Source organism: Syzygium oleosum, unplaced genomic scaffold (genome assembly GCF_021117445.2).
Source record: "Syzygium oleosum isolate NSW1041296 unplaced genomic scaffold, Sole_v2.1 Sole_v2.15, whole genome shotgun sequence".
Classification (NCBI taxonomy): domain Eukaryota; kingdom Viridiplantae; phylum Streptophyta; class Magnoliopsida; order Myrtales; family Myrtaceae; genus Syzygium; species Syzygium oleosum.
In genome coordinates, this window is record NW_026607499.1 from 7256868 (window position 1) to 7397690 (window position 140823).

The 140823-nt window shown below is 40.7% G+C and overlaps 12 protein-coding genes across 19 annotated transcripts; 5 read left to right on the forward strand and 7 right to left on the reverse strand.

Annotated features, from left to right (window-relative positions):
* Positions 1–5706: 5706 nt before the first annotated feature.
* Positions 5707–10426, reverse strand: LOC115675569 (probable GABA transporter 2). Its single transcript, XM_030598292.2, has 7 exons — positions 10211–10426; positions 9858–10088; positions 8460–8557; positions 7738–7924; positions 6937–7067; positions 6506–6742; positions 5707–6425 (listed from the first exon to the last, which is right to left on the reverse strand). Exons 1-7 carry the CDS (start codon positions 10287–10289, stop codon positions 6036–6038), a joined length of 1353 nt encoding a protein of 450 aa, XP_030454152.1. The 5' UTR covers positions 10290–10426; the 3' UTR covers positions 5707–6035.
* A 3267-nt stretch (positions 10427–13693) lies between these two features.
* On the reverse strand, positions 13694–16883 carry LOC115675570 (protein trichome birefringence-like 23). Its single transcript, XM_030598293.2, has 3 exons — positions 16526–16883; positions 15897–16174; positions 13694–14595 (listed from the first exon to the last, which is right to left on the reverse strand). Exons 1-3 carry the CDS (start codon positions 16764–16766, stop codon positions 13819–13821), a joined length of 1296 nt encoding a protein of 431 aa, XP_030454153.1. The 5' UTR covers positions 16767–16883; the 3' UTR covers positions 13694–13818.
* Positions 16884–27944: 11061 nt separating this feature from the next.
* On the reverse strand, positions 27945–32675 carry LOC115665519 (uncharacterized). 2 transcript variants are annotated; one of them, XM_056318170.1, is made up of 5 exons: positions 32222–32675; positions 29662–31915; positions 29340–29400; positions 28978–29201; positions 27945–28270 (listed from the first exon to the last, which is right to left on the reverse strand). In XM_056318170.1, exons 1-5 carry the CDS (start codon positions 32343–32345, stop codon positions 28009–28011), a joined length of 2925 nt encoding a protein of 974 aa, XP_056174145.1. In that variant the 5' UTR covers positions 32346–32675; the 3' UTR covers positions 27945–28008. The 2 variants fall into 2 exon arrangements, with proteins under 2 accessions (XP_056174145.1, XP_030443249.2); XM_030587389.2 differs by having other exon boundaries at positions 28047–28277; positions 32222–32674.
* Positions 32676–36102: 3427 nt separating this feature from the next.
* Positions 36103–41571, reverse strand: LOC115669506 (uncharacterized). Its single transcript, XM_056318399.1, has 7 exons — positions 40228–41571; positions 40078–40143; positions 38658–38802; positions 38310–38528; positions 37402–37615; positions 37115–37310; positions 36103–36580 (listed from the first exon to the last, which is right to left on the reverse strand). The coding sequence occupies exons 1-7, from the start codon at positions 41373–41375 to the stop codon at positions 36466–36468; spliced, it is 2103 nt and encodes a 700-aa protein (XP_056174374.1). The 5' UTR covers positions 41376–41571; the 3' UTR covers positions 36103–36465.
* A 1625-nt stretch (positions 41572–43196) lies between these two features.
* Positions 43197–71272, forward strand: LOC130140051 (protein KINESIN LIGHT CHAIN-RELATED 1). Of its 2 annotated transcripts, XM_056318376.1 has the most exons (5): positions 43197–43216; positions 67126–67492; positions 67530–68074; positions 69111–70019; positions 70809–71272. In XM_056318376.1, the coding sequence occupies exons 2-5, from the start codon at positions 67385–67387 to the stop codon at positions 71041–71043; spliced, it is 1797 nt and encodes a 598-aa protein (XP_056174351.1). In that variant the 5' UTR covers positions 43197–43216; positions 67126–67384; the 3' UTR covers positions 71044–71272. The 2 variants fall into 2 exon arrangements, with proteins under 2 accessions (XP_056174351.1, XP_056174350.1); XM_056318375.1 differs by having other exon boundaries at positions 67126–68074.
* On the forward strand, positions 44746–49186 carry LOC115675626 (importin subunit beta-1). 2 transcript variants are annotated; one of them, XM_030598355.2, is made up of 3 exons: positions 44746–44886; positions 45794–48218; positions 48305–49186. In XM_030598355.2, the coding sequence occupies exons 2-3, from the start codon at positions 45799–45801 to the stop codon at positions 48501–48503; spliced, it is 2619 nt and encodes an 872-aa protein (XP_030454215.1). In that variant the 5' UTR covers positions 44746–44886; positions 45794–45798; the 3' UTR covers positions 48504–49186. The 2 variants fall into 2 exon arrangements, with proteins under 2 accessions (XP_030454215.1, XP_030454216.1); XM_030598356.2 differs by having other exon boundaries at positions 45798–48218.
* Positions 71273–83182: 11910 nt separating the features above from the next.
* LOC115675431 (bidirectional sugar transporter SWEET4) lies at positions 83183–86285 on the forward strand. The gene is made up of 5 exons (XM_030598075.2): positions 83183–83451; positions 83585–83621; positions 84364–84742; positions 85064–85183; positions 85897–86285. The coding sequence occupies exons 1-5, from the start codon at positions 83409–83411 to the stop codon at positions 86023–86025; spliced, it is 708 nt and encodes a 235-aa protein (XP_030453935.2). The 5' UTR covers positions 83183–83408; the 3' UTR covers positions 86026–86285.
* Positions 86286–91479: 5194 nt separating this feature from the next.
* LOC115675429 (transcription factor MYB8-like) lies at positions 91480–93368 on the reverse strand. The gene is made up of 2 exons (XM_030598072.2): positions 93173–93368; positions 91480–92350 (listed from the first exon to the last, which is right to left on the reverse strand). The coding sequence occupies exons 1-2, from the start codon at positions 93303–93305 to the stop codon at positions 91557–91559; spliced, it is 927 nt and encodes a 308-aa protein (XP_030453932.1). The 5' UTR covers positions 93306–93368; the 3' UTR covers positions 91480–91556.
* Positions 93369–97241: 3873 nt separating this feature from the next.
* LOC115675432 (protein BUD31 homolog 2-like) lies at positions 97242–100726 on the reverse strand. Of its 3 annotated transcripts, none has more exons than XM_056318515.1 (4): positions 100669–100726; positions 99432–99533; positions 99022–99209; positions 97242–97728 (listed from the first exon to the last, which is right to left on the reverse strand). In XM_056318515.1, exons 2-4 carry the CDS (start codon positions 99523–99525, stop codon positions 97573–97575), a joined length of 438 nt encoding a protein of 145 aa, XP_056174490.1. In that variant the 5' UTR covers positions 99526–99533; positions 100669–100726; the 3' UTR covers positions 97242–97572. The 3 variants fall into 3 exon arrangements, with proteins under 3 accessions (XP_056174490.1, XP_030453938.1, XP_056174491.1); XM_030598078.2 differs by lacking the exon at positions 100669–100726 and having other exon boundaries at positions 97242–97359; positions 97537–97728; positions 99432–99803; XM_056318516.1 differs by lacking the exon at positions 100669–100726 and adding an exon at positions 99604–99800.
* Positions 100727–103180: 2454 nt separating this feature from the next.
* LOC115675427 (BTB/POZ domain-containing protein At3g05675-like) lies at positions 103181–106703 on the forward strand. Of its 2 annotated transcripts, none has more exons than XM_030598067.2 (2): positions 103181–103436; positions 104697–106703. In XM_030598067.2, exon 2 carries the CDS (start codon positions 104798–104800, stop codon positions 106091–106093), a length of 1296 nt encoding a protein of 431 aa, XP_030453927.1. In that variant the 5' UTR covers positions 103181–103436; positions 104697–104797; the 3' UTR covers positions 106094–106703. The 2 variants fall into 2 exon arrangements, with proteins under 2 accessions (XP_030453927.1, XP_056174375.1); XM_056318400.1 differs by lacking the exon at positions 103181–103436 and having other exon boundaries at positions 104792–104934; positions 105108–106703.
* A 3331-nt stretch (positions 106704–110034) lies between these two features.
* On the reverse strand, positions 110035–112274 carry LOC115675428 (dof zinc finger protein DOF1.8-like). 2 transcript variants are annotated; one of them, XM_030598070.2, is made up of 2 exons: positions 112102–112274; positions 110035–111536 (listed from the first exon to the last, which is right to left on the reverse strand). In XM_030598070.2, the coding sequence occupies exons 1-2, from the start codon at positions 112123–112125 to the stop codon at positions 110646–110648; spliced, it is 915 nt and encodes a 304-aa protein (XP_030453930.1). In that variant the 5' UTR covers positions 112126–112274; the 3' UTR covers positions 110035–110645. The 2 variants fall into 2 exon arrangements, with proteins under 2 accessions (XP_030453930.1, XP_056174506.1); XM_056318531.1 differs by lacking the exon at positions 112102–112274 and adding an exon at positions 111892–112073.
* Positions 112275–134842: 22568 nt separating this feature from the next.
* On the forward strand, positions 134843–139223 carry LOC115675515 (uncharacterized). The gene is made up of 8 exons (XM_030598221.2): positions 134843–135200; positions 135557–136771; positions 136872–136962; positions 137065–137222; positions 137304–137355; positions 137969–138048; positions 138134–138227; positions 138338–139223. Exons 2-8 carry the CDS (start codon positions 135587–135589, stop codon positions 138919–138921), a joined length of 2244 nt encoding a protein of 747 aa, XP_030454081.1. The 5' UTR covers positions 134843–135200; positions 135557–135586; the 3' UTR covers positions 138922–139223.
* Positions 139224–140823: the final 1600 nt, after the last annotated feature.

The following is a 140823-nucleotide window of genomic DNA, read 5'->3' on the forward strand; positions in this document are numbered from 1 at the left end:
CTTTTTCATTACTCGTCTGCTCCAGACTCCGAAAAAACAAAAGAGGAAGAGGTGAGGGCGCGAGAGAGAAACAGAGGGTGAGAGGACCTGAACACAATAGAGAAAAACAAAGAAAAAATCAGAGGCAGTTCATAGCCTTCGGTCCAGGTGAACCAACAGTTGATTGGCAAAGGGCCGGCCAGGAATCATGCGACACAGTATCGCCGTTTGTCACTGCCGTCGACGCTAACTGCCATCTTATTGCCGTTCGTTCAGATTAGTTCGTTGCTGACAGTTGGCGCCACTGCCGTGGAAACCAAAACCCCCATGGTTCCAATCGTTGGCCTGGAATTGCGCTGTTGCCAAGTCGAGTTGGATTGAGTCACTCATCGCGTTGTCAAATGTTTCTAATTGTCCTCGATTTTGTCGAGTTAGATGCGATCGATCGACTTTCAATAAATTTCGGATCAGATCGTGTGGCAAGCAAAGTAACTGGCCATTAAAAGCTCCCTCATCTTCCAGTGTTTGAGCCGCAATTTCTTGGTTTCTTCAAATACTGCAAAGAGGTTGCAGCAAATATTTGTTGAAAAACATGGAGACGGATTGGGAGTGGTATACTCTTTATCTGGATGGTTAAATGACAATCCATCAAGTTACCATATCAAACTTGTTTCTGGGCCTAAACTTGTTAGTCAGATTTTATTTTGTGTTGCCTATTGCCTAATACTTCTATCGGTCGATGCCTATCTGACCTCTCGAGATGTGTTATCCATGCGTTGGAGATGGGTCTGATGCATCTTATGAAGTGAGAGAGAGCGAGAGTTGCTGCTTTCCTGAAATAACTAGATGGATTCCTCTATTCATATTTTTCGCTCTGTAGTTCTTGTTGTCATGGGTGTGATGTTTGATGCAGTTGGATAAACAGAGGCCCTGAGTATATTAGTCTGGGTTGGATGCCTTGACTATGTTATTGAGAGAGCAAGGCCCAAACAAGTCGGGGCATTGTCTTAACTGGCCCTGTATTGTACTTTTGGTAGGTATCACATAATCTTACTTAGAGGCCTCGAATATAGGCTTAGTTCCTATAAGGCTACGATATCATCTTCATGATAGGTTGGTAATAATTGAAATTCTAAGATGCAATGCATTAGTATGATTTTGAGTAGAACATTTGGTCACAATTTGTTATCGTTCTTAAGTATATTTTGAGCCATGAATTCAAGCAAAACATTAATTAGAATCGGCCACGATCAGTTGCTGTCTACGTTAATATTTGCATGAGTCCGTACGTCATTATGTTAGCTTAGTCACATATTTAGCATTGGGGCTTAAATACTTTTTGTTAAGATCATGCATCTTTAAACTAAATTGGCTAGATAGACTAACATTGAAAAATCATTAAAAGGTCTAGGATTAACTTGGCCAAATCGAAAGGTTTAGACTAAATTAATAGCCGTACAATATGTTCATGACTAGTTGGGTAATTTTCCTGTGGATTATTGGATGTGCGAAGAAGAACTAACTATAATTTATCTCGAATATTGTCTATAGTATTGTTAGACATAGCAAAGCTAGTTTCAAGAGACTAACTAAACTTTAGATAATTCACATTATAGACTATAAAGAATTCTTTTATTTTAAGACCTTAGCATGTTCTTAAAAAGCTACAACCCAATACTTTGGGGTTGTAAATAGAATAGGGGGTATTCGCTATCTCAAAGGAAGAAAAAAGATTGGGAGGGAATTGGCGGTACAGGATGTTCGGGTATCAGCACGTTAAATAAAGAAACGCATTTGTGGAGTCCGCCTGTACATAACTCTAAGTCAAACTTATTTGACGTGAGCCATACTTATTTAGTTATTTCGACATCTAAATTCACTTGTACATTTAGGACTGGAGCACAAAGTTTTGAGAAAATTTCGACTAAGTACTTGAAGTGGGACTATTTTTTCAAAAGAGTGCCCAGAATGGACCTTATCTGAAATACAGGCTTGAAGTGGCAAGTTTAATCTCAATTAAGGGGAAAATTATCCAAAAAGTCATAAACCTATTGTAAAGCTACATCAATAGGCATGCGGCCCTGCTGGTAAAAGAATTGAAGGGTGAGGACGCTAGTGTCATAACTGCAGGGTTTGAATCCTGTACTCTACACAGAGGCAAAGCAAAAGTCAGAGAGAGAAAAGAGAGTTAGAGATAGGACAGATAAAAAAAAATTATACAGCTATCACTTCAGTCTAAACTCCCAATTTGACCAATGTAGTGCTAAACCATTTGACGATTACTTATGTAATCCATCCGACCAATTTATATCGGAAATCGCCGACATGGTGGTTCAGTTAGCACCGACCATCATATGTGGCATGGCTAGCAATTTGACCTGTTTGATGGGCTCAAAACGATGTTGTTTTGAGAATTCTTTTAATTTTTTTAATTTTTTTTCTTTTCTTATCTTTTCTACCTTCATCTTCCCGAATAAATACGACGTGATGTCCAGCTCGGTTTCCAGCAGCATCATCACCTCAACGTCTCTATAGCTCTATCAGCTTGGTGATAACAGTGGGCTAGAATATAACAAGTATATAGTTGATAACCCAGGGTAGACCAAGTAGACCGTCAAATGGGTAGGTCGGATCGAGTTAGGTCAAAAAATGGTCCGATCCAAATAGACCCATTTAATCTGTTTTGACTCACTTTTCAATCAATGTAAATATAGTGACACATACCCGACTTGACCCATATTGCTAAAATACTTATATATTTAACATAATCTAGGAAAACTTATACCCAAACTGAGTTATGAAGGTAGAGTGAGTGAGAGCAAGATCAAGTGAGGGCGAGAGAGAATGAAGAGAGAATCATAGAGGTGAGTTGGGTCTAAATATGTTTTAAACACATTTAATATCCATTTATAACCTATTTAATACCCATATTATGTTTAAACCAATTTATGTCTCATTTACTGAATATAACTAACTTATAAAATAACTTAGCTCATCATATATGGGTTAAGAAATATGTTTATGACCTATTTTGATAGGTTTACGGCCAAGCACCGAGTCCTACCAGCTAGGCACAATCAGTTTCTAAAAAAAAGTTATTTTAATCAGAAAAATTAAAAAATTAACTATTTTTTCAAACACTAAACGTAATAAAAGATAGCTGATGAAAATTAATGTAAACACTCCTTCAATTAAACCAAATTCAATACGAGTATATGTTCAAATAATTTGAAAAAAGTTACACGTAGCGATGCCCTAATAAAGATTATATACAAATTACACCAAAAGAAAATATCTAATAAATTCGGTGTCTAAAGATTATATACAAATTACACCAAAAGAAAATATCTAATAAATTCGGTGTCTTCGACACCGTGTTCCTCACCATGTTTCGAATGATACAGTGTTGTTGTCGTCTTCTTGCCACGTTCCTCAGGAGTCAATTTTTGTAAAAACCTTTCATGCCTATGAGGATCATTTTTTTGAATTTTTTCCGCAGGCAAGTGGGACAAGGACTGCAACAATACCGTTGACACTGATGGAGTTTGCACGTCACGAGCCATGGTGGAAAGAATTGCCAAACCGTTTGATCAAACTCCGGATTAGCGGGGGGTTAATGCTGGCATTGTCTAGCGTGATAGTGAAGATTCTATCGGAGATGTTAGACTCATTGACAGCTCTCATTATTTTGGCAGCCACATTTCGGGTATCATGCGGGAATATTAACTTCTTAAATGCAAGAGTTCGGTGACACTAATTTTTATTCCCCATTGACGAAATGGCCGGGGACGACACAATGCATGTGATGCATAGGGCTAATCAATACATCAAAAGTCAAAGAGACTCAAAAGTTAGCCGCTGATAGCAGACGCACCAATGCTGACCTTTCCTCTAAGTAGAGCGACTCGCTCTTAATTTTTTATGTTTGTTCAGCTCAAAACGGACTTTAAATGAGATTACAAAGCTGCCTACACTTGGTGGAGGAAGCAGCAATAGCTCGCGAAGCCAAGGGATTGCTCAGCAGCAGGATAATAACATGCAAGTACTCGCTAATTTCGGGAAAATTACAAAAAAAATCCAAAATATACTGCCACTGTGCCAATTTTGTCATAAACATTTTGCATTTTTACCAATTATATCCATTCGGTCAATTTTGATCGGAAATTTTTGACATGGACGCTAGCCGTCGGTGACGTGAAATTTTTTTAGTAATATTTAAAAAAATTATTTCTTTTTCTTTTTACTTTTTTTTTCCTTTTCTTTCTCCTTATTTTTTTTCTTCCCTTGTTCTTCTAGCCGGTCGCCGGACCTTGGGCGATCGGCCAAAGTCGAGGCCCGGCAAGGTCGACCTCGCCGTCATTGGGTGAGGGCAAGCTGGCCCTGTCTATATGTCTTAACAATGTTAATAATCTAACAGGAATTATAGTGTTGTGTGTATATATCATGTTCGTTAGCTACGATCACGTTAAGAGATACCACTAGTAAAGTATTATGTAAACACTTAGTAGTCTACTAGCGAAGAACGCGCCCGTTTGTTTAGGAAATTTTTGGGAAATTTACAGATGCAAGAACAAGTGGTGCTCGCTTCAATTTATTATTTATTTCAGATGTACATAGCTAAAATCCATGTTGTTACTTAAATTTCTTGATTGAATCAGGTGACGATGTTCAACGATGTGATCCCTCGCAACTACCGCAATGATTGTATCTGTCAAATTGATGTATTATTATTACAAAAACAGCTCATTATACTTAAATATATCAGTCGTATAGCCTCTCCTTTTGGTTCTGTCTACTAAGTCCCACTGCACGAAAACGATCATATTTCTAATTGGATACTTGATCAATTGCTAGTTGAATGAGTGATGGAACTATCAAATGCTGAATAAACTGGATTAAAATTTAGAATAATTTTGGAAACTACTTTGGTTCATTGGTGAAGATCGCAACAAAAACAGGATGGTCCAAACGGAACATTCGTTTTACTCGATTAGTTTATTCTTGGAAGCGTCCGATAGCGTCTATCTAAACGTATATTAAAGGACTGTTCAGACATCGAAATGATAGTTATAACTATAATGATGGATGATGGAGCGCAAGATGGATTACGGTGAAATCCTTACGCAAATCCCATGACTTGAGGAGGAATCATACTGCATGCTTTGCGAGCACTCTAAACTATCTGGTCAACTAACTTGTGTATGCACCCTCGGTCTGACCCATTCATTATTGTGATTGAAAAAGAAGGAAAATCAAGAAGAAAAATTGTCATTACCTGTCAAGAACGTGATCTCTGTTTGTTACACTAATGTGGTCTTGAACAAACCTAGATGTTTCCATCTTCTTTGATGAACTTGATAAACCTTTTCTTCAGCTGTATACTGTCATCATGCTGTTCATTCTCTCACATTCTTCCGGTGGTAATTTGGTAACAAGAAACCTTTTAGCTTCTGTTCTTCAATACTTTTTTTTTTTCTATCAATCAAAGCATAAGATACAATATGACTAAAATTTCTTGCTGGTAAAGATGTTGCCAACATCAATCATCATTTTTAGGACGTCATTCGCATAAGATCTGTGATTATAAGTAGTTGCTGTGAGGAAGAACTGGCTGAAAGGGGAATTGCTTACTAATGCGTTTTGCTCATAGAGTTGTGCCAATTTTAATGAAGTAAGAAACATCCAGTCAAAACGAAAGGTGTTATGCACGAGGTCAGACGCAGCTGCGGGTAAGCTTAGCTACGTGTTCACATCGCATAGTCAATCAAGATTTACATGTCTGATGTCTTTCAGAGATCAGAGTATACAATGAAAAGCCCCTTTCTGTTTGCTAAATTGAAGCTTGGGATATCAACTTGTCTACACTTCCAAATGACGATGCCTAAAAATCTCCCACCTTCTTTCATTGGCACAAAGCAGAGGACAACTCTAGTATTCATGAATAACCAATCGGCCCCTTGAATGTTCCTTTTCTTTTTGCCTTCAAAACGTGCAACTTTATCCTGTAACTTTTAGGTGCAAGTACATTAGAACTGCAGAGTTAATGTTTTTGAACCTTAGTCCACCACGTTACTACTGAAGAGCTTGAACTGGTTGGCATCAAGAATTAACTTCCTTATAGAAGAAAATGCACCCATTAGTCCTGCGCCAGTGAAGACGATGATGATCGAGATGTTGATCAAGTAGGTTAAGGATGATTTCGTTGGCTTGAATGTTCTGTTGTATAGAACCATCGGCAGAACAAAATCTAGAGGGATGAAGCCAATAGCTCCCACAACGCCGTTGATGTCCCCGAAGAAGGGAAGCATGGCCGCCATGAACCCACAAAACACCACGTACAAAGTCCGAAGAATTATCCTAGGAATAAGGTTGCGCATGGAAAATATTCCTTCCTTCACATCGGCTGATTGGCTTTCCATGATCTCGTATGCCACTTGAGAGTAGACCTGTTTCCATGCCCTTGGAGATGAGTTTAGAAATTCCAATCAAATGAGTACATTACTACTGCTACTACTAGTGTGATTACCAGGCCAATGGCAAAGAGCTGTAGGAGGACAAAAACCACGCCGAGGCCTAGAACCCAAGTCGGAGCTAAAGCAGGTCCGTCATCTGGCAGTAGGCTTTTGAGTATGTTTGAGTTTGATTTGTTGCCGAAAACCCAGTATCCAGACACAGCAGCAGAATAGAATGTGACAAAGATCACTGCATAACACATGAGAAGGCCTTTAACCATCTTCCCAGTCACAGGTGGAGCCAGAGTTGCCTGCGATGAAGCATAAAGGTATAGAGCAAAGTTCAAGTTTTTAACAGCTAATGGATATGAACCTACATTACTAGATAATACTAATCGTCGACATGTCTTTCTAGTACTCGATGCTTCTTACCCCAGAATTTGAACTTTCTACGCACGCATACTTATGTTGATTTTAAAAAGATGAAACAGAAGTCGAGGTTTACTTGTATTTCAGGCAGTATCCCATTCCCATAAATGGCAGCTATAATGGATATGGAAGTGAAAGCACTAAAAATCCTTGCTGACTCTGAAGATTCCAAGGCATAGTCTCTTGGAGGGGCATTCTTTGATAAACCTGCAAGATGTAAAAGTTGGTTAGATGGCCGCAATAAAAAAAGAATAGTCTGATTTAGGAATATTGCTGCCACTTCTATGATTTCTATGTGGAAGAGGTTACAGAATTCATATATGCCATAGCTAACTCGTGCCTGTACTAAATTTGACCTCCATGAAGAACATACATGATAAATTTCTAGGAGTTCAAAGTGAAATTGGAAATGTGAAGAGCTGGAAGACTAATTTCCAGTTTGAGCTTTGACATAAGACTGAAAATAAGACTGGCCACTGCGCCCAGCCAAACATTCATTGCTCTCTACGGGGAAGACTGGATAGTTAAGTTCTAGTTCCTTCTCTCCGCAAGAGCTCTGATAACGAACTTTCTAATTGGACCTCGAAGGAAGTATGCAAGTGGATGAAAGCTCCACAAGAATCCTCCAACACGCCATACAACTTATTCAGAGATGAACGTAGTGATTTTTATGCAGATTTCACTTCCATTTATGACATTTGTTCGATTACCAATCAAGTATCAATATCACTAGTTTTTGTTTTGAGCTGCTAAGAAACATATCACCTTCCTAAAGTAGCGGCTCTCCATATTCTTTAATCGCATTGTTACTAAGATCGACAAGAAGCTAAAACATATACAGAATTTGTTTAAAGCACGAAAAACATGGATTTAATACCTGCATGAACACAAGCACCAACTACAAGGAAGGTATATCCCAAGCTGAGAAACAGTGAACCCAAATTAATGTGCCTGAGAGAGTGGAAGGTCGGAAGCTGGGAGAGAACTATCATAACCGCCGTCACCATTGCTATGAACTCGTACAGTTTAAGGGACCCATTAGGAGAAAGGTTTGAGTACATGATCTTGTACGGTCCAAACAGAAAAAGAAGTTGTATAAAGATAAATCCATTTGTATCCGAGTTGATACAAGATAGAAAATAATACAGCAGGCAGTGAATACATCTAGATCATAAAAGATTCTTGCTTTAACTCCCTTTCCTGGAGACTCACGAAGAGCCACATTTACGCCGAATTATTGCTTACGGACAACCTATAACGGTATTCTTTTTCGCACATAGTTCAAAAAGGTTTTGAAGTTATAACTTCGATTAGATTATCTTTCCTAAAGAACCATTTCCTTTCCTGTTTGTTATGCGTACTTTCAACCACAACAGGCTTCATGAATGCTTCCGGGAGTTCCAAATCCCATAGTGATTGAAGCAAAGCTAATAGACTTTGCCGACACCAGGGAGTAGAGTTAATGGGATCTTCAGTTAAAATTTCCAAATCCAAGATAGTCAATGAGAAGTGCCAATCTATCTGATTGCCTAAGGAAGGCTCGTGCAAACTGCAAAAGTGTCACGAGACTGCATCACACTGGAGTAGACATAGACATACCTGAAGGCATTCTCCGGCCAGCAGAATCGCTCCGATTCCGATCCCGGTGTTGATGGCAGTTTGTATGAATATCACAAAATAAAACATCCATCCGGATCCTATAAACAACAAAACCCAAGACCATAAGATCTGTATAGATTAGAACGATAGCAACAGCATTACTTTCGCAAGTAAGAAGGAATTCGCCCATGAGAATTTCATCCATATGGTTAAGGATCCATCATCTGAATGACTAGAACATGCACTGAATACACTTATCATGTTAGACCCAACAGGGTCGAGTCTGAGTCGAAGACAGCATTGCATTGCATAAAAGTTTCTCTTGTCGACCCAAGAAGAATCAACGGACTGGCCACTACCCATTACAGCCATGGTCCTTGGGCCACCAACTCCGAGAAAATATGACGCAGACATTACGAAATATAAACCGGAAAAAAAAAAAAAAAAAGATGAAGAGAACAACGAAAGTCCAGCCGTCGGCCAAAGTGTCCGAACCATCCGTGCGGCGTTTTTTACGGCGCTCATAACGCCGATCCGCATTCCAAGGTCAAACTTTTGCCAGCACAGCCACCGAAGGATATATAATCCCAAATGATTCTGTCTACCACCAATCGATATTGATCCTTATATCTCGTCTACAACCATTTTTACTAGAATATTTCCATTACAGCAATGGTGTATTGGGCATGAGATTATGATAAACATAGAAATTTCGAGAACCTTGGAATACCCAACTTTTGATACCCGATAATTTAAATGGGATGAGTTACATAAGGGCTTGCGAAATATTCAAACATACTAGTAGATCCGACATAATCACCAACCATATATCGTTTTATGTAAAGGCTTGCTTTAAAATAACAAGGAAGAGAAATATGCGACTTTCAATATAACATATTAAAGCTTGTCTGTGAGTTTTAACTTTATTTTAAGAAATTTGGACATTAGTTATGTTCGTTTTGTCTACCACGAGTCTTAGCCAAGCGGCAATAGGTCACCCCTTATTTTGCTTTCCTTCTCATAAAGCATACTACTTTGTATTTTTTTTTTTTTTGTTAAAGGATTAACATTCACAAAGGAATAAGACAATTACCTACTTTATCGCCAATTTAAAATACTGCATATATTCTAAAAAATAATGAAGAGGTTATACATGAATTTAAAGTATTAACATCGTATATCGCATGAATATTAAGTATTTTGAAAAGCAAAAAATGTGTGATTTTTTTTGTTTTTTGATGGACTAAAGCAAATGAGGAAAGCAAACCAAACCAAAACCTTAAAACCGATATTGCTACAAACCAGCACGTCGAGATCATCGCCTCGACGGCCTCGAACGAACCGGTCGACCTTATCCGGGGACGGCGGGATGGCGGAGGAATCGATATGGTAACTGACCTAGGACGTCGGCGGCGAGCTCGCGGAAGCGGATGTGGCGGCGGCCTTCCTTCTCGCAGTGCTCCAGCACCTTGGACATGAGGAGGTAGGAGTAGAAGGTGACGACCCCCATCGCCGTGAGGCAGAGGAAGCCCAGCCCCCACCCCAGCCCCCGGAACGCGTACGGCAGCGTCAGTATCGTCGGCCCCACGATCGCCGTCGTCAGGTGGAACCCGGCGTGCCACCACTCCCCTGCCCAAACACACACACCCCGGGGGGAACCGGAGCTCGATTCAGTCTCTCCTCGATCGGAAAACAAACACAGTGAGGCCAGCGCTCGCGCCGGCGACCGTCGCCGCGAGCGGCGGGGTTACCTTTGGACTCGAGGACGAAGGCGGCGCCAGCGTCGGCGTCGCGGCGGGGGAAGGCGTCCGGCTTGGGAGGGCTCGCCATTGGTGACGGCTTCCGGTGCGAAAGGACTGAGAGTCAGCTGAGGCAGAGGAGGCAGCGGAGGGAGGAGAGTTTATAAGCGAAGCTACGCACGGGCGATGTGGAGGTGCGCAGGTTAAGTGGCGTCCGGCCCCACCGGCGCAGTGTAGTAGCCAGGGAAGCGGGGAATTGAGGCTACGTCCGAAATGGTGTGCGAGCGAGAGTGAGAGGAATATGTGCTTGGTGATATTTTTATTTTATTTTATTAAAGTCAAATGGCAAAAATAGTTCGTAAACTTTAACCCAACGTGCAGTTTCTGAATTTTAAATTTGTTCAATATGGTCCATAAATTTTTTATTTATTCAATATGATCCGTGAATTTTTGGTACATGTTCAATTTAATCCCCAAACTTTATTGACAGTACTGAATATTTTCATACAGTTCATGAGCTAAATTAAACGTGTACCAAAAGCTCAGGGACCATATTGAACAAATTAAAAGTTGAGGGACCACACTGCATATTGGGTTAAAGTTCAGAGATCACATTAAATCAGTCTAAAATTCATGGATTATATTATATAGGGATAATGACACAAACAGTCCCTGAACTTTGGCTCAATGTGCTATTTGGTCCCTGAACTTTTAATTTGTTCAATATAGTCCCTGAACTTTAAGCTAATGTTCAATGTGGTCCTTGAACTTTTAATTTGTTCAATGTCATCCCTGAACTTTTGGTACATGTTCAATTTAGTCCCTGAACTATATGAAAATGTTCAATGTAGTCCCTGAACTTGAATTAATGGAAAGGACTGCATTGAACATTTTCATATAGTTCAGGGATTGAATTGAACATGTACCAAAAGTTCAGGGATGACAATGAACAAATTAAAAGTTCAGGGACCACATTGCACATTAGATTAAAGTTTAGGGACTACATTGACCAAATTAAAAGTTCAGGGACCAAAATGCACATTGAGCCAAAGTTCAGGGACTATTTATGTCATTTTTCCTATTCTATATTGAACTAAAATTTATGGATCAATTGTGTCATTATCGCTTTTATTAGAATAAGGGGAAAAATCGACCGAGACGGAAGAAGGCGGAGTCGCGATCTGATTAGAATGTGCGCATATAAGAATAATAATGGGATGAAAGCTATTTTATTTTATTTTGTTAAAGTATTTGGGACGTGGTTGGCCGAAAGGGATAGGATATATAGAAAACCTTTAATTAATTATGAGACGGTATATTACCTTTTGATTTAATGCCTTTCATGTGATCGCATCGCTCGTTAGATGTGGGGAAAGGGTTGACTTCTTCAATTCTGAGTGCTTGAGGGCATTTTGTTGACGGGGTCGACAATTGTTGAACCGATATCTCTCATGCTTTTCTTACCTTTCGGAAAATGAGTGAATTCGGTAGACCTGCTACGTTTGAGCGAGCGCGCATATGAATAAGCGGAAAGATTGAAACGCGACGTTAGATTTGATGCCGCTCTTGTTAGGATGGATTCGGCGCACGATCACAAAAAAATCGAGATATAAGGTTTTTATCTCGGTTCACCCTTAAATTAGGGCTACGTTTAGCATAGGATTCCATTATAATTAGTGTATCGCACTTCTATGTTACTTCCTTTGATTATAAGATAAAGAAAATATATATATATATATAGAGAGAGAGAGAGAGAGAGAGAGAGAGAGAGGTAACAGTAGATATTCATGAACTCAAGCCCAAATTACCGATGAAATACAGACTCGAAATATAAAAGCTCTCTAAATTTGCCTCCTACGAACCCCGCCCACTCACCAGGGAGCGGAACCCCCGTAGTATGAACCACACCCCAACAGTTCAAAAGTGTTGTTTGAGTGGAATTGCGATGGTTTATACGGAGTTTTATAAGGCCTTGTCTGCCTAAGAAAAGCCGCAATGGATTCAATTAGCATGTGAGAATAAAATGAACAAAAAAAAAACTATTTCCAATTTTGATAAATGTATTCAGTGAAAATAAGAATAAAAATGTTTTTAAAATTTTCATTTTGGAGCGACAGCATAGTCTGTCGTTAGACTTCTTATTTTCTTATTTTGGAAAAACCACGAAGGTGAACACGTGTTCAAAAATCTTCAATTCATAGCAGGAAGTTTTTATTTTCGCCGATTAAATATTTGTTTCTCAAGAAAATAGAAAACGTTTTTCGTTCTTATTTCAATATTTGTAAATATTAGCATTTCATGAGATAATGCCATTTGCAGTTTTTTTCCGAGCTCCGGCATTCGAAAGAACTCTAATAAAATAATATAATGCAAGCTAAAAGAAGCAATTAAAAAATCCTCGTATTTTTCTCCCCCTTCCAAGATTTATGACGTCATCGATGATTAGGACCAACTTGTTTGCCAGGTCACGAAGAGGGAGTTTGGTCCTCGTTTCGTTGTTGCGGGCACGAAATGATGAGAGTGGAGTGGCGTGAATGGAGTGTTTTGATTCCGTCCTGAGTACGGCACGACATGGTCCAAAGATAAGGATGTCAAATCACATGGACTCGATCCGTCGCATGAGCCACTACGAAACGATACAAACCCATTAACTTCAAATTGTGTAATGTTAGAAACCATTGAAATATTTTAAATATTAAATCATGCATTCATCTTGCAACTTAAATTTTTAAAATAGTTAGCAATGATGCATTTCATCGAAGGGTTTAGTCATTATATTCTAATTAAGACAACTTTGTCGTTTTGATCGCAGTATATATGAGGATGTACGAGGAAACACGTCGCTGTCGCCCTTTTGTTTTTTGCCCCCTTTTCACACGAACAAAGGGGAGAGCACTAAAAAGAAGGACGAAGCATTTTAGGTGCATTCAGAATGGAACGCACTTCCTTGTTTTGTCACACGATATGATGAACTGGTGATGGTGATGGTGGAGGAGGGGTGGCATCTTTAGAGGTTGGAATCTCATTATCTTGTCCCCCCACGAACTGATTCTCTTCGCTTTAGTCATGTTGAACAACTTCCTAAGGTTGTGTGTCTCTGTGTTTTCCTTTGACAGAGAATAAAGGCAAAGCTCCCGTTTCACCTTTCTGAATGGGACCTCCTTAGATAGCTAGGGGAGACCTAATTAGAACACCCTTTTGGACTTCTTGTGCCATCCGTCCGGCGTGCAGAAAGGGAAAAGACGCACGACGACGACGATAGAACACCCTTTTGGATTTCTAAGTCGGGTCATCTCGCTAAACCGACACCACAGGACATTAGAAGTGATCTGTGGTCAGTATCTCACTTGAACCAATTGAGAGTCTAGTGGAACTCAGTATCAAGTACTGCAATCATGCTCACTTGGTGCCATCAAACGAATTGATTCCTTGACTGGCCAAATGGTCTATGTAATACCCAAGCAAAATGGGAGAGCTGAAGAAGGAACTAGGGCATATTCACAACCATTGCAATACATCCAGAGACTGCAAACTCCTGCTGAGGAGTGTGCATCGCACTGTTGCATGCATTTACAATTTCAGCAATCTATCAATTATATCTCGGGTTTTGCTTCTCTGGTTCAACTCGCATTCATTACAATTTCCATTATCACGTCGTTCCAAGCATCAATAGGCCCTGGCAAGCACCAGTGCAAGCAGTCGTTCTGGACTTTGGCGTTCTTATCCTTTGCAAACGGATAAATCTCCCTGTAAGGACCCGGATGCCCATCGGGCCTTGTCAGCAAGAGATTAGTGAAGTCGAGAAGCTTTAGATTCACGCCAGTTTTAGCAGCTATGGCTGATGCCTTCTCGTACTCGCTGAGTTCAATGTCACGGAGAATTCGGTTCAGGTCCTTCAATTCGATCTCACCTTCTTTGACAGGAGCCGTCCTCCGGCAGGTCCCACCGTTATGCCACTCCCCATTCTCAAAATGATCTGGTGTGGATGTGCGCAAAAATAACAGACCTTTGTGCTTAGAATTTGCAATGAAGTTCATCACGTTATGCAGGGTCTTCCTGTAGGCAAAGTCGAATCCCACCTCGGGTATGTCTTCTTTGTCACAGTTATGGCAGCCCACAGCTCGACCATTCTCATAGTATATTGCAGTTTTGAGAAACCATTTCCCGGTCGATATTATCATGTAATCCAAGTTTGGATACAAACTAGTCCAGTTCGTATCAAGCTTGTCCAGATGAAGTTTAACTGCCGATGTGGAGACGCCATTGTTGTCCTCAAAAATCGCCGCTTTTACGAGGAAAGGAGTCCAGATGACTGAAATGTTGAAATTGTAGGAGGGGAAGTGCCATCTTCTTGATTTGTAATCTTCGTCATGATAGACGTGTATTGGTTGTTCTACCTGAAAATGTATTTGCTGAGCTTAATAAACAACAAAACTGGTCCACAAATTTCAAACAGCATGACATAATAGCGAACACAAGTCAGAGTTTCACTGATACACACCCAATATCAAGATGAAGTATCATAAAAGACAATCTCTCTCTCTCTCTCTCTCTCACACACACACACACACACACAAAGACAACGCACTCAATAAGCTTGCCCATCTCTGCTTTTGTGTGTTATCACACCATATCGCATTATGCAGTTATGCATCGAGAACTAAGGACAAGCAAAGAATGATACTGATAATCTGCAACTCCCTGATCTATTCAGAAAACATCTACTTATGGCACATTCTGAGGACAAACAGGCACTACCCTTTGCTCATCCATTCCACCCGCCCGTCCAACCAAAACATTCAATTGTATGTAGTCGCATTTCAAAGAAAATGAGAGGTCGTTCCAAGATGAAAACATCCTACCAGATTAATTTTGAATAAAAACAAAAGGAAGTGATCAAATTTCTAAAGCCTCAATATGCCAATTCAGCTTCCATCCACAGACACATAGATCAACTATAATTTTTCTTTAAGCAAAAGAGTAGAATGTCTGTAGCCGATCAAGGACATTCTGTTTTCTCGTAGTAGAAGACATCCTCATAAAAAGAGACAAAAGTCTACACTAGAACTCTCTTTCCCATCAACCTTTTGTTCATAGGCAAAATCACCCTCACATGCACAGGCAAAATGTAGCAAAGTCCGTCCTAAAGGATCTTGGTTTATCATCATGCCAACAAAGTTCGTCCCGTTTACACTAGTTGGAGTCCCATTTAAAAGAATCGGCAATACCACGATCGACTGATGCAATGGGCACATCAACCCCAATGCCTGTTGCTTATTAACAGGCTACAGTTGTCGGAAGAGGTAAAGTCACAAGCCAGAAAAGCAATATCCTGGAGCTCCCAGACCAGAAAAAGTATAAATGGTTTTGCTTAGAGAGAGGAGGAGGAGGAAAAGAAAAACAGAATGTACACTTTTCATAAAATACTGAAGTTGCACAACTCTTATAACTGGACAGACAATGACCAGAAAACCACACAATCGATGAAAAATCATACTTGATTTCAAGTACAACCACTGCAATTTTAGATCACATTTGCACAACATTAAACCCAGAAACCAGCATAATACAAACAAGATGATGAATAATTTCATTCCATGAAAAGGAATGTCAAAGAATCAAAAACAACTCCCCTTTAAAATCTGTGTAGGCAGCAAACCAGACATCTAACTTTCAAGTAAAGAATACTAAAACTTACAGTTGAAAGCATGCACAGCAAAGACTGCACATGGTTACGAGAAATCGAATCGCCAATCAATGCCCATGCCTTGTTCCTCATTAACTCGAGAAACCTCCGCCCATTGAATAGTGGCAATTCGCAGTTTCTCGGTTTCCACCTCCAGTACAAATACCCTTTATCTGGCCTCCCATTCCCCAAACAGTTTTGGTGAGTCTCGATCAAGGAGCAACTCTGATTGGTATAAACTGGACCGGACCGATATGGAATCCAATCCCCAGAGAAAAGATCACATTCATCTGAAACAAGTGTCGACATCCATTGGCAAACACCAAAACAGTCAAAAATGTGAACTTTTCATGAGACAAAAACAGGATTGCCCTTCAAAAGCAGCCAAATGGAGATCAACCAGCAGAAGAATGGAGTTCACTGCACACAAAAACTGTCGCTAAGCATTTCATCATTACCAATTAAAATTTCCAAGACTGAAGCAGCCACTGTAAGTATCTGACTATAAATTAAGCCACTTTCTAAGTCATATCTTGCTTCCCATTTCCCAATTCAGCAACTACTCGGCAATTACACAACAGGAAAAGAGAACTGATACAGACCAACAAAGAACACAAACCGACAGCAGCAAGAAACACTACCTGCGCCGGCATTTCCATCTTCCGCGCTCGTCGGGTCGAATCGAGGCGAGGCTTCATCAGATTCGGCCGGCTTCGCCGCCACCGACTTTTCGGCAACTGGGTTCGCCACACCCGGCGGCAGCTCCTCGGATCTTGAGAAGAGAAGCCTAAACGCGAGACCCACCAAGAGCATCGAGACCGCCAGCTTCACCGCCACGTTACCGTGCTTGCTGCGCGACGGCAGCCTCCAATTCAGCTTCATTTCCTCCTCTTCCGCCGCTTTTGGCTAGCACCCAGGACGGAGTCCGAGTTCTTGGTGGCCCCCCTTGCGAGCAGACAAACAGAGCGAAACGCATCGTTTGGCTCTTGAGGTGAAAGTTGTTTATATGGGTGGTGTGGGGTGGGGCTCCACAGAGGGAAAGAGGGAGATTAACAGGAAAAAACCAAGATCTCAGATGGCAGTAATTGCTCACCGCGAATCCAGCTGAGATTGCTTACTCACTCGGCGAAAGAAGACGAACAAGAAAGGTTAGTGATAAGCTACCAACCGGCATGACCTCGTTGCAACTGTAACCCTCGGTTATACAATTCATTTCTCTATTAAGATTTGGTGAAAAAAAATGAATGATTCAAACAGAAAAAATTAAAACGATCGGGTAAAAAATATTTTTATTGTCCACAAAAATATTTAGATTTAAATTATTATTGGCAATGGAAACATTTTTTCTGTTGACTAATTAGTTCGTGCGATGCGAGCGATCGTTTTTAGGAATTCTGAATCGTTTGTTTTTCGTGAAATAAATGGTTTCTAATTTCGCCCGCTTCTCAGTATTATCTTTCATACGAGATTGAGTTATTCTATTCTAACTGGTGGTGTCCGAAGGCAATTTATCAAATTCGTTTCATAAAGCAATTTCCTGAAAAGAAAATCGATTTTTGAAGCACAGTATATATATTCGAAACGAATTTTTAATGAAAATTTTCAAATTTCAGAAAATCACGAAAAAAATTACATGTAAACCTACAGCATCAACATCTGCATATTGTGGAAGTTTTCGGGCGTTTCGAATTAAGAAAAAAGTCAAAATGCATCCGTTGCGAGATTTAAACTAAATGTCGCGACCTACCCTCGCGGTGTACCACCTAGGGGTTCGGCTAATGGATTATTAAGTCTAGACTTAACTCGGGCTCTCACAATCCTTACCAATTCGCGACTTATGGTTCAAGTTCTTATCATGCAAGTCATTTTCAATTTAGAGTCACAACTAATCAATTTACGGTAAGTCGATTAGAAATCCAAGTAAAGTATAAGGAGATATATTTTGTTCCCACGAATTAGTACGGAGACTTGATTATGCTAGATTTACCCTAATGCCCTTTCGGTACCTTTTCTTTTCATGAAAATGTTTGAGCAGGTTGTCTAGATTGATTTTATTTCTTCCCAACATGTGAGGTGTTCATACGAGTGGACAAACCACCAAATTAAAACCCAATAATTAAAGCATTAAATAAATATCAAGAAAGGAAGAATTGCTTACCTTGAAGCAACGTAAGCATCTGCATTGTTAACTAGATCTTAATATGATTTCTAATTAACAAGCAATTCCATTTAATGTATTTTTTTTATTTTCGTTTGATTAGATGATAACTAACTTATATGCAATGACATGTAGAGTATGACATGCGATTAAATAATCCTTACATGCAAGCTAGATGACATACGATTAAATGACCTAATTCTAATGACAGGCAACTGATATATTTTTTGTATTTTTTATTAAAATTCGGAATAATAAAATTGCCTAAATTAACATGCAATCTATTTTAGAAAAGACAATTTGATTTACTCTAAAGCGGCTTCTTTTTGGTATTTTTTATGAAAATTCGCAATTAAAATTACCCTAAATAAATTATCAGGATTAGGATAATATATAAACAAAACTAGGAAGTAAATTACTATAAATCCTAATTTAAATTGAAAATTTATCTTATCTTTCTAGCAAATTTAGGTTATTTTATTCTATTCAAGGAAAGTTATCTAGACCTATCCTAAACATTCAACATTATCTTCTAAGGGATCAATTTAAATCCTAATTAATCATTTTTGGGATTTTCTTTTAAAGGAAATAAAATCAAACAGAGGATAACCACCACCATCAAATCAATCTACGCAATTCACAAGGTTTGTTTTATCATCTTTGAATTAGGAAAGCGATATGAACCCAGCAATCATATTCATGTAGTTATGGATATTTATGGAAGGCTATTCATTTAAATTTGGAAACAATTAAAATCTATCATTGTATCCAAAAAGTTATGGATAGCATGAAAGATTTTCTGTGCCGCTGAGTATCATATCTCGTGGTTAGAGATCGTATAATCGTCCAAGCACGTTGTTAAGTTAGGAAAATTTCCTAGCTTGGGGTATTTTAAAATCTTGCGGATATTATATAATGACCCAGATATATCTATAAATCTACAAAAGATAGCATATCATCCAAATTAAAACTTTAAATATTTAAAACGATATCAGATGATATTCTTACCTAATTTGCGGATAACTTTCAAATTTGAACTTGACTCGGATCGGGATTGCGGATCACTGAGATTGGCCGAGGTGGTGGGCTAGCAGCGGCGCTCCAACGGTGGCTTGACACACGAAGGGAACTCGACCGACGATGGGGCATCAGTCACGGCATGGCTAGGCAGCAGCACGCGACGTGGACGATGGAGCGACGGGAGCAGCAATTACGGCTCACGGCCACAAGTCTAACCATGAGGGAGGCAAAGGTGACAAGAGGCGGCAGCAGCAACAGCAGCTTGCTGGGTCAATGCAGGGCGGCAACAGGAAGCAGCGTCGTCGGTGCGAGCTCGATAGCGTTAGGGACTTGCTGCAGCGGCTCATCGGCACAGAGTCGACAAGAGGCGGCAGCAGCAGCAGCTCACTAGGTCAATGCAGGGCGGCAACAGGAAGCAGCGTCGTCAGTGCGGGCTCGACAGTGTTGGGGACTTGCTGCAGCGGTGGCGTCGTGATCGATCTTGCAGCAGCAGCAGTAGGAGCTTGGCGAGGAGGCAGCGGCTTCGTCCCGGCGTGAGACAGCAGGCCAGGAAACAATGAGTCCAGCGGGAGGTGCAACGGCAGTGGCAGCGGCTCATGTCGGGCGGTGCGGCAATGGGGGCAACAGCAGGTGAGGACGGCTTGTCGCAGGCGAAGGCAGCAACAGCATCTTACGGCCACAAGTCTAGCCATGAGGGGAAGGAGTGGTGACGGTGGCCGCCAGGGGGGCAGCGACTACAATCGAGAAAGAGGGGGTCGGCCGTGAGGGGGCTCAGCCGGTCTTTCCCTCTATCACGCTCACTCTCACTTTCACGTGTATCACTCGTGTATTCTGAAAATTGCGATCGCCTCCTCCTAATCGAGAGGCACAACTGTGTATTTATAATGTAAACCTAAGTTAATTGGGCTGGCTTTGTAAGATTATGGGCTTTAACCTAGGCTTTTCTTTAATTGAAGTTTAATGGGCTGATTTAAGCTCAATCTAAGATAACAAAGGCTCGTCGTGCCTTGTAATTTTCGGCCCCTCCCCCTCTTGTTTGGTCAAGTATTGCGAGTTAGGTCCGCACTGTTGATTTGAGTATATTCGCCACCGTCGGTCTAATGCAAGATGCAATTAAACTACATGATTCTAGACTATATGCTATGCAATTTATTTTTGTTTAGGGATCAAAGATTAATCCCTCATTTTCTTTGCAATAAATTCCTAAATGGTTAGCCGAAATTTTGGTGCCAACAGTTACCCCTCTTTGAAGGTGAGTTCGCAGAAGTTACATTCAAAGACTAAATGATATCTAAATTTTGATCGTGCACATGCACTGAATGCTATTTTTTGTGGGATTATCTGTCACGTCCCTACTCGGAATCACGATCGATACGTAGTGACCGAATATGACCCGAACGGACCCGTGACTCGCGAAAATATATTAGTTCGTCCCGTTTATTTTAAACAATCAAATGCGCACGCGGAAGCAAATAAACGATAAACGAGACAAATAGGAGTGAGATAAACAAATCACGCACATTGTATTTACAAAAGACGTGCTTATTTCATCGAGCCCTTCTTTACGGGCCCTTACAAGCCACGTACATATTTTACATGCCCATTCCAAGGGCGTTTCCGACACAAGCCACTATCAAACAAACAAAACTTGGCTTGGGTTCCTAGCTTCGCTATAGCTTCTCGTTCCTCTCGCTCCTCCCGCTCCTCGTCCGGCTGGCCATCTCATGCTCCACCCCCGGTTTGCCCCGGAGCCGACCCGCCCGATCCTCCAAATGGCCCGTTGAAAGCGCGAAGGGGCCCAACCCATTCTCTGTTCGCTAGGCGGTACCACGCCTCGTACGGGTGAGCGACTAACTCATCACGGCCTTCGTCGACCATCACATAGGTTGTGATTCGACGGTAAGCGCGATTCTCCCAGGCGTCGATCACGGTGAGGAGTTCGGCTCGCATTTCCACTGGGTTTCCGAACCGGGTTGGAGGGGATGCCATATCACAGACCTGAAAAGAGGAAAAACAACGGGAGTGAGTCGGGGAGACTCAGTAAGTAAAAACTCTAATATCAAGCAAGGACAAGACAATCGTCGTTCATACAAGTTGACTCTTACCGTACCGGCATCGATGGCAATTCAAATAGCAAAGTCATGCTACGAAACCAACAAAGACAAACATCAAACGTGAGTATCACACGTGAACATCGTTAGTCGAGAAAGAACGAACAACCATGAAACCAAGAAAATGGGCCAAGTAAATCAACCAAGAAACCAAGAAACGGGCCAAGCAACCCATGTTACAACGCATCGCAACTTCTTTTCCCGATAGTAGGGAATTCACTTACACAATAACTAACAAAACTAGAGAACGGGCTAAAGACGGGTGAGCTCGGGAAATTTCGGGCTTTCTCCTTGCTTCCTTCTTGCTTAGCCGAGCAAACCTAGGCCTACAAAGACCAAACCGTGGGCTCTTGGGTGAAACGAGAAGAAACACGGGCCGGTTCGGGATTTATTTGGGCGTGAGCTTCTCGGGCCAAAAGTGAGAAAACAAGAAACAAAGGAAGAAGAGGATGATGAAGTTGGCGTGAGATGTTGGCGTGAGAAGAGGGAGAAGGAGGGAAATGTCTTGCTATTTATAAAAGGTTTGGAAGACACTAGAAAACCCTAGACTAAGTTAATAAGAGAGGTGCTCTAAGTCAAATTTCATGATGGCTTTCATTTAATGCCATTAATGGACTTAAAGCCAAAGAAAATGATGAAGAGGCCCAGCTTATCTCTTCCTCATTGGCCCTCTCTCTCTCTCTCTCTCTCTCTCTCTCTCTCTCTCTCTCTCTCTCTCTCTCTCTCTCCCCCTCTCGGCCACTCACTCACTCACTCACTCACTCACTCTCTCTCTCTCTCTCTCTCTCTCTCTCTCTCTCTCTCTCTCTCTCTCTCTCTCTCTCTCTCTCTCTCTCTCTCTCTCTCTCCTTGGCCGAATGGCCCTCTTTCTCGGCTCCCTTGGCTTGGCCAATTATTGGCCTTGCCTTGGGCTCTATTATTAGTGGCTAATGAGTCACCAAGGAGCCTTAATGAGCTATAATTGGAGGGGGCACAGCTCAGCTTGGACAATAATGGAAGGAGGACACCTCATGAGGGGTCCAATAATGATGGCTAAATGGCAATAATTGCACATTTTGACCAAGTCAACCCTTTTTGTCTCTTTTCTTCAGCCAAAACCTGAACCGTGGGAGGCCTATAAGCTAGTTGGTTCCACTCAAAAACCTCTCGGGCCAATCGGTTTACCCGAAATTGGCTAAACGATGCTATAATCGCAACCCCGCATCATGTTAATCCTCATAATTTTTTAAGGGTTTTTTCGCGATAAATAATTCTAATAATCCCATTTAAAATGAGATTTAATGTGAAAAAACCCCCACAAGTGACTAAATAGAACTACACAAAAATCTAAGCCCAACTAAGCCAATTTAGGCTTCTCGGGTGGCCTGGGCGCGTGGCCGGGTCACCGGGCAAGTGGCCTGGTCACCGGGCAAATGGCCGGGTACATCGCCGGGCCACACTGGCACATGGCCGGGCGCGAGACCGGGCCGCACGGGCGCCGCGCCAGGCCGCACGGGCAACGTGCCAAGCGGATTGCTTGGCCGCACGGGCGACGTGCCCAGTGCCTTGCCGGCCGTATGGGCAACGTGCCGAGCACTACGCCAGGTCATACGAGCGAGGGGTCGGTTCACGGCCACACACGCGCAACGGTCCGTGAATGGCACGTTGCACGACTCATAGCCATATTTCTTGGGCACGGGACAAGATTGGAACCGGATCTTATGGGCACAACGCCTGGCACAAGAGTCGGGCACAATGGCCGGCACACGACAGGGCACGTAGCTAGTCCGTAGCCTGGCTGATGGGCACGATGGCCGGTCATGACCGGGCACATGGCCTTGGCCGGCGCGACTGGCAATTTAGCCCGGGCCGCGACCAAGCCACTAGGTACATGGCCTAGCACATGTCTCATCCATGGCCTACCCGACTTAACGCAACGATCCGTGGCCGATTCGTGACCGAGCCACATTCGAGTATCCACGACCCATGGTCAACCCTCGATTGTCATGTAGTCTCGTGGAATCCAGTACCCTAGAATTAACTCATGGTCATCCGTGACCGATGCATGGCCGTACGGTATCACTCGCGACCGACACATGCCGACACCGAACTGATCCACAGTTATCCCGGACCGTTCCACTAACGGCCCTTATGGTCGAAGGGTCACTCCACAGTCATATTACTCTAATCATTTACGTAGTCAGGGGGTCATTCCACTATCGATCTCTAGGCCAATTCATGGACAATCTTTCGATCGAACCACGACCAACCCTCAGTACACTCGTTCCGATCATGCTGTCCATTCCATTACCGACCCTCGACTCGACTTACCCGTTCATCCATGTTTTACTAGCCCTCGGCTTCCTAGGCCCGAAATCGGGGATGTCACATTATCAGTCCCATTTTGCCATATATCATGATGCATGGTAACGCAAAATAAATAAAAAAACATTTACCTGAAGTTACTTACCTTATTGGAGCGGAAAGTAGTTCAAGGCATGACTCTAATTATGAATCTATTGACAATTATTAGGGCTTCATCCACTAGATATTGCCTAATAAATTGCTGAGAGACTCCGGTGACTTGAAACTCAGTCAAGACACACGAAGGAAGTTCAAATTACCTAGATATCATCTGAGGTAATCGAAAAAAGAATGATCAATGGACACGTGGATATCGTCTGAGGCATCTAAAGATCAAAGAAATGGGAGGTTGTTTCGAATATCTGCATATCGTTTGAGATACTCGAAACGGATTATGCGATGAATGCCTGGATATCGTCTGAGGCATCCAACAATAGGTTAGCAAAATGGAAATCATCCCAAATTTTATCGAAATACCTAGATATCGTCAAAGGTACTTGAGAAAATTATCCACTAAACACCTGGATATCGTCAGAGGTGTTCAACGAAGGAACTTTCCAAAATGTTTGAAAAATGCTTAACGAAATACCTAATTATCATCTGAGGTATTCTAAAATAATTGATCGATAAATACCTGGATATCATCAGAGGTATTTAACGACTGGGTAAACAAAGGGAATTAACCCGAATGCTCGGAGATTCCTTGACAAAGCACCTGGATATCACCAGATGTACCTAAAAAAGCTTAATCGATAAATACCTGGATATCGTTAGAGGCGTCTAACGACTGTGTGGAGATACCTGGACAGTCACAAGCACTCAAAGGAATGATCACATAAAACTCATTGATACAACCTCGCAAAAACTCGTACAGTTTGAAAATATCTAGACAATCGCAGGTACTCAAAACAAGAAAGGAATACTTGGACAGTCACAACTATTCGAGCCACGATTAATACATGGACAATCACGGGCATTCAAAGACAACGGAATACTTAGACAATCACAAGTACCCAAGATAATAGTAGAGATATACTCACCTGGTGATATCTCTGACTCTTGATGACACGTCTCCTGTTAGACATGGTTATAGGCAACATCTAATATGCATTCATAGGCACTCAAGAATACATATACTCATGCACCATAAATTCATTAGCTCAAATGGTTTTCATGCATGACGATCTTGTCACATCCGCATTACCAAATTTCCACCGGGGAGAATCATGACAAAACAACCAAAACTCCTAACGTGGATATTTTGAACATGTCAAATGAAAGACCTTTAGTCTGAAAGGACTTTCTACTTACTCTCATTGAAAAGGTAATTTTATGAGAATCACTCTATCTCACTATCTTCTTATCAATAAGGATCCGAGTACTCTCGCAAGCAGTATAACCTTACCAATCTGAGAGGTCTTTGTTAGGACTATAACATGGGCTTGGTCAACGGCTTAGCAAATAGGACTCTTCGAGTCGAGGCTAATGAAAGAACGATACTCCGCAGTTGTTTCCGGGTTTACAAGTCAAGAATCATGCAAAATGGGATAGAAATAGTCTTGCTCGTACTTCTTCGAGCCATGCTTATAAACATATTAGACTTTACATTAATTCAAGTGCCATAATCTGAAGAGACTTTATAAGGGACGTAACGCAGGCTAGGTTCACAGGTTGAGAAACGAAGGGATCGTTAGGCTCATAGATTGGGGCGAAAGTTGGTGATCATATCGGCATCGCCACCATCATGGATTGTCTTTGTAGATGCACCATCAATCTTGTTTCTTCGAACACTGCTTCACTGAAGGTAACTTGGACACATATATTCTTTTTTTTTTCTATAGGCATCAGCCTTGCTTTTACCATGCACACTACTTTTTCATACCCCCTATTTCATTTTTCCATTTTTTTTATTTTCTTTTCATATCGAATGACTGGACATTTGGACTATGAGGGGTCTTTGTCTCTTGTTGGCGCTTTGGATATGCTGCTTGAGTGGTGACGACTTTTGCCTTGCCCCAGTGTGGGGGATGATCACCAACTGGATTCACATGAAATGAAATTACAAGCTCAAGTGGGCCATGCAAGGGATATAAGTATATAGGATAGAGAAAGGAATGCTCTTCGCCATCCTAAAGCACTTGAATTTCGTATGAGTTTATCTGTAATAGCAATACTTGAAGATTGACACAAGTGAGAACAAGAAAATTCCTATCCATTTGTTTACCTCACGATGCCGACTTACTTCCAGTTTGCCCCGATGTGGGGTGATTCTTGATAAGGGTAACTTGGAAGAACTTCTCCAAGTGTTTAGGCTTAAAGTAGCGAAATAACGGATAATCTGTAGTGTTTAGGATAGAGAAATGAACTGTCTCTTGTTTTTATTCATCACTGGCAACGAGAAGCAACGTTGGGCTCGTCGAGGCGCTAGCAGCGGTGGCAGGATCAGCAGCATCGTCGATGCGAGCTCGGCGGCATTGGGGGCTTGTTGTAGCAACGGCGTCGTGATCGTTCTTTCAGCAGTAGAAACAGGAGCTCGGCGAGGAGGCAACGCTTCATCCCGGCGTGAGACAGCACACCAGGTAGCAGCGAGTCCGGGGAAAATTACCAAAAAAGTCCTAAACCTTTTGCAATTGTGCCAATTCAGTCCTAAACCTTTTTTTTTTGCCAATTCAGTCCTAAACCTTTTGCAATTGTGTCAATTCAGTCCATCCGGCCACTTTTGGCCGGCCGGCGCTGATGTGGCCGCCGGCCGGCGTCCACGTGGCAATATTTTACTATTTTTTTATTATTTTCGAATTTTTTTTCCTTTTTTTTTTCTTTTCCTTCTCCCACCTGGCCGGACAGGCCAGCAGGGAGGCTCGGCGGCGAGGGCCTAGCTCCGGCGAGGCGAGCTGGGCCTCGCCGCCGGGCGAGCTCCGCCTGCGGCTCTAGGCGAGCCTCGCCGATCTAGGCGAGCCTCGCCAGATCCGGGCGAGGCGGAGCTCACCCGGCCATGGCAAGCTCGCCAAGCTCCGGCGAGGCGGAGCTCGCCTTGGCCGGGCGAGATCCGCCTCGCCCGGCCAAGGCGAGCTCCGCCTCGCCGGAGCCGGGCGAGGCTCGCCTAGCGATGGCGAGGCGGAGCTCGCCCAGCCATGGCAAGCTGGGCCCTCGCCCAGCTCTGGCGAGGCGGAGCTCGCCCAGCCATGGCGAGCTCTCCCAGCTCCGGCGAGGCGGAGCTCGCCTTAGCTGGGCGAGCTCCGCCCTCGCCCAGATCTGGCGAGGCGGAGCTCGCCATGGCAAGGTGAGCTCCGCCTCGCCAGATCTAGGCGAGGGCGAAGCTCGCCCAGCCAAGGCGAGCTCGCCCAGCTCCGGCGAGGCGGAGCTCGCCCAGCCATGGCGAGCTGGGCCCTCGTCGGCGAGCCTCCCCCCTGGCCGGACAGGCCAGGGGGGAGAAGGAAACGAAAAAAAAAAAAGAAAAAAGGAAAAAAATTCGAAAAAAATATTAAAATATTGCCACGTGGACGTCGGCCGGTGGCCACGTCAGCGCCGGCCGGCCAAAAGTGGCCGGATGGACTGAATTGGCACAATTGCAAAAGGTTTAGGACTGAATTGGCCAAAAAAAAAAGGTTTAAGACTGAATTGGCACAATTGTAAAAGGTTTATGACTTTTTTGGTAATTTTCCCGTGAGTCCGACGAGAGGTGCGACGGTAGTGGCAATGGCTCACGTCGGGCGGTGCAGTGATGGGTGCAATAGCAGGCGAGGACGGCTTGTCGTAAGCGAAGGTAGCAGTAGCGTCTCACTGCCACCGGTTTGGCCTTGAGGGGAAGGAGCAGCGACGGTGGCTGCGATCGAGAAAGAGTGGGTCGGCCGTGAGGGGGCTCGGCTGGTCTCTCCCTCTATCACTCTCACTCTTAGTCTCACGTGTATCACTCGTGTATTTTGAAAATTGTGATCGCCTCCTCCTAATTGAGAGGCACAACTGTGTATTTATAATGTAAACCTAGGTTAATTGATCGGGCTTTGTAAGAGATGGGCTTTAAATTTAGGCTTTTCTATTTAATTTCGCAATGGATTGAACTATCTTGGGTTTTTCTTTAATTGAAGTTTAATGGACTGATTTAAGCTCAATCTAAGATAACCAAGGCCCGTCATGCCTTACAATTTTCGGCCCCTCTCCCCCTTGTTTGGCTGAGTATTGCGAGTTAGGTCCGCATGGCTGATTTGAGTTTATTCGTCACCGCCAGTCCAATGCAAGATGCAATTAAACTACACGATTCTAGACTATATGCTATGCAATTTATTTTTGTTTAGGGATCAAAGATTAATCCCTAATTTTCTATGCAATTAATTCATAAATGTTTAGCCAAAATTTAAGTGTCAATGCTAAAAAATAACATGAAAGTACAAATCTATCTAGATATTTAGAAAATTGTATATAAAAAGACAGCTTCTCGATTCGGAGATACTCGAAATTTCGAAATCCATCGACAATACCAACATGAAAAGGCAGCTCACTTGGGAATATCATGAGTAGGAGATGGACATAGTAGAGTCGCAAGCATTGAATTTTGATTGGGAAAAACTTGCAAATCTAGTTCAGTTTCATGTAAGATCCAATCATGATAATAATCACAACAATGATTGGCTTCGACCTGAGAATGAGGGGAAGAAAGGCATACTATCTTATATACATTGAAGCACCAAAGTGTATTTACTGTCCATAGGATCTCTTCATTGCCTGGACTCGCGCATGCCAAATCCACGCTTTGCTCTCTGCACTCTGCCAAGAGGTCCAAAGTAGATAAGGCTTTGGTGAGAGAAAACAAAACGATTCGGGAAAAGCCATAGACCAATCAAATAAGAAACTTTCAAGATATGATATCACGCGGGATCGCGATCAAATTCACACCCGACTCGAGGGACCATGGAAGGACCTTACAAAGTGTTAGTCGCTACATCGTAGAAGACGGTCGGCAAGCCTGGTTATTTTACAGTAAACGAATGTTAGGCACCGTGATTCTTGTCGATTCTTGGTAGTTCCCTAGTTAATGGTATCTAGCACACCCTTTTAGTTGAGAATGAAGTTGAACCTATTTCCTTAAATTACTCCGATCACTTCAGCAGATGATAATCTTGAGAGAATCAAAAGGAGCAGGGAAGAAGAAAAACAGCATCAGTTGCCGAAGAAGGACAAGAAATGACATGTATATGTATATCTTGTTTCTTTATGTTTTTTGATAAGTAATGTAGATGTAAATCAGATGTACTGCAGTGTTCTTGGCGACATCAGACTCCAGGCCAAAGGTTTTTTCTCTGGCCCGTTCTAGTTAAGGTTATTGAATTGGTGACCAACACTTGCCAAGAGTCCAAGACAGTTCCAAATCTAACAAGTGCTATAAGTGAATTCTTTCCACTTTCTATAGAATATGATTTGATTATTAGAAGATGCCCATCAACCGATATGCATTTGCAAGACTTACGTTGGCGCGAGCTTTCCAAGCCTACATAGCTTTTTGCCGGACTTCTCATCCCAAACTCTTCCTGAAATCTCGACTTTGTAGAACCTATTTGGTGCCGTCGGCAGTCCTCTGCTGGCAAGTAGTTCCAGATCTTTCTGATGTAGCTCTCTCCCGTTCACAAAGACTCCCGTGTTTCCAGCAGCGCAATTCGCCGGCATGGGATAATTGAACTCCTCGATGAACGGCTGAGGAAATATAGTTTGAGTTAGATGAGAGAACATAGTAGATGGCCAATGACTAAGTATAGTGCGTCTTTATCCTTGTTTCGGCTAGTGCATCAAAGTTCGAAAAGTATTGCTGAGCCGAGGAAGACTAGGTCTTACCGGAATTATCCCAGAGCAAGTTCTGCCCATCACACCCCAAAATCCACCTTGGACATCATACCTGGCAAAAGGGAAAGAAAACTCGACCTCTTACCAAGTGTCACGTAATCACATTCAAGCAAAAGAGCACCAACTGCACCGAATAATGGGTTGTCCTCCATGATATCATAGATTAAATTTTCGTCGTGAAAAATTACAGATTGGAAAACCAATGAACACTAGTTCATCCAATCTGAAGACCTAGAGAGATTCACGTAACATGCACTCACTACTTTACTTGCCAGATAAAATGTGATGTTATGAAGATCGACATGGGACTTACCAGTAATTCCCTGGTCGTATAGGCCCAGCAAGTTTTTCAGCCTTTTTGACAAGATGGTTGGGTATAGGGTGCCCATTAATGACGACATTAGGCTTTTCAATTTCCACAATCTCATTAGATCTTGAGAAATCTCTAATGCTCTTCTTAATGAGGCTCACAAAGAAAAATTTGTCCCTTTTCTTCGTCTTTGATCGATCTGCTTCTTTACTTGCATCTGAAGAATCTTGAGATGTATTAAGGTAGTCATTAAGCGAGTACTCGATCTCATCTTCTGTGGCTGTATCCTGCACAGGTTTTTGTCTCGGGACACCTTTCTGGACTAGAAAATCCCGATGTATTTCTTTAATCTCACTTGCTTCTGCATATTGATCCTCAGATATCTTAGAACTGGAATTATCGAGATTCTTGTTGAATGTTAAGCTTGGAACTGTGGGAGACTCTTCCCGTAGTAATGGGTTCTCAGCAGAAGTGGATAAATCTGTCCCGAGCTTTACCTCATTGGGAACATCTTCTTCCTCAGAAGAATGGGAAGACGGAGCTAGACTGCTACCGTGCTCGTAGTTCTGCATATTCACTTGCCGGTCATCTGACTCTTCATTTGCTTCATATTTCTTGGGGAAACTGGAATTGCCATGACCAGGAGAGCAAATGTCTATGGCACTACCATCACCGGAGGAGTCTATTCCTTTCACGCCCAAGCCGCGTTGCAGACTAGCTATTTTCTCTTTCACTGCCTCGTGAGAACCATTATTGTCAAGGTAAGATGATTGTCTTGTGACGGAAGTGACAAGCCTTCTGCCCAGAACTTCAACCAAGAGTACAGTTGAGCAGGACCAACATTGCAGGTTCGGTTTTTTACGCCTCTCCACGCTTATATTGGAAGGCAGTATCAGCAACTCGGAGCATTTGCAACATGTTATGAATGGAGCACCACCTGATATTGGATGGTAATGCTTCTTACTTCTATCTGAAATCGCAATTATCTTCTGCTGAGAACCGGCGGTATCAGTGTCTGAAACAATACTCTCAGTTGGCCATCTTCTTTGGGCCCGTGGATTGTGAGAACTCAGAGGGGGAATATGAACACCCAAATGACCACGAGGCCAAATTTGGATGGGATCGCGATGGTGATAGGAGGTGAAATTCACAGGGTAGCCGACACTCCCTTTAGGGCCAAAAGGAGTTGGTTGGACCGATTGAGGAGCTTGCTCATGTTCGTGACGGCAATGAAAACAGGTGCACAAGTTGCGGTCAAGGGAGGAATCTTGTGAATCCGATGCAGAGAAATCTCGAGTCAAATCCATGTACTTATTCAAGTGACCTCGATAAGATTGTTTTACATATTGATGGTGAGGCCTGGATGTTGTCACACTCCTAGGAATAGGAGGAAGATAGAAGTCATGTGTATCTCGATCGATGCTAGGATGCTGTTCACGATGATGAATCAAATGAGGGGGCACCAGAACAGGCTTTCCTGGGGTCAAGAGTCCACCAGAGACATACCTGAATCTATCACCAAAAGGCTCGGGTAGACCCTCCCTATTAAGAAAAGCCGTCTCGCCAGTTCTCTCGGGTGCATTACTAATTCTGCTGATGTGATGTTTCAAATCATCCAACTTTCTCAGGAGCTCGGCATCTACGTCCAAGCTATCCCCTCTATCAAGCCCATTTATGTGGACATTACTCTTCACTGACTTGCCATGCTCAAAGTAGGAACGAGGTTGATGATTCGACGATCCATCACTAACATATTCATGTGAGGGAATCCTACTCGTCCCAACTACATCACTGGAGTTCCCAGGAATCCCTTCAAAACATTCTCCAGTCATGTACCACTGGTCAGCATCAACCCTCGAACTTGGCCGACTAGAATATCGGGTCAAATTAGCTGGATTCTCTCTGAGGCCTCCTTCCATGCTTGAGTCTATAGATTTTGGCCTGTTCAAATCGATCGTCAAGGGTTGTCCACTTTCGATACCGTGACCAGCCTCCACAACAGCCTCTGACCAATCCACCTTCAGTTCCATTCCTTCATCCCCATTCCTTTCTCCAACGCTGAAATCATCCTCCTTTTGTGTCCCTGATGAAGAATTACTGTTTACATCGAGATCACTTGCTCCGGAAACTACTGTTTCATTTCCGCCCTCCACAGCCTTCAGCGTATCCCCATCCCTCTTCGTATCAGAAGCGCCAACAGTAATCGTATCCGCAGAAGAGAATATTGAATTAGCAGCCAGCGCATTCTTCCTCTTCGCTGCATCGGAAAGGAAAATCCATTCAAATTAACCTCAACTAGGAAAAGCCCCCTACTGCTATGCTATTGTATATAACTAAAAAGATCTCTCTTACTATTTCAATCAAAAGAGGGGTGTTGCCAATTTAGTCACTGCTACTTTACTCTGTTCTCTCTGTCATTGAAAATCCAAATCATGACACGGCACAAACATACGAATCCCTCTTCTTCCTAAAAGTCTCTGACATTGACTACTTTCATTTCCCTATAATGAACTGACCAAAACAGAGATGGCCCAAAAAGGAGGAGGAAGAAGAGACAAACTACCTCTAAGAAAAGCACCGCAAGCACCGCACCGGTACACAGAATTGTCGGAGGGCTCAGGCGACAGATTTCCACACCTCGGGCAACGAACTAACCGAACTGCCGAACTGGACCCGTCGGACATCATTCCACCATCAGTAAGGTGAAGGGTCACGTAGCAACGCCACGCAAAAGATCGTTGCTTTACTTCTTCTGCTGTGAACAACGCATGAGCCACTGGTCCCCTGCTGAGAGCAGACGAGACCCCATGCAGAGAAAACTAGCTGGAAAATTCTCTACCTGAGGGAAAGCTTATGCGAATTTGAACGTGGGTCTTTTGGGTCAACAAAGTAGAAGGTGAAGAAACGAGTTTTACTTTGGGCAGTGGGCAAAATCTGGTTTACGAGGATATTGGGGTTGTTCAAGGAGGAGGAGAAACAAATCTATCTGCTGAGAAAATGATGGAACGTTTGGGAGGGAAAGCGCGTACTGTGCAAACAGCCTTCTTTCCCGAGAAAATGACAGTCAACGAGGAAATGGGTGGAGTGGCTTTGGCAAGCAATCGTTCTCAAGCTGGATGCTGCAATTGAGAACTTCATCATGAGAGAGGACCATTGCTTTAACATCAACTCTTTTTTCATTAAGGATGCTGCAAAAAAGAGTTATAAAGATTGGATTATCAAATGATTTATAAAAGTAACCGTACTAGATATTCGATCGCTTGAATATGAATCACGTATTCAAATATCAACCGGCGATTAACCAGGTCACTTTTTTCTCTAACGCGACATCACTCTTTTGCTAATTATCCCGTCGCAATAAGTTTTTCAATAGAAAAAATTAAGTTTTTACCATATGTAATTACTTAGCACTAGCAAATTTGCACTGCCAAGTAGTAACTATCCAAACAGATACACCGATAATCACGAGAGCATAAATTGACCGACTTAGTAACACGAAAACATTGTCAATACCTCTGGACCATGAGTTTCTTTCGTTGATTCTCTTGAGCTTAAGCCTAGCTATTACTCGTAAAGAGAAGAGGCCTCTAGTTAGGAACCGAGTCTCGCATTGTTTGGATGTGCCGAACTATAGCTGTGCAGAACCTGGTTAAGCATATGGTTAGCCTGCTTAGCGGACCTCCTCTTTTGGCATGTTAGGTTCAACATGAAATCACATCTATCTCTCAAACCTATCAATTTTGGTTCTATTTGTTTCACGAAAAATAAATAATTTAAAAAATATTTTCCTTGAAAAAAAATAAATTGCTTGTATCTTTTGAAATAATTGGTCTTGAAAAAAAAATTCATTATTGACAACAGTTTATGTCAGAATTTCAATGTGTCTAGATTGACTTTAATTTTATTTTTCATTTTTTTTATTTTTTATTTAGGATGTTTGTTTGAGTGAAAGAATTGTTCGCGAATTCATGGTTTGGACTTGCACGCATTTGATTTGTTGAAATTGATTAATCAATGGAAAACCATTTATGGTCAAAGAAGATACCCATACTTAAGACAAGGAAAATGAATTCCCTAAATTGAAAGGGAAAAATAATTCCCATAAATAATATTCATGAAAAAGTATTTTCTTTTATAATAAAGTTTTCCTCGAAACAAACACGCCCTTAATTCAATTTTCGCAGCAACACGTATATTGAGTTTTCTTTTGAAGACATGACATTTGAAACTTTCACCCTATGTAAATGTTCACATCCAAAATTACCTACAATTTTTTTCAAATTTGGAAAATGCTGTAATTACTGACGGAAAAAGGCAAAAAGATTATCTTTGACTTCTCTCTAAATGGAAGCAATGCAGCCCTTAGCTTGCCATTGTTGTAGCAAGATGAAAATTTCGTAGATATTTTGGGCACAAGCGTGAAGAATGGTAATGTTCGAGATTCCACACCCAAGAAACGATCCTTCGGCATGTACAGGCCAAGATTGAAGGATCGCGAAAGACACTGTCAAGGTAGGTGAAAATAGAAGGGAGTAGGAACTAAAATTAATGAATTTGGTGTTCATGTGTTCATCCCTCGCCAATTCTCAAGAAGACCATTTCTTTTATCTCCTCTCACCGCCATCGTCTTGAAGTTTTCAAATGCATAACTTTTCATCAAAGATGGTGCTTTGACATTAATTCGAGAAGAAGCATCCTTCTAATTCTACGACGATAAATTGGCTTGGATTTTCTTCTCGAGATCGCGACACGACATCAGGAGCAAGGTCACTCGAGTACTATTTTTGGAGTTCAACCGACATAAAACGGATCAAATTGTTACCAATGATATCGGGGATATTATCCAAATAGTCATAAACATATTGCACATTCGCCAACCTTTCAATTTTGCCAATTAAGTCATAAATATTTTCATTTCTTATCAATCGAATCCTAAACCTTTTCATTTCTTTCCAATTGAGTCCGATTAGCAAAAATGATATTTGTTTAAGACTCAATTGGCAAAATTACAAAACTTAAAATTGAATTAGCAAAAGTGCAATAGGTTTAGAAATTTTTAGACAATTTTCCCCAATGATATCAGAACATGACATAGTGTATATATCATAACATGTATATCGATATATATTTTTAAAAATTTTTAATGATGCAGTGCATTATATACTTCTCGAGAATATGTCAATTACTGAACTGCTGAATTAAATTTTACACGATTTTAGCAACTATCGGCCTGAAGTTTGCAGGGTTGCTTTCTTTTACCTATCAAGTCGGTGGGTAAGCGACCAAAAAAACACAAAGGTTGGTGGGTTGACTACGTCAACCGTGACATGTTTCATTTTCTGGAACACTGGGTAAATAGCGCTAATGCATAATTTTCTATATGAGAAATTTCAAACTATGACTCATATAGACTTGAAGAATGTTGACGTTCATAATCATATCTGGTATCTATCTACAGGGGGATTGTAAATCTGAGTGGACCTTTTCACCTTTTGACTCTGACCTGGCCCTCGAGTGATACGACTATTTTCCACTTCGTTTTGTCAAATATCATTTTTTGCTTGGCTTGGCTTCAAGCGATACGAGTGGCTTGTATTAACGTTTTACGTCAAATTACAGAAAGCTCAGATGAATAGCCCCTGGAGGGGCGTTTTTGGGATTAGCTTATTGGGTACTATGACATTAATTAAGGGGTCCATTGTACAGGAATCGGTCAACGTGAGACCTGGCCGACGGGTCACATTTAACGAAGCTATTATCCCAAATAGTTCTGGACGATGACCAGTTCTCTTCATGCTCATTTAGCAGATTCGCTATGAACTAGGTCGACATGGAATTACACGAACATAAGGATTCGGTGGAGTTCTGTTCATCTGTTTCTGATGAAGACGGGAAGAAATTGATGGTTATCATACCATAGCCTTTTTGAAAATATTGTGCATTTGTGGACGGGGGTATTCCTATATTTTGAAAATTTTCGATAAACGTTAAATAAAATTTCAATTATAGGTGCAACACTAGAAAAAAAATAGCTAGTAGTAAAAGTCAACAAATCGACCCCATTGTGGCTCCATTCCATGGTCATATGTTTACCCACGCCACACTGGGTTTAGCTGGGTTTCTCACCTCAGCATGTTAAAGTTGGTTTTCTCATTTGCATCTTGGTTCATTTTCTATGATCTTTATGGTTTTTCATGTTTCTTACGCTTATCTCAGTTGAAAATCTTTTAAGCACCACTTATTTTAATTGGAGTGGAGAGTTTTGGAAAGCATCTCAATCTTAATCTCGAAACCTGCCTTCTGTTTCGAAGAAATTGGTAAAGGAGATTGCCATTCCGCCACCAAAACTTTCCAAACAGATTTCCATATATATTAAAATAAATACAATGAATACATTCCTCAGAGACGGTCACTTTTAGGATCTTGAGAACATGAGGTGGCATATATCACAAATTTTGGCTTACACCGCTATTGATTGCTAGTGGAAACATTTGACGTGAATCCGATAAAATTTGTTGGCTTATACAACAATCTTAAAGATCCATAAGATTAATTGTGGATCCAACACTAAGTAAATCCCTTTTCAGCAGGATGAACGGAAAGCTAACTTTTCATCAAAAAATCTTACAGTTAAACACGGATACAGTTCGACCAAAAACAAAACACGGATACAGTTCCCAGTGGTTCCATTTCAGGGGGGCAAAATGCCAACAATTCACGGTCATCACCTGAAAGAATGACCCGTCTGGGAGAGCAACATATACACATTTTCGTAGACCAATTTCAATTGTACACGGGCTTGATTGGTTAATCGTCATCCGTAGCAAGCTTCTGCTTCTTCCATTTGTAAGCAGCTTCCAAAATTTTGAAATTTGTGGACTGGGTCTCCTCAGGGAACAAGTAGTCTATGTATTCCTCATACCTGAAATTCAAGAATGTCAGACAAGCTCCAAAGGGCTGATCGAAGCAGACAGTTACAAATAGAGACTGACAAAATAGGTATGCCTTGTCTCAGACACATTACACCCCAGCTTGCAGAAGCATTGGCTCAACAAGTTTCTATCAATATAGACACCAAGATTTGGCCCAGGAATAGAAAAAACATAGATATCAGCACAAAGAACTGCATTACAGCAGAAAATTAAAATCCGAAACCAGAAAGAGCAGAACCCAACAGACAACTCACTGGACCTATCATTGATGGGCATAACCAAATTTACCAAATTTAGTACTCACTATAGGGGCATCTCACACAGATAGACCAACAAGCATGAATCGAAATGAATAAAAAGGACAGCACTATATCAGGAAGTCAGTGAGTTGATACCCAACAAACTACGGTCGAAAACCAATTAAAGAGAGAGATGCTGAAAAATCAATATAAGGACATCTTCATTGACAAGCATCAAATGTAGCAAAGAGAAGAAATGAACGACAACAGAAGTCAGTTACATACCCAGCTGGACCGTCCTCTGCCAAAATCGGCCTCCTCTTCTTCAGCTTCTTTGGCAGTTTAGTCTGGACAATGCCAACATCACCAAGTTCACCAAAACTGCTCTCCATGTTTAACCACTCCTCCAATAGCATTGCCCTTTCTTCTTTAAGTTCGGGAGCTGACGTTCTGAAGTAATTAATGGCTCTTTCAAAGACTCCTGAAGCATTTCCAAAGAGGAAATAAGAATATATCAATACTCAAACCACAAAAAGGGAAAAAGCTCAGTTAAATTTCAATTGAGCACTCACTTCTGGCATATTGTACGCATTCCCTTTTTTGTTCCAACAGATGTGATTGCAATTGATCTTCTGACAGATCTGAATTAAGGGCATCCGCAGCTGTTGCCTCAAACTTAGCATAGCTGATCCACACTTTCAGGTGCTTCGTCCGATCTAATAATCTCTCGTATAGCTCTCTTGTTCGTTGAAATTCTCCCTCAGATATCTCAAAATCAATGTATGCCTGTTATCAAAAGACAACTACAATTACTACCGTATATTCTCCCAATTAAACAACACACATCAACGGCAACTTAAAAAATACAACTCTGTGAGTCATTATAATTGCCTCTGCAGTCATCAAGTCAATACCTTAGAACCCTATAAAACTTAATATCATATCAAGGACAGGCCATGTAAAACCTCTATTAATAAGAAATTGTGCCACTCAGCTATTGTGCTGGCAGTCACCAGATACAGAGAACAACAGAATAAAAGTGGCTAAGATAGGACTGAAACACCATAGAGACATATGCTGTTTAAGTAGTTGTAAGCCTTTAACACAATAACAACAATGGTAAACATGCATTAAGATCACATCAGGTAAATTCATTGGCAAGCAACCATTATAAGATAACATAAAGGTCGCAAGTTTGAGAGTATAACCCTAGGCTAACTCAATTTTACATCATAAAATAACATACTAGCATGGGCTTGGAAAGAATATGGTCTTAATTGTTCACGTTTAGTTTTGCATTTGAAATTGGATTTTTGCCCAACATTGAACACCTCAAATTTTAAAAGGAAACGGACATGTACATTAGAAACCATTTCGAGATGTATGTTTTCATGATTCTTGCAAAATATAACAATATTTTTCCCTTTTGACCTTAAGTCGCACATAATTTGGGTAAGTAAAACAAAAGGCAGGCCTTTACCTTCCATAACAGTTCGGGCATGTCAAGTGCAGGCTGTGCAATCGCTAATTCAAAAATGGCTCTAGCTCGGTCGGTTTCTCCCAATGATATCTCCAATTCAGCATACTTGCTCCAAGCATAACAGTTCTCTGGAGACCACTCCAAGTATTTCTCATATAGTTTTCGGCATCGATCTATGTTGCCGAGTTGCAACTCTATCTCGATGTATTTTTTAAATATCTGTTAATAACCAAGCACAACATAGAAACTTGTTTAGAAAAGGATGGGGAGGAAAAACTGAAGGACAAGAATGACAGGAAACTTAGAGACTATTCTCTCTCGGTGAAAACTTTATCCAATCTACATTACCTTATCTTTAGGAGCTTTGCCAATTGCATTACCTAGGATCTGCCTTGCACCCGTAAGATTCATTTGTCTAATCTCAAATTGAGCCGCTAAGAGCCAAATTTTGGCAAATGAAAATTTCTGGTGAGGAATCAGTTTGAGACACTCTCTGCAAGGATTCAGAATTGAATGAGAAAGCAAAATCAGTAAAAAGACTAGTCTTCAATGCTGGAAAGAGAGGGAACAAAAAGATAAAATGAATACTGGGGGTACATGCATTCAAACCCTCATAATCATGGCTTTTATGCTACAGACTTACATATATCTGTATATTTAAGCCAAAAAGTGGGTTTTGTGTCACTTTTAGTTGCTTCCAAGAATACCCTTTGATAAATCATATTCAATCGAGTTTGGGCTGAAACCACAAATCAATTTAAGGAGCATGTACATGAAGAAATGCATCTATCCATCACTCACCATCTCCATTAGGCATTAACTGTCACCCTCACTGTCCACTAACACATGTTCATCCCCATTCCAAGTCCAGCTATAAGTGTCTCTACAATAAAAAGAACCTTCCAACTCCTCTATGTTGGATTAAAAACATGGGTTTCTTTTTATCTGTATGCATGTGAATTGATCTGAGCAAAATTGTAATATCTATCTTACAACAAAGCGACGAAGACTAAAATCACTCTGCACACGCATAGCGTGAGTGGCAGATCCAGTTAAAAATTAAAAGATATATCAGCTAGGACAAGGAGTCTCACTTAGAGTTGACAGCTTAAATTGATAGTAAAAAAGAAAAAGCATGAAAGTGTGACAAACAGAACACATTTGACAAGAAAAATGAAGTGAGTCAACCCAAAGTGAAAAAACACATAAACTCTATCCTCAAGAACGCATCCAAGTATCACCAAAATACTGCAGAGACGATATCTGCTCGAACTTTAATCCCGCCACAAAACTTTCAACCATGCAGCAAAACCACTAAAACCTTTACAAACACAATCTCCAACCATTAGGGACCCATAGAAACCTAAGGTCAACAACCCCCTTTTTTATATAAAATAAATAATTACTCAGATAGACAAGCCACTGATTCCATTTTACACTCTCGTACACCTTCTTGCAAGTCATGAAGCTTCGGACAAGGGAAAATCACATGTCATCAGTTTAGCCAGTACAAGTCCTATGTAGCATCAACCCTCCCAAGACATCAGATATGCATGAGTTTAGAAACAAATTTAGCAATCATCTATAGCGTAGCATGATCAATGACCCATTTTTTATGATTCCTTAGCATAAATAGGAAAGTCGGCATAAACCAACAAATTATCCAACCTGATTCTTTTGAAAACACAAACAGGGAGGATGTGGTATAGATCCCATCCTTGTCAAAAAGGCGAAAAATGCAACTTCCACAACATAAGGACATACATACCTGTATACATCCCGTGTACGCTCCATATCTTCAGCATCAAGCTCTTCATACAATGCATAATTAATCCTGAAACACCAATAGAAACACCGTGAGGCATATTTCATCTCAAGAGCAAATATGAGCATATACATTACACAAATATATACCTACCACAAATAGATATAACGTTGCCAGTACCGCTTCTCCTCAGCAGGTGGCACATTGGCAATTGCACGCTCATAAACCTCCCTGACCCTCTCTTTATTGCCCACACTTTCTTCCAAGCGAATGTAATCGAACCATGAATCATAATTCAACGGATTCTTTCTGACCTCGTCCTCATACTGAAATCTCCTCTTACCCACAATAGCATCCTCAATCCCTTCCCTATCTCCATACTGCTTCTCAAAAGCTACAAACTTTCTATACAGATCCTCTGCCCTTCCTTTCGGAATATGATCTAGCGCAAACTTATATATGCACCTCGCCCTCTCGCTCTCCTTACATCGCTCCTCGAATTCCGCGAATGCCACAAACAACATCTCCGCCTCGTCATCATCAGCGAATTTCTCCACCGCTCTCTCATACACATGCCTAGCTCTAGCAACCTCGCCGTTCTTCATTTCGAATTTCGCATACTTAATCCAAGCACTGACCTTAGGGTGGCACTGCACGAATCTCTCGTAAATCCCCCTCGCGCGCTCAACCTCATTGTACCTAAGCTCGAACTTGATATAAGACAACCAACCTTGCTGGTCGGGCATCCAACTCATCCACCTCTCGAAAATCTGCCTCGCGCCCGCTACATTGCCCAGCTTCTCCTCCATGTGAATATATTTATACCACAGCTGATCGACCCTCGGCAGGAGGGATACGGCGCGGTCCCACACGTTCCGGGCGTGATTTATGAACTTGTTCTTCATCTCCATGTCCACGTACTTCAACCACAGCGTGTGGTTGCGGTAATCGACCTCGAGGGCGCGCTCCCAGACCGAGCGCGCCCGGTTGAAGTCCTTCTGAGACTCCTCCCACTGGGCGTACTTCACCCACACGCTGACGTTCCATCGGACGCGTCGGATGAGGTCCTCGAACTCCTTGCGCTTCCGGAGGCGGTAATCGCCGAGCTCGGTGTGATCAGTGATCTTCTGCTTCGGGGGCCGGATTTCGGCCTCCTGACGCTCGCGGGCCTCCCGGAGGATCTGCTCCGCGGTGATCTGGATCGGCGCCGGGGTCTTGTTCTTGACCCGGGTGGGACGCGGGAGCTTCACCTCCGTGTCCCGTCGGGTCAGATACCCGAGGGTCCGGTCGGAGTCCGCCATTGTCCGAGCCTAGGGGTTTTGGCGGCGACGCGAGGGGGGCGGGGCGGACGAGGGAGCGGACCGTGCTGGCGGTGGGCGGCGAGACCGGAGAAAGCGAACGAGGGAAGAGGGAAGAAGAAGAAGACGAAGAAGAAGAAAAGGAAGAAGAAGAAATACAGGAAACCCTAGACAAGGTCGGTTCCCGCTCCAAATTACCGTTCCCGGCCGAGAGGCGACGGGCAAAGGTCGTGCGCAATTACGAGGCGGCGAACTCGCTCACGGTTAAGGACAAAAGAGGAGCTTGAGGGACGAGCGGAGAGTGAACGAAGAACGGGGTGAGGCGACGTCCAAGTTAGGGTTTTGTTTTTTTGGGGGGGTGGGGAAAGTCCTGATGCAGCTGCAAAAAGTGTAGAGGTGAGACAAGAATGGATTTAAAAAAAAAATTGTCGCTTAAATTTACGCGTCAGCGATATATATTTTGAGTTTGGATTTTAAAAAAGTCAAATTTATTATATAGACATCGAAATTTTAATATAATGTGCAATGTAGTCAACCTAGATTGACTTCATGAATTTAATTTACTTCAATTGAAAAGAATAAAATGAAAGATTTGTAAGGATGTATACTATATTTCTTAAATATAAAGGAATAATGTTATGACAATCCTTTCAAAGAGATTAATTTAAGTTTGAAGTCTACATTGAACATTTTCACGATAGTTTAGATGAAAGCGATGTATTTTATATAACAGACAAAGGACAAACTCTCAAGAAATTAATCTAATTTTAGTCATCTCTCACGTATTGAATCTGAATTTGATTTTTTACATTCAACTACAATTAAAAGTTTAGGAATCAATTTTCCAAAATAAGTTGATTCCCATAGGTATTTTGCTTCTTTGGTACCATTATCCCAAAATATATATAGATGGAAGATGATTCTTTCTTCCATTCCAAAATTTGGGCCCATCTATTTATGCTTCAGCAAAAGTAATTTCCCGTCAAAACCTAATTCATTATTCAAATCCTTAGAATTATGCAAAAAAGAAAAAAAACTTGTATTTGAATTTACGCGTCAGCGTTTGAGTATTGTAAGAGTTTCGGATTTTAAAAAAAGTCAACATATGTGAACATCGAGATTTTGATTAGATAAAAAAGTCAAAAGTAAAAATCAACCTAGATTGACTTCATGAATTGTAAATTTACTCGTGAGAATTGAAAAGAATAAAATGAAAGATTTGTAAGGATGTATACTATATTTCTTAAATATAAAGGAATAATGTTATGACAATGATTGCAAAAGAGAAAAACAGAAGTTTGAAGTCCCCAACTTCTTTTTCCGAAAATTCCAAGAAAGCGATGTGCTTTTATATAATAGACAAAATTGTAACTTAAACTCTCAAGATAATTATCATCTAATTTTAGTCATCTCTCACGTATTGAATCTGAATTTGATTTTTTTACATCGCCTACAATTACTTAAATCAATTTTCCAAAATAAGTTGATTCTATAGGTATTTTGCTTCTTTATAGGACCAAAAGAGCATGAGTATTGCTTCAAAATAAAAAGGGATATGTTCAATAGAAGTCCTAAAACTTATCACCAAAGTGCAATTGAGTCCTAAAACTTGCAATCAAGTCATAAAACTCGTTAAATTGATTCAAATGAGTTCTAATGTTAACACTGTTAAACTTACTAACGGAAAATGCTAACGTGGCTTATTTTCATATATTTCTCTCTCCTATGTGGTGATGGCGTCGCTAAAACGACGTCATTTTGGCAAAATTTTGATTTTTAATACTATTTTTATTTATATTAAATTTTTAAAAAAGATTTAAAAAAAAGGAGGAGGAAGAGGACAGGTGGGGAGGGAGGGCTTGCCTTCCCCACCGCCGCCGCCCCACCATCGTTGAGAGGCGGGAGGGTGGGGTCGCGGTCGCCCCACCATCGTTGAGAGGGCCAGGCGAGGGTGGGTAACGACGAGGGTCGGGGCTCGCTAGGACCTGGCCGAGGGTGCGGGGCGGCGACCTCCACCTGGCCGTCCGGGGGAGGGCTTGCAAGCCCTCACCTATCGTTGGCGAGGGTCATCGGCCCCTAGCTAGGGCCCGGCGACCCCCGCCTATTGTCCCCCCACCCTCGTCGGCTCCTCCCGGCGATGGTGGGGGTGGCGACAGGGAGGGCAAGCCCTCGCTCCACAACTATCCTCCTCCTCTTTTAAAAAAAAATAATTTATTTTAGCTTTATTTTTAAATTTAATTTAAATAAATATAATATTAAAATGATTTAAAAAAAAGGCAAGGCAGCATTTTTCGTTAGTCAAATTGGACGATATTAATTTTATGACTCGATTGAACTAATTTGACAAGCTTTAGGACTCGATTGCACATTTTGTAGGTTTTAGGACCCAATTGCACTTTGGTGACAAGTTTTAGGACTTCCGGTGAATATATCCCAAATAAAAACTAAAGACATTCTATTCCTAAATTTTCATTTTGTTTGATTTTATTCTTGTAGTTGGCACGATGTAGGCATTCCGTCTAATTTCTAAAGCGCAATAGTTGATTGGGTGGCATAATGCAACTTTCAATGAGTGGCCATGGGGCACTTATAATTGTTTTTTTTTCTGTCGATCCTCTCTATATTTCACCGCAAAATGAGATCGTTCTATTTTCTCAACTCTTGCAATCTTTGGATATCCTTAGAAATTCGATAATATTGCGGTTGAATTTGGACTAAGGGTTTAATTTTTTTTTTTATCTTCATATCATCCGAAATTAGATCTATTTTTGCCCAATGCCGGTTTGAGCATGTGCCTACCCCGCTTGCCTGTCAATAAAGTGAAAAAAAATTCAAATATATCTTCAATGCATTGCTTTCCTCCTTTTTATTTTCTAAACTCATATTTCGATACGCTTCGGTTATCCAAAACCTTCTATTTTCGCGGCGAAAAAGAACATTAATTTCGAACGCCATGTATCGGCATCAATAATAAGTTACAAAAAAAAAAGAAGATCACTAATAATAGAGGAAATAAGATTTACAAAATATAGACGATAAAATAAACAAATTAAAGCAACAATAATTTGTGGGCTACATATACTCGCACCCACAGGAACTATACGATTACAGAATAAATGAACTGTCATACAACCCATGATTATATGACGAAAATGATGAGCGCCCCCCCCGACCCCACGCGCGACGGGGGCGCGTGCGCGTCGGACCACCTCGGATCGTCGCTTTCAGGAGGATCGCCACCGTCTCGGCCACGCGCATGCGGCGCGCGTGTCCTTGTACCCGGGGGGGGGGGGGGGGGTGGCCTTGGTCGAAGCAAGCTCTCAGATAGTTTTGCAAAATCCGAACATTTTCAGATTGGCGTCTCTCTGCACTCTCCTCTCTCCTCTCTCTTCTCTCTCTATCTTTGCTAGGGTTTCAGAGTCGCCGCTGCTGTGTCCGTTCCGGAATTCGATTGACTCTCGCTCCTCCTCCCCAACCCCCCCGGGTCTCCGAGTTCACTCGTCGCGGCTCGGGCGTAAGTTTGCTCTCCTTGCTCTCTCTTCCCTTCCTTCGTTTTTCGCAGCAAGAACCGGCGTCGATTTGGGGGGGGTTGTGGTACGGAATCGTTTTCGATCTGGTGGGGGGTTACTGCGATCGCGGGGGCGAGCGTGTGATCTGGTGTTGCGGTGTTCGGTTTCCGGCGTCGATTGAAGTGGGTTTTTCGGCTCGCGATTTCGTTTCGGGGGCGTTCTTTTTTCTTCTCTTCTTTTTTTTGGGTGCTTGCTTTCCGCGTCGTCGGCGGACAGTGACCTCTGAGCAGCGAACTGCACAGTCTGCGATTTCTTCCTCCCTTGTGTTTTGTTTTTATGTTTTTTTTTTCCCCCTGATGAATTGGATTTGTTCTGCGTGTTTTGGGTTTTTGTTGAACCGCGCGAGGGCGATTGAAAGCTCTCGGGTTGATCTGCTTGTGGGATTTTAGCTTGAGATCGATGATCGCCTTGAAGTTTGGGGCTTTTTGCATATTACTCGATTCTCATTTTTGGTAAATCCTGGTATATGCTTGGCTGTATAGCTTATATCCCGGGTCGGCAGCGGCATTCGCAGATCATGCTTTTCCAGTTTCGTTTTGCTGCTTCGAATTTCAGGATGTGTTGTTTGCAGGGTTGACTGTTTGGTACAGTAGTGGGGAAAGTTCACCTGCTCTAGCTCCTGTTTCCCCATTCCTTTTGTTATTAATATTCCGACCTTTGGACGATCTTTGTAGTTGTTTTTTTGGTGCTTCTCTTGTTCTTCTCTGCTTGAAGCGTGTCGGGTCTTGAATTAGTTTGACTGGGTTTTCAGTTGGGGCCATCTTTGAGTAGAAGAGGACAGCACCTGATTATTTGCTCGGGCCTTTTCACCGAGCTCTCTAATCGATTGGCTTTACCTCTTTCTTCTCTCAGATAGTATGGCGATGGAAGTCACGCAAATTCTCTTGAATGCACAATCCGTAGATGGAGCTGTGCGCAAGCATGCTGAGGACAACTTAAAACAATTTCAGGAGCAAAACCTCCCAAGTTTCTTGCTTTCCCTGGCTGGCGAGTTGGCTAATGAAGAAAAGCCTGCCGAAAGTCGTAAACTGGCTGGTTTAATCCTTAAGAACGCCTTGGATGCCAAAGAACAACACAGGAAGTATGAGCTTGTACAGCGCTGGTTGGCTCTGGACGCTTCGGTGAAGGCCCAAATTAAAAACTGCTTGATAAAGACGCTCTCCTCTCCTTCTCACGATGCTCGCTCTACTGCTTCACAAGTTGTTGCGAAAGTGGCAGGTATAGAGTTGCCACAGAAACAGTGGCCAGAACTGATTGGCACTCTGTTGTCAAATATTCAGCAGCTTCCAGCACATACCAAGCAGGCCACACTTGAAACGCTTGGATATATATGTGAAGAAGTTTCCCCTGAAGCTGTGGAACAAGCTCATGTAAATCAGATACTTACAGCCGTTGTTCAGGGTATGAATTCATCCGAGGCGAACAATGATGTCAGACTTGCTGCTACTCGGGCTCTCTATAATGCGCTGGGTTTTGCTCAAGCAAATTTTTCCAATGATATGGAACGTGACTACATTATGAGAGTTGTTTGTGAAGCTACTCTTTCCCCTGAAGTCAAGATTAGACAGGCTGCTTTTGAATGTTTGGTAGCCATTTCTTCAACATACTATGAGAAATTGGCTCCTTACATTCATGACATTTTCAACATCACTGCTAAAGCGGTCAAGGAGGATGAGGAGCCTGTTGCACTTCAAGCCATTGAATTCTGGAGTTCCATATGCGATGAGGAGATTGATATCTTAGAAGAGTATGGCAGTGATTTTACCGGGGATTCTGAAGTTCCTTGCTTCTATTTCATAAAACAGGCTCTCCCTGTACTTGTTCCACTTTTGCTGGAAACACTTCTTAAGCAGGAGGAGGATCAAGATCAGGACGAAGGGGCTTGGAACATTGCAATGGCTGGAGGGACATGCTTGGGTTTGGTTGCACGAACGGTTGGAGATGACATCGTCCCGCTTGTTATGCCTTTTATCGAGTTGAACATTACAAAACCTGACTGGAGACAAAGGGAGGCGGCCACTTATGCTTTTGGCTCTATTCTAGAGGGTCCGTCTCCAGAAAAGCTCGTGCCTCTTGTTAATGTTGCCCTAAACTTCATGCTGAGTGCTTTGATGAAGGATCCGAGTAATCATGTGAAGGACACCACTGCATGGACTCTTGGTAGGATGTTTGAGTTTCTTCACGGCTCAATGCTGGAGACTCCTATAATAACTCCAGCAAACTGTCAACAGATTGCCACGGTTCTTTTGCAAAGCATGAAAGACGTCCCCAATGTTGCCGAAAAAGCTTGTGGGGCTTTATATTTCTTGGCTCAGGGGTATGAGGACATGGGACCCTCACCATCTCCTCTGACTCCCTTTTTCCAGGATATTTTGCAGGCACTTTATGCTGTCACTCGCAGAGAGGACGCTGGAGAATCACGCCTCCGCACTGCAGCCTACGAAACTCTAAATGAAGTTGTGCGTTGTTCCACAGACGAGACATCTCCAATGGTGATGCAACTAGTTCCCCACATCATGATGGAGCTTCACCACACTCTTGAAGCCCAGAAGCTTTCAACTGATGAGAGGGAGAAGCAAAACGAGTTGCAAGGTCTTCTCTGCGGTTGCTTGCAGGTCATTATACAGAAACTGGGGTCATCTGAGGCAACAAAGTATGTCTTTTTGCAGTATGCTGATCAGATGATGGGGCTCTTTTTGAGAGTATTTTCTTGTAGAAGCGCCACTGCTCATGAGGAAGCCATGCTTGCCATTGGGGCGCTTGCGTATGCTACGGGCTCTGGTTTTGAAAAATATATGTCGGAATTTTATCGGTATCTTGAAATGGGTCTTCAGAATTTTGAGGATTACCAGGTTTGTGCTATCACGGTTGGTGTTGTAGGAGATCTATGTAGGGCTCTGGAGGATAAAATCTTGCCATATTGCGACGGGATAATGACGCAACTGCTGAAAGACTTGTCGAGCAATCAGCTGCATCGGTCCGTGAAGCCTCCCATCTTCTCATGCTTTGGTGACATTGCTTTGGCAATTGGGGAGAACTTTGAGAAGTACTTGACATATGCTATGCCCATGCTGCAGAGCGCCGCAGAATTATCAGCTCACACGTCTGGTGCAGATGATGATATGACCGAGTATACTAATTCCCTGAGAAACGGAATATTGGAGGCATACTCAGGGATCTTTCAAGGATTTAAGGGCTCTCTAAAGACCCAACTATTGATGCCTTATGCTCCTCATATTCTTCAGTTTTTGGATAGTCTGTACATGGAAAAGGAAATGTGAGTTCTGTAACTAGTTCTTGTCTCGTCTCTCTGGGTTTTGATATTTTTTTACGTTTTTTTCTGACTTATCTGTTTGTTAACAGGGATGACGTGGTGACCAAGACAGCAATTGGGGTCCTTGGAGATCTAGCAGATACTCTGGGTAGCAATGCCGGTCCCTTGATTCAGCAGTCCATATCAAGCAAAGACTTTTTAAACGAATGCTTATCCTCAGATGATCATATGATCAAGGAATCTGCCGAATGGGCCAAGTTGGCTATCAATCGAGCCATTGCTATTTGAGGCTGCTGATAGTCCATGCATTCCGTAGTCCTTCATGCATTTGGGTGTGTTGAGTTGGGGTCTGGCATTGCATTCCATGAGTCAGGTCATCACCATTTTTGGGTTCAAAGATATGGGTTATTTCGCCATTGTCGTGTCATGTCAGCAGCGATCCGATGCCTTTTTCTTTCAAATTAAGTTGATATTAATTTTATTATTTTCCTTTCTGTGGAAGGAAGATGGCGGTGATGACCCGCGTATCTATCTGCTAACTTGGCAGATAAGAATGGACATTTACCGAGGAGAAAAAAACAGTTTAAATGGTTGGGGAGGAAGACATCCGAGAGACTGCATTTGGTTGTGCGAATTTGTTTATCATGGTGGGCAGATGTGGTTTCTTGTTATGGAGAGGATGGTGCTGAAGGCATGCCCGCAGAGTCGGCGGTTTTGGCCTGAATCAAGTCTGCATTTTTCTGATCGTCTTACATTTGCTCTGTGTTCTTCCCTCCTCACACCAAACTTGGGTATCCAAAGCATTGCATTGTTACAGTTGTCATAGAGTTTGGTCTTTGCCTCTGTACTCATTTTGTATACTTGCTCGTTGTGTGGAATTGCTGAGAGCCACACAATCTAGGGCGCTCATAGCATGCATCATTCACATTTCATCAGTTTAATGTTCAATATAATGGGTTTTTTTGAGTCAATATTCAAAGATCTTGTGCTTAAAGCTCATTTTTGCTGCCGTTTTCTTGGCCATCATGGTTCAGTTTGATTAGATGTGGATAGTTGATCTTTTTGGCTAAATCATGCTGTAATGGCCACATAAAGGATGTTATTGCCTCCCTTTATTGGCTGTTCACAGAGACAACAGATATGTCATTACAGTATGTATACTGGATTCGAGAAATTGTGCTTCTTTGTCCTTAATTACAGTTGCTGGATGGATGTGGGGATATGGTTGCCATCCTTGTTTGTTGGGCTTACTCTTGAAGCTTGTAAATCTTGTTTCTGCTTTTTTAGGAAGATGCTACTCCTGCTCACTGGCTATTGCATGCAGTGAATAAAGATCAGTTGCAATGTTCTCAGGATGCTTTGAAAATATTTGGTCGGGATGGGGGCAATTCGGAAATGGGAAGAAAGTGGCTAGATCGGGCTGCGGGCATAAATTTGATGCCGATGTTGTGTTCTGCTCTGTTCCTGAGTCCATTCTTAAATTTTTTAATTGCTTATCCTGTTTCCCAGTCTCTGCAGTTATTTTGTATAGTGGAACGTTTGTGCTGAGTCATTAGTCAGTAAAAGAGAGTTGTTGTGGCCCCATTTTGCAAGTCGACCATTGTTATAGAAGTGTGGTATATTTTATATTTGATTCAAGGGAATCTAGTTGCGAAATCTTTAAGGCTTATGAGCTTGAGGACGTGAGGTTTTCTACTTTTTAGGAATATATATTCCTTAAGCACGGACAGTGATGGGTTGGTTCTAGTGGTCAGGGGTGAGAAACTCCTCTAATGGGGAAATTTTGGGGTGACGTGAATTAACGCTAGGCAAGACTAGTCAAGGCGAGGTAAGGCATGGAGTTCGTATGATGTGTGGTGTGTCATGATGTGTGGTGTGTCCCGGTACGTGAAAAACCCTATTATTCCCAATGTCCCTTTTGATTTCCAGCATCTCCTTTAGAGATCCACCCTGAGCGGTTGAACAGCACAATCATGAACGTTCTGCTTCAAGCTGTTCTGTTCGTGTGCTTTGTAAGTTGACTGTTGCCGTCAATTTCATCAGGCGACCAATGTGCGTCCGATGTTGCCTTCATTGTCCCTCTCAAGTTCGTGCAAGTTGTGCTCATCGTCTCAGTCTGGTCCTCTGTGTTAGTAACAATCAGAATTGAGTCTAGGGAGTTCCATAGTCAGTGTTGAGAACGTGACCCTTGTGATTCTTTATTTCCTAGGTTTTTCTCGTTCTTTGCCCATCAAGTTGAGGTGCATTTCTGTTCTCACTGTCGTTATTACCACACCGGTGTCATACTCAACCCATATTGATCCTATGCCCGAGAGGTCTTTGTCTCTCGGATGTTGGCAACAGCGAATGGTGGTGCAGAATAGTCCGTTTTACCTTAGTCTCAGGAATAGGAACGGGAGATCGGCCTTGCACCTGGCATGGGACTCCCTGAGGTACAGGCATCCTCCTGGGAATTGGACGGGGACAGTGTGTTCTAGCTCCAGCAATGTAGTACTTCAAGGGCATTTGCATCCTCCACAAAATTTTTATTAAGCTTTGCATCCCGGGGAAACAGATCAATGTCTAGAAAGGGAATACTAGGCCTTGAAAGAAACAGCTCTTGGTAGGTGAGAATAGACCGCATGTACCATTGTTGTTTAATAAGTTCTGTAAGATATATTTGTCTCGATGCATCTATATCATCTGTTTACTCGTCTATGTGTGAATAGCTTTATCTTTGGTGTAGCAGACGCAAACCAATTAAATGTCTTGGCGGATGATTGTACGGGACTTTCAGGTTGTCCCAATATGTGCTTTTGGAATCGCTGATAACTCGAACGGGCGATAATAACACTTCATTCGATCGCAAGTGGTCATTGTAGTGCTTTATGTGTACGTTCTTATATTAGAACAGCAAATGCTTCAAACCTACCGCCACTTAACCAAGACGACCTCAAAGTATCGCTTACACACATGACAATCGACGTACCCGTTCCTGTATCAAGATCTATGGTGAACCAAGATGTAGGTAGTTATGGTCCACTGAAGGCCAAACTGCCAGTCCCAGCCACTTAACGAAACAGCATCTCTTGATATTTTTTCTAGTTTCATCTACAACTAATTGACAATCGGGAGAATTACCAAAAAAGTCTTAAATCTACTGTAATTATGCCAATTCAATTCTAATTTTTTTTTGCCAACTAAATTCTAAACCTTTTGCATTTGTGCCAATTCAGTCCATCCGACCAATTTCCATCATAAATCACTAACATGGACGCCGGACGTCTTACGTGGCGCGGCTGGCTCTGACATGGACATTTTTAAATATTATTATAATAATTTGTCAATTTATTTATTCCTTTTCTTTTCTTTTTTCCCTTTTCTTTCTTGCTCTTTCTTTTTTTTTTTCTTCCCTTCTGGCTGATCGCCGGCGACGGGCCAAAGGCAAGGGCTGGTGAGCTCGATCGTGCCCACCCCCTCGCAAGTTGATGTATCATTCAAACTTCATCCCTCAAATCGGGAACTTCACAAAGCTCATTCCTATTGCCTTAAGGAGCTTGAATCTCCACCATAATATCTCCCATGGCTGGAAAACAACCTCGGTCGACTTCCCCTTGAGCAATGTGTCCTTGAGTAGCTCGTTCTTGAGTGGCCTGCTATCGAGCGGCTTCGCGTCTTGCAACCGCCGCTTGACCATTATTACAATGACGCCTTCAACAAGGAGAACCTCGCCGGCCACTAGCGAGGCGACGCCAACATCGCCAGCCTGGCGATGGTGAGGCTCGCCCTTACCGGCCCTCCCCTTTGGCCATTCGCCTTAGCAAATGGCTGGAGGAAGAAAGGAAGAGAAAAAAAGAAAGGGAAAAAAAAGAATAAATAAATAAAAATAAAATAAATTCAAAAAAATTAATATATTATTTTAAAATGTCTAGCACTGCCCGCGCCACATAGGACGGCCGGTATTCATGTTAGCGATTTTCGGCCAAAATTAGCTGGATGGACTGAATTGGCACAAATACAAAAGATTTAGGACTCAATTGACAAATAAAAAAAAATTTATAGAATTTTTTTTTTTGTCAATTTTACCATCAACAAACCTATTCAGGCAGCATGACGTATCAACCTTTAACAGTGGAGAAAGAGGGTTTTAGTGCTCTGTGAATTGGCACCGAAGGATTGGCTGATCACAGTGTGGACGAGACTGCACGGCTCCTTTATGCTTATCGATAATACTCGACGAGCTGACTTCTACTTTGAGCACGTTTAGTTGGATGACCCTCGCAGACACATTTGGTAGGTTGTCATCTTCAATTGACTGAAAAAGAGCCTATATGGTGTGTCGTGTATAGTGGGCTGGGCACCTTCTGTGGCTGAAGAGAGCTCACTATCCTGGAATTCTTGAAAGTGACCAATGGAATCATGGTCATCCTCTCTGACTGACATTTTCACCTAAATTAGCAAAATTTCTCAACCGGTACTGTTTCCTTGGCAACGATTGGCTATTGGCGAACGACAATACTTAAAACTTCATCTCTAATATTTGTGACCACATCCATGAACTCCAGAGACCACCATCAGAATGAGGTGGCAACTTTCTTTTCATCTTGGAGCAAAAGTTCTATGTATAGCATATACTAGGGAAATTTTCTGGGGTGAAGCTTGTAGATTCATTGGAACGAAATGTTCGAGCAGTGAATTTGTGTGTTGCCAGTTTAGTGATAGAGAGAAGTGGAAAAGAACCGAGTAAATGGAACGTTGAGCGGCCATTGAAGCTTGTCAAGATGAGGTGAATGAAGTTCCATGAGAGACGGGGTAAGGAAGGCTGCAGGGTGATCAACCTTACCGAAAGTGAGTTTTTCTGGAAGCCAGCAGGGCCGTTTCTATTTATGATTTGAGCACAAATACTACAGAGTCAAATCTCTGTTTTCACTCTCTCAGACGACTTTTTGTCCTTGCTCCAGCTAGTTTCAATTGAAAGTGGTTATGGAAGGTTTGACAGAGACTCAACTCACTCGACTTTACAGGAAAAAGAGAATTTCAACAGGTATTTCCACCGTCCCACTTCCTCACAAACACGCATATCAGACTTCATAAGCATGTCCTGTCATCCACTCAATTGGTTAAACTCCACACAAAGCTTCGAAGACATTATCGTTTATAGTGAATGTCGCTGTTTTAACTTTCCAAACCATCGAGAGTTTTTTCTCCAGAAACAGGAGGGAAATACTAGAGAAGAAAAATTGAGGATGTATAGACTTCATAAGCATGTCTTGTCATCCACTTAATAGCTTAAACTCCACGCAAAGCTTTGAAGACGTTATAGTTTATAGTGAATGTCGTTGTCACTTTTAACTTTCCAAACCATCGAGATTTTTTTCTTTAGAAATAGGAGGGAAATATTAGAGAAAAAAATTGAGGATATATAGACTTCATAAGCATGTCTTGTTATCCACCTAATAGCTTAAACTCCACGCAAAGCTTCGAAGACATTATAGTTTATGGTGAATGTCGCTATCACTTTTAACTTTCCAAACCATTGAGAGTTTTTTCTCTAGAAACAGGAGGGAAATACTAGAGAAAAAATTGAGGATGTAGAAGTCAAATGTATGGTGTACGCTATTGAAAAAAAAAAAAAAAACGGTGAGAGCTTACACTTGGGTATGCAAAATCGCGTAGTTAACTTTGTGCACTAAAATCCTGTGTACTATTCATAAATTTACGACGCGAGTGAGTTTCGCACGGCATAACCAAGTCTCACTGGTGCTGTGACATCCTACATGCCGTTATATACCCCTTTAGTCCTCGTAAATCTAAACTCAGGATAACGCTGGTTCTTGGAAATACAGCATGGATCCTTATAACAAGACGGGAATTGTCATTCTGTTCATGCTCTTCATCAATAGTTACTCAGGTGAGAGAGTTTTTCATATTTTTTCGAATCGCAAAGACTATATGCCCCGAACTAAGTTTGAGCAACAATTTCATTATTCTGTAGCAGCTGTTATGGGCTTCAGCGAAGTTGAGAATCCTGCAGAGTCGCTGAGAAAGGTAGCTCTGTATTCATGTTCAATGTACTTAGTTGAATCTTTCATTTTCCCAGTGGACATGCACCTGTAGCTTTATTTAGTAGTTATACAGCCGATTTTCTGTAAGTTCCTCATGATGCTCAAATCCGTCAAAACTATCGACATTCTTTGCAGAGTTCTCTCTCTAGATAGAATTGTCGATAAGGCTATAACTCAACTTATGGATAGAGGATGTTCAATTTTTACATTCACGATAGGCAATTTCGAAGCAAGTAACTAGAATTATATGTGCTAACTAGTCATGTCTTGATAATACTACATCATAAGCAAGAAGGATTTGTCCAAGCTTGCATAAAATGCCTCCCTTTCCCTTCTGATGATCCACAAAATGTCTTCGTGAAGGTCATGAGTCGGAGGAACATGAGAGAGTTGATAATGCTCGAAGCTGTGTTGGACTATGACAATCCAGGGCCCAACACGAAGCACGACCAAGGAAAAGGCAAAACCGGTCCTGGCGGAGGCGGCACCCCCAACCCTTGACCTGCCCGCTTCTTCCTACTTTAAAGTGCTGCTTCTGTTATGAAAAAAAGTTGTTGCTCTCAATAAGGAGACTGGGACATTTTGACTGCATAATGATCAACCATAGTTCATCTGTTATGATGTTCGATGCTAAAGTTAAGAATTTTAAGGTTGATGTTTCTCTCTGCGGGAACTGGTAATGATTATGTTCCCCCTTCCTCTTATGTACTATTTTCCCCTTAGTTTAATGAGTAACGAATAAATTTCTTGCATCTTGCTCTTCTAACCAAACCTGTGGGCCGTTTTACGTCTTAAATTATATGGTCATTATGTTAGCACTTTCCCAGATATACACCACTAGGGACCTTAGAGTTGTAGTGGGGAACATGAAAGAAGGTACCGAGAACCGAATGCGCGGTACTTGCAGCTTTTGTAAGGGGGGGCTTCCCTCTTCTGCGTGTCCTTAAGAGATCGGGTTTCTTTGGTCAAGAAGTGATCTAACAGAGGTTGATTCTAGAAGCTTCATAGGACACTGTTAAAAGTTTACCGTCGAAAAATCTTTGACTGCAGCAGAATTTTTTATCTACAGTTTTGGTGTAGAAATCTGAGTAGAATCAATGGGTTTGCAGGATCAGATAAATGTTTCAGGGTGTTTGCACCGCTCTTGACTTCTCATCAAAATTAGCATACTGATATGCTAGAGTTCATCGGTTTCTTATAATTTGTGAACTCTTTCCATGTCTTCTTGGTGTTTTGTATGAAGATTCGACGACCATTTTTGAAGCTCCAAGGCCTCGCTGGTGCTTTACCTTTCTTTGGATATCAGTATTACACGCGAAGATAGATTGCAGAAATTGATTCATTCCAAGTTGTGCAAATTCTGGATTAGTTCGGGCCTTGAACAGCATCAACACACAGTATATCATCATGTCAAACCTCTAATTTACTAGAAAATAAAACCTTTTGGATGCGCAACTTTGAAACCAGGAGCACACTTAGAAACCTAAATTAAGGGATTATACCGTACTGCCTGCATTTGGTCAAGTTGAACAGTAAAAGTGTCATTATTTCCTAGATCTACGCAAAGCTTAGTGCATGATCCTCCCTGATGTTCCGTAATTACCGATGCTTGGGCTTACGTTCATACTTCGGAGTCAACTTTGTGATTTACAACCTGATTGCTCAGCTAAAATTTCTCATAGTGTAATTTCGGCGATCTTTCTTCGTGTTTTGCGAGTACTTTTTTTAGGTGCTCAAAGTGGGTGCGTTTGGAAACACTTTAGGTTCCGTTTGTTTCCCGAAAAAAGAATGATTTAGAAAATATTTTCCTAAAACCGATTGATTGTATCGCTTACAAAAATGAATGAACAAATATATTTTTATCGTTTACGAAAGTGATTAAACATAAATTGTTGTTGATAATGAAAACATTTTTCGTTGGCCAATTATTTCAAGCGATACAAGCAACAATTTTTAGAAAAATACTTTCTAAATCATTAATTTTCCACAAAAAACAAATAGAGCTCGTGAAAGGGTTTTTCCAAAATGCAAATGTATTTGGTAAAATGTAATTTAAAAACAAATTAGGAATCAACTTTAACTTAAGTGCCGTTTGGAATAAAACTACATTTTCTAAATGACTTTTACTAGTTTAAAAAAAAGTCTCTAACATTTCATTGGTGCCAGTCTGGCCTCGTTGGTAGCTAGATCTGGCCTCGCCGGTGACGTTGCATTAGATGAGGACATTTCCAGAATTATGAATGGCTAGCGAGGGCATAGTTGGAAGAAAAAATTATATTTACATTTCTGAAATGCTCAAAACTCAAAGCATTCGCAGACCTACCTTGGGTGCCTTTAGAGGGCTTTTGAAATTCAATTGCATCTTCCAAAGCTCTCCAAAAAATTTGCCAAACGCTATTTACATATTTACCCAAGAGCCTTTAAGGCTCCAAAAGACTTAGGTAAAGTGTTGTCAAACGCATCGGGTTCTAATTGTTCTTTAACTCCTTTCCACGGTGCTATGCATGTTTTCCAGGGTTGACAAAGTGGGATTACTTTGTATTGGAAACTTTGGACTTTGTTGATAATTTAGGCTTTATCACCACAAATGGTGGTGTCACTATGAAAGATCTCTGTACATGGAGAAAAAGACATAAAAATGGTGGATTAATGCAGACTAAAGGATGACTTCCTTGGTCTTGCTGAGAAGTTGATAAGTCAATTACAGAGAAAGTGCTCCTGTAGCATAGAACTGACTAGTGCCTACCACCTACACCTACCCTTAAAGAATATTCGAAGCATCGTGGCCATGAAGAGAATAAACGATCCAGATTTACCTGAAAAGAACCATACAATCTGGCCAAGAACACAAAATAGACTAAATAAGAATGAACGGAAGGAAAATGAGAAAAGGATACCCAAAATTTTATAACTTTCGAACGGCGATCATTTAATGGTCATAATTTTTTTTTAACAAAACTTAAGTGCCATAACTTCTAAAAGAATACTTGTTTGAGTGGCATAACTTTTCAAAAACATTTCCATAAGTGCCGATAATTCAACGTGACATGATACTTGTGGTGATTTTTTTGAAAAATTGACACAAATGATCCATGAATTTTTGTCCAATGTGTAATATGGTCTCTGAACTTCTAATTTGTTCAATATGGTCCTTGAATTGTAGCCCAATGTGCAATGTGGTCCTCGAACTTTTAATTTGTTCAATATGATCCTGAACTTTTGGTATGTCTCTAAACCATATGAAAATGTAAAACATTACCTTGAAATTGAACTAATGAAAGGATAATATTAAATATTTTCATGTAGTCTAGGGACATTATTGAACATGTACTAAATATTCAGGGATCACATTTAACAAATTAGAAGTTCAAGAATCACATTACTCATTGGGTTAAAGTTGAGAGGCCACATCGAACAAATTAAAAGTTCAGGGATTACATTGCACATTAGACTAAAGTTCAAAAATCATTTGTGTCATTATCCCATTGTTTATCAAAAGTTATGAGACTGAAGTGAACGTAATCGTGGCACTCAAGCGTTCAGAAAAAAAAGTTATAGCAATTCAAATGACACTTGTGGTGCCCTCGTCTCACGAAAAGGAAGGGATGAAGTAAGTATGCATGACGAACAGTGCCCACCATATGAAGATGCAGAATCAATAGTTAATTTTGGGGTGGTGATGAATACATGTACTCTGCAGATGTGAAAGGTTGACTAAGTTATTTGGGGTCATCATTCCATGGCTGAATATTTTATGAGATCTAAATTACAAAGAGAAGTTGCCCACAACTTTCGGAGACAGGACATCCGTGAGTGCCTCGGTTGGTTCCTACCAAAGGCAGCTGTCGAAGTCGGCATTAGCTATAGTGGAAAAGACCGCCATTGGATGCATGATACGATGAACAACGAGGGGATAAAAAATAACAGATGGGTGTCCTTTTTTCGTTGTTTTTTCTTCTTTTATTTATTCTTTTTGTCTGGGAGTCTACTCAGATGCTGCTATGAAGAAGGTGGTGGGAGGGAAAATGAACCAATTTCTTACCAGATGAAACATAAAGGGAGCTCGATGTTTCTTTCGCTTTTGTTTAATTAGTTTCATTCTTGTTCAGGAGGCTCTTAAAGTCCCAGATCTGGAAAATTCCTGTTGGATACGCTTTTTGACGGTTCATGGACTAGACTGAATGACATTTCTCAAAGCAATGGAACCAGGGCAAGCCTTTTGTTTTGGGTCATTTTTTTGGAAACTGACAGGGAAAATCAGATAACTCATCTGTCAAGAAATTATGGGCATGATTTTGATTTCGTCAACAAAGTGGGGTTAGATTGTTCTCCTCACATTTCTCAACTAATTGAAACTCTTAAATTTTACTGGTCCAAAATAGCAAATTTTTGTCGTAATCCACTCTTAATGAACATCACCAGACTGAGCTAAACCTATGGATCTCACTAAGAGATCCCACAGAATTTCTCTGGGAGAGACAAACCCTTTTGAGTGCTTGCCAAAATGATATCTCACTTTGAAACTCTGCAAACTTTGCCTTTTCCCTGAGCAGTAGATGGAATGGTACCTAACAAGTTGAATGGCCCATGTTTTTTTTGGTCAGGAAAAAAAAAAAAAAAACCTAATTCAAGACACCCAAAAAGTATGTCAATTATAGACCAGTGTTCACACAAACCCTTGGTATTGTCCCACGTCCAGACAAATTATCCAGAGAGGGAGGGCAAAAAGGAAAGAAGACTGATTTAACGTGCTTTTGGTGCAGTTGACTTTGAGGTGGGGAATAATGGGTTGCATTTTGTATGCCATTTTTCCACAATGCTCTTGAGTGATGTCTCACCATGGCGAGGCTATTTGGGCTCCATTCTCAACACCACCCACCCCAACCCCCCCACCCCCACTATGCATAAAAAGGCTAAGCTCGCACTCACACACTACCCCTGAATCAAACAGCAAGAAGAGAAAGGAGAGAACAATCTTTTATCAGCAAATGTCTCTTCCTTTCAAGTCCTCTCTTCTCATCCTCCTCATCCTTCTCCATGCATGTCTGGGTGAGAAAGAAAATCCTGCAATTAATTCGGAGCTCATTATTGCACAACTTATATGAATTCTCGATAATGTTGACATAGAACTCGCCTTTTCTATTCTCGTAGGCGATAGCAAAAGCATCAACACTGCGAAGTCTCTGAGGTCTCCGAGCAGTGAGGTAAGAAACAGACGCGCGTGCGAAGATTAGTTAATCTTTGGTCGGTACTAAATGCTTTCTTTGGCAATTCGGTGCACCTTCAAGGTTGCGATATGGCATGCTTTTGCACACGAAAAAGACCCTTCTGTTCCGTTCTTCTTTGGTGGTATATGAAATGGAATTGCCTAGGTTCTTGCCCATGGAAAAACTGAAATACATGTGGCGAGAGAGACATGACTGATTGTGAACATGAATGTCTGTCTTACTTGGAAACATGAATGACTTGAAGGAACATGACCCTGTGAAGAACAAAGTTAGAATTTTTCCTATTTTTATGTGATCCTTCCCTATTCAGATTACACCTGGTAAATTCACATGCAAATGTTGTCGTAGGGTAATGTTGCAGTGAAGGTGAGGAAGCTTATTGGACTGGAAGCACTGCTGGATTATGAACCTCCGGGAGCTAATCCGGCTCATGATCCTCCACGCAAAGGTGGTGGAAAAGGCAACCCTTGAATGAAAACCCACCAAAATGTATCTATCTATCTATATACATGTTGTCTTTTATAAACACCAATGCAATGGCTGTTTAACGTGTCATGGTGATGTGTGTGCGTGAGAGAGAGAGAGTTGCATGCCAGAGAAGAAGACTAGGTTTTGGTGCTGAAATGGTGTTGAGAAAATGGATTGGTAATGTTAAGCTTGTGCATTGTGGTATATATATATGTTGAAGAAATATGTATAGTGTTCTTATATTTACGTTACCTAGTGATGGTTCTACGGTTGTATTGTGTACGCACCATTTATGACCAAAGAAGACGAGAAAAAAGGACCGAGCCAATACAGAATAAATCTTCATATTGATTGTTATCGGAGTGATTTACATGCATATCGGTAAGAGAAATGATTTGCTTTTCCATAAGTAATCCATTCATGACCTCGTGGGCATCATCACCTAAAATGATATTATTTTCCTTAGCGGCTATGGAAAGAATGTTTGATCCACAAGGATGGGGAAAAATCAAGAAGAGAACTGCTGAATGAGATCGCCCACGTTTTTGTCTGTGGAAGATGAATGCAATAATTTAAGCAGTGCTTTTAGGAAAGTGTACGAGTCATGAGAAACCGTGTGTGATGCCTAACATATGAAAGCTGCCGGCTTTTCTGGTTGTTCGCCTGATTTCTGGTGCTTTCCCAAGGGCAGTTGTCCCTTCGAGGGATGTAGAGGGTAACTCACCGTACCCAAATTTGTTTCATGGTAACTTATAAATGCATAGAAATCTTGAAAAAATGATACAAATAGTTAATAAACTTTGGCGTAATATACAATATCATCCATTCATTTCTAATCTGTTTATTGTAGCCTTTAAACTATTCCTAAATATTTGATCTAATTCCTAAATCTTCGATTCCCCAACTTTCCATAATAAAGTCAAATCAGTCATTCGATACTATTTAGAAGTTTTCATAATTACATGGTTTTCCATATTTTATAATATCTTTTCATTTCAATCGATTTCCTAAATCAACATAAAATTATGCTATCTTTTTACTACCGATTTACCTCTTTGGTCTTTATGAATAGCACTATGATTTCATTCATGTGTATCTTAATTTATGAATGTCAAATCAAAAACTATCACGCAGATAAATAAATGTATTGACAAACTCGGACATACCTGCCAAGTTTTAATTCTAGCTCCATTAGTTGACCCATAAAAGTCAACGTTCTTCGCGTTGATGTTGCTCACACTCACTTCAGTTCCATCCCTTCCCAAGCTTCCTATGCTGTCCCCGACAAAATTGCAACAAAAGCATGTACATTAATACACCTTCACAGCTTAAACTTGCTGCAAACCCATGATCATAGGGTCGCAGTTTTTGGACCGTGTTTGGCACCATCTATCACGCATGAGTCTACCTGATATTTTCTTTGATGTTCAGGTTTCGTATAGTAATGGTGCATTTCCCTTATGCCGTGACTAGGTCCACACTTGATGTCGGTAATACAGATATTTGAGGACTGGTTGCCGACCAAGATGCAATCGTCGCCTGTTGATGAAACACCATAAGGCGATGAAATGTTACATTCATTTTCACAAACCCAACATGTCCTTTTAATCCAACTGAAATTATGAGAGAAGGAATTGCAATGTCTAAAAGTCTTGAGATAATTGATTTTTTTGTTGATTTAGGAACTGGATCGAAAAGAAAAGATATTTTAAAATTCGGGCAATAGTGTGATTGTGAAAACTTTTGACTTTGTTATGAAAAGTTGAGAGATGAGATTGAACATTTTGGAATAGTTCAAGTATCACATTGAATAAATGAAAAGTTCAAGGATAACATTGCACATTAAGTTAAAGTTTATTGACTATTTGTGTCATTCTCCTAGAAATCTTTAATAAACTGTTATTAATTTGTGCGACAAAACATGCGCTATAGAAGTTATGATAAAAATTAATATGAATGTGACGAGTTACGAAAAGAGACGGTCCCCGGGAGGCAAACATGTGAATCTAGGTCATTAGCGTGAGGATTTCATGAGTGCGATCTAATTCTTTTCCACATTTTAAATACATCCTTAGCATGTGTCAATTATACATTTTGTCTGATCATTTGGCCATTTTCCTTGTTTTATCTTTCTCGAACTTCTTATGTCTCTTTTGAGAAGCCACAACCGTCCATTCTCATTTAAATGAATCCCTTTGAACTTTCTTGCACCAAACTTATCGGGATATATCCTGAGAAGACACTTGTTCATCGAATTGATGTGAAAACCCTTCTTGGTTATCTCCTAAGCAGCACGTATCCCATCCTCTAGTTTTCGACCAAACTGCAAAACCCTAGAACCAATCAAGAAGTACTGCCAAAACATATTCAAAAGGAAAGCACGAACGAGTTAGACAAGTCTTAGGAAAAGTTGATGACAGCTCTTAAGAGAATGATGACCTCGAAGAAAAACTCTAAATCTGCATTAGGACAGAAGATAATGCATGTGAGTGCATGTGGTGGGGAAGCGAAGATATAATTGTTTCCTGGGATAAGTGCACTAGAAGTTCTAAAACTTATCGTGAAAGTGCAATTGAGTCTTAAAATTTTTAAAAAATGCGATCGAGTCCTAAAACTTGTTAGGAAAGTGCAATTAAGTCCTAAAACTTTCAAAAGGTGCAATCAAGTCCTAAAACTTATCACGAAGGTGCAATCAAGTCCTAAAACTTATCACGAAGGTGTAATCAAGTCCTAAAACTTTCAAAAAGTGCAATCAATGGAAAGACTTGATTGAACCAATTTGATAAGTTTTAGGACTTGTATGTACTTTCATGACAATTTTTAGAACTTGTTTGCACTTTTTGAAAGTTTTAGGATTCAATTGCACTTTCCTAATAAGTTTTAAGATTTAATTACATATTACGAAAATTTTAGGACTTAATTATATGTTTGTAATAAGTTTTAGGACTTTGAACGTGCTTGTTCCTTGTTTCCTGAAGGGGGGAATGAATCTCAAGCTATATCTTGCATCATTGATTGCACTGATAGCAAGCCAGCGAGCTGGGAGACACGCATTGAACTCGGGTCAGAAATGACCCACAACCACCATCTCGGTTCTTGAAAAAAATCACATGGAAAGGTATCTGTATAATTTTTTTATTTGTCCTGCAAGAAGAAGTATATTTATTAATTGACGAAGCGTCCTCACCAGGGGGTATCAAAGCTTGTCGTCATTATTACACGCCTGTACCCGACTTCAAATTTAATTATACATGGACCTGCTTAACTTTATGAAATAATGAGAATTATCTTTAAGATCGAATCATGCATAGTGGAGAAATTTTAGGTGGGCCATTTAGTTTCTTAAAGAAAGTCGTGGCAAAAGTTACGGCGGAGCCGTTTTTTGGCCCTTTCCACGTAATAGTGATCATATGAGTATTTAGTTCAGGAATATTGTACATGATTGACATGCGTGTTCTACCCCGGTTGTCGATGGGGCCACGCAGACGGTCCTGTTAATCTCAGACTTACATGGTTAGCGAATTGGGTAGTTGCGACATCCTTCGAACATCCTGTGGTGAGGAACGGGCTCTTATAGTCACGCCTAAGGAGGGTTGTCTGTGCGGATTGTCTGCACGGTGCTAGGTATGACAGTTCCATGAGATGCTGAGCACTAAATACAGGTTGAACTAGACTGTAATGTTGATGAAATTCTAACCTAGCGCGAATGTTAATTCTAAGATGGTGAGAGAGTTTGTCTGAATTCAGGTCATTCTGAACATGCATGGCTCTCTATCATCGAGGACTTACGGGCGATGGGCCAGAAGGAAAAAGAAAATGGAAGTTTCCTTGGGCTTCATCTGAAGATGTAGCTCTGGACTGGCTTATTTTGGCCATGTGGTACGTTTTTTATAATTAAACACCAGTGTATTTGGGCTCGTTAGCTTTCAAATGATATGCAATAGATTAGTAAATTTCAAATGATATCTGCTTAGTTGCAGATCTAGGCACGACTCCTTTGTTTTTATGGATATGAAAATTTCCTTAGTCCATCCGTTTATACATGCATAGTTACTTGTCTTTCGCGACTTGATTTAACATTTCGCATTTGTTAATGACACGTTCAGACACATTCAATTCTGTATGTTAATGTGTTATCCCTTTATGAACCGTTTGCCCGTGCTTGGGTTTCAAAAACATGATAGGATTAATAGATGTGTTTTATTTGGATTAGAATGACAAAATCATTTGTCACACCCATATTAGAGGCTGTCATTGGATGGGTTCGATTTGGGCCTAAATTTTTGCCTAAGCCCATGAAAGTCTTCGGGTCAGTTTGGACTTTCTCACTAAATGGCCCTTGCTCAAACCCGCCCATAAGGTCATTGGGCCCTTGTGGCTCAAACGAGGTTTGGGCAAGGCTTATTTGTTGCCAGATGCATGATAAGGTCTAATGCATATTAGGTTATCTAACATAGAAATGTTTAAAGGCCATTTGTTTCCTTCAGAGGAAATTTTCATCCGGTGACTCTTCTGGTTAGTGGGTTACAAAGATGGACATGACCTGCATCTATCCTCTGTAAAGTTTGCATGTGGTAAATATCCACGATTCTTGACCAACCGATCAGAGATGTTAATAGCAGAAACCAAGAATGGTGGAAACTACAACCGTTCACTAGACTACACCATTTCATGGCAATGTAGTAGCATTAATCACAATGACATCAATAATGATGATGGTAACATGCAATTGGTGGTCTAACTGTGCTTCGAGCCTTGGTGTAAACCCAAGAGCTAGAGGTATCGGATCTTAGAAGAAACTTTTGATACACTCGAAAGATCCATTTGTTTGAAGGAAAACTGATTTTGGAAAATTGTTTGTTTGACTTTCTAGTGTTTAGATATCGAAAAACTAATTGATTTACGGAAAGCGTTTTCTATGGATGGAAAACAACAAGTTTAGATCGGAGGAAAACAGCTTCCCATTCTGGCGGGAAGAAAACCACTTTTCTTAAAACCACCAAGCAAATTAAAATTAACTATTTTCCTTGGGAATGATTTTCATGTATAACATTTTCATTATCGTGAAATTTTCATGGAAACAAATGGAACCAGAATAACAGAGTTTCATCTTATTTTTGCCTTGGGACCTTCCTTTGTCACGACACACACAGACGGAAAATGAAAAAACCTAGATCAGCCTTAAATTTTAGGGGACTCGTGCTATATAAGTAACAGATGTCGTAGGCCAAAAGTACTTTCCGAGGAGCTAATCCTTGACTTATTGGGCTATTCATTATTATTGTATGGACAGTCCACCAAATCTGCCTATTAATTATTGTAATTAAGGGCGTGATGGTTAACATAGGGTAGCTAACCTAAGCTCTTGAATTAGATCAAAGGGGATAAATCATAACGTGAAGATCAAGGCACGCAATAGTATTTGCATGATTATGCCCTAGCCTTTCTCTAATTAAACTACATTAAATTTGTTGGGGGGGGGGGGGGTGATTTGATGCTAATCAAATGCTGCACATTCCTTAATTGCTTTGGAATTGCTTCGATGTACTCCTTTTGGTACGTCCAGCCCGTTCCAACCATTTTGGTGGGGGTCCTTTTGGGATGCCACTTGCACCTATGTGCTCGATTGATCATGATGGTTTCATCATTCCATTGCGCTCTCTCCCTTTTTTTCTTTTTTTGCTTAAAATAAAATAATCCAAAGTTCAGAAACATTTCGAATTAATTAGTCTTTAAGGTAATTTTAGCTGGTTAAACTCCATAAAGAGGATGTCATTGGGACCGACCGAGGATTTACTTGTTCTGCATTTGACGGTTATCAAATGAATTAGGAAAAGTAGAGTCGATTCGGTTTCTCGACGGTAATTCTATACCTTTACGTTATCATCATAAGAAGAAGATGTGTCCTTACATTGGCCCGTGCCCCCCCCCCACAGGTGCTTTTCTGAGATTGAGAGGTAATCAAAACAAGGCTACAGGGTCAGCAGGGGTCTCATCATTGCAAATTTCTAGTTAGGGAGACTTGCTACCAAGCTAAGATCGTCGTCGTTATGGTCTCGGCATGCCCGCAATGCGGGCGACATATTTATCGATTCACCAAAGGCGCACGACTTTACTCCGACCTTGCAACCGTTAACTGAACATCACCCGCTACGGCAACGGACTCAATTTAGGCGAGACTGATTTCGGGGGCGAGCGAATTTTCCGTACGTTGAATATTTTACCAAAAAAAAGAAATTGGCCTTATTGTCAGTACAATTTTTTTAGTTTCGTGATCCCATGGGACATGGATCCGTAGATTCGGACAGGTTGCAAATTCTTGGAATAATACCAGAGCCACAACGTCCGAAAGGTCAAAAAAAAACAAAACAAAAAGAAAAAGTGAAAAGCGGAAGGACCTTATGGGAAAATAAGGGGTGGGGTCCACCGCCGCCCAACGATTCTGAGGTGGCCAAGAGGGAGGGAAGGAGAGATTACCGGTAACGGTCACAAAGAGATGGATCGCTCACCTCGCTGGCCGCAACCACCGTTATAATTCAATTCACGAGGGACCGCTGGTGCAAATAAGAATTAAATAATGCCCCAAGTTGCAATAAAAAAAAAAAAAACCAATCTGAATGAACACAGAACAAAACAGAACAAAACAGAACAAGTAAAAATGAAAGAGAAAAAGAGAGGAAGTAACCACAGGCAAGCAAAGCCACTGGGGGAGGAGGAGCTGGGCCTTACCTAACAAGAAGAAAGATGCCCCTTCTCTCTCTCTCTCTCTCCATCTCTAGCAGCTCCAGCCAAAGTCAATCGTCAATTTACCATTTCAACCCCCCCGCCCTAATTAAGGATCTCCCTCGGATCCTTGGTGGTGGGTTCCTCACTGATGTAGGGGAAGCAGAAGCTTCCGATTGAGGCCGCCCCGCCTATCCAGGTATATACATCTGACAGGTTAAAATCGCGCTTTTTATTTTAACGTACAAATGCCCGCATGTACATTAAAATGCCATACGTAAGAAAGATTCTGCCCTCTCTCTCTCCATCTCCGGCTCCAGCCAAAGTCAATCGTCAATTTACCATTTTAACCCCCCCCCCTCGCCCTCGCCCTCACCGCACTGTGCAAAAGTTGCACACTTGCAACGCTCTCCTTTCCGGACGACGACGACGACGAAGAAGAAGGAGGAAGGAGGAGCTGAAAGCTCCGACTGATCTGGATACGCACACACAGTCTCTCTCTCTCTCTCTAGTCTCTCTCTCTACAGTCGACGCGCCGAAGGAAGAACCTTATCGACAGTGGTTGAGAATGGTGGCCAGTCATCTTTCGTCTTCTTAAACTTACCCTCCCTCCCTCTCTCTCTCTCTCTCTCTCTGGCATCAGTTCCTGCGTTTACCTCAAATTCCGCGAAAACAGAACACAGAACCCTCCTCCGCCGCCGCCGCCATGCCCGGCCTCGTCTCCGTCAAAACCCCGCCCGATGCGCCGCCCCCGCGCATCTCCCTCCCCGACGCCGCCCCGAGATCCGACCCGGCAACGGCCCCGGCCCCGGCCGCGACCCCGACCGCGACCGCGACCGCGACCTCCCAAGCCCGCCTCCCCGCTCCCCAAGAAGCCCCCCTCCCCCTCCCCTTCCCGCTCCAAGTTCTCCCCCCGGAAGCCCCCGCCGGAGTCCCCGGGCACCGCCGCCAGCCCCGCCCCGCCCGATGCGTCCCTCGACAACCCGGATCTCGGGCCCTTCCTCCTCAAGCTCGCGCGCGACACCATCGCCTCCGGCGACGGCCCCGCCAAGGCCCTCGACTACGCGATCCGGGCGTCCAAGTCGTTCGAGCGGTGCGCCGCCGACGGGGAGCCCAGCCTCGACCTGGCCATGAGCCTGCACGTGCTGGCGGCGATCTACTGCAGCCTGGGCCGGTTCGAGGAGGCCGTCCCGGCGCTGGAGCGCGCGATCCAAGTCCCCGTGCCGGGGCGCGGCGCCGACCACGCGCTCGCCTCTTTCTCTGGGTATATGCAGCTAGGGGACACGTTCTCGATGCTGGGCCTGGTCGATCGGTCCATTGGGTGTTATGAGGAAGGGCTGAAGATTCAGATCGAGGCACTTGGGGAGACAGATCCGAGAGTTGGCGAGACTTGCAGGTGTGTTACTGTGGTTTGATTGCTCGATTTTCGTTTCCCTTTTGTCTGTCTCTCTCGGATTCTATAATTTGTATACCACGGGGGTTGTATATGTGGATTTTGGAAGGTTCTTGCTTCCCTTAGTTTAATGAGCGTAGGTTACTAGGGAGCTGCAATTAGCAACCTTGGGAACATATGACTGAAGCATGATACGAACTGGGTTCTGACTTTAGCCGAAAAATGTCGCCTTTGGGTTGTGTGGATTGGATCCGTGGAGTGCTGATCATCGGTGTACACGACACCGTAGGTTAGATGCTCATAATGTGTGGTTCTGTCGGAGTCTTTTAGTATCCGGTTAGTAATTAGGGAAACTTGGTACGAGCATTGAGGTGACTGTGGGGTTAACTACGATAATCGATCTTTAGCTGTCCTGAACTTCGAAATATATTTGCTGCTTGCAGTCTGATGTGTAAATGACCTCTGGTGAAGAGAAAACTACATTCTTCTAGCAAATGTCGTTGATTAGATTGCCTTCTACTTCTAACTTTAATTTTGGGAAGATTATCTTCTCCAGAGATCTTTACTTGGCTATTTCTCGAGAGTAGTTGATTTCTGACCTGAGCTCTGTATCTGTTCTCCTATCCAATTTTCTGTGTGGCTCAAGAATAACTGGTTGTAGCAAACAACTAATGACGTTTTCTTGCATTGTTTTCCATGCCATTCCACATGTGTTGAAATGACTTGACTCCTGAAAGTCTTTCGCGGTCACTCTTTACCTGGTCTTTTGCTGAAAATAGCAGAAATTTTTTTCTGTTGAAGTATTACTATGTGTTCTTTGCTTGATCTCGTGAAAATTGCCAATTAGATTGGCTTCTGAGGAGATTTTCTCTACATGGATCTAATAGTCAAAACTTTTTCTGAACATTCCGATTTCTTTCTTTGGTCAAACTTTCTGGAATATTCTGACTGCCCAAGATTGAGTTGGAGTGCGTGGATATGGTCACTGTCCTGTTTATTTTGGACACTTCTCAAATATCGTGGCACTCATAAACTGCAGGTACTTAGCTGAGGCCCATGTCCAAGCAATGCAGTTTGATAAAGCAGAAGAGTTGTCCAAGAAAACTCTTGAAATCCATCGGGCGCATAGTGAACCAGCATCTCTTGAAGAAGCAGCTGACCGCAGGCTCATGGCTCTAATATGTGAGGCGAAGGGAGACTATGAGTCGGCTCTCGAGCACCTTGTCCTTGCCAGCATGGCAATGATTGCAAATGGACAGGACAATGAGGTTGCTGCAATCGATGTCAGCATCGGCAACATTTACCTTTCACTTTGTCGTTTCGACGAGGCTGTGTTTTCTTACCAGAAGGCCCTTACTGTCTTCAAATCATCAAAAGGCGACAACCACCCTTCAGTGGCCTCTGTTTATGTACGTCTAGCAGATCTGTACCATCGGACAGGAAAATTGCGTGAGTCTAAATCTTATTGTGAAAACGCCCTTCGAATTTATTCCAAACCAGTGCCTGGAACTACAGCAGAAGAAATTGCTTGTGGGCTGACTGAAATTTCAGCAATTTATGAGTCTGTGGATGAGCCTGAGGAGGCGCTTAAGCTCTTGCAGAAGGCTATGAAATTGTTGGAGGATAAGCCTGGGCAGCAGAGCACTATTGCAGGAATAGAGGCAAGGATGGGAGTGATGTTTTACATGATTGGGAGGTATGAAGAAGCACGGAACTCCTTTGAAAATGCAGTGACTAAACTTAGGGCCAGTGGGGAGAGGAAGTCCGCCTTCTTTGGGGTTGTATTGAACCAGATGGGATTAGCTTGTGTGCAGTTGTTCAAGATTGACGAGGCTGCTGAATTGTTTGAAGAAGCAAGGAGTATTCTTGAACAAGAGTGTGGCCCTTGTCATCAGGATACACTTGGATTGTATAGCAATCTTGCTGCAACATATGATGCAATGGGAAGGTACTTTTTCTATCGGAAACTGTAAATTGCTCTCTCTCTCTCTCTATATATATATATCAATTTTGACTGCTTAGTCTGTTGAATGGGCAAGCCAGAGGATTGCCCATCCAAAGCAATACATATGGCATAATGCCATATTGTCATGAGATCGGTTGATTTATATTTAAATTAACTCTTTTGAAATGTGTATATATATATATATATATATCAATTTTGACTGCTTAGTCTGTTGAATGGGCAAGCAATACATATGGCATAATGCCATATTGTCATGAGATCGGTTGATTTGTATTTAAATTAACTCTTTTGAAATGTGTGTGGTCTGTAATTCTATCTTGAGTTATTGGGGAATTGGCTATCTTTCTAATGGTTATTAGATCTTGTCTGTGTTTTATTTAGAGTCACAGCTTTGTATGCTATGTGCTACTTTTCTCTTTTCTCTACCTCCATTTTTCTTGAAATGCACGGGCAAAAACTGTGACGTCTCCTATTTCTGTTTTCACTTTCCATATCATGTTCCCAAGAAAAGATTATAGAATAAATCTATCTCATATTGATTAATCTTTAGCATACTTGCCGCAAATCGAGTCACAAGCCAAAGTTCAACTTTTCACTGCATTATTATTACTTGCTTTTCATCTATGTGCATACTCTTCACTGAGGCTGCTTTATGTAACGTTCAGTTGAATCGTGGTTGTTCACACTGATCATGAATTCCAGTATAGACTGCTAACAAGCTTTAAGTGTGATTATTCTGATATTATACCGACTTTGTTACCCCATTTACAGGGTCGAGGATGCAATTGAAATCTTGGAGTATGTGCTCAAATTGAGAGAGGAAAAGCTTGGCATAGCTAATCCTGATTTTGAAGACGAGAAGGGTAGATTAGCTGAACTGCTCAAAGAAGCTGGAAGGTCTCGCAACAGAAAAGCCAAATCTCTGGAAAACCTCATCGACCCCAACTCGAAGAGGACGAAGAAAGATGGTATGAAGAGGTGGCCTGGCTTGGGCTTTAGAATATAAGCAGGCAGGCACTACTAATTATCCGCATCAATCCACGATTTCCGACACGCACACCCTGTAACATAGAAGATCATGTATAGAGTTAGTATTATTGCCCGGGCAAGTTTCCATGTTTTCTCTGGCTTCAAATCCTTCATTTGCTTTCTTCTTTAATTGTTTTTGGCACTGATGTGTGTTGTGATCTTGGATCTTTCGACTGAGAAGGGGAATGGTCAGTCGGTTGTGTACATTTCGATGTGCTCTTTGCTCGCTTCTCTCGATTACAATTTTTTAATTTGTTTTGATTTGCTTATCATAACTCTTATTCCTTTCTGTTTTTCGGCATCTGATGAATCGGTCGAAGTCGAACTGCAAAATGTAGTTGATGTCAGTGTCCCTTGGCAAGAGAAGGCATTGTAGGGATTCAAGAATGGAGGATCCTCGAGAGTGAAGCGTGCCATTCTATTTTTGCTTCAGCCAAGTGAAACGATCCGTGCCATGCTGTGCGATAGGAACAAATATATTTGTGTGAATGAATGCAAGATTGTTCCTGAGCTTTGCCTCAACTTGAATGCTCCTCTTCCATTTGATATGACACTTCATGTGGCACATAAATCTATAGTCAGTGCATCATCTGGGTCCATCATGTTGCCTCACTTATTATAAGATCTACATTTTAACTGTCACCGAGGGCATGGTTCGTTCTTGTTCAGTTCTGGAATGCGAAAATAGTTTCTGAACTAGCTTTCTGACTTCGTGGGGGAGAGTAAATGGCAAGTAGCCACATGATTTCAGTGTCAATAATGGCACAACACAGTGAACCGAACCTCTGTCGACCTCATTATTATCTCACTTACTTGTCACCTGAGCTTCGCCCCGAGCATGATCTAAATTCACGTTACGCTGATCGAGGATCTGATGCTTTGTTAGTCAGTCATCACTGATTTTAAAATGCACACCTGACGTTTCAACCATTAAATCTACTATCAATATGTTGACGTGGTGGAAGATTAGTGAGTTAAAACTAATTTTTCAGGCACGTAAGGTAAGGTTGATATGAGTGTCACGCCAACTACAAATTCGACTTCGACCCAAAAAAAAAAAAATACAAATTCAACAAAATAAAATGAAGAGGACCTGCGCGGCCCTCGCCCGGGGTCTGTGGTTGAGAATTGACGGGACTCTTGCATAAGCTAGGTGAGGGCTGGTGGCTGCCGTGCCCAACCACATTGAGAGTGTTGCAACCCTTGTCGTGCCGGCGAGGCTGAATGTACTCTTTACGTGGCTGGGCAATGGTCATGCTGCCCTAGCCTTCCCTTGCAAGGTCATGCCAACCTTTGCCCAGTCCAAGCGAAGGTTGCACGCCATATAGCCAAAAGGGGCAGGTCCAATCGTCTAACAATCATTGTGACCTAATGACGTAGGAAGGAAAGCGGGCTGGTTTCCATAAGAGTTTTCGTCAATGTCAAGCCTAATAGGACTCGGATGATTTTGAGAATTCGGGTTGTCAGACAGATTTGGGATTACAATTACAAAATTTTGTAAGATGACGAATTTGTGATTTGAAAGGAATTACGTTTACACTAACTATTTTAAAGAACGATTCAATTACTTATATAATTTTATAAATCCCACGATATCATATGACTTACAATCAACATTCTTCTCCAACATCTACCATTTTAGGTTCGCTTCTCATTTTTGGCTAATCGTTTGATCATAACTTTCCCGATCTTATTCTCACAACTTTACAAATTATCTAATTGGAGATCTGCAATATATAGAGTGTGAATAAAATGATGTGACCGAAAATTCATTGTGGTTCATCATATATTTCAGCGTGAGAAAATTCATTTGTTAAAAATTATTATGGTAGGTTGTTGTTCCGTCCCTACAACTACGACTGTCCTCCACCGGCCCTTCGATTGCCACCCGTGACTCTCTCTTTTCTCTTTTTCTTTATTTCACATTATTTCTCTTTTAAATTTTTCTGTTTGTATAATATCTCTTAGCTTTTCGGTTTTTGACGTTTTTAAATATTTCCAAAATATTTAAAGGCTGACGTGGCACCGTATCAATCGCGACATCGCCATTCTAAAGATGGATATAACGATGGTAAGAATGAAGGAAATTTTTTAATATTCAAATTAGTAAGTTGAGAAGTCTCCTTGATAATTTCAATAGTTAGAGATATTTATAATTGCGGTTACTATCACGAAAAACCTTAAATTGGTACGCTTGTGATAAATTTACCCCAAACTAATTTTTTGATCACCAAAAACCCAAAACTGGTACACCTGTGACAAATTTACCTTCCGTTAGTTTCCTTTAAATTTTACCATCAAATTGCTGAGTTAGATGATACGTGACAGTTGACGAGCGTACAAATTTGTGATTTTACCCCTCCGTTTGTCACAAGTTTATCAATCTGTGATTTTTTGTGGTATTAATCCAATTTAATAGAATGTGACTTTATCACAAGTGTACCAATTTGGGATTTTTTATGGTAAAAAAATTAGTTTAGAGTAAATTTGTCATAGGTGTACTAGTTTGGGTTTTTAGTTGTCAAAAAATTAATTTTGGGTAAATTTATCACAGGTGTACTAATTTAGGGTTTTTCGTGGTATTAATCCATATAATTGAAAATTTAAAGCTGAAGGTTTTCATGATATTTGGACGGGCATAGGGTAATTAATGATTACTCAATCTTGATAGGATTTTTATTGAGTAGTTGATTGGTTTCAGTAGATTTAAATCTTCAACTATTTTACAACAAATTGCAGAATAAACTCTAATAAATTGTATTAGCCCTAATTACCTGAGAGGGTAATGATATTCTCACAACAAAAAAACTCTTCTTCCGCACCTTTTCCTTTTTCTTATTTTGATTGGACTAAGTTTCCATTAGCAATTCATCCACAATTTCTATAAGAATTCTTCAAATTTACAAAAAAAACAAAAGTACCATCTAACTGATTGAGCAAATTATATAATTATTACTAACTTACCTTTTGCTCTTTTTCATTGACAAAAAACCGAACTCCACTTTCCCTTTCATTCTACATGTCTTTTTTTTCTCTTGACTGAATGTTGTCTTATTCCATTTTGTTTTTGTACTTTTTTGCACTCATTCAACAATGACATTTGACTTATTTGTCATCTCTAAACATTTACTCTTATTTTAGTTGTGTATATCATCATTTGTCTTTTATATACGTATAATGAGATGACTAGACTATACAAACATCCTCGTTAAAAGATTCCCAAAACAAAATCACATTATATCCCACAATGACGAAAATTTTAAAGATGATATTCAATTAAATCAAACATTGCCATAAAACAAGAAAAAGCTTTAAATTGATAGTTAAATTTATACATTAGATTGACGAAAGTTCATACCATTCATGGATTGCTTACTAAAAAAACACCAAGGTGTGCACAATTTTTTGGTCATTATTGTTTGCTGTATTTTTAGATACTCCTATATATTCTTACATGCTATGTATAAAAGTATATAATTGATAGTAGAATAAAATCCCTAATTCTTTGATATACTAAGTGGAGACTTGATATTTCTTTTAGACTAATAATAACAAGTTCACAGGAAAAGTGAATTTTAGAGGTAGGAGTGATGAAGAGCGAGCAGGTTACTATGAGAGAAATGATGAAGAATATGTTAGTTTTTATTTTTATGGGATAACTGCACTGGAAAACCTAAAACTTGTTGCGAAAGCGCAATTAAATTCTAAAACTTTCAAAAAGTGTAATTAAGTCCTAAAACTTGTCAAATTAGTGCAATCAAGTATTTTTGTTAACTCCGTCCAACTTGACTAACAAAAAAATGCTGACAAATCTTTTTTATTATTTTATCTCTCCTACGTGGGTGCTGATGTAACTAAAATGGGGTCCTTTTGGTCCAAAATTTGATTTTTTAATACAAATTTTATTTCTATTATATTAAAAAATAAGTTAACTTAAAAATAAACACAAAAAGAGAGAAAAACTAGGTGAGGGCTAGTGGCCCTCGTCATTGTGGGGCCCCAGCTAGTGGTCGGCGACCCTTGCCAATCGCCTCGGCCACCAATGGCCCTCGGCCAGGTTTAGGCGAGGGTCGCCGGCCACTAGCCGGAACTCGGCATCCCTAGCTGGTCATCGCCACCACCACCGGCCCTTTCGGTGAGCCCTCGCTACTTGGTTTTTCTCTCTCTCGCTCTCTCTCTCCGTCTTTTTTTTTTTTTTTTTCCTTTTTTTGTGTTTTTTAAATTTATTTTAAATGAAAATTGGATTAAAAAATTAGATTTGGACCAAAATGACGTCGTTTAGCCTTATTGTTCATATTTTAGCCACGTCAGTTGTACATACGCGAGATAAAAAAAATCAATGTTAGCATTTTCTATTAGCCAAGTTGGATATAGTTAATAGAATGACTTGATTGCACCAATTTAACAAGTTTTAGGATTCAATTGTACTTTCGTGACGAGTTTTAACAATTTTTATTGCACTTATCCCTATTTTAAAATAGCAATAAGTTTGAATTTGAAAGAACCCATAAGGGGGAGTAACTGGATTGAAGTACCCTGTGCAACTGCGGAAACCATTGAGGGTGATATTGTCTACCCGGTGAAAAGAGAGCGGATTTAGTCATATAAAGAGTGAAAGTAGCCCTGTCTTATTATTCTATTGAAGAAATAAACAAAGAATGCTACCCTAAATTCCAAATTCAGTATACACAGGAGTGAGTCATCTTTTAGTGAAATTTTTTTTTACCACACATCGTTTAGTGGAATGAGTAATGGTAATCGTTCATGGGGAAGCTAATTAACAAATTGTGATCAAGGTACTAATACATACTCACGTGATTCAATACCATATTGAAATTATCATAATAATGATACAATTTCCATCACCATTATCATCCTGCATACAAAGTAATCATTGATCAACCCAACACGAACCTCCAATAAACATCTTGCGAATGCGTTGCTCTTTTTTCCAGGCTTTCCCTCCGCTTTTCTCTCCTACTCCCACGTTACTTCTCTTTCGGCGATAATAAAGATAAGTGGTATCAAATCAGAAAAGATTGCAAAGACGAGTCAGCTTTGTACCTGAACGTTGAAGCACGCCAAGCTCTGCGAAGAAAACTTTGCAAGTCGGGCGAGAAAGAAGAACGAACAAGGAGACTATGAGTATTTAGAAAGTAGCGATCAAAATGGCAAAAGCCAAACGAGAGGGAACGTGCAGACAAATGCCACTCTCAATGGCCGGTGCGAAGGGAATGTCGATATCAGCAAAACGCATCTCGTGCAAGTTCCCCACCTCCACCTTTCTTCTTCTTCCTGTCGCTTGCAATGATTCCGCCCCCCCCAAGTTTCTTGAGGAGCAAAGCAAGAGTCATTCCATCGCTTCTTGATTTGACTCATAGATTGCATCGTGGTTAGACGATTAGGGGCACGTTTGTTTGGACTTCTTGACTCGTAGACTACATCGTGCAAGTACTGAGATTTTTTTTTCTTTTTTTTACTTTTCCGGTTGAAATTTAAGTTACTCGATTAGAAAGTGTCACTAAGAAATTGCATATGCATCTCTGTGTAAAAGTTTCGGGTGTTTAAAAACAAAGATCAAAATCAAGATATATTCTGTGTAAGATTTGAAAAAAAAACAATAGTCAATGGCCTGCTTATAAATGCTGTCCGAAAGTTCAATTCAAAATCTTAAACTGATAGGTAGAGGGAGGCCACATGAATATAAAAGCATCTAGAAATCGCTGTTAAGCGATGTGGGACAATACTTCAATAGAAGGATGTCACCAAGAGAATAATCACTACTCGAATAAATATTTAAGCACGTATATATTTTCGCAAATTATAGTCGACACCTTAAATCTATTTTAGGTGATCGGATAATATTGGATATATAAAACCTCCTGAGATGTATAGATATGGAAATATAGAATCGTTTTTGGAATGCTTTTCACACACAAATGTTTTTTTTTTCGTACTAAAAGTATTTTAAGGAAAAAGCAAAAATAGCAAAAATGTCAGCATAAACGGGTTCGAAATCTTTTCAAATGAAGTTTCTTTTATGAGAATGAAATGGATCACTCGAACTTGAAAAATGTTAACTTGGTAAGCGTAAGGTTTTTCAAGGAGCTTAAACTTTTAAGAAATGAGCTCACCATACAGCAAACCTTTCATGTAAAAGACAAAATGGAAACATAACCATACCCAGAAAATACGAGGAAAGGATTGAAAATCAAGAAATATATTACAATTCGAACTCATGACACGTGCTCCAATATCATTTGGTTTCATGCCAAGAAAGATTTTCGTAGCACGGGGCTGCCGGGTTAGTCCCTCCCCCGCCAAATCCCTTACCGCCGGACTGGCTCGACCCGTCTGAGCGCCTCATGATCTTAATATCATGTTGGTTCACCATTTTCTTAAGATTTCTTTTCTGTAATTAGCCATCGCAGTCTGTAAGATTTGAAGTTGTCGCAAGACGAATTCACGAGATATATATAACAACAAATTTATCTCAGAGACCGAAACTGTCCAAATTCATTTATCAGTTCAAGTTGTCGAGGAATCAAATGTCGTTTTTTTTACATGTGATCATCACTTCATTTCTTTGATGCGCACTCAGCTCTTCCACCGCCGAACGATGTGTCGTGTTGGGTCTCCTTTTGCTGAATTGGTGCATATATAGCTTGTGGACAGTGCGTCGTGGTCTTTTGTGAAGAAATCAAATCCGGTAAGAGAATGATATTCGCAAGGAAAAAAGAGTTTTTTTTGGAAAAAAAAAAGCGATCAATTATATTATAGTCTCCAAAGGAGTTCCCTTGTTTCACGGAATTCTATTTTCTGCGATAAATTCTCCTATGCTTTTCTACAGTCAAAACTTTTTGTTTCCTTCAATGGAAAATTCCAACTTTTTCGGTTGCTTAAGTTCTTCAGGAAATATTTTCTATCCTAAATTCCATGAATATCGGTGATAATACTTTGTATTAGAAGAATTGGTAGACCTTCATTAGGTTAGGTCCATCTCTAGCTAGTGTGAGTAGACTTTGGTCAGGTTAGGTCCATAGTTAAGTTACATCGATATGATTTACTTTTCAAGGACGCGGGCATGAAGACGCAGCTATCCAGATGCCTATGATACACCTTACAAGCCATATTGATTCATTAAGTCCAAGCCTTTGACCTGTACTAGTGGTCCGGACCCAGAGCAATTTGAACGCAATTGATGAAACTCGGATGGAAGATTTCCAATTTTCGAGCTAGAAGTCTCCCAACACCCCAACCTATTGCGCCAATCCTAAGGGTTTCGTATGTATATATGAAGTTATGTCTTTAGTTACAAATATAAGCTTGTAGATGGGAGAGATGATGGTATAGTAAATCCCAATATTTCTAGTTAAGTGCCTACGATATTTTTTCTTAGTTCCACATTATTGAATTGCAAAACAATAACCGAAGTTCCCACGCATCCAGGGAAATGCGAGTTCCATATAAAAAATGACTTTGAAGACAATTTAAAACAAATTTATTAGCTAAAAGTAGCTTGATTTTTGCAACTTGTAGGCCTTTAGTTGTTCATCCGAAATCTAGCTCAAAATATAGCAGAAAATAAACATAGGATTATCGTATGTATAATGTGGGACTAGCCATTCTGTTAATCATTAGTATCAATAGATCAATAATTGAAGTTTCTCCCTATCATACCAAGTTACCAACTAAACAATGAAATAATTATTTTCGTAAAGAATATACCAAAAATAAAATAGCTATTATCTTTAATGAAATAAAATACCTCTTTTTCCCAGTTCTTTTAGGGTCAAAAAGGCACATTTTTCCCAAACAAGGAAATGGAAACCGGCACCATCAACCTTGTAGCCAGTGGCATCCAACCGACATTCAACCGACACTTTTCTTTTCCCCTTCATTTTTTTTGTCTTTCTTCTGTTGCTTTTTGGCAACAATCACAATCATAACATGCATTAATCCAGTTGATTTATACCTACTCAACTGCAAGAACAGTTTCGTCACCGCTTCAATGATTTGAGTGCTGTGCATCACACTTTACAAGACAGCATGTGAAGCATGCCGGAACAGGTGCAAGAAACATGCCTAGCAATGCATATTTGCTGATCCTTTTGTTTTTTTTTTTGTTCACAAAAAATTGTGTCACATATGTTATTATATGAAAACGGGATAGTTATAAAAGTCATCCTTTCTTCGTTCATGGTTCGGTATTCTAGTGTCCTAAGGGAAAGGAACATCCGTGTAGAAAGCAAGTTTTAGGTTAGAAGGATTAAGGGCTGCTTGACAGTCTCAAGAATGGAGTTGCGCTAAATTGGCGGCCGTAACTATAATGGCTGTAAGGTCGTAAAATTCATGATCCGCAACTGTCAATATATCTCGCACACAAAAGTGAGGCCAGCGACGGGGCATGTGTTCCTACGTTTACTTGTATTTTTGCAAGCCTTAGATAAATAAACTTTTACAATTTTTACCCCCAGATTTTTACGAAATGTACACTTTACGCTTTTAAATTTAATATCATTAAAGCGAAGGTTACAGAGTTATTGTAACTCAAAGGTACGATGTTTATTTTCTTTTTTAATCTTAGCATGAAAGTATAAGTTTTGAAATAAGACTGCGTAAAGTATCTGTTTCGAAACTAGATATGAAGAATCTTGAATATTGTTTTCGTAAATTTCCAGGGGAAAGTTCATCTTTATATTTTCAGATTCATCGAAGTTATCTAAATAGAAAAAAAAAAAATGATGCAACGATAATATCATACGACAATAAAGTTAACGTAGTCTCAACAAAAATATCAAGTGCCTCATTTTCATGACACAGTACACGTAATGGAATAGCACACGAAGTTCTTGGTTATAGAAAAGGGTTAATACCACGAAAAACCCTAAACTTGTACACTTGTGACACATTTACCCCAAATTATTTTTTTGACCATAAAAAACCCCAAACTGGTACACCTGTGACAATTTTATCCCGAACATACCACAAAAAACTCCAAACTGGTATACATGTGACAATTTTACCACAACTAATTTTTAATATTTTTATTTTTATTTTTTTGAATTTTTTCTTTTCTTTTTTGTTCTTCACTTCAACCTCGGCCTGTGAGCCGGTCCGGCGACCGGCCGTAGGCGGAAGCCGGCGAGGGCCGCCCTCGCGCATTGCCCGGCGAGGGCCGCCCTCGCTCGACTCGGCAAGGGCGACCCTTGCCGGGATCTGGGCCGGGTGGCGGCCCTCGCTCAGGCTCGAGCAAGGGCCGGTCCTCGCCGCCCAGGCGGTGCCGCCTCGCCGAAGCCGGCGAGGCCGAGCCCTCGCCCTTGCTGGCGGGCGAGGACGGCCCTCGCTCGGACGCCGGCGAGGGCAACCCTTGCCCGACGCAGGCGAGGGTCGCCCTCGCCAGATCCGGCGAGGGCAGCCCTCGCTCGATACCGGTGAGGGCAGCCCTCGCCTGAGTCGGGCGAGGATCGCCCTTGCCACTGGGCGGGCGAGGATGCCCTCGCCGACGCCGGCGAGGGTAGCCCTCGCCTGAGGCGGCCGCGTAGCGAGGCGCCCTCGCCAAGTATCGAGCGAGGGCGCCTCGCCGGATCCGCGGCGAGGCGGCCCTCGCCCGACGCAGTGAGGTAGCCCTCCTCGATACCGGCGAGGGTCGCCCTCGCGGCTTCGCCTACGGCCAGGTCAGCCGGACCGGCGACCGCCGAGGTTGAAGATAAAGAAAAAAAAAATAAAAGGAAAAAAAAAATAAATAAATAAAAATTAGAAAAAAATAAAAAATAAAATTAAAATTTTAATTCGGGTAAAATTGTCACATATGTACTGGTTTGGGATTTTTTGTGGTAAGTTCAGGGTAAAATTGTCACAGATGTACCAGTTTGGGGTTTTTGATGGTCAAAAAAATAGTTCGGGGTAAAATTGTCACAGTTATACCAGTTTGGAGTTTTTTATGGTCAAAAAAATAGTTTGGGGTAAATGTGTCACAAGTGTACCAGTTTAGGATTTTTCGTGGTATTAACCTTATAGAAAATGACTTTATATGACAATTATAGAATACAAGATCTACTAATGAACATTCTTTTCTCTAATTGTTTATTGGCATTAAATGCATGTCTGCTTTTTTGGGCTCGAGATCAAATGATTCAAATCATGTCTTAGGCTCACCGCCCAATGATCACTTCTATTGCAAGTGTACCATTAAAATAATTAAATATTAAATCATATGTTTATCTAACAGCTTAAATTTTTAGAGTAGTTAGCAATATTCACACAAAATTTCATATGATTTCAAAGCCAGTGCTATCCCTTTCGTGTATGTGCGTCCACCCCATCAATGTTTCACTTCTAATTTGGCTTACACATGAGAGGGGATGTTGAAACATTATTTTACATTGCTTGACAACATGTCATATATGTTCTTTATATTTATGTAGTCTCCTTTCACTTATCGACTTAAACTTTTGAGTTGAACTTTCCGCATAGTATTAGGGCAGGAGGTCCTATTCAAATCTTTCCCAGCCGCTATTTGCTTCCCCAATTACATATTTCATGCATTTGGTTTAAGCCAAAATCCAGCCTACGCGTGAGGAAAAGTGTTATAATATTTAACTATTAAACCACATATTCATTCAACAGCTTAAATTTTTAGAATATTTGGCAATGATCCCACAAAATCTCATAAATAACATGACTAATTGACCATGTACGTTTCTTATAACTTCATGAAGTAAAACGAGCTGCCAAAATACTCAAGAATGATTTTTCACTTTGAAAATATATGGACGTCTTTCAAATTTGAAAATCGAGAAGAACTTCATCATTCATTTCCTAAAATTCTACATAAACTCTTTAGCTTTATCTATTATTACATACTCTCGAGCAAAGGCTCCCAAAGCAATTACTTTTTGTTATGACGAGAAAGCCTACCTTAAATAGCTAAACTCTGGTCCATGAAATAGCCCTCTTAACATAGAAATTATTTGATATGATATCTATGCTCTCAATGCATCTCAATCAATAGACCGAATGACTCGCTATGTACTTCATGCAACTCAATCTCGTGTACTAAATGACCAACATGTACATCGATTTATGCATTTTGGGCCATTTGTTAAGAAACAAAATGACGAAAAATTTGTCATTCTTAATGTACGACTATTACCGTGTTATAATTAATATGCCAAATATCTATATATTATTTATCAAGTATGCTTAATTGATCTTAGAGAGCAAAGTTAATAAATTCCTAAATTATTCTTTTAAGTCAACTAAGTAAATATCGCTGCCAGGTTGTGATAACTAGGGATGACCATTGGTCCAGGGTCAATCTTGAACTGGCCCTGGACCGGCCCAACCCGGCCGGTCCTAGTTCGATTCCTAGGGAGAGTGGACTAGTCCTTGGTCTTGGGACTTCTGGAACCAACATTGTGTGGGTTGGTCTTTGGTCTTGGGGGCTTTTCACTAGATCTCTCGTCTCTCCTTGCTCGCCTCATGAACATAGCTCAGCTCAGAATTTGAAGCAATTTTTTAAGAATAAACAACATATGAAATTGTATAATTTATGATTTATTTTACGTATTTTGAACTTTTTATTGTTTAATTTCACGTATTCATCTTTTATGTTTTGTTGCTTTTGGCAAGAGAGAGATTTCTGTTGTTGCCTTATCTTAGATTTCTGTTTGATTTGTACCGGTGGTCACCTTTTGGTTGCTCGATATCGCATAGTCAATGGATATGTAATTTCAAAGAATACGTTTTTCCTTTCAAGAAATACAAAAAAATGAAACAAAAAAAAGAATCGGTTGGTCCGGGGTTGACCTTGGAACCAGACCGGACCGGACCCACAGGGTCGGTCCAGTCCTCAATCCCGATATCAACAGGGTTGGTCCCCGATCCCAAAGATGAGGGACCAACATTGCATGGGTTGGTCCTTGGGTTGGGTGCCCAACCCGGACCATGCTCACCCCTAGCAATAAGCTTGAACACCGTGCTGAAAGAGAGACAAATATTGAAGGCCACTCTCTTCCGTGTGTTGTATAAAGCGATGAAGAGCCAGCACATGTCATGCTAGTGACCAACCTGCCTTTGGATACATGTTGAGGGAGAGACTTCACACCTGATCTTGAGATAGACACAAACCGAACACCCTCTCACTCTCGCTCACTCTCGCTCTCTCTCTCTCTCTTCCTGTTTCTCTCTTCCTTTGCTTAGTATTTAAAACTCTCATCATCAACTTCACGTAATAACACCCAAAGAAGAAAACAATCACCCTCTCTGATCTGGGCTTAGCTTAGCTTAGTCTCTCTTTGGTTGGTGTTTTCTTTGAGTTCAGTTCATCATTGTTCAGCCATGGTTTCTGCAGATGCTGCCCGTACAGCAGTCGGTGTCTTAGGTGAGTTCCATTCTTTCATGTTAAAATTCTCACGGAGTATATTAAATTGAACCTCTAAATTCTCATTGGAATCAAAGAAAGTAGACTGATGTAGTTTCTCGTGCCTTTTCTTTCCTTCTTTTTTCTTTTTCAGGAAATGCGATCGCACTCTTCTTGTTTCTATCGCCCACGTAAGAACTGTGTCAATTCCTGTGCTTTTCTTTCTTCGGATTTTTGGGGTGTAAAGTGGTTTTGCTATGACAATGTGAAGAAAAAGGCAAGTCAAATGAAGCTAACCCTAATTGCCTCGGCTTTAGGGATTTTCTCAAAACTGTTGAAAGACTAAAGAAACTCATGCCGTAGGGATTCTGAGCACGTTCCTATAATCTGTGGACAATGAAAAAGTTTATTATCGTTGGAGAAGTTTCATTTTGCATAATTGTCCCTCAAGATTACAAAAATAATCCTTATTATTGTTAAACAATTCTCTCCTTTCTTTATATTCTCTTTTTCTATTGCGAGTTCTAGTTCGCTATTTGAATATTTATAATTTTCCAACCAGAGGGTACATCAAACCCAATGTGCTCTTTCTTTTGTCATCTTACATAAGTACATACGTACGATGTAATTCTTCAATTTGTCTCCAACCCCAACAGATCTGATTAGTGCATCTCCCTCGCTCAGCAAAAGCAGCTGCTTAATCTTTCCTTTTGCCTAATGCATAGTTGAATGGAAATAACAATATATTTGGCTCGAAGGAAGCTATCCAGTGCTTGATGTCTTAAAAACCAAATTTTCACGAGCAAGAAGCAGAAAAGACATCTGCAGTCTCTGAAAGCTTGACCATCTCTTTTCTTTTTCATCGTGAATTCATGATTTTTTTAACCATTTCGTAAATCAAGTTTGTAGATCATGCAAATATATTTGACACAGGCCAACATTCATTCGGATATGGAAGAAGGGCTCGGTGGAGCAGTACTCGCCGACGCCGTACCTAGCCACCCTCATCAACTGCATGGTGTGGGTCCTGTACGGCCTCCCCATGGTCCACCCCCACAGCACCCTTGTCGTCACCATCAACGGTGCAGGGACCGTCATCGAACTCGTCTACATACTTCTCTTCCTCTTCTACTCCGACCGTCAGAAGAGGCTCCGAGTGGCGGCGGTGGTGCTCATCGAGCTCATCTTCATCTCGGCCCTTGCGGTCCTAGTCCTGACCTTGGTCCACACTCACAAGCAGATGTCGATGGTCGTTGGAATCGTGTGCATGGTGTTTAACGTCATGATGTACGCCTCGCCATTATCCGTCATGGTAAGTTTTGGCCGCGATTGATCACTTATCTATTTTGTACAAACAAGACGAAGGAAATGATTACATGGCTCGTGTCACGTAAATCGTCCGTCATTAGTAAGCTAGTCTTAGTAAACAATTCGTTTCTATAAAATTGCGCTTGTGTATTTAGATGAGTAATTCTCGCACGAAGATTTGTTTGGGTAGATATTTTTGACAGGATGTTTCTAAAAATAATAACAATATCTAAGGGAGGCTTGAGTTAGATATAGTGGGTGTCATGGCATAAATTTCTTTATACTTGGAACTTGTATTGGATGAATATTGTGTGTTTGGATGCAGAAACTGGTGATAACGACGAAGAGTGTGGAGTACATGCCCTTCTTCTTGTCCCTCGCTTCTTTTGCCAATGGCCTTTGCTGGACTGCTTACGCCCTCATCCGCTTTGATGTCTTCATTGCTGTAATTATACTCTCTCTCTCTCTCTCTCTCTCTCTCTCTCTCTCTCTCTCTCTCTCTCTCTCTCTCTCTCTCTCTCTCTCTCTCTCTCTCTCTCTCTCTCTCTCTCTAACTAAAATGGTAGACGTAGTTGAAAGGTTCGCGTGAAATCTTGTTTTTCTTGTTGCTTTGTAATGGTTCGTCGGAATAGGGTTGGATATTAATCAAATGTCTCATGCCATCTTCAATATGAATCTTAGCACACGTCATATGTTATTGTGGAACTATATTTAGCACACTATGTTAAGAGAAATTTACACATGCAGTAATATGAACTATCATGTCAGATGAAAAAAATCATTTCAAATGCCACCTATCTCCTAACAAACACAAATTGTGTCAACTTTTTTTTTTCATGATAGATTATGTATCAACGAAGATCTCAAGTGGTTTTCTTTAAGAATTAGGAGCGAGCACCAAATGCGATATGATTTGAGAGCCTAGCGAAACCGACTTGATCGGTTCGGTTCGGTTCCATGTTGTTTATAAGGAGAACCGACCTGGTTTTTTTAAAACTTATTACCCCTATCTAGAGTGCATACTGCACGGTACTCGCTTAGTGGAGAGGCTTTTTGAAATCCTATAATTTCCTTCTTGTATATGGTCTTTTACACACTCGTTTACCATGTGAATATGCCGCTATCCATTGATTAGATTTTCTGACTATTGGGTTTCAGGCTCCTAATGGGCTCGGGTCACTATTCGGGCTGGCCCAACTGATCCTATATGCCACATACTACAAGTCCACAAAGCAACAAATGGCTGCGAGGAAGCTAGACGAGCTTATCGGAAGTGGTGGTGAATAATGGAGGAGATGGAGACTCCAAGAAAATCAATGGCGCTGCCCCCTCAGAATGAGATTAAGAGGGCATGAAGTTTCATGATATGGCGACTGATCATTTCTAGCCAAATCACAAGATTGGCAATTTCATCTAGATGCTCGGTTTCTTTTTAAATCAATGGAAATATAGAATCATAAGGAAATCCATCTCAAGTTTATTGTCAGAAAGTAAGCTTTGTGGTCGCAGTTAATTATATAACGGTAGGCTTTTGTATCTTCATCCAACCGCAGTTGGGGGAAAATATAGCTTTTGTATTTTTTTTCCCGAAAAAAAAAAGGGTCGTATTATTTAGATAATACTAAATGTTGAGAGAGCCGCCACATTAATTTCATGAAAGTAACCGACCCGCTTTTTGATGCATCTTAAGAGATGACTTTCATCTTCTTCAGAGATGAGACATGAACTAAACCTCCTCTCTCTTTTCATGGTAATACAACATCATCAACTTCACGTAATGTAGCTTACCAAACAAGAATACGATCCTCTTCAAGTTTGGGCTCATCTAAGTCTCTCTCTGGTTAGTTTTCTTTGATTCAGGATCATTATACGCATTACAGAGCCAAGCCATGGCTCCTGCAGATGCTGCTCGAACAGCAGTGGGTGTCTTAGGTGGGTTTCATTCTTTTCTTCAATCATGCCTTCTTTTCCATGGTTCAAGTCTCGTTAATGTTCCTCTCTTTTAGTTATTAGTAATGAACCCGCATCACGCGCACGGTAGAATTTTAGAACGGATAAACTAAATTATGTATAATGTAGAAAATATTCCGTTCGTATTCTAATCTCTCATATTGAAAAAAAGTGGACTCTTAGTCTTCTGTTATATGGAAACCACGTCCAATAAATCGCATATAATGGACAAATTCAGCCCTTTTTTTTCGGCATGATAATGAACATATTTCTTGTGAGAATTTCTCGTTTATAGCAAATTTGATTTTCATGTAACTTTTACCATAAATCCAAAGCCATGTATGTATGTCCACATGAATTAGAGTTGGTGTTTCTGATATGATTAATTACAAATGCAAAGTGATGGCTAAGCACAAAAGAAGATAGACGATATGTCTTATTGATAACAACATTATCAGTAAAACAAATACTTGGAAAATGAAAATTCTTAGTCTATTACTTTAGAATAGACTAAGAAAATTAATAAACCCATGTTTTCATTTTTTTCCTTAGAATATCATTCACGTAAATTATATGGTTATTAATGATGTCTCACACTAAATCACCATGAATTTAATATTTCAAATTTTTTCGAGCATCATAAATTCAATGAAAAAGTTGCAATTTCACTAATGTCATCCAAAGTCCAAGTCATTAAATTATTATCTTAACATCAAATATTATAAATTAATTTAAAAAATTTCGGACTCCACACGGCATGAGTGGATGCACATGCTGTGGGTGGCCCCGCGGCCCAAACTAGCCGCGGCCTAGTTGTGAGTTCGAGACATAAAAGATATGATAATACAACTTCTTTTGTGTTGTTTTCTATTTCTTACACAACATTTGCGACAACATGAAACGGGTTGACAACGTGATATGGGAGTAATAAGCGTCTTTTTAGTATTCTTTTTCTTGATGAGATGACAAGAGATGAGAGTTTGAAGGTTTCTTTTGGGTTCTTTTTCTTGCTTGCTGTTTTCTTCAAAGAGGAAGAGTCGGTTGGATTTTCCTTAGAGTGCCCACCAAGCATGGTCCATTTCGCCTTTAATTAAGATAGTAATATATATATCCGCTCTAAATATGTCTTCTACACAATTTCTTCTCGACAACCCATGGACAATGGCTTTATTCTCTCCACCAAAGATTTCTTACATTCCACAACGTGCTTAAGGATTGGGACAATGCATGCCAATCTATGGTGACAATAACGTGAGTACTACATTTTTTTTTTTTGTCTTTTGGGCTCTCGTATATATATTTTTTATTGTTTTCAATGAGTAAGAACGTAAACGTGTTCGCTATCATGACATACAGCCGAAAACTAATAAATAAAATAAATATGGACGAAGTATTACTGCTGACTTCGGTGGAACAAGGGAAGGCGCTCACACAATTGCTGCATGCACACTTCAATAAACGTGGCAATCTTGACTGGTTGGAAATCGGCAAAAGGCAGCTGCAAGGACCTGATTCACTTTGGATGAGAACAACCGAATCATCCGTTTCCACTAGCCTAATTTATCAAATAGCCTCCCAGTTCCCCATGTTTGAACGAACGTTCGTTACGAATTTGATTGGGTAGAATGCCACATAAGGATTTCGTATTATTAATGGAGAAACATTTTTAAAATCGTGGCAACCGCAACGAAGAATAATATGATTCGCCAGCTGCAACAGGCATACTCGAGCAACCCAACTTCATCTAACCTCAAGTCGATCTCGTTGAGATCGTTGCAGCAGCACAGGGTGCTACGTTCAGTAAATGAAGAAAAGGCTTGTTAATGGACGAACATTTTCAAGATCATGGCAACCGCAACCAAGAATAGTATGACCCACCAGCTACAACAGTCGGGACTGATGCTCGAGCAACCCAACTTAATCGAGCCGATCTCATTGAGATCGTTGAAGTTGCACCAGGTTTTGGTGCTACGTTCAGTAAATGAAGCTAAGGCTTTCGCATCATTAATGGAGGAACATTTTTAAGATCGTGACAACCGTAACCCAAAATAGTATGACCTACCAACTGCAACGAGCAGGATTGATTGTCATATTTTTAATGGAGGAGATCGCGCCAACCACAACAAAAAATAGGATGATCGCAGGACTGATGTCGAGCAACCCAACTTAATCTAACCCTAAGCCGATCTTGTTGAGATGGTAGAAGCAACACCCAGTTAAACAAGTTAACAATAATGAATCAGCTGGCGAGGGTTGTTATTTCCTAATTGTTTGTTATCTAGTAGAATTTTTAGGGATCAACTATTATAACTTATATAGTCTGTGATAAACTTTTTCTATTCGTAGTTTCCACTTATAAATTGGAATTTTTCTCTAAATTCTTGCAAAAAAAAATTTTGTTTCGGAAAATTATGAGAAATCACGTACAATTGTACACATTAATAAAAGTCAAAAGTGTAATGTTCTAAAAGTTAGAAAAGGTAAAAAATAAAAGTCACCTAAATAGAGTTAGTTAATTTTACTTTGGGTTAAATATGCCAAAATAAGTACGTTTAATGAAGTTAAGGCATTCACAGCACTAATGCAGACACACTTTTTATTGTCTTGTCGATTGGCTTCATGGTCGAGCTTGTCGCGATTATTAAAGTGTGTCATATATTGTTTACCGTCACTATCTACATTCGTTTTATATAGAAATATCTATTAATTTAGGTATATAAAAATTAATAAATCCTAGGTTTTCATTTTTTTCCTCTGAATAAGATTTACGTAAATTATTTGGTTATCAACGATGTCACACGCTAAATGACCATGAATTTAATATTTCAAATTTTTTCAAGCATCGCAAATTCAATGGCAAAGTTGCAATTTCACTAATATCGTCCAAAGTCCAAGTCATTAAACTTTATTATCTTAACATCCTATATACTATTAATTAATTTGAAAAATTTTGGACACCACATGGCACAAGTGGATGCACATTCCATGGGCAGACCCGTGGCCCAAACTAGCCCGCGGCCTAGTTGTGAGTTCGAGACATAAAAAAGATGACAATAAAACTTTTTTGTATTGTTTTCTATTTCTTTCACCCGTGACAATATGAAAGAGGTAGACAACGTGATGTGGGAGCAATGGGTGAGTAATGGGCAATTGCGTGACTAGATGACCAAGTTGTAAGTTGTGAACATTTTTTAATATCATTTTTCTTGATGAGATGAAAGGAGAGGAGAGGAGGGTTTAAAGGTTTCTTCTAGATTCTTGTTCTTGCTTATTGTTTTTTTCAAAGAAGAATGGTCAGATGGATTCTGCTTGGGTGGTTGGTCCATTCCCCTTTAATTCATATAAGCGAAGGTGCTCACACAGTTGCTACATGCACACTTCAATAATCGTGGCAATCTTGACCGGTTGGAAATCAACGGCAACGTTGACCGAAGACACAAAGAGATAATAAGACAGCTGCATAGGGCCGGATTCACTTTGGAGTAGGACAACCGAATCATCCGCTTCTCAGTAGCCTAGTTCATCAAATAGCCTATTGTTGGTCCCTCGGTTTTGGGTGAACCCCATGTCATTTACTATATCCATGGTAAAGTGTAGATGCTTATAATTGCGTCACGCATTATGCATAAAATAATTATGCAATTTATTTTGACTTTATTTTCTTTTAAATTTGGTCGCACATCGACTTGTTCCATGCGAGTTTATACTGTATGAGCGAAGGCAATAAAGTCGATGTTGGTATCAAATCTGAAAACAGTAGACAGTTAGAAATACTCCCGCGTCTTACACTTCCTTTCTTAGTCACCTTCTCTTTTCCGGACCAGTCAATATTTTTTCGTAACGGTAGCTTCAATCAGCGAAGACGGAGAGAGACCGTTCAAAACTGCCAATTTTCTTCTCTTTTTTTTTTTTTTTAAATCATGAGAACAACACCCTCATCAATTACATGGTGCAGCCTCCCATGGTCCACCCCCATAGCACCCTCGTCGTCCCCATCAACGGCAACCTGTGCTATCTAGGACGGCCGACGTCCATGTCAACGAATTACTGGCCGGATGACTCAATTGGCAAAATTTGAAAATGTTTATGACTCAATTGGCAAAATTGACAAATGCGAAAGGTTTAGAACCGAATTGGCAAAAGTGCAATAGATTTATGAATTTTTTAAACAATTTTCCCGCTTCTTGATGCATCTTATAAGACGACTTCACCTTGTTCGGAGATGAGACATGAACCGGACCTCCTCTCTCTCTTTTCGTGGTGTTACAGCATCATCAACTTCACGCAATGTTTCGATAAAAGTAAAAACTCCACGTGATGTAGCTCACCAAACAAGAATGCAGTCTTCTCCAAGTTTGGGCTCATCTGAGTCTCTCTCTCTGGTCGGTTTTTTTCGATTCAAGATCGTTATACGCATGTCCTCTCTACGATTCAAGATTCTGATCGTGCAAGTGTACGTATGTCCTCTCTACTTTGGTTTGAATCATCCGCAAGTGTACGTAGATTACTTTTGGTACTGCAACTATCATCAGTTGCTTCAAATTAATCAATTTCAGAAGACCAGGAACATTTTGGTTTTTGTTCCTTGTTCTGATTTTTTTTGGCTTTTGTCTTTTTGTTGCCACTTTCTAGGACTGGGGAATTAGGAGTGTAGACCCGCATCCATTACGTTAAAACTCCTTAATTATTAAAGGATCCTCCACTCATATTGCTCTCACGTCCCCACGCCGTCACTCTGCAAAAAGTTTTTTCAAAACGCGAACGAAAGAGTGGAATGTAGGCACGTGAAAATTCGTTGCGGAACATGCGCAAAAGCCAACTGCTTCACACTATTAATCACAAAATTAACAACAATTTTTTCTTGCCAGTCAAATCAACAAGGAATTGACGAAAGTCCCCATCTGCTCGCGATCCTCCGCTCTCAGGAGCTCCTGATATTCCTCGAAGATCTTCTGCAACATGCTGTTGTTCTCTTCCTTGGTGTGCATCAAGATTTCGCACGAACTTGTGGTTTCTTGATGACGATCATGATAGTAGTAGCACTCATCGCTAACATTGATACGATCTTCGTCTAAAACCAACGCTCCCCAAATGTCGGAAGCGGCGCTCATCACCGACGGACCAGACAATAGATATGGAGGGAGTTGTTGCGGAAGCTGTTCACTTGGAGCTGTTCGGTTTTCTTCAATAATATTATTATTACTATTGTCGACACATGACCCCTTCAGAAAACTATTACAACCGTTGTTCCTTGCAACAGCTGAAACCCTAGTGGGCTTTGGCTGATGCACTTTGATCTTTGTCATTTTCGTCTCGCCATTTTCATTGGTCATCTCTTGCTTCTGCTTATTGATGAACGACCTGACCTTATTAGCGGTGACATTGTTCCTCTTTTTGGGCCCCTTAATGCCTCTAGTATTGCAATTCCTTTGGTGATTATCATCGTTCACTCTCTTGCTGAGGTGGGAATTCCAGTAGTTCTTTATCTCGTTGTCTGTCCGGCCCGGCAATCTCCCAGCTATGAGGGACCAGCGGTTGCCAAGCAGGGCGTGGAGGCGGACGATGAGGTCTTCCTCGTCCGGGGTTACGTTCCCGCGCTTGATGTCAGGTCGGAGATAGTTCATCCATCTTAGCCTGCAACTCTTCCCACATCTAAGTAATCCTTCACAAGGCCAAAAGAAAAAGTAAGGAAAAAGAGATGCCATGGCCGACGAATACAAAATTCAACTAAATTCATACAAAAATATATGTTATTTAAAATTCACCTGTTGCATCGTTTAGTAAACAGATATATCTTTAAAAAATTTTACTGCACATGGCAGTCTTTAAGAGATGGGGAAGGCTATTGAATGAAAAGATTCCCTAAAAGTATTGCATTAGCGACATTATGAAAGTTTTTCCATCGGTAAGATCAATCATTTCGCCTCCGGACTAATGTTTCCAAAGGAATTAATCAAGGTCACTCAGCAATATCCATGGCACTGCTTTGGAAAAACAAAACATCTTCAGCCTTTCAATAACCATTTTAGAGAAAATGAACCGTTTGAATATGTCATCAATGATGCACCACCCTTATTTTCCAAATTGAGCAAACTCTAGGTGGTTCTTCAGACAGCAAAGAGATAAGGTTATGTTACTGCCGGAACTTCTGGGGCTCATTAATAGGTCGATAAGAAAATTTGTGAGTGAACTTAATTAGCAACAAAGAACCTAACTGCAACTCTCTTCACCCTCAGGCCACCCAAACCCTGCCATTGGCCGTCGTTGTCGCGCTGCCACCATGTCACCATTGCCGATGGCAATATTCTGACTAGTGACTCCATCTCTCATGACTCCCGCGACTACCATTCTCTCTTCTCCGACCATTACTCTCTCTCTCTCTCTTGCGAACCCAGTCAAGCAAATTCTATCATGCAAAAATTTAATGAAACCACATCTTTTATATAGGTGAATGAGTGTGTGTCTACGTATGTTTATGAAATACCTGCTCTTTTAGGCATGGATTTCCAATGGCCTTCTCCATGAGCTTGAATATATTTAATGAGCAACCCGTCTTCCTTAACAGACCAAGGCCCTCTGTGCAAACCCACCTTTGAGCAACATGGAGCTCTTCCCATTCTTTCTTTCCTTCTTTCTTAAACCTCTCTCTCTCTCTCTCTCTCTCTCTCTCTCTCTCTCTCTCTCTCTCTCTCTCTCTCTCTCTCTCCTGATCTTCTAATTCTCTGTGAAGGCTTATTACATACAGATATATGCGGAGAGAGAGAGAGCTCTACATAAGTGCACTAGGAGAAGGAGAACCTTGTCTTCCCTTTTTATACTCAACAATTTGGAAGAAGCTCCAGAAAAATTAAAATACTGAAGAGATTTAAGAGGGAGCTCTTGAGGACCAATCTAGTTGAAATGACGTATATTCGAAAACTTAAGCCATCAAATTACGGGCCAACTATATACGCCGTTCTGGTTTTAACTAACAATCCAATGTTGGACTTTTTTTCCTTGCACGAGTCTCATGTGCGTGGATGGACCGATCTCTCTCCACTTGCTTATTATAACTAGAAAGGGGCCGATCCAGCTTAATGTCTTGAATTGTTTTATCACAAGCTCCATGTCCTGATATAGCCAGACTCTAGTTTCTGGACATTCCCTTCGATGGGAAGCGCGTCGATACCATAATTGTACGCATGACAGAAGCATTGGGCATGTGATGTCTGGCAATTCAAGGGATCCATTTAAGTGCTTCCATTTATCACAGATTATCATGCAAGATAGTTTGGACAAAGTCAACGCTGCATCATTACCGATAACAAGATCCATAAAAATTACTTGTAAGTAATCAGAAGCATTTAGAAAAAAGCAGACCATAAAGTTTTAGACCTTAAAAGTGACGATTATCGTCTCAGAATCTTAAAACCGATTTAATTGTAAATTTTTTTAATTTGATCAATTTAATCCTAAACATTTTAACGATTTACCAATGTAGTCCTCTTGGTCAATTTTATCGAAAATTGCTAATGTGGTGGTCTAGTCAGCATCGGCCGTCTTGCGTAGCATGATCGGCACAGGACAACCAACGCTGACGTGAACAATTTTTACACTTTTTTTATTTTTGAATTTTACATTTTTTTCATTTTTTCATTTTTTCACTTCGCTAGGCCTGAGCGATGGTCGGTGGAGGTGACAATCCCTTGCCCAGATTTAGCAAGGGCTATAGCCGGCGAGGGCGTCCTAGCCATCGTCGAGGCCCCAGCAAGCGGCAAAGGGAAATAGGACAAACAAAAGAAAAAGAAATTTAAAAATTGCACAAATTGTCAACGTTAGCGATTACCGGCCAAAATTGGTCAGAATGACTATATTGGCAAATCGTTAAAATGTTTAGGATTAAAATGTCTAAATTGAAAATTTTAGAAATGAATTGGCATTCAAATAAGAAGTTTTTAGTAATTTTATCCACAACTCTCTCTCCCATGTATCGATCAGTGAGTCTTCCTCTCCCAAAGTCACGCTTGTTGTCTGGACGTAAATGGTTGGAATTGCATCTTTTGCGAAAAAAGTAAATGGCAATTTGGCCAGTGAGATAGAAACTCGAGGCATTGCGCGTTGTTATCAAGAGATGTCTTCAAAAACATTGAAAATAGATTCCATGAATGAGGCTTAAGTACCAATTAACATTTTCTCATAGCAATAATTACACCACTAACTAAGATACAAATTCGAGTTAATAAAAGAATCCTCGGAGCATCATAGGCTGACGATCTTGCCATGATTGCATCGTCTTTCACATCTAAATAATTGTATTCCCCGCATCATTTTGGTCCCTTTCCATCGGAGGAAAAACATGTTAGATTATGGCGAGGCTCGAGCTCAACTAACGTTCTCGATCATCTGTCCTTCCTTGCATCGGGTGTAGTGGAAAGCCTCTTGTTTTTTACATCAATTATTCTAAAGAGAAAGCGACGACGTTACGGCGTTGGGTTGATTTCACCATAAGCATCGTCACAACTCATATAATAATCATAAGTTTAAGTACCCTCTTGCCCATTTGGCGTTTTGTGATTAGGTAAAATGCGATGCATGCTTCATAGGGTTGGGCTCCTATTAATTGCTTTCATCAGGATTCTTTGCCTTGGCTCATTGCCCGAGTGCGGATTACCTAAAAGATATCAAGAAGGTAATATAAATTAAGAAAGGGAGAGGTTCTCTCCTCTTCCCACAACTTTGCAGTACAACATTCAACTGTGTATGTATAGTTCCAAAACTATAGTAAAACGCAGTGTTAATGATAGGACCAATATGGATCTAGCATGTGCTTTGAGATGCGATTTCAATCACATGTTATTAGATTCACATTAGCCATGCAAGGACCCCGCATGTGCGTGCGTGCGCCAGCGAATGTGCCAGCGGAAAATTATTGTCTCGATAACAAAAGATTTTGGAATATTGAAAGATTCATATAATTTTCCAGCAGAATTCGATTAAAATTCGACTCTAGTAAGCCACCAGACCCCTCTGGAATGGTAGTGAAGTAATGTGAAAGGCATAAATCAAGTCATTAACGATTGCAACGTGAAAAATGTCATAAAGACTGTTTTCTTTTTCTAAGGAAAAGAAAAATGATATGATGTGTCCCTATTCAATGATGCACACGATTATAAAGTGCGCGTAAAATATCACGGATGAGCTTGTAATGTTTGTCTGAATCATAGCACCAATCGCTATCAATTACATCCGCCGGCTTCAACGATTGGGCAATTCAATTTTCTATGAAGCACTATTCAAGTTCATCGAGAGAAAGGCCATGTGTAATGATTAAGTTAGTGCATGATTAGATGAAAAGGAAAGATGTTTCGTGCGATCATGGGATGTACACAACTAACTTTATATGAGCATATACGTATTTAAGAAGTATATACAAGGTTCCATCATCCGAGATCTCGTTCATAGCATGTCTTTTGATTATAGAGTAAGCACGTGCATTGCTGAGAAAGAGAGACTGGTAGGAGCTATCGTCCCTTGGCCATTGGAATTTCAGTCATCTTTTCCTTATTGTATCGAGTGGGTTTCCCTCGGGAAATCCAAGGTACTTACTAGCAAATTCCATGTCCATAATTGGCCGTTGATTAGTGAGGAGAACCTCCGGCACAAAAAGAAAAAGGTGGTACATGAATCAGAACGAGGTTGCTTAGCTTGCAATCAAGCCTAGTTTCGTTCGTTCCCTGGATGAGCTTAACTCCGCGTAATTTGGTCTTTTTTAGGACATGACGTGCGACATGTATGGACCGACCAGGTTACTAGACCCACGTTCAAGCTCTAATTCATTAACCCAAATAAACCGATAGCATTGGCCTGCTAATTAATCTGCATACTGCTCTAACCTAAGTAGATTTACGTTTGAACCACCAATCACTCGAACGTCTTGTTGGGTCTTCATCTAATGTATGAATTCAACAGCGTATTATTATACAGGCTCGGCGTTTACTAACTCGTGGTGGGTTTTCTGTACGTCTAAAGAAGCAAACAAGCGAAGCAAGCGAGGGTGAGTGTTTTGCTGATGGAATCATGAAAATGTCCCGCGGGCGCCTTTGTCCGTTCTTCGCCCGATCGGACACGTGGCCCAATTACTTTGGAGGTGAGCCTTTGTTTTTTCTTACGTCATAAATATGAACTATATTACATATATATATAGCTTTATTGGGAGAAATTGCACTTGAACTTTATTTCTGTAAACTTGGATGTGTCACGGATTTGAAAATTACGTGGAGTGGGAGTCTGCAGTCACGAAAAGGACGCGAGCGCATCCGACATTAATAATGTCATGCCACCAATAGAAATTTGGGAATTTGAGTTTGCTTTTAGCTGCATGTCGTATCTAAGTTTGCCCTGCCGTTTGGCTTTGCTATCTACATGCACGGATTAATTTTAGGTGCCGAAGATATACGATGGTCTCGTCCATTCAAGCCAATCCTAGCATAGTGTCAAACAAGTGCCTTTGAAGAACTTAACCCTGATAAAGAGAGGAAAAAAAGAAGAAGAAGAAGAAAGAACTTCACCACCTCGCCAGAGTCCAAGAGCCTGACATTACGATATACTTGAGGTTGCGCCGATGATGAACTCCCACATGATTCCGGATGCGCAAGTCGGAAGATGAAGCGAGCACAAGGCAACGCGAAACTCCTAAAGAAGCGTACATAAGTCAACAGTGCTTGCGTCTCAGAGACGGTTTTTCTTGACTATGCTAAGCACATGATGCTCCATTCATTGCAAAGTCTAAGCTCTCGGAAGCCTAATGATGTATAGTCAGCTCCACCCAACTAAGTGATGCAAATTAAGTTCACAAAAAGAACAGCAGACCTGCCATGTATGCTGCCCGCATCAGTATGTGATCGATCAATCTCCGCTCGCACAACCCCTGCAACCGCAATGAACGCACTCTATCACCTTCTCCTCCCTCAAGTGCTTGGGCACTCGACACGCACATGTTGTAGCAAAATTGTGGTCACGAGGCTGCATGCAGCGTAGGCAGCAGAGCCGCTCATAACCCGGCTGCAGAGTAAACAAAAGAATATGTAATGTACATCATATCATACCCATCAGTGGACTGGAAAATACTCGACAACAGATACATTCCTAAGAAAGAGGATCACACCACTTTCTGTTTAAAAGCCAACAGCCGAGATGGTCCAAAATGCTTCCATGACCATGGACCACAAGTGTAGAGAAATTTTAAAGCAGCATCAATCACTTCGCCTCAGAATGCAAGAGTGAAAAAAGGAAATGAAAAAGAACAGGACTGATATTAGCTGAAAAATCCCATTCTCGCATTCACTGCTTTTTTCTTTGAAGATATTTCCCCATACCGGGCATGACAAGCTGATTACCGACAAATTAACTGCTTTAGCATTGGTTGTCAGATGAAGTAGTCATTAAGTTTGGAAACCATCAGAAATAAGAACCCAGCATCATGCTAGCATGCTAAAGTTTAGATAACCAGACTGATAACAAGAGGACTTACCATAATTCAATTCCCTTACCTAAAGCTCCAAAACCTTTTTTTGTTTTGCTACAAAGCTCTAACACCTTGTTGAACAACTATTTTTCGCAAAAAACTTACAGCTAGCAGGAAGTGTGTCCACAGTGCGTATCAACCATATAACTTAACAAGAGTAAATGACAGATTTTCAACCATAATTGTTAAATCAGGATGCGTGTTGTGAATTGAGAATCGAATCGAATCGAATCGTAAGATTCGGCAAAGTACCTTCAAATGATAGCTTCTCCATAGAGATATGTATGTTTAGAAAGTCACAGGATATTAAATTTTGAGTAAGATTCAATTAGATATGAGAAAGAACTCTCGACTTCAAATACTTGATATTGTGTTCCCACTTTTATATATAGGAAGATATAATTTTTCATTGTTTCATTAACACGAGAAAGAAATATAAATATAAATCATACATCTTGATATCTTGTCTTGTTTATAAATGTATTGTAAGTATAAATTTACTTCTAATTATTCTATAACCGTCAAATTACAGCATGAGGATAAAGTACGACAAAAATATCATTACCTGATAGGTAAATATACAAGAAATTATAAATTAGTTGAATCGATAGATATGTATAGTAAATTCCCTTGCAATTCAGGATATCACTGATCCACCTTATAGATACATGTCGTGTAGACCTTAAATCGAATCAAATGGGCATGATACGTATCAAGAATCGACCGATTCTGATGAATATGTTTTCAACTAACAACCGTAAAGATCCTAGCTGAACGAAACCAATAAGAGCAGCAAACACCATCAAGACTAAAAAGGGACCAAGACCAACCTTCTTCCACTTGGCAATTAGGTTTTTGTCGGCATAACCCTGCTCCAAGCAGAACTCATACAATTCTTTCGAGATTTCTTTCCTGCTGTGATACAAATCGAATACATATCGGCTTTTCTGGTGAGCAATCTTGAAAATGGGCCACAGTGCCTCGCATTTGCGCTTGCCATCATGAGGATCATTTTCAGCTGTCCACAATTCACAACATTCAGCCTGACAAAGTCAATCTTCTAAGAGACAATGGTTATACACACAACAAAAAATAAATAATGAAGATCATTTCGTGTCAAATAACTTGAGCCACAGATGATATATAAACATTCTCTGCCATGATTTAAAATCATCAACCAGCTCCAACAATTCAAAAGCGATTATGCAAAAAGAGCTAAATAAAATAGAGAATTATAAACCTTCCCTCATCTTAGCTTGCAATTCTCGAAGCGTGGGTTCTATCAGTTCCCATCCTTCTGGGTATTTAACGTGATTGGTCTTCACTTTAGGCATAGTCCTGCCTGAATCAAATGCAAAAAGAAACTATCAACAAGCAACTTCACTCTCACTGATCAACTTCTTCCTTTGTACCTTCTAAATCGCCCACTTCTCAACTGCCATATCTACTTAAAATAGGAAAGTATGCCTTCCATTTCAACACTCTCCCAAGTCATCGACCAAAATGTGATATCTTAGAAGTACTATCTCATTCAACAATAGTCAAAAAGTCTTTTTTGTTAGATTGTCTTTGCAACAACTGTTGCTCAAACTGCCGTTCAAACATCCATAACTTTCAACCATTAAAGAAAATTTTTTATCAGACTAGTTCTTGAAATTATCATAGTACATTTTGCAAGAGCACTCCTGTTTGGCATTTTCAGAAAAGAGCAGAGACAATGTGAAAGTATTCACAGTTATTTCCACAGCAAATCCTGCTCTATCGTCTCCAGTTATTCTCCATTCCAAAGTGGAGGAACCTCAAATCAGCACATTTCGTCTACCAGCTAAAGAAATTGCAAGGAAAGCGTATTGCAAGTTATATACCTAGAACAAATCTCAATGACTGAGAGTGCCGGCGAATTGTCATCGACAGCGGCAGATGAACCAATTATCATATCGAGAAACTCAGCTTATTAGTAATTGCTCCACGGCATTCAAAATAGCACGACGCCGAATAAAATGTTAGCACCGTTGGGTCTCGGGGGTTCAATGAGAAATCAGTATCCAAACGGATCATATATATTCAGATTGTCAAATTTCACTGTCCGAACTTACCCCGATGAACAACTGCACAACAATAATATAGCGGGAGAAAAGGGCAAGCCTACGCAATGCTGTGCACAGAATCCGCGGAAAAACTAGGCCTGGAAGCAGAAGCACTAGCCTCTAATTCAATCGATACCATGAAATTTCTTGTCGTGAAGCAGAGCAGACGACAGTCAAAGGCTGTGAACCTCGGATTTCAAGGGCCTACCAACTATGTGTTGGCAGTTTCCACCGTCAGCACAACAAGGCAAGGCAATACTTCGACAGCTAGACTCACCCATACGAGGACAATTGCAAGCACCATCGAAAAGATGCCTCCAAGAGCAGCATTGAATTACTGTGTCCGACAGAATGTAAGTTCATGTTCACCGAGAGAGAGAGAGAGAGGACCTGAAGAGAGAAGCAGTCCAGACGGCGGCTGGAACGAGTTTGTGTGTGTGTGTGTGTGTGTGTGTGAGAGAGAGAGAGAGAGAGAGAGAGAGAGAGAGGAGAGAAATACCATTTATTTTTTAGGGATAAGCGGAATAGAAGTCATAAAATTTATCGCCAAAAGCATAATTAAGTCCTACAATTTATTAAAAAAAGTACAATCAAGTCATAATTTTTGTTAGTATTTTCCGTTTATCAAATTGGACGGAGCTAATGAAAAGACTTTTTGAAAGCTTTAGATCTCATTTGCACTTTTGCGACAACTTATAGGACTTTGAATACACTTATCTCCATTTTTTTTAGGGTTAATACCATCGAAAATCCCAAACTGGTACGCGTGTGACAATTTTACCCCGAACTTTTTTTTTTTACCACTAAAAACCCCAAACTGGTACACCTGTGACAATTTTATCCCAAACTTTTTTTTTTACCACCAAAAACCCCAAACTAGTACACCCGTGATAATTTTATTCCAAACTGGTAAATTCGTGACAAATTTACCCTAAACTATTTTTTTGACCACGAAAAACCCCAAACTGGTACACTTGTGATAATTTTACCCCGAACTAATAATTTTTTAATATTATTTTTTGATTTTTTTTTTTTTTTGATTTTTTTTTCTTCATCTTCAACCTCTGGCCGGTTGCCCGACCGGTGACCGGCCAGAGGCGGAAGCCGGTGAGGTCGGCCCCGCCGGCCGGCCTGGCGAGGCTCGACCTCGCCGCGTCGAAGCGAGGGCTATCCTCGCCCGCCAGTGCAAGGTCGACCCTCGCTCGACTCGGGCTGGGCGCCCTTGCGGCGTCGCACGGCGAGGGCGGCCTCGCGGCCGTGAGGGCCGGCCCTCGCCGCGTCCCGAGCTATCCGTGGGCGAGGCGACCCTCGCCCAACTTGCCCGCAGTGCCCTCGCCCGATCGGCGTTGGCCGAGGCGGGCGCTCGTCGCCGCGGCCCTCGCCGGCGTCGGGCGAGGCATCCTCGCCCAAGTCGGGCGCGGCATCCTCGCCCTACGCGGCAAGGGTCGCCCCGCTAGATCCGGCGAGGGCAGCCCTTGCCTGCGTCGGGCGAGGGTCACCCTCGCCCGACGCTGGCGAGGTCAAGCCTCGCTAGCAGCCGGCGGGCCCGACCTCGCCGGCTTCCGCCTCTGGCAGGTCACCGGTCTGGCGATCGGCCAGAGGTTGAAGATGAAGAAAAAAAAAAAGAAAGAAAGGAAAAAACAAAAAAATTAATAAAAATTCGAAAAAATAAAAAATAATATTAAAATTTTAGTTCGGAGTAAAATTTCATGCTATCAGAATTTAGTTAAAATTGTGCAATTTGGGTTTTTTGTGGTATGTTCAGGGTAAAATTATCACAAGTGTACCAGTTTGGGGTTTTTGGTGGTAAAAAAAAAAGTTCGGGGTAAAATTGTTATACGCGTACCAGTTTGGGGTTTTTAGTGGTATTAACCCTTTTTTTATATTTACAGGTAATATTTTGTAAATTTTTGAAATTTGCAAAATATTTTAATTTTTGGTGAAAATACAAGAATTACTTTGTGCTTATATTTAGTGCTAAATATATAAGCCCAAAACTTTGCATTTAGAAGTCAATAACAATGATATTTAAAGTACTTTGAGTTTATTCTCGTGAATATATCGAGACATTCTAATTCTCTTTTCGTTTTCTTAAAGTCAATTTAGACGTGCTCAAAAGCTTTTCAAAACAAATGGTGAGAAGAAACGGGAATATAAAGAAACCAGCAAAGCTTCAATGCCAAATAGACTGGCTTTCACAAAGAAAAAACTTAGTTCGTCAAGATCGAGAGCTTTCACATTTGTTGAAACGAGTGATTACTCTTCGCTACACATGCAATTTTGTTGCTTAAGCTCGCGCAAAATGGATTTCCTTTTCGACGTAAGGTAAAAAAAAAAAATTAATTAAAATCGTTCTCAAAGTGGTGCTAATTTCTCAAAGCTCTCCTTAAAATGGGCTTTGTTTCAAAACATTTGGAACGTGGTAATTTTCTCACTAAACACTTTGAACTCGCTATCGGTGAAAATTAATGCCAACCAACAAATGCGGTGCTCGTCATGCGCGCCTTTTGCACCTTTCCTAAGGGAATTTTGGTTAAAAATTAAATCGCTAAGCCCCATTCCACTCACGTTCGCCTTTCTTAGGAGTTCATTAGGGTAAAGTTGCGACATTCGAAAATAGTTTAGAATAAAGCCCGCACTATGCGAGAAATTTTTGGGAAATTGGCACAACTTTAGGGGATTTTTTTTCTTTTTTTTCCAAAAAAAAATGTAATCTCACCGTTATTAACAATAACGCCCACTAAAAAATAACACAAATTTGAAATTTATTTTAATCGAGTTTCGGCATAGATTTGGTAATATACGTTTTGCTTTTGCCAGCTCTACATTTATAAATGTTTATTATTATTACTATTATTATTATTATTAGACTTTTGTCATTTTGAGGGCAAAAAGCCCTAAATTCCCACCACCTGTGTTTGTCCTGGAGGAGGACTCCTGTTCAGCTCCATTTCCACCGTTCCCCCAAATCCTTATCTTTCCCGAACTGTGTCGTCCCCGCTTCTCCTCTTACTCTCGAATTGGTCTCTGCAAAGATCCGACGAGAGAGCACAGGCGAAGCGTCTCAGCTCAACCCAAGCGAAGTTTCGGCGAGCTACCGACCGGCCTTGATCCCTCCGAGAGGAAGGAGCGATGAAGCTTTCGAGGCCCTGTTTTGAGTAAGATGGTTAATCTCTGTTGTTACCCATTTGATGAAGTTCATTCATTCGAGAAAATAGAGGTACCCTTTTGATGTTAGCAGCTCATTTGTTATTGCGAGCATGTCTTCTTGGTGTTGCTGGTTGAGTTTTCGCTTAAAGGAAAGATTTTTTTTGAGCTTTTCCTGAGTATCGTCGTGCCTATGCCCTCTGCTGTGGGATTGAGTTCGTCGAAATCGCGGCGGCCGGAAAATGCCAAATTGGACGTTAACGCCGATAAATAGCCATTAAATGTCCACACTGGACTCCGATACGGTCTCTTGAAATGATGCCGCCTCAACAGAGACATATCGGACCGCCAAGTCAATGCTCTCTCTCTCTCTCTCTCGCTCTCTCATCACCGAATTCCTAGATAGAGTTTGACATAATTTTTGCTGAGTAAATGAGACACGTCAACAATTGGGTTTGACTTTTGCTTGGCAAGCGACTCGCCATAGTAAAATCACACGACATGGGATTTATTTAGGGATACTTTACATCGAGTTAAATTTGAAAAAGTTAAGGCACTTGATTGGACAAAAGAGAAAAAAGTTTAGATTGTTAAACGGATAGATGTTTAGATACTTATTGAGTCTTTATCCCTGGAAATTAATGAGTCAACAATGTGGTGACTGGTGAGAAGAATAGTTTGGTCCTTCATGTCGCTTGCTTTTGAACTCCGTGTCTGATCTTGTGAAATGGAAATCTGAGATGCCCTGGTTGTCTCTTAGGTCATGATATGATACATTTCATCGAACTTTTTAGTTCTTGAGGAAATCATCAGACTTTAAAACTGTCGCCAGGTTAATGAATAAGCATATATTTCCAGCTGGCCAATATTCATGTCTTACTCGGATGAGAAGAAATTTACAGCAATTCCCTTAGGAGAGGTAGTGGTTGCTGTGGTAGGGTTGATCTTAGCTGACTTGAGATAGTATTTGATCAACATAGCTTAAGAAGCTCCGTCTATTGCAGCGATTTGAAATTACTAATTAAATCATCTTAGAAAGGTTTTTTTTTCATGGATCGTGAATGACTCGAGAACTCTGGGAGCTTGCTGTTGCCAAGCCATATGGTGCCTATTCAGCTCTAGAATTTACTTTATAACATGATGTTTTAAGGTTCCTGGTCTTGTAGAGCCTCGTACATTGACTAGATGTAGAGATATTTCTGGTTATTGCCTCCCTTTCCTATACCGTTATAGAAGTTCTCTCACCCAAAACTTTACTGAAACATCTGCAGGTTGATTTATCTCATTAGATCGTTAATGCTTTGTAATGGTGGAGGACGGTTTACGCTTTCAACTCCATGAATCATGAACCCGTTTGTTAGCACTTCGATGTATGGAGTCTACCAGAGAACATGAGCCCTGCAGACTTGGTGTGCGAGTCACCAGTGACGTCAGATTATGCCTCTTGAATAATGAAGGAAGATCTGAACTTTTCTACTGCCATTCCTCCATATTGACAGAGAAGAGCAAGTTCTTTGCAGAAAAACTCTCTTCTTTAGATTCCACGACTTGCATTGAAATTAACTGTTCGAAGCTAGACTATGATCACCATGTCAAACTTCTGGAGTTGCTTTATTTACCTTGCGAGTCGCATTTGGGCTTCTATGGCTCTGTGAAATCTGCTCTCGGTATACTTCAGGTAGCAATTGCATTTCAATGTGAAGAAATCACTCACAGCTGCGTCCAGTACCTGGAGGCCATTCCTTGGGACAACAAGGAAGAAGAGGAGATAATGGAAGCTGCATCCAAGCTTGGTCCGCTCGCCGTGCCGATATTAGCCAGGATTCAACCAGTTGACTTTACGGTCGCTAAAAGTGTTTTTGTTTCTGCATTTCATTTTGCCACATCCACTGCTGGGCCCTGTCCTCCATTCGGAGAGGAGCTCAAAAGTTCAGCCCAAGAGCAAATAGAATTCATGCTACGGGAAGATGAGGACATGCCATTAATCACTGTTGATGACGAGGTAAAATCAGTTGTTAAAAGGGGTCTTTCTTTTATGTTCTCCTCATTCGAAAGCAAGTTGTCCTCCTTGCTTAATGAATCGGATCTTGCGTCCAAGACAGCAGAGGCCGATATATTGCAGGGTTTAAGCGATATTGATTGGATGAGTGACATACTGCCGAAAATGGAGCTAATGAAGGATTTTGTCGCAATGTGGGCAGAAACCTCTGAAAATATTTTGGGAATCGTTGAAGACCAGAAGCTCAAGTCTGTAATGTGGGGTTTGAAGCTAAAGCTGATAGAAGTGTGTGGGAAAGTCTTGGAAGCAGTCGGGTACGGAAACGTGATCCTTCCAGCTGATTTTCGGGTGCAGATACTTAAACTGTGGCTCCCTTTTATAAGAAAAATGAAACCTCTTCTAGATTCAAAGAGTGATGAGGAGGCCAGTTTTCCTTATAAAATGGATGAAGACTTGTGCCAGAGCATTGAAGGTGCCATTGTCTCGTTCGTATTAGCACTGCCATCGAACGATCAAGCTGATATCCTGGCAGATTGGATGAAAGCTGAGCAGGTGAAGTATCCCGACTTAACCGAGGCCTTCGAAGTATGGTGCTATAGGACCAAATCTGCAAAGAGGCGGTTGACAGAGACAGTGGACGAGGTTGATGATGCCCCTATCAGCTTGTGATCTGTTATGGCGCCGTTTTGACCAGTTCTAAATGAGTAGATCGAGCTTGAAGGTCCAGTGGGTACGTCTAGCTCTAATAGAGTTGGTCCTTTTTGCATGGGCGTTTCTCACCTCTACTAAGAGCACCTTCAAAATGAAGTTTCAATCCACAAGATGAATAGGATACAACAGAAAGTGGTTTCGCATAATCATGCGAATTGCTTGATCTTGCCAAAGTTGCAATCAGGAGAACTGGATAACGAAGTATATATACCTGGTGCCTTAGACTAAGTTTCTTGTGAAAGTATTCAGCTAATTTTAATCTAATAACTGCACGGAGTGTACCATCAAGTTATGGTTCCTCCATTACAAGCTGACATCTCAAGGAAGTAAAACATTTTGGCAAGGTGTCCTGACACATCATTCCTACTGTACTTCTTTTATGCCTGTTTCAACATGACCATATTGATCGTTGGGTAAGATGCAGCTACTTGTATTGTATCACAGATACAGCTGAATTTGATTTTCCTTTTCAAGCAATAAGATGCTTATTGCTGAAGAAAAGAAACCTTGTGCAATCGCTCATTGTAAACCTGCCTTTCCTGCAATTTTATGAGCTAAATTTCTTTGATTCTTGCCATTGCCTGTTCCTCAATGTGTTGTTACCTGAATTGTTTTGAGCACAGCTCATCACTATGGAGGGTCACTGCAACTCTCCCTTTCGTGGTTATCACCAAGTAGTCCGCTCATCTTTGCAAACGAGGGTAGTACATTCAGTTTTGATGCTAAGGGTTTATGCATGGAACTATTGCACTCTTTTCAGTTTTTTGGCCCGACTATTTCTTAGACTTTAATGCGCATCCATGGACTCTGGAGCTAATGAAGGCTTCGTTTGATGACTATCTTATGAGACCTTTTGACATCATCGTCCCTCCACTCTGTCCGACTAGATCACCGGATTTCGCTTGTGACACCCCGGTTTCTTTGTATCGTCTTCTGTTCTAGTTCGCATTATAGTTCTGCACGAGGAAAAGATCAAGCTAGTTTGGCAAGAGTTTGCGATCTCTAACCCTCCAGGTTGCTGGCTGAAGGAAAACGCAGGCCTCCCGAAAAATATGCACGTCATCAATAAGAGGATCACTTTCACTTGTGGAAATAACTTTTAAGTCTGTCAACTGCTTCATGGAGAAATCTTGGAAAGCTCTTTGACGGATCACTGCTTATTGCAAAAGGGATTATTATTAGGTGGTTCAAGCTGATATTGAACATTTAATGATTGTCAAGTAGTCAGAACCAACAGCAAGATTAATCAAGTAAAGCTCACCTTGTACCCCATACCATTTCAGGATAAACCTTCCCAAAATAAGCTTTTACAGCAAAGCTCACCTTCTCTGCTTCAAATCTTAACCCTCAAGAAAGAATCATATTCCAAAACTGGGTCAGATTAAGTCCTTGGTCGGCTCTCTGCATTTCGAAAAATCTATGAGAGAGAGGGAGAGAGAGAGAGATTATCAAGTCTCTAATTCTTGTAGGCATAGTTCAAAACAGAAATATTAGATCAAAACATTAACTGCAATATGAGTTTTATCTTAGTTCATACGACATTTGTTTCACCGACAGCGAATTTAATCAAAATCCTCAAGGAACGATCTTGAGCCACATCATCCCGTGGCAGCTCGAAATACTGACTCAAACTCCACCATTTCATTAAATCACACGAGAGGAAGTCTTAACCCTTGCGCCATCCTTTATAGATGCATATCCTCTCTTCTTATTGAGCCCGCAATTTCCACATACATGAGATCCGGGCACTCGTCCATCGTGCGAGAGTAAGTCATAACCCCTACATCATCCTTTATAGATGCATATTCTCTCTTCTTATCGCGCCCGCAATTTCCACATACATGATATCGGGGCACTTGTCCAACTTGATTTTGATTTCTGAAAACAAAACAACTAGTGGCACGTGTTAGCAAGTGACATATATCTTTTCAATGAACTTACTTAGAGGATCTCCATCTCCTTGATAATCCTGTCATCTTTTGGCCAAACCTAAGTGGCTAAGCCACATCACTGTTTTGTTAGAGCTGTACGTTATAGTTTACTGTTTGTTCGCTTAAATGAACACGAGTCTCATTATTTTCTGCGAACCTACAAGAAACTATGCAAAAACCCAGATGACACTTCCCCTCCCAACATGTCCATCTAGAATCAATGTTAGAAAAATGGACACCTGTCCACAAAGACGACCGTAATTAGGGGGGGGGGAAGGGATGGGCATCCTGTGCCTTTACTGCAAGACTAAAGTGGCTTCCAGCAAAGAACAGAAATTAAAAACAACCCCGTTTATTTAATAAAGAACATTAGTCATTTAATATTAATAATAAGAGGAAGATGGAGCATCCAGATCTAGACGGATCCACTTAGTGGAAAGCATAATTCCCTCTCTGCACACTTGCCCAAGAGAATGTTTTCGTGGGTCCCACGAAGACCCCTAAGGAAAGGAAGCAGTGTGTGTGTCAGATTATCTTTCTCCCTAATCTTCTGCTGAATAAAGAAAATAAATAAACCATATGAAGGGAAAATAAAGGAGAAATGGTCGTGGCGATGCTAGGAAAAGCAATATGATATGATCATTCGTGGCAACATGAAGGAGAGTCTTTCAAAGGATGTTCCGGGAATAGAATTTCGGTGGTTGAAACTTTTGGTTGAGGCAGGTTTGATGGCCATTCTTTGACATACTTGGCTCCGATTCATTACTTCCTTTACTGCTGTCATATATGACAAGTTAACAAGGTCTCGAGAGCACGTGTCGATCATGCTTGATATGGAAATATTTTGATTTTCGCGAGACACTGAGTACGCATGACACGAGAGAGACGGTCGATTGCAAACCTAAAACTTTTGTTATGAGGTTGTTTAACAAGTGCATTGGAGGAACATTAACAAAACCCTAAATAGATTAAGGAAAGCAAAAACAATGGATTAATATGATATACACATCGACATGCGTAAAAATTTCCTTTACACGAGCTGTTCTGGATAAATACTATGTGAATTCTATAACGTGTTTTAGAAGCAGAATCGATCGAGTGTGCCCACTTTTCCATGTAGACGCTAATTGTCTTTGAAATAAAAGTCCCAAAAGATTTCGATTGACTTTTGTTTGAAGATACTTGTTCAAGCTTATATAACGGAAAAGTTTTATAATATCGAAAATGAGTGGAGCGTGATGATAATTTTCACGTGTTACAAGCAAGAGTAATTATGCAAAATCCACTTTTTTCTTTGTAATTCAGATTGATTGCTACATACTAAGGGTTCTAAGAACAACCGTTAATTCTTATTAAAAAAAAAAGAACAACCGTTAGTATATCTTTAGGGGGAAAACGTTGAAATGTATAGGCTTCAAAGCTACGGGTTCGGTAGGTTCGGTCATTCATAGTACAAAGAAACTGCCTTTGACAGAGTTGACATGTTCTCCACTTTTGACAGCACCAGGTTGGTTAACCTGAAATTACTCGATAATTTGTCAGAAACTCTTAAAAAGAAATGATTTTACATCATATTGTTCTTGCTTATTCTTTAGCTGCCACTTCTGGAATTCATGTGGAAGGACCACCGGTGGACAGACCTTCAGATCTACTCAGATTGTACTCAATGAATGGAGGAGGAGAGAAACTATTCCAAGACTAATATTGCAGACACTAAAAAACTTTAATTACAATATGATTTTCTAGACTCCTATTAGGTGATGGAATATGTTTCATTAATCTAAATGCTGCAGTGTAAACCGGTTCGTGTATTTCGACCAAAAAAAAAAAAAAACCAGTTCGTGTATCCTTAACGAGTAAACATTAATCTTCTGATTAGTCGGATGCAATCAATACAAGCTCAAAGAAAAGGAAAAGAAAAAAACATCTACATAGGATCAGATAATGGAATATGGTGCTCAGTAGAAATATTAGGAACTATATAATTCATTGAACTAATTGCGCAATTACAGCAAAACATGTCTAAATTTAACCCAAAGCCAAACATCAAACATACATAAAACTCGGGTTACTTTTTACTCTCACTCACTCTCTCTCTCTCTCTCTCTCTAGTGGGGTGTGGAAGATGAAGGATGAAATGATGGGCAAAATTCATGCCCTCACTCCCTCAAATGCCCTAAAAAATGGGCTTTGATCAACTCACCTTTTTGAATCTGTATCGCCCTTCGATTCAGTCATACATGCACAGGGAAGCTTTTTGATCTTGAAGCTGAACCCTACACACTAAAGGAAAGCTTCAATTCCCTCCAACAATCTTCATCAGGCCAAGAAGATGATGAAGAGGGCTAATAATGAATAGAGATAGAGAGAGAAAGGAACCCACTTGATAAACCTATGATCTGTTAGTTTCCAAGAAAAATCAACAAGTCATCATAAAATGCACCCACCACCACCACCACCACCGCCAGCAGAGAGAAACTGATGATATTAAGTAAATTAACACCCAAGAAGAACAACTAGAAACCCATTATTTTTCCTTTTTTTTTTTTTAACTGTTTCTTTAATCTGAAACTAATTCTTTACCACGATCCTCCACCCAACATCCCACTCCAGTACCCATTGGAGTCTCCTTGCTCTCCTCTATTCTGCTCAATATCACTTGTGCTTGAGACTGGCTTCAAATCTTCAAAGGGAAACAAGAGCCTCCCTCCATTAGCGCCACCCTCTTGCACGCTCGGGAGGCTCCTATAAGCCCCGCTCCCAAGGCCATCTAGAGTGAAATTGAGGGTTGGCTTGAAGTCCGGCAGTGCGAATAGCCCAGGCGCATAGACGGAGCCTGGATCGGGGACCGGCATAGACATGAACGAACTGAAACTACCTCTTGATGTAATCCCTGAGAGCAGCTCCAGAGCCGAGAGCTGCTGTGTTGCCGCCGGAGCACCAGCAGAGCTAGAGTTGGCAGAGATTTGGTGGTTCTTGCTGGCTTCAAGGCTTGGCACTTGGACTAGTTCAGAGATGGACTTGAAATCATGATGGTGAGGGTTTGGGAAGGCCAGGTTCAGATCTTGGCCTTCGTGGAGTGGCACTTTGTTGTTAGGGTTTGTTGCAGGTGTGCTGATCAGATCAGGCAGCTTCTTGGATGAAGAATTGAAAGACGAGGAAGCAGATGATGCTGAAGATGATGATCTCTTGTTCTTCCTTGAGCCACCACCCACAGGGATGTTCCTGAGGGACCCACCGTCAGTCCAGTACCTCCTGCAGGTCTTGCAGAAGTACCTGGGCTGGGTGAGGCTGTAGTTGTTGTAGTAGCAGAACTTGGTGTTGGTGGAGTTGCATCTTGGGCAGTTCAGGGCTTGTTCCTTCTGTGGCCTTGGCTTCCTCTCCAAAGCCGAAGATGACGATGGCTTTGGGGTCGTTGTTGCTGTGCATGTGCTTGTGACTATTTCTTCTATTGGTTTCACCACAATCTCCTAAAGAAGAAAGGCCCAAAAATTAGAAAACGAAAGAGGCATCAAGAAACCGTAGCATCATGAGGAGATGAAGATCAAAACACAAGGGAAGATCAACCCTGAAAATCTGAGAAAGAAAACAGGAAGAAGGTGAACACAAACAAACAAAACGAGACCAAGTAACAAAGCAAAAACAGCCCACTTTTCACTTTTTCAAAGTTGGCATCCAGAAAATAAAGATGCAGCGTCTCTGTCTCTCTCCCTCCCTCCCTCTCTCTCTCTTCTTTTTTCTTGGTGACCATAATTGAAAAGGAGAAGGGAAAGTGGAAAACACTATCAATAACAGGTATGACCGAATTCAAAAGAGAGTTCAGACCTTGCACTTAGCTATTATATGAGCTGAGAGAGGAGGAAAAGAAAAGAAGCGATCGTCTTTCATCTTCAAAGAACAGCATCACTTTACCCTTTATTAGCAGCCAAATCATCAAGAGGGAAAAGAAAAGAAAAGAGAGAGAGAGAGAGAGGGGGAGGGGAAGGAGATGATGCAGATCAAGTGAGAGAAGAGGGATGGAGGGATCTATCTTACCTGTGGCCACTGAGCGGTGTCCATGGATGGAAGCTCTTGATTAAAAGGGATGGCAAAGATATAAGTTGGCTTTTGGAGGAGAGAGAGAGAGAGAGAGAGAGAGAGAGAGAGAGAGATGAGCTGCTTTAGCTGAAGCTGGTTATGAAAGCAGGAAAAGGAATGTTTGAGAGTGTCTGGACGTCCTATGAATGTGTTATTTTGTTCTCTGAGAGAGAGAGAGAGAGAGAGAGAGAGAGAGAGAGAGAGAGAGATTCCGGGAATGTTTGTCTCAGTGATTTTTTTAATTATTTATTATTCCGTGTCCCGAATTATATTATCTCCCTAATAATAATGATTTTATCAACGACTACCCAAAAAACACTAGTTAACACATGCTTAATAACAGGAAATGTTCTAGTTCCAAAGCATTTATTGTGCATATCACAAGTATAGTGAACGCATTAAAAATTCTTAAATCCCCGTTTTTAATAACTTAACTAATATTCGAGAGGCACTTCCTAACAAAATCCTTAAAATAATTTCGATAGTCCTAAATAATCTCACCATGCGAACGATTGTGAATACATCCCTAAAAAGCCAGTGAAATCGAAAATTGGGATATCACGATACAAATGATAATTTTTATAATGACGGAGTAAAAAGTTATCTCTTGAAACAACGTTAGACTAATCAATTGAAATAATCATAAACGGTCGCTCTATATTTCGAAAATAAACACTTCTTACCAATTTAACGCCGCATTCGAATGTAAATCATTAATCTTATCCATGGTGTTCAAAGTAAGATTGTAGTAACAATGGATCTTATTAATTTATGGTTTTGTGTGTATGGTCTTGAACTTAGTGGGTTGTTCTACGATAATGGTTATGCATATCCTATCGGCATCGCCTCCCCTTTATGCGATAAAGAAAGACTAAGGTGACTCCAAGTCTCTTCTCATCTTGCTTATGAGAAAACGGAGGAAAAAGCCAGGGACGCATTTCGATCTTGAAAGAATAAAATCTACTAGCATCTTCACGATCTATTTCTAATTTGAAAGCCCTAACACCATGCTGTCGCTTACGTAATATTAATAGAACTCAATTTGTGTAGTCGCATGATTAGACAGGTAAACCTACACATATCGTCCCGGACTACATTGATGAGACATGGGCCTTATATTTCGAATAGTTCTTACTTGCTTAGCTCGATTGATTCGATACGTAAGGTGTCTTGTGAAGACCATTCGCATGGTTTCAAGCATTAAATTGCCTGTGTTTGGACTCCCATCAAAACCAATAGTTGTAGTTCTGTGTTTTTTTCCACCATTACAGAGAGCGAAAATGAAGTGAATAGGATTAAAGGCCAGATGTAAGCAGAGGCCACTGATAACCTCAAAGTGGGGGAATAAAACTGCTTATAATCGTGTCCACAGAGTCGCCATCATTGCTAACTTCAGGGTTGAGTGATTATAATTCGGCAGAACTATGCTGATGCTGCACTAAACTCCTATCACCATGCCTCATGGCTTGCTGCTTCGGAATCGCACGCCCGCCCGCCCGCCCCAGCTGCCGCCGCCGCCGCCGTGGTGCTCTCTCTCTCTCTCTCTCTCTCGTCTCTCTCCCCTGTCACCCACCTCAAGGCTTCTCCTCTTCAATTCGCTCAACGGAGCTCTTCAGGCTCAGGCGAGAGAGAGAGAGAGAGGGACAGAGAGGGAAACGAGCTGAGACACAGCAGTAGTGGCAGATGGGTGGTGGCAAAGAAGTCAAAAAAGAGAAGTCAGGGGGGCAAACATAGTACGGAGAACATCTCAGTCATTATGCTTCATATGAGTCAATCCGTCCTTTTGCCAATATAATAAATTTAAGGCATAGATTTATACCTACCTACCTACCCTCTCTATCCTACAAATTCTTGGAAATTTCTAAGCATATAGCCCGATATTATTAATGAAAAGATCTTCTTTCGACAAACGGGATGGTGATCGTGATAAAAGTATGAATTTCGATATATCTAATTTCATCGTCTCAAATCTACTTATAAACGGAGTTTCTTTTCGTTGGTGGTGTCTCTTATATTAAAAAAAGTTTTGAATTCAGGAGATGCTAATCCAAAATAAAGAAGGTAGCCCCAAAAATCTCAGTCCCTCTTCTTTCTTGCTTTATCTTTGTTTCAACACGAAAGACAATCCTAGGGCAGATCACCCAATGCTAACGAACTATTTATGGAACAACATGAGACCTACGGAATTGCTTTTAATCAAAACATATTGTCGTATCCTTCACTCTCTTTCAACTTAATTCTCCATTTATTTTGCAGAAAATAAATTATTTAAAAAATATTTTCCTAAAAATAATAACTTGTATCGCTTATATAATTAGTCGATGAAAAATCTTTCATTAATGATAATAATTTATTTATAAATATTTTTGTAAATAATGAACATATTTTTCATTTTTCATTTTTTTGTAAGGAATACAAGCGATCATTTTAAAAACAAAATATTTTCCAAATAATTCATTTTCCATCAAACAAACGTCGTTTATTATTTGTCAACCGGGTTGACAATTGACTCACTTCTCTAAACAGTTGTTTTATGACTCTTGTCTTAAACACAAACCCTAATTCGTCGACTGGGCAGTCAACTCGATTTTTCTACCAGCCAATTTTGATCGTATGTTATTAGCAGAGGGATTTTATATAGCATTTCTCTTTTGCGTAAGTACGCAGCTTTCATGTTGTTATAGCGTCGTCCTCGTTGTTTTATATAGCATTTACTACCCAAAAAAAATCAACATCCTCGATTGTTTAATATAATTATTCGTGATTTAATGGAGAAAAAGTCGTGTTTTCTCTTTTTTATGTTAGATGAATTTATGAAACGATTAGGGACAATGTACCCGACTTTGGCCACCCCTGCAGCCTTGCTGATGGTGCTCGAATTGGAGATTTTTTGGCGCTACGACTTTTGTAAATCGAACACGTGGAAAATGTTAAGTGGAATTTGACCGCATCATTGCTCATCATTTCCCGTTTCGGTTGGGGATTTCTTCATCATTCAGCATGCAGCTGGATGTTCGAAAAGCAAAAGTTGCCAGTTGCGTCGAATTATAATTTAATAGTAGTATAATATCACCTTCGAAATAAAATTTAAAAAATAAAAAAAAATTCGGCTGGGCGAGAGCTCGTCGCCGCACTAGCCACCGGGCGAGGGCCTGCGAGCCCTCGCTCAGAGCTGGGCAAGGACTCGTTGCCCTTGCAGCGGCCTATGAGGGCCATGAGCTCTCCCTCAAATCTGGGCGAGGGCCGCGACCCTCGCCAGCTGCTAGCAGGGGCTTCACAGCCCTTGCACAGTGGCCGGCGGGGGTCGCTTGGCCTCAGCCGGTGGCTGGCAGCCCCTGCCGACATTAACAATATAAAAAAGTGAAGAAGGAAAAAGCTAAAAAAAATTATTAAAATATTATTAAAAATTATCCACGTCAGTATTGTTCGTGCCACGTAGAACGGCCGGCATTCACATCAACAATTTGCAATCAATTTTGGCCGGAAACGCGAAGATGTTTATGACTTAATTGACATAATTAAAAGGTTTAGAACTAAATTAGTAAAAATGTAATAAATTTAATACTTTGTGGACAATTTTCACGTGGAAATCACGTTACTAAAACAAACCCTAGACCCGAATTAACATCTATATGTGTGGTGGTGGGAATTCCAAAGTCGACGCTGTGATGGCAGCTATAGCAGTATGGTGGTGGTTTCGAAGTCGGGCCTGTGGTCTTGGGCGGTGGATGGCAAGGGTGGAATCTCTGATAGAGAGAGAGAGAGAGAGAGGAACAAGGGGAGATAGGACTTTCAGATTCTTTTGTTTGGATAAGCTTAAATCACATTTGTAAATGTCCCTAATTGTTTTGAAAATCTACAAATGACAGTAGGGACCGTAATTAATTGGTTATATTGTGGTTATTAGTTAAAATCATTTATAATTTGATGCTGATTATTAGGTAAGTCACGCCCCATTACATTAAATTTACTTAGAAAGGTTCGAGCCACGTCAACCCAATCCAGTCAAAAGTTTGGTTGGGTGCAATCTTTCCCACGCAAAAGTATTGCCCAAACCCACCCGTTTGCCTATTGATCCTGGACAAGCCAAGCGAGACTGACCACCCATTAATCACGTCCATCAAGAATGATATCGGACTCTATAATTCACTAATCAAAGCCGCTAATCGAGGCGACCTACTATTGACGAGCCCCTTTTGTTGTCTTAAGAACAATAATATGTCCCGATAATGCTGTTGTAACAACGTACATTCTATTGTTACATCGATGTAAAGTGTTGTGACATAACTCAAAGACTCCTTGATAGACGGCCGAAATATTTTTCCTTGCCACCTAACAGCTATCGTTCTAAAGAGATGTTAGAGAGAAGTGCTAGGGGTGAGCATGGTTCCAGGATAGAATCAAGAGTTGGAAAACCGGACCAGTTCCAAAGTATGCAAAGTAAGTTCCAAGTTCCAAAAATTGAGGAATCAGTTTTGACGAGTAGGTTGCAGGTCCACCTGAAATTTGGAACTTGGAACCTGAAATAAGTCTTTGCGTTTTTCTTGTTCAATGTCTTCGCGCAATTCTACGGTATTCCATAGCGTCCAATGATGAGTGCGTAATATGGAACCACTAATTTGAGCTTCCATTTTCGGCGATATATAAGACTGAGACTTTTACCTCGTTAATATTTCATATTTTTCCCGTGTTTAAGTATGAGTTGTGATTAGTGAATTATGGCAACAAATGATGGTCACTAAAGGGCAATTCTTCACTGCATTTGTTCAATTAAGAATACAGGTATAATCTACGTAGACTCTGAAACCAACCCCGAGACCTGTGACGGGGTAATCCCAGGTTCCAGAGTACGCATCGTAGGTTTCACGTTCGAAGAACCAGGGAACCGATTTCAACGGATAAGTCCCAAGTTCTGCTTAAGAGCCGGGCCCGACTCCGAAAACAGCTCGATCCTGAGCAGTACGGTATAGCCGCCACCACTCCTCCTCCTCGAAAGCCGCGAGTAGGCCAACCAAAACCCCCAATGGGAGAGTGTTGACTCCGGCGGCGAACGGGCGCCGCTGCGTGTGGGGAGGGGGCGGCTGATGATGCTGACGACCCCGCGGGGGCATTTATTCCACGCATGTTCACACCGCTACGCACGCTCGCACAGAGTCGCCCAATAACCCGGAAAGGATTTTAAATAAATAAAAAAAAAAGAGAGAAGGCGTGATGGGATTGGGAAGAGGATTGGGGGGCGGTGCGTGGGGCCCCCGGAGCATATGCGCGTGCTCCAGTGAATTCCTACCCAACCAAGGTAAATGGAATCTCATCATCTCCGCCGTCCGATCCGATCCTATCCGATCTCCCCGCCAGATTCCCACACCCCCCGGGCCCCCCCCCGTCCCTCCCTCCCCTTGCGGATGACGTCACGCGATCGGCCCCCCGCTCGCACGTGGACCGCATGTCGTTGTGCGCGCCACGTCGGCGGCGAACCGCCAGCTCCCATCGCTTTTCTTTTTCTTTTTCTTTTTTTGGTCATCTTTGCTCGATTTTAATTAGGGCAAAATAACGGGCGGCGTCCCTAAAATTTGTCGCGATGACGTCCCTTAAGAACCTCCGGTGCTTAGAGCATTCGTCCTTTCGTTCGTATGTGTCGCAAAATCTGTCGTCGTCTCGTACATTAAAATTCGAAAAAACTTGCCATCATAATATAATTGAGTCATGACTCTAAAACTTTCGCTTCGTGTACTTAAATTATAAAACTTGTCATGACCGTCTACTCTAGACATTTTCGTTAGCTTTGTTAGGTTTGAGAGTACCGAAAATTCATGTGGCCCCCTTTTTCTTTATTTATTAAAGGCCACGAAGGACTACAAAATACTAAAAGAAAAATCACGTGACATTCTTAATCATTTAATCAGACAAAGTTAATGGAATGACTCACGTGTGATGAAGTTGCAAATTTTATGACTTAAATACAAGGATTAAATCTTTTAGGATTCAAACGCGTTATTGTGCCAAATTTTAAGACTTGACCCGTAATTGTCCCGTATTATTATTTATCTCTTTTTTTTAAAGAAAAAGCTTGTTTTTTTTTTGTGAATTCCTTTTAAAAACCCCAAACTTTAGGTCAAGTCCCATATTTGCCCTGAACTTTTTTTTGTCTCAGAAAAAATCTCAAATTTTATGTCCAGTCCAAAATTTGCCATGAACTTTGTTTTGTCTCAGAAAAAATCCCGAACTTTAAGTTCAGTCCCAAATCTAGCCCAAATTATGTTTTGTGTAAAAAAAAATCAGCAAATTTCAATTTATTTTCAATAATATACCCCCATGATCCAGTCCCAACTTGACATGGCGCTTCCACGTCGATAACAAATCCACATCAGCAAAGTAATGGAGCAATAGGTATATACCGACGTTGCATTTCCACCTAGATAACAAATCCAACCCAATAAAAATTATTGAAAATTTGCCAAAATAAAACCGTTATAGGTTATGAAAATTAGGGACGATAACAAATCCACCCCAAAAAACGTTTTTTAATTTTAAAAAAAAACCCCAATTTTTAGGTTCATTCCAAATTTTCCTCGAACTTTTTTTTATTTAAAAAAAAGTCACATTACTCTGTTGATGTGGATTTGTTATCGACGTGGGAGTGTCACGTCAAATTAGGACTAGATCACGGGGGTATATTTTTGAAAATAAATTGAATTTTGGTGATTTTTTTTACACAACAAAATTTAGGGAAGATTTGGGACTGAACTTAAAGTTTGGAGTTTTTTCCGAGACAAAAAAAAGTTCAGGGCAGATTTGGGACTGGATCTAAAGTTTGAGATTTTTTCTGAGACAAAAAAAAGTTCGGGGCAGATTTGGAACTTAACCTAAAGTTGGGGGTTTTTTAGCGAATTAGGCCGTTTTTTTTTTACATAGACAAATTTGAAAACCATAAACTTACACAGCTGTCGCATGGGTCGAATAGCTTAATCATGAGAGAAAATATCAGGTGAGCTAGTCCTACTTACGACACTCCATTCAGCGCACGCCACACGTCCAAGTGGGCCTTGCTGGTTAGTTCTTTGTCTTCTTCATTGTTTCTTCCATTTTTTTTCCTTTTTTTCCTTTCATTTTTGTTTTTTACCTTTCTTTCCCTTTGGCGTATGGCCGGTACTCAGCTAAGGCCAGCGACCGGCCATAAGTAAGGGCCAGCGAGGGTCGCTGTCGCTCTCGTCGAATCTGGCGAGGGCTCGACCCTCATGACCTGGGCTAGGGTTGCCCTCACTGAATATGGTGGGGCTGCCCTCATCGGAATTGGCGAGGGTGAAGGCGAGGACGAAAAATCAATGATAGGAGTGACAACGGAGGGGAGCTGCTGGTGAAGAAGCGATCGGATAGCCAAGTAGTGTTGAAGGCGTCAGTGGAGTTGGTGGCGAAGTCGCAGTCAATGTGGAAGCAGATTTTGCCTATAGGAAGAACAAGAAAAATTAGCGAATAGGAGGAGGAGCAGGCGAGAGGGAGAGAGAGAGGATAAGAGAGATGTAGAGACAAAATCTGAAATGTGATCCTTACTTGGACACGTGACAAGCGTTAAGTAGAATATCTTACTGCTTACGTGACAAGACTGGCCCACTTAATATTTTCTCATGCACTTAATCATGAATTTTTGTTCCTTTATTCCCCGACAGACATGTTGTAATTGAACTTCTTACGCCAAATTATTTCCACCTTTTTACTGCGATAAGAAAAGGTCATCAATTGGGAAAAGCGGACTCCTTACTATTTACTTTTTGAAATATGACCCCAAGAGAACGAGTTAAATATGAAATAAATTTAGGATTTTTCGTGAGACGTAGTGTCACAATCATATTTTTACTCAGCCTGTCTCCTAATATTTTTGGATTGATCATAAAATCGGCACTCTATGTTTTGAAATTTTCTATTATAATACTATATATTGTATGTCCCCGAGATATTAAATTTATACCATCTTCAATAGATATTTTAAGGGATTTAGATTTTGTTGACACCTATTTTAATTTGCCCAAAATTAATTGCACAAAATTGAGGAGTTAATTTGTGGCCATATTATGATCAAACCCTAGTTTCGGATTGTGCAACTCTATCTTGTAGAGATATAAAATCCAAACCCTAGCACCATCAATCAAACCTCTCTCTCTCTCTCTCTCTCTCTCTCTCTCTCTCTTCAGGTGCTAGTGATCGAGGGTGGCCATCGGCGAGATCGAGGCCGCCATCGATCCCAAGCAAATCCTACCGAGATCTGCTAGGATCTGGCCACCATTCTATCAATGGCCAGGAGGTTGACATCGCCATTGACGGAGCTTGAACGCAGTGGCAACGGGGTTGAATTGGTAATGGCGAGCTAGAGAGAGAGAGAGAGAGAGAGAGAGAGAGAGAGAGAGAGAGAGAGAGAGAGAGAGAGAGATAGATGGCAGGGGGTGAGCTCTAGTCGTGTGGTTGTGCTCCCGGAGAGATGTTAGCAAGTCTCGTGAGGATTTCTTATGTGGGTAATATTCCCTTAAGCCTGTAATGTGTTACATGAATCCACCAACTACATAAAAGAAGAAGGGAGTTCACTTTAATCAGACACCAAGAAAAAAACAGAAGCCATAGATTGTGCATGAGGTCAATCAATGAAGTGTGTAAGACAGACAGAAAGAAAAAGAAAAAGAAAACAGAAGCTATAGATTGTGTAAGGAAAATCTGCCTTTTACTGACATGAACAACCCAATAGGCAATAGCCATGATATAAATTTCATGCAGAACTCACATCTCTTTTGTGGTCATACCATATAAACCCAATAATCGCAAGATGTAACTTCATCTACATAGTAGATCGGTTCTATCCGACAAAGATTAATCCAACACACACGTTAAGGTTGTTGTATCGACAAAAACAAAAGAACATGGGTGCGCTACTGCTGATGCCTCCTCCTTTTCGCGAGTCAAAACGGGCACGAGCCACTGTTCCTATCAAATCCCAGGTTCACACTACCAAATTCGAAAGCTTTACACCCACGAATTTCTCAGGAGAATCGAATTCTTATGCTCCGAACCACGTGTGGACGCAGTGTGAACGGGAGGTACGTGATGGCTGAGGTTTTCCACGGTCGCCCAATTGGAGCGCAGCAAAATCAAGCAAGGACCCCACGAAATCTCAGACGAAGTAGATGTCCACGAAGAAAAGAACCAAAGCAGCGCACACACACGGGGGACTCCTCCTGGTTTATCTTAAGTAGAAAGCAAAAGTCAGATTTGCACATATGGGAGGGACAAGAGGAGGGGTGGTGCTTGCCTGCTTTTTGGTCTTCTCAGCATCGGCCACGATTTCGTGTATTTTAGCGTTTTAGTTTAGCATCTATGTAAGGCGACTGGTTGCAATAATATTTAATAAAACATTTGAACGAAGAAAAGATGGATTAGGAGTTTGAAAAACATTAGATGTCGTGGGACCCGCGGGTGATTAGATTAAGGTAAGGTCGGCGCCTGGATCAAAAGGGGGACCACGTCGCACCCCCCCACTCGGTGGAGCAGCATGGGCCACCCCGAAGAAACTTCCGAGAATTTCATCGGGGAATCCTACCTTTTTCTTTTCTTTTCCCTTTTTTTTGGGCCTAAATTTTCGAGTTTTATATTCGACACTCTCGACAATTTGATTTTTTTTTTTTCGTGGGCATTTGGAAAACACGTCGATAAAAATTAGTGTCATCGGTACTAACAATTTAAGCGATTACAAAAATAAATTCCATCAAATCATTTATCAAGACTACGGAAAATGTTTTCCAAATTCTCGATTTGCCACGAGACAAACGGAGATTAATTAATGCATTATTCGGTTGTATACGCGGTCGATGTGTATTGCGTCGACATGATTTATTGGGTTGTCGCAAAAGTACTTCGCATGTGAGGCTGTGGTCATAATATATGAAATTTTTTAACTTCCGTAACTACATTCCTTCCTTTAATGGATAAAACATTCAATGATAAATTTCCCAGGGTAAAGAGTCACGTTGCATGGTTCTTTTCGATAATAATCTGATTTTTTAAAAATATATATGGTACTTTTGCTATCGCCATATCAATCAGAAAGAGAGAGGAGAACTCCAGGAAATGAGTTTTGCTTACGCAGAACTAACTATCTCAACCACGAAATTAAATAATCATCGCTTGTATAACCAGAAAAATCACTGTGTTAAGTCAACCGAGTGTAGCTAAATGACCCCTTTAGCTAGCTCCCCAAAATAACAAAAATAAAATAAAGTAAGTTGAAAAGAGAACTTGTTTATCGCTATAGGTAGGGTAATGCAGGATGCCCAAGAATCATGTGCTACGTTACGTGTGCATTGCAGGTTTTACTTCGCAGTTTGGGGACTCTCAATCAATGAATGTTCCACAAAAATTATAGCGATGATATCATAAATTTCATCAATCATCACAACGAAAAGAAATAAAGAAAGTCTTTCTTGGTACAATTTTGATTTTACATGATTTGAATCATTAATGTAATCTTTATATTTGCTTAGGAAAAAAAGTCTTGATTCCAAATATCGACAAAATCATTAATATATATTGCCAGGACATTACTGGACCAGAAAATATAAACCTGCTTTGATTTATATGAAACTGACATTTTGCAAAAATCATATGCGTGGAGACGTGTTACAACGTTCGATTTCCGACTTTAAGTTTAAGGTATACTTACTACAACTTTGTCTCAACTTCTTGTTAATTTTTATATCTATAGAAATTAATTGTTTGTATGAACTACGAATGTTGTCATACGGTACATGCAGAACATGCACTATTCTCTTAATGCAAGAAAAGGGTCGTCATAAAACACGAAGTCGCTCAATGGCCCAAATGTGTAACGAATATGGCGTATTCCAAAAATTGGGTTTTTCTCCTTTTCAACATAAAGAAATTTTTAGATTTAATGCGATTAATTTCGTCTTTGTTCGGCCATAGAGCTTTTTATGTTGTTATTCTTCTCGAATTAATTCCAGAAAGAAACATCTGTACAAATTGCGAAAGCAAACTACGACAATAGGAGGTGGCATGACGGGGCATCCCACGTATGTTCTTCAGACCAGTACCCTAAAGAGATCTCAATCCTTAACTTTTTGTACGTCCAACTCATTCTCCATGTTCATGCACATGTAAAAGGATGAACTAAATCCTAAGAAATGTTTTACATATAGATATTACACATTAGCAACACGCACAGCGTAGCGTCGTTTTTTCCACGTCCACGTAAAACTCTCTTGCCCTAAGCAAGTCTTCATTTTGACACAAACAACAAAATTGTTGGCCGACATCTTTATGTTTTTTAACATATATAGAGTGAGACATTAACCACGTAAAAGCACGGAAGCATCATGATGATGTTCCGCCTGAGAAACCATATACCTTCCTCGAACTTTTATCATGATATGGCCCAACCCTAGTGGGCCTGATTAGTGATTGCGTTAATTGCGGCCATGATTTCTCCCCGAGAAGGGAACACCTCAAAGAATTGAGAAGCTTTTTGGACCACAAATTTCAAAAGTGCCTTCAAGGGGTGTCTCTATCCACCCCTTTCATCACATGGGTATCCTAAGGAAAGCAAGCCCACGTACCACGCAGTGGCCACGGTTTTGTAAAAATTCGATGCGTAAATTGAAGTTTCCATTTCGTGCGCCACTGGAGGGACGAAAAAGAGGAGTTTTCACGCAAGCGGGGTGCGGAATGATGAAGTGCTACCGACTTCGACAATTGGAGGATCCAAAAAGCTAGGGTGGTCCAAAAAGGGGATTCGAGGATTTACGTACAGACCACGCCCCAACATCACAAGCAATCAATGACGATGTCCCATTCGCTTTTTGGTCATCGCCCTCCTAAAGTATAGTCCACAAATCACGCCTTTGAGACCAAAAATTAAGAAAAAAGAAAACACAAGGGTACTCTGGCCTGTGTTTCATGTCCTCCTTTTGCTAAAGTCGAAAGGAACTTTGAGCTGCGATGCATGTATACATGCTAACGTTGTTGTTGGGTATAAATTCTCGATAAGATGGTACTCGCAATCAAAGTAGGGTTTCAATTTTCACAAGGTGCGGTCGACGGATGTTCACTTCCCGTATGCGGTGTCGAGGTGCATTTCACGACAACATAGCAATAGCTATGGCTAATAGACCCAACATGCCAAAATGTTTCCTCTAACCAAGGTGTTAACGATTGCAATACCGCCACAAATATGATTAATGTCAGGATTAGGCACACAAACACAACGAAATAGAGAGTAAAAGCGAGAAAGAAAAATCGCGACATAAGGTTTATGTTAGTTCACCTTTACAATAGGGCTACATGTAGTGGAGGATTCCACGATAATTAGCATTTACAAAATCTCTATTACAATTTTCAATTACAAGAGAAAGAGTTTATATATACTCAATAGCTATTCATGAGCTCAAACTCAAACTATCAATAAATACGGGCCCAATTTATAATAGTCTTCTGGTGTCGTGGGGGTTGCCTCCTATGACCCCAGCCGAGGCAGTCGGAACTCCGCCCGCTCACCAGGGTGCAGGACCTCCGTGCCTTCCTATCGATGAAGAGTATGAAGCACACACTAATAATTAAGTCGTAGAAAAGGATTTGTTCGAAGTCCCTAAAAGTCGGAGCCATTTTTTCAACCCTAAGTTTTTTTTATTCATGTAAATCGCGAAACTTAACTTTCATGTCATTATTATACAACGGGCAACGTTCACAAACAAGCGTACAGGTGACCCGACCCGCTAAGAAATCCAACCAATTATTTTGTTTATGTTCTTTTACCTAACTAAGAGATTGCCATTTTCCAACGCCATGTGATACGCATGCTTTTTATTATAAAGATAGAAAACGGGAATGAACACGTACTTTAGGTCGGGTGCTTGTAGTGAAGTGATGTACATCTAATCCATCCATCATATTACCACACTGTATAGAGAAAAACCCTAAAAAATGACATGACAAAGAAAAAGCAGCTATGTTGCGTGCTCTCACAAGAGCCTCCGTGACCGGTCCATTTATTATATAGAGACAGCGGGCTCTGAGAATGCGTTCTTTATTTTAACTAGCCGGTGTCCGTACGCCCTGCGCCCCTAAGTTCCTCCTGTATTTTTGTCTTCTCCAAGGAGATAAAATACCTTTTAGTTGTTTTACATCATGGTGATCTCGAGTTCTGGATGAGGACCGAGGTGAAACTTTTTAAAGACATGCTCAGGTCCATACTATACGGAATTGGCATTACAAGACCCAAGATCTTCGTTCACTTGATTTAAAAAAGAAAAGAAAAAACCCCCTTTGAAGTAGGTAATGTTGGCTCATAAAATACATCTTAATCTCATAGACCGGGTAACAACTGAGGAAGTCTAAGCCTGGCTGGATGGTTGGCTTGTTCATGGAATATATCTGCTTTTCCGGAAACTAATTGTTTCTAGGTGAAGTGCGAGGACAAGTTGTCCATCAACGTGCTTACAGCAATTCCAAGTTTGCTAATACTTGGCGAACCTAATGTGGTAGACTGTTGCTACATATGCAAACAAGTGACCCATATTCAACAGTGAGTATAGCAGTTCGCCACAGTACTTGATATAAACGTTTTGTAAATTGATTTTAATATATCTAATACCATTTAAATGGTCAATGGGGGTGACTGACTTTCGCCTTCGCCATAAAGTTCCAAACGGTGAAGCTCAAATTGGGTAGATTTTCATATGTTAACACAACTTCATTTATTTTGATACAGAAACAAGTTATCGAAAATTAAAATATACAGAATAAGAAAATATATCGGACACCAAATTTATGTGGTTCAGTCTGTGTGACTTATGTTAACAGTACTTGATATAAAAGTTTTGTAAATTGATTTTAATATATCTAATACCATTTAAATGGTCAATGGGGGTGACTGACTTTCGCCTTCGCCATAAAGTTCCAAACGGTGAAGCTCAAATTGGGTAGATTTTCATATGTTAACACAACTTCATTTATTTTGATACAGAAACAAGTTATCGAAAATTAAAATATACAGAATAAGAAAATATATCGGACACCAAATTTATGTGGTTCAGTCTGTGTGACTTATGTTAACGGGAGGAGTAGCACGGAATTTCACTATTGATCAAGCGATATAAAGGAAAATACAATCATACTCGAGTCACGCAAACACTCTCGATGTTTTTTAACCTCGGATTATCCAACAACTCTTATAGTGTCTAGTTATCACAATATCTCGTGAAATAATCTTTAATCTCTTAAAGGAATTTTCAAAAATCTTAAGATTAGATTTTCCGTTGAAATACTCTTTGATTGGATCACGATGTAATCGACAAGAAGAGTTGCCAATCAGCACACACAGCACACCCCTTGCTCACATAAACTATTTCAAGCCACACCAATTTTTTGATACGAGACTTTTCTAACACAATTCACATATGTATTTTAAAAGTCTTCCTCATGTGTGATCTCTGTGCTAGACATTGTCCCCCTTCAATTGTGGTATATTTCCACATCAAGATATCTCATCCCGAATCTCTCATCATCACCAACTCGGGGTGAGTATGGTCCGGGTTGGCGATTCTCAACATAGAACGGGGAACCGCCCACTAAGGACCGATTCCGAGAAATTGGAACCGGGAACTGCCCGTTGGTTCTATGGATCCACCCGAGAAACAGACCATTGGTTCAGTCTAGTTCTCGGGTGTTTCATGCAAATGGAGGTGATCGAGAGTGAGAGAGGGAGGCGATGAACGGTTCGAAGCGCAGTCGTGAGTTCATCGGAGTTGAGAGTCAAGCTTCAAATTAGGGATTTTATGGTTTTTATTTTTCTAAAAATGTTTCTTTTTTTTTTGGGTTAAAATTTTCTTAAAAATTTTATATATGTATATATATATTACCGGTTCGATCAGGGTGGGCGAGTGAGCAGTTCCACTCCTAGAATCGAAAACCGGAGAACCGGTTCTAGTAAATTAGAATTGGGAACCGGACCGGTCCTCACGGGAACCGCCGGTTCCGGGTCGATCTGGTTCGGTTCCGAGCGGTCCGGGTGGTTCCCGATTCCTTTTCACACCCCTATCACCAATCGGTACAAACACGCTTTTCACTCGTAGTCTCCTCTTGGAGCGAACCGTGATGGAAAATTGTACCCGGCAACCGCGAAGATCCATAAGAGTCCTTGTTGAGTCCAATTTACCAATCAACCATCGGTTTTACTACCATTTATTGGAAGCAAGCCACAGAAATCTGATACCTTGATCTAGGGAGATCGCCAAGAAAGAGCCCGCGTCCGAGCCTCTCGTCCCAACACATTGTCTAGTCACCAATCACAATACAACTTCATTTGAGAAACCAAACCTAAGCGCAAATCTTTATTTTTATGATTTTAAGTGTAATTAACTCTTGATTTGAACGTAACAACTGGTGTGAAAGACAGGAAATTCTTCTTCTCTTCCCCATCCTTCTAACCTCAATTATTTGATCTGAAATTCGATCTCAGCAATAATTAGGAGACAAAATTTTTTTGACTAATGGGCATGCGCATTTAGTCAAGAAAATTTATTTCAATGTGATGCTCCAAAATTCATATTCCAAAACTATATTTAAGACAAGCGAACCCTTCTTGACCGTCGGTGTACGGTTGGGCACGCCTACTTTTCAATGTAATATGTAACCTTGATGAAAGTTCTTCTTTTAAAGAGTTCTAGCACACCAACTTTTACGCACTAGAGACTTTGAAACTTTGAAAAACTACCGACACTAGAACCAAAATTTCAACAGTCGAGTAATCAATATCTAGCGCACAAATTTTTGAATATTAAATCACAATTTCATCATTTGTTCACTTATAATCCATTTTACAACGTATTGTCTAGACAAACTTTTAATTTTTCGCTTTTTGCTTAAGTTTAAGTCTTGCAGCGGACACACTCGACTTTTTCTTAGTTCGAAATTTTCATAATACACAAATTTTAGCACAAATCAGCACATGAATTCGCATACAAATTCTTGCTCGGTGCAAACAAACGGGCTTGACAGTTGGCTATCAGAACGAAATACAAAAGATTGAGCCCGAGCGGCGAGCACGCGCTAGCCGCTAGAAACTTTGTTTCCTTCGTTGTCCCGGTGGGAAAAATTCAGAAATTCATTGTTTTAGAGATCAGTTGAGATTGTAAATTTTTGTTTTGTGAAGTCGATGGTGCAATTTCTTGCCATTTCTCCTTTCTGAAGTCTACGTTTTTGAGTTAGTGGCTTTGATATCACAAAGGAAAAATCAACATGTATTAAATAATGAGTCATTGTCATAACCACTTCCATTTTCGTATTTATGGTATATTAAAAGACTTTTTGGGGTCAAGCCAGCCAAAGCCAACCATTTGAATTATATCTGGCTTTTTTGAACCGAAAGCATGCGGAAGATGTAGAGAGTGCTTGATTGATGGGGAAAGGTTTGAACTTTGGAGATTTCCTCCTAGTTTAGCTTCATCCTGGTAGTTGAGATTTTATTTTCTTGAATATTTATCGGGCGACTACAAACGAAAGTCGAGTTTTTATATAATTTTAACCCCCCTATCTCTCTTTTCGTTCCCATAATTTCATGATAAGAAAGTCGGGATAAGTGCACTAAAAATCCTACAACTTATCACAAAAATGCAATCGAGTCCTAAAACTTTCAAAAAGTGCAATCCATGGAAGGATTTGATTAGATCAATTTGGCAAGTTTTAGGACCTGATTGTTTTAGGACTCGATTACACTTTTGTGATAAGTTTTTAGGACTTCCAATGTACTTATCAATCGCATGTAAACGTTTGTTTTTTCATGGCCGAGTCGATTCCAAAAGGGTAAAATGCTCGCTTCAGATTGTAAATTTTTTCCTTAGTGTGAGAGATATTATTTTCGCACCGAGACGTAATTAAACTCGATTTCTTGGATGTGATATTGCTTTTCCTAATGATATCCGCTAATAAAAGACGTCTTTTATTAATTTTTGAGCATGTGTATGTAGCAACTAGAGCTAGCTATTCCATTATGGGCAATATAAAAACATGAAATGGGGAGTGCGGGAAAAGCACGGCACGGCCTGTTCTTTGTCAAGCTATTTGCGCTATAATTGCGCAGACACAATTTCATGTACGCCCGGCATGAGGTACTTAAGGAAGATCCACCTTTCTAATTTTGATAAAATTTTCTTGGTGGTTGGGATATGATATGATGTCTGTTTTGTTCTTGTCTTCTGTCTTTGCTGATGATCTCAATCGAAGGACATTTTCCTCGCAGAATTGTCGGCTTGCCGGGGAACTTGTTACCTGATTTCCAATAAGAACAACTCCTTAATCACCCACCTTTATTTTATTCCCCGTTCTGTTAAAAGTCAAATCAGCTTTTATATGAATAGAGTCGGTCAGTCATTGTGTTCTGGCGATTTGATAGGGTTCGGTGAAGAAATTTGAGAAGATTTTCCAATTAAGTTATAACCTTTTCCAATTTTATCAATTTTTTTTAATTGAAAGAAAGATGCCATTCATAATATTCGAGAGGTGTATCAACACAAGAAAATCCAAAACAACTACAGAACGAAACAAAAGCCAAAAAGTAAATAACAAAGCTCGGTCCATAACTAGAAGCATACTCTCATTTCTAAAAAACAGAACTACCACCATAAACGATCTGTGGCCGATCACTAGATTCAGTAACGAACATATGCCGAGACTTCCCTTTGCGTGAAATTCAAATATATTCCAAACTCAAAAAAGGGTAGCTGCGATTGCCATTCAACAATAGACAAATGTTCGTGACATGACCCTTACTTGATGAGGCGTACAGTTCATTTGGCAAGAACATACTATCTGAGACTAAAATCGAGAGCATGTGGTTGAATTTGCCATCACAAACGTGGCAACAAACATTGATATTTGCTGTGTGGTGTGTGTGTTAGCTGAGAATTTGGTCAAATGACTACTGAGCCCAAGGTCTAATCGAACCCAGTATGATGGCCCTCTCCTACCCACCATATATTATATTGTCTCGACCAATTTTTTTTTTTTTGCAATCATACAAAAAAAAAAGTACCCAGCTTGAGTAGCCAAAATTTTCAATTCAAAGACGTAATATTTAATAGTTACAATTAATAGCTAGTTACTAAGTTTACATATAGAAGTAACAATCCATCCGGACCTGAAATGATTAGCATCACAAGAATGAAAACCGCAACAACCTGACGAAGCTAAAACTTATGAACATTTCTTTTGTTACAACAATTAAAAGATCTAGAAAGTATATCGAAGTAAATTGCCATCTTTTATACTGGTCGATTTTGGATTTATGTCAAGCATGTTCGAGTTTTCAAACAACTTTTGGGTCTGGATGGTCTCGAACTCTTATCACTTCGATGTTCGGTTTTGCATGGATTTGGGCCATGTCTAATTTATGTTCACTTGCGATTCAATTTTTTCTTGTTTTGAGCGGGGTCGAAATTCCAATGATTCGGATTCATTTGATTTTTTTTTTAGTCTATCCTACTCTAATTCTCATTTCTCTCTCAAACTTTTACTCTGCCTCTTTACAAAGCGCCGTAGTCGAACCCCGCACCTAAAACTAAACATTCCCATCCGATCCAATCGCTTACCACTGGGCTGCATGCTACTGGGTTGATTCATTATTTTGGATGATGAAATTCTCCACTTTTCTTGATCAATTCCATTTGGGTCACGTTGGTGTGGGTTTGCGGAACGTTTTCATCGGACTTGGTCCAGGGAGAGCATGAGCTTGCAAGTTGTACAGGTGGTGACCCGAGTCCCCTCTCAGTTCAATTGGAAAAAACCGAGGGGCGACGGAGCGTGGTCACGGATACGAATCTTGAACAATATTAACTTTCTTAGAGTAGCTTTTCAGTGATTTCCTATGCCAATATATGCTCGATTGCAATGGGACGATGATGCGGTTGAGGGGAGGGCTGAGTGTGTTTTGAGTGATAAATGGATGATGCGTGATAGATGAAGGATAGATTGCTATCACCATCAGAGCATAAAGGATGTGCCGCCAGCTAAGGATAAAGATCGGGATAGATGAAGTTCATTACCAAGGCTTAAAAGACAAGCCACTTGCCAAGGATAAAGGATTTTGGGATAGTAAAGCTCACCAGCAGGATAACACCACGTAAAGATAAAGGGCTTTTTCGCTCACCACCAGGGAAGAATCCACCTTCCAAATATAAAGAAACCAGAGATAGATACTAACTTACACAGAGGCAAATCTCACATATTCTTAATATTTAAGTGTTCTCTATCTTACAATTGATATTACACCTCTATTTATAAAGATATTACTTAAACAAAAAAGAAGACTTTTGGAATTCTCGAAACCATACACGCTCTCGAGGATTCACCTATTTATGACTCTTAAAAGCAACACCAACTCGAAGAAAAAGCCATGAATTAAGATACTCAATAACTAAGACTAAATGCATTTAACTAGCATCGGATGCATTGAAACTTGATGATGAGACTCTCCAAATTTGTTTACCAGTCTTGGAAGCTGAATAGTCATCGTAGAAGATCATCAAACAACGATAGAAAATAGATCAGAACAACTTCCAGTCATTAGGTAGTCGATGAAGAGTCTTGAAATCGATAATATGTCGGATAATTAAATTGCAGTAAAAATTGGCTTTTGCTTGCATGAATAGCGAATCGGTTGGTTCAATCGACAAAACATGAGTTAAAGTTGAGAGCAGAATGTTAGAGTCTGATGCGCATCAGACGAGAAGTTATAATCTATCCGATAAGATCTACCAGAGTGCTTTAAAGACCTTGAGGTACAAAGTGAGATTTACGTGAAAGAAGGCATGGCATACGGTCAGGGTTTAGGGGCAAATCAGCATTGTCGGGTTATATAAAAAGAGACAAAAGCCACCAAAAACTCCAAATTATGTCTATACATTTACCATAAACTTTTTTCTGCGACACAAAAAATCTCAAATCTGTACCTATACAACACATTTACTCTTTTCCAAAATTCCATCAACAAAGACGGTTAAAAGTCCTGTTTACATAGACGCTAGAGAAGGAAGCGATGTTAACATGACACCACACAGCTTAAGTCAAATAAAAATAACGTTATTTTATTAAAAAAATCGTCTGACAGAACCTTGATAGAAGATAAATGGTGTCGCATAGGTACAAATTTGGGGTTTTTATATTATAAGAAAAAATTCAAGATAAATGTGCCACGGAATTCATAATTTCAGATTATTTTTTTTTGTGATTTTTTTCTTAAAAAATTGTGCTAAATACGAAATAAACAAAAAATACTGGAGGAGTGGGGGGCGGTCACGAAGCACGAGAAGTTGACATTTCAACTTTCAACTTTCAAAACGGGGGAGGGACCCTTCGAAGACTCAGCCGTCGGTACAGACTTTCCTCAATGACGCCTGCCTTGGAGTGTTGAATTGACGGGGTCTCCATTAAACAAAGTGCCCTCAGCTACCGAGTTTGATAACAACGTGTAAATTTATAATATATATATATATATATATATATATATATAGTTTGAATTGCAATGAATATCATTCATTTCATTTCATTAATTGTTTTGCGGTAGATGGACTATACTTTGATTAGCCAGACGACACTTCGCGTGATGACTAATCTCAAATTCTTCGGGTGATGTCTAAATCAAAGTGGCATCTACTCTTTTGTTTTTCTTTTTTTAAGCCTCAAGAGTATCATAGTCGCACTAATTACTCGAGTATCGCGCAGCATGATATTTGGAATCATGGTGGTGGCTCATTAGAACGAAATATTTGCGCGGCTCAATGGCGAGGCCTATGAAAAATTAGAGCATAAAGAATTTGAGATTAGTCATCACGCGAAGTGTCGTCTCGGCTAATCAAAGTGGCATCTACTCTTTTGTTTTTCTTTTTTAAGCCTCAAGAGTATCATAGTCGCACTAATTACTCGAGTATCGCGCAAAGCATGATATTTGGAATCATGGTGGTGGCTCATTAGAACGAAATATTTGCGCGGCTCAATGGCGAGGCCTATGAAAAATTAGAGCATACGCCATCGGTACGAAGATAATTTTCCCTAAGCAATCTTGTCCACCACTCTACCTCCTTCTCCCTCCCTAACCATCAAATCAATAGTAAATAAGGCGACTTGTGAAAATTGTTTTAACCTCGACGGTGTATGTTACGACCACTCTTTTAGATTCTATGGACGAATATGCTGGAAGAATACGTGAGCCATGAAACAGTATAAAGAATCTTAATTCTATTCTGTTGCGATATATATTTTTAAAACTAATAGTTTCTTCCATTTTTTATCAGAGGATTTGTATTTTTAAATACGTGTTTGTTACAATTATTTAACGGATAAATGCATTGAAAATCAGGAAACTTATTGCGAAAGTACAATAATTCTCTAAAACTTTCAGATAGTATAATCAAGTTCCAAATCATATCAAATTTGTGCAATCAAGTTCTTTTGTAAACTATATCTAATATGGCTAACGAAAAATCAAGTTATCCCTTTTTCATTAGTTTTTTTTTTCCTACGTGGCTATTAACGTTAGTTAAAGGTGCACCAAAGCCGAAAATGACTTTGTTTTCCCCTAAATCTTTTTTTTTCAATCCTTAATTAATCTTTATTAAGTCAGATTTAAAGCAAAAAAATGCTGAAAAATAAGGAAAAATAATAAGAAACACAAGCCAAGCTAGATGGACGTTGGGCCGGAGGTGGTGACAGTTTTGGTAGTGAGGGTCGCCAACTCTCGCCCAGTGCAAGCCCTCGCCTCTGAGCGACAAGGGTCGTCGACCCTAGTCGACTTCCGGCGAGGCGGCACCCTAAGTTTTGTCCTTTTTAAAAAAAAATACTACTATTTTATAATTTGTGTCCCTTTTCTTCTAAGTTCTCATTTTTTTAAACTTTAATTTTTTTTCTTTTTAATTTTTCAAATTTTTTATTGATTTAGCGTTTATTTGGCGCAACATCGACGTTAGGTGTGATAAAAAAAAGTTACATCGATATTTTCCTTTAACCAAATCGAACAGAATTCATAAAGAGACTTAATTGAATCAATTTGACAAATTTGAAAATTTGATTGCACTATCTAAAATGTTCAAGTACTTTCCATTATTGAATATCTACGAAAGAGTGATAATATAATGGATCTAATTTAATGGCATTTCCATATTCTTTTCAGAAGATCTTTCCTTCCAAGGTGCACTAAATATCTTCCATTTTCTCTGTAGAACCTTATCTCAAAAATTGCCCAAAACATCATTTTTGCCCTCTCCTTTGTGCCTTTCCATCTCTTAGGAAAATCGTTTTAGTATCCAAGGGAAAAAAACAAGAAAGAAAAAAAGAGGAAATCAAAAAACATTTTTCCAATGAGACAATAGAAATGGAAAATTTACCACCATTTACCGTCGCAGCAGATACATTCCCTCGTTTTTTTTTTTTATTAATCAGAGCTCATAAATACCATAAAGAATTCGACGAGCGACGCAGATCTATCTATTTATCGTCGATAATTAATGATTTTCCGAATATAGTTGGAGGGGAAATTCCATTGTGAAATTTGAGTGAAAAGCAGTGGAATCAGTGAACTGTAATAAGCCGGTGAATCTGAGAAAGGAAAAAGCCAAAAAGACGAAAACGAGTAAGGAATAGTTTGGTCTAAAATACAAAGGGGTAAACAACGAAGAAACATAGAGAGTTCCACCCAGAGGACAAAGCTAGAACCACCTCCAACCTCTGGGGCCTTGGCTTTCTCCTCGAGCACTAACGCTGATACCGAGGCCATTGTTCTTTGTTTGCCTCTTCTCCAATTCATCCTCTCTCTCTCTCTCTCTGTTTTTTGTGGGTTTTTTTTTAATCTCATCTTCGTTTTTATCCAAGTCTAATGGATTCTTTGCCTCCTCATGCGGGACTTCTGTAGAGAGAGAGAGAGAGAAGAGAAGGAGGGGGTGGAATTTCAGAAGTGGAAATCCCCAGGGCCGTTTCGATTTCTGGGTTTCGACCCGAATCTCATTTTTGATCTCCAGGTGAGCAAAAGGAGAATAATTTCCCCTTCTTTTCTGGATTTTCATGTTGCCCTGTTCTGCTTGGTTTTTCTTCTTCTTTTCTTTAATCGACGTGCTGTCAGTTAAAGCGATGTTCTAGCTCGTTGCGCTTCCGTCCGTTTCTGCGGTTGAAGCGCCATTTCTTTCGTTGCTTAGGTGCTTGTCTGTGAACTGATCAGTCAAGATCTGTGTACTGAGCTCTTCTGTGATGATTTCTGATTAATTGTTTGTGGGTGCGTTTTTGTTCGTTCCTTTTCAATTGAGAATTTGAGCTTCTGTGGGACGTGGGAATTTTCTTAATTTCCCCTTTTTTTTTTCTTATTGTTTTGGTGGATCAGGTTCTCATGGGTTGAAAACAAAAAAGGGTCATGGGGAGTTACGGTGGAGAGGACGAGGATCAGTATTTTGATGCCCTTGAGGAGGCATCCTCTGTTTCAGATCGGAGTCTAAACTGCTCCGATTGTTGTAGTTCGGGTTCCGGGTTCGATGAGAACGTTTTGGATAGTTTAGGGTTTGAGTTTTGGGCTAAATTTCCCGAGAGCGTGAGGGCGCGCCGCAATCGGTTCCTGATGTCGACAGGGTTGGTAATAGAGGAGAATTCAATGGATAAGGATGATACATTTCCACCGTCCCGTAATGAAATCAGGGTGGATACATGTAGAGTAACAGAAGATGATGGGGCGGTTCAAAGATTTTCGGATTCATATAATAGGATTTCACTGATACAGTCATCCACGTCCACTTGGTCGAATCGAGAAGTTGAATCATCGGGTGGCGGCTTGCTGCTCAGCGGTTTCAGGGGTAGAAGTAAGGAGTCTGATGATTTAATGGAATTTGTGGTGGGTGGATGTGTCCGGAGTCGAGGAGACATGCGATTAAGTGAAGTTGGTTCAGTTAAGACGGGAAGCATTGAAGAACTGAGGAGAATAGTTGCCTCTTCTCCTTTGGTTCATCCGGTGTTACATAGGAAATTGGAGTATGAAAGGGAATTGGTTGAAACTAAACAAAAAATGAGGACTGGTTGGTGGAGGAAATTTGGCTCTACCGCATGCATTAGTGGAAGACACGGTGACGCATGGTCAGACCCTGATGATCTTGAAATAACGACGGGGATGAAAATGAGGAGAGTTCGTGCACATTCTTCTAGGAAGAAGTACAAGGAATTGTCTTCCCTTTATGCTGCACAGGAATTTCTGGCACATGAGGGGTCAATTTCGACGATGAAGTTCAGTATGGATGGGCAATACTTGGCAAGTGCTGGTGAAGACACAGTAGTGCGAGTTTGGAAGGTGACTGAGGAGGATAGATCAGAGAAGGTTGACATTGCAAATGTGGACTCTTCCTGTTTATATTTTTCTCTAAATGAATCCACGCAGTTGGCGTCACTCAATACAAATAAAGAGCACATTGGTAAAGCAAAAACATTTGGGAGATCATCAGACTCATCGTGTGTCATTTTACCCTTAAAGGTCTTCCGGATAACAGAGAAGCCTTGGCACGAGTTCAAGGGACATATTGGTGAGGTCTTAGACCTCTCCTGGTCTAGTGAAGGGGTTAGTAGATTTTTGAAGCTACAATTAGGCCTTTGACTTTCACAAGTCTTGTAGATTTCCTCGGTTATGATTTTAATTGTCTGATTTTAACTTGGTGTAGTATTTGCTGTCATCCTCTACTGATAAGACTGTCCGGTTGTGGAGGGTGGGATGTGACAGATGCCTGATGGTATATTCTCACAATGATTATGGTGAGTTTCTTCTCTGCATGTGTATGTTTTTCCCTAGAAATTGGGTTTTGTTATTTCTTAGTGGAGTTGCTCATGATGCTGACATGTTTTTTTTATCTGCAGTTACTAGTATAAGTTTCAACCCTGTTAATGAGAATTTCTTCATCAGCGGGTCCATAGATGGAAAAGTACGCATCTGGGATGTGTTTGGTGGTCAGGTTGTTGATTACATCAATAGTAGGGAGATTGTCTCTGCAGTGTGTTATCAATCTGATGGAAAGGTTGGGTCTTTTTCGTGCATTTTCATGGTAAAACATTAATATTGAATTGTTTCTAACAGGATTTAGGTGGATTCATTGCAGGGAGCCATCGTGGGTACCATGACAGGCAATTGCTGCTTCTATAGTATTGAAGGTATTCATCACTTTCCTAGCCAGAAGTTCTTCAATAAAGGCAGTTGATAGTAGATGAATTGCCAATGAGTAGCAATGTTTTGTTATTAGCTGCTAATGACGTTAATTTATTTTCACCGATTTGATTTGCTTGCTTTTCTGCAGCAGTTGCAGATTTCGTTTTCGTTTTTGATAGTAGGGAAAGATGTGCGAAAAAAAATTGGTTGGAGACTGTCTGGAATTAGAACATTCACCCGGCATTGAACCAAAATTTCTTTGATTTTGTGTTGCAGTTGGAGGTTTTATCTGTTTTAGTATGAGTATGCTTGGTCAAAACTTTTACCTAGTACAAGTCTTTAATGTTCTTTTGTAGTAGGGAAGTATATGGGAAGTTCAACGACTCAAGCATCTGGTTTACTTTACATATACTTTTGTGAAGAGTAGGTGTCTGATATATGAGTGATTTTTGGCAGTTCATCAGTCCACTTTCACTTTGACTTATACTTATTTTCAGTTGTTGTCTTCCTGAACCTGAACCTGAACCATGAATGAGACAAATTACCTGTTGGAGCATATCGTTAAGGTTTTGCATAAAAAGAAGATAACATATTTAAATTCTGCCTGCTGTTTGTCAGATAATCATTTGCAAATGGATGTACAAGTATGCCTACATGGTAAGAAGAAGTCTCCTGGCAAGAGAATAACTGGCTTTCAGGTAGTGAAATTTTCTGCTTTCACTTATGATTCAAGTTCTCATTGCTTCTGATTTAGGTATGGAACTAATAAATTTTAGTGATCAGTTTCCACCCAATGATCCTGGCAAAGTAATGGTCACATCTGCTGATTCCGTAATTCGAGTATTAAGCGGGCTGGATGTAATCTGCAAACTCAAGGGTCAGTTTTCTGGATGATATATGCAGTGATCTATATAGTTTGTTTGACAGTTAGTCGACTTTACAAGTTGCAAATGTAAAATCATTACTTTTAAATTTTTATGATTTAAGGCCTTCGAAGTTCGGGGGGACCGATGATTGCGACTTTCACTTCAGACGGAAAACACGTGATCTCAGCAAGTGAAGATTCAAATGTCCACATCTGGAACTACGCCGGTCAGGACAAGACTTCATCCCGGGTGAAGAACATATGGTCTTGCGAGAGTTTCTGGTCCAGCAACGCCTCTGTTGCTTTACCCTGGTGCGGCATAAGAACTGTGCCTGAAGCACTTGCACCTCCGTCACGAGGCGAAGAGAGCAGAGCGAGTTGTGCGGAAAACGGGGAGAATCATCATAGGCTGGAGGAATATTTCCAGAAAATGCCTCCGTATTCCCCAGACTGTTTCTCTCTCAGCCGCGGATTCTTCCTGGAGCTCTTGCCAAAGGGATCTGCAACTTGGCCGGAGGAGAAATTTTCTGATTCTAGTCAAACTATGGTGTCATCTCAAGCAATTTCTAAAATGGAATCCAAGTTTCTGAAGAGCGCGTGCCACCGCGTATTGAGTTCTCACATGTGGGGCCTGGTGATCGTGACTGCAGGCTGGGATGGACGGATCAGGACCTATCACAGCTACGGATTACCTGTACGTTCTTGAAATCCCGAATTGCTAAATTACGAAGGCAACGAGTTTGGTGGTCGGGCTTTTCTTAGTTTTACCCTATGAATGACACATGATGCTGAAGTTCAAGGGGTTTCCCTCAAGTGTATAAGTATACCCCTTATAGATTATGCCAAGTGTAGTATATATAGTGCTTTTGTCACACCATTCCAAGTGGCAATGTGGCTTTTGTATCTTTAACTGAAATCCGCCGACGAGTGCCGGTTGGCACGGGGGATTTTGCCCGTGTACTGGAGATGTGTATAAGGGTTTAATCAATATGATTCTTTAATTTTTTTGTTTTTTTGGGGCGAGGACATTGTCATCTTGTAATGGTGCAGTTTCACGTGATGTTTGGGCCCGTGTGGTTGGGAATTTATTCATGCATCATATGGCTGGATGGGGTGGGGTTTCAAGAGGCAGATTGTGCCTTTCTTCACAAAACATTATGCATGAAAATAAGATGTGTGGACGTCTTTTGTGGGAAGTAGGGTATAGGATGTTGTGGAGGGCACAAGAAATGCATCTGTACCTTCGTGTCTTTTTCTTATGGTGCTTGTCCTAGACGGCTCTGCACATCGGGAGGTAGGGTTGAGAGTGAAGTCTCGCGCTCATTAGATGCGTTGAGTCGCATGGATGGATCTCGGACTCTGACAATCATCGAGAAGGGATCGCTCCGTTGAATCTTGTTCAAGACTAAAGATAAAACTTACAGATAAAGCTGAAGGACTTCTCTCTCTCTCTGTATGTGTGTGAGTTTATGTTTCCACATGTGTACGTACAACACCAAGGACATAGGAACCAAGCAATGAAGCCGGCTAGTTATGCTTTGGCTAGAGTTAAGCAACAGGTGGCCTGGCCAATCCACATGGGCGGTCTACGATTTTTGGACTCAACCAATGGTCATACCGGGCTTGCGCACGGGCTAAATTGAAATGATATGGTCGAATCCACATGGGTTTAGCCTCACACGTAAGTAGTTGTAATTTCACGTCGGATGGGAGAAGACTTGTGACTCGATTCGTAAAAGTTTGAGCCGCCTCTTAATGATAATCATCTTAAGTGGCGATAGTGAATTACCCCCCTCGGAACTTTGGACAATGCGGAGTTAAACGGGTCTAGATATTTTAGATCATATAAAAGTATAACTCCAGCGGTCTGTGGTTCGAAAATAGATTGCATACTTGGCAGAGAACCATAGTTGGGGGCGCAAGCAATCGAACAATCATGATAGGCTTCTATAGTGGTGAAAGTGAAGCAATGAATCGTGTCGTGTGTCGAATCGCAGGCATACCATAGGTGATATGTGCTAACCCAACACTAATGAATATGTTAGTGTTGATGTGTAAAATATATGGACACTAGAGGAAAATAAATTTGTTCATGGGATGGTTGTGAATAGATATAGATATGATCATTAAGCAAGCCTAGCTGCACCGATAAGATATTAAGCCTAAAAGTCCTTGCTAGGTCCAGGATTCGATCCCTGTGAACACCGCATACATATGTACATAAAAGAGAGGAGTGGAAAAAAAAAAAAAAACTCCACTGTGGTTTGAAAAGTAGTTACATTTTCTCCATCAAATGATAGGGCTTGAGCGGGCCTAAGATGAAGATTGCTACCTAGGCCCACCCAAATTGTGCTTCAGTCCTTATCGGCGAGGGCGGGCCCAATGGGCCGCTTAAGCCCATGTTGTGAACTTTGTGCTTTCATAGAGTTGATCTTTGGGACATTGTTGCAATAAGTGGATAGCAAGTTTTTAGATTGTTGTCTAACAAAATGTCTGGATGATCTTGGACTTTATATATGATGATTTTATGAATAGCTTTCCCGAGCCCGAGAAGAAAAGCAACTTAACTTGTTGAAGACTCCGACTTGATAATGGTGTCAAGGGACGG

Bases quoted from the DNA above. Each gene is read 5' to 3' on its own strand.
- LOC115675569 (XM_030598292.2), bottom strand. From the start codon at position 10,289: ATGGCGAGCCCTCCCAAGCCGGACGCCTTCCCCCGCCGCGACGCCGAC. The intron at 7,068-7,737 runs GTATTAAATCCA...TACATCTTGCAG, and splicing joins TGGTGCTTGTGTTCATGCAG to GTTTATCAAAGAATGCCCCT. The intron at 6,426-6,505 runs GTAATCACACTA...GCATGGAAACAG, and splicing joins AGCTCTTTGCCATTGGCCTG to GTCTACTCTCAAGTGGCATA.
- LOC115675570 (XM_030598293.2), bottom strand. From the start codon at position 16,766: ATGAAGCTGAATTGGAGGCTGCCGTCGCGCAGCAAGCACGGTAACGTG. The intron at 16,175-16,525 runs GTAGTGTTTCTT...CACTTGTTTCAG, and splicing joins AGATGGAAATGCCGGCGCAG to ATGAATGTGATCTTTTCTCT. The intron at 14,596-15,896 runs GTAAGTTTTAGT...ATACATTTTCAG, and splicing joins TGCTGTGCATGCTTTCAACT to GTAGAACAACCAATACACGT.
- LOC115665519 (XM_056318170.1), bottom strand. From the start codon at position 32,345: ATGATGTCCGACGGGTCCAGTTCGGCAGTTCGGTTAGTTCGTTGCCCG. The intron at 29,202-29,339 runs GTAAGACCTAGT...ATATTTCCTCAG, and splicing joins CTTGCTCTGGGATAATTCCG to CCGTTCATCGAGGAGTTCAA. The intron at 28,271-28,977 runs GTAAGTCTTGCA...GGCAGAGTGCAG, and splicing joins CTTGGAAAGCTCGCGCCAAC to AGAGCAAAGCGTGGATTTGG.
- LOC115669506 (XM_056318399.1), bottom strand. From the start codon at position 41,375: ATGGCGGACTCCGACCGGACCCTCGGGTATCTGACCCGACGGGACACG. The intron at 37,311-37,401 runs GTGAGTGCTCAA...GAAATGCTTCAG, and splicing joins ATGCGTACAATATGCCAGAA to GAGTCTTTGAAAGAGCCATT. The intron at 36,581-37,114 runs GTATGTAACTGA...CTTGAATTTCAG, and splicing joins GCAGAGGACGGTCCAGCTGG to GTATGAGGAATACATAGACT.
- LOC115675626 (XM_030598355.2), top strand. From the start codon at position 45,799: ATGGCGATGGAAGTCACGCAAATTCTCTTGAATGCACAATCCGTAGAT. The intron at 48,219-48,304 runs GTGAGTTCTGTA...GTTTGTTAACAG, and splicing joins CTGTACATGGAAAAGGAAAT to GGATGACGTGGTGACCAAGA.
- LOC130140051 (XM_056318375.1), top strand. From the start codon at position 67,419: ATGCGCCGCCCCCGCGCATCTCCCTCCCCGACGCCGCCCCGAGATCCG. The intron at 68,075-69,110 runs GTGTGTTACTGT...CATAAACTGCAG, and splicing joins AGAGTTGGCGAGACTTGCAG to GTACTTAGCTGAGGCCCATG. The intron at 70,020-70,808 runs GTACTTTTTCTA...CCCCATTTACAG, and splicing joins ACATATGATGCAATGGGAAG to GGTCGAGGATGCAATTGAAA.
- LOC115675431 (XM_030598075.2), top strand. From the start codon at position 83,409: ATGGTTTCTGCAGATGCTGCCCGTACAGCAGTCGGTGTCTTAG. The intron at 83,452-83,584 runs GTGAGTTCCATT...TTTCTTTTTCAG, and splicing joins TACAGCAGTCGGTGTCTTAG to GAAATGCGATCGCACTCTTC. The intron at 85,184-85,896 runs GTAATTATACTC...ATTGGGTTTCAG, and splicing joins GCTTTGATGTCTTCATTGCT to GCTCCTAATGGGCTCGGGTC.
- LOC115675429 (XM_030598072.2), bottom strand. From the start codon at position 93,305: ATGGGAAGAGCTCCATGTTGCTCAAAGGTGGGTTTGCACAGAGGGCCT. The intron at 92,351-93,172 runs GTATTTCATAAA...GGCCTTGTGAAG, and splicing joins ATCCATGCCTAAAAGAGCAG to GATTACTTAGATGTGGGAAG.
- LOC115675432 (XM_056318515.1), bottom strand. From the start codon at position 99,525: ATGCCTAAAGTGAAGACCAATCACGTTAAATACCCAGAAGGATGGGAA. The intron at 99,210-99,431 runs GTTTATAATTCT...AATTGTGGACAG, and splicing joins GCAAGCTAAGATGAGGGAAG to CTGAAAATGATCCTCATGAT. The intron at 97,729-99,021 runs GTTGGTCTTGGT...TTTACTCTGCAG, and splicing joins TAATTGCCAAGTGGAAGAAG to CCGGGTTATGAGCGGCTCTG.
- LOC115675427 (XM_030598067.2), top strand. From the start codon at position 104,798: ATGGAGTCTACCAGAGAACATGAGCCCTGCAGACTTGGTGTGCGAGTC.
- LOC115675428 (XM_056318531.1), bottom strand. From the start codon at position 111,954: ATGAAAGACGATCGCTTCTTTTCTTTTCCTCCTCTCTCAGCTCATATA. The intron at 111,537-111,891 runs GTCTGAACTCTC...TTTCTTCTTTAG, and splicing joins ATATAATAGCTAAGTGCAAG to GAGATTGTGGTGAAACCAAT.
- LOC115675515 (XM_030598221.2), top strand. From the start codon at position 135,587: ATGGGGAGTTACGGTGGAGAGGACGAGGATCAGTATTTTGATGCCCTT. The intron at 137,356-137,968 runs GTATTCATCACT...GCTGTTTGTCAG, and splicing joins CTGCTTCTATAGTATTGAAG to ATAATCATTTGCAAATGGAT. The intron at 138,228-138,337 runs GTCAGTTTTCTG...TTATGATTTAAG, and splicing joins TGTAATCTGCAAACTCAAGG to GCCTTCGAAGTTCGGGGGGA.